We start from the raw sequence: 105,742 nt of genomic DNA, 5'->3' as shown, positions 1-105,742 counted from the left end.
GTAAAGTACTATCTTTTGCTCTGATTTCGTGCTTACCAAAGCAACCTTCTGATAATGGGCCTTGACAACAAACCCCAGGCTGCCGAAGCAGAGCACGAGAACCCAACCACTCAGCCACGGGGCCAGCCCCCACGTTTGCTTTTTTGTGAGATTTGCATAAAATAGGATTTATTACAATTCCTTTGTTTGTAGGGTACAAATCTGTACCAGTACCATAAACAGTGGTTATGTCTTTTTGTGAACCCACATCCCAGTGTATCAGCTCATATCTTAGCATAGCTGATGACTCTTGTCCTGGAAACTCTGGTGGTTCCAAACAAAACTGTGCAAAATTGCCACCAAGGCAGCAAGATGGCCTGAAGAAACATATGTCCCCTTTCTCCCTTTTTCCTTTTTTCAAGTATGAGAGCCTTCTCGAGGATTTCTTGTAATGGAGGGCTTTTAGTTACAAATTCCCTTAACTTTAGTTTGTCTGGAAAAGATTTAATTTCTCCCTCATATCTGAAGGAAATTCTTGCTGGATAGAGTATTCTTGGCTGAAGGATTTTATCCTTTAAAGCTTTGAATATATCACTCCATTCTCTCCTAGCTTGTAGGGTTTCTGTAGAGAAATCTGCTGACAGTCTGATAGGGGCTCCTTTATAGGTTATTCTCACTTTTTTTCTTACTTCCCTGAGTATTCTTTCCTTATCATTCCTATTTGCCAACTTTACTATTATGTGCCTTGCGGTGGGTCTTTTTACGTTGACAAATCTAGGAGATCTAAAACCCTCCTCTACACACATTTCTCCGTTGATCCCTAGATTTGGGAAGTTCTCTTCAATAATTTCGTTAAGCACACTTTCTGCTCCATTTCCCTTTTCCATATTCTCGGGAATTCCTATGATCCTTATGTTCTTACTCCTCATTGAATCCATTATCTCTCGGAGATTTTCCTCATTTTTTTTAATTCTTAGTTCTCTTTCTTCCTCTGTCTGGCGCCATTCAGCCTGTCTGTCCTCGATTATGCTGATTTGCTCCTCTATGTTGTCTACACAGGCATTCAGGGAATCCGTATTCTGTTTTATCTGGTCCATTGTGTTTTTCATCTCAAGTAATTCTGTTTGATTCTTCTTTATGATTTCAATCTCTTTTGTGAAGTAACTCCAGAACTCGGCTTGTTTCTCTATCTTTCTCTCTACCTCATTGAGTTTTTTGATTATAGCTTCTCTGAATTCATTATCACTTAGTTTACCTAATTCCAAGTCCTCAGGACTTAATTCTGTGTTTTTATTGTTTTCCTTCTGGTCTGGGGCTTTTATAAATTGCTGGATGGTAGAGGAGCGGTTTTTTCTCACGGTGGTAGAATTCAGTTGCAGTTACAGCCTGTCGCCACTAGATGGGGGTCGAGAGTGGCGTGTTATGAGCTCTCCGCCTTCGGGGCAAGATGGCTGCACCCACTGGCTTTGCTGGGGGGAGGAGCTGTTACTCACACGAGCAGGTCTGGGTTCAGATCAGTTCTGTTCTCTGGTCTCCCAAGGCCCTTGATTTATAGGGTCCCCGCAGACGGAAGCTTCCCCCCCTCCAGCCCCCCATCAGCGGGTCTCCACTGAATCAGCGGCAGGAGTCCTGGATGATCCCCCGGTCGCGCAGCGATCGCAGACTCTAGGGGAGGGAGCGATGTTCTCTCCTACCGTTCCAGCGCCTCCGAGGGTGTAAGCAAGGTTATGATCTCCGCCTTCTTGGTATTGTAGGTCTCTAACGAGCTGGCATTATGTTTATTCTCTGAAATTCAGTTCTTCCAATCTTTTGTTGTATTTTGGAGGGGAGAGAATCCCGGGTCAGCTCACCCCGCCATTTTGCTCTGCCCACCTTCCCTGAAGAAACATATGTTCCAGTGACAAAACTCCCGTGCACATTTAACACTAAATCAATGTATGCTGAAAAGAATAATTTGATTGCATAATGATGTCTCAGTATCAATGTGGCACATCTCGTTAAATGCGTGTGAATTGCTCTTGTGTATGCCTTAATTTTTATTGATTTTGTGGGGTTTTTTTCAGTATTACTATTATATCAATTTTCAAATATGATTGATCTTAGTCTGTTCAGGCTGCCATAACGAAATACCACAGACCTAGGCGGCTTAAATAGCAGAAATTTATTCTCTCTATTTTCTCTCGTTCTGGAGGCTCAAAGTCCAAGATCAAGGCTGCAGCTGATTTGGCTTCTGGTGGGAACTCTCTTCCTGGATTGCAGACAGCCAACTTCTGTGTCCTTACACAACCTTCCTCAGTGTGCACACACACACAGAGACAGAGAGCTCTTTGGTGGTTCTTCTTATAAGGACACTAATCCTATCAGATAAGGCCCTCACCCTTATGACCTCATTTAACCTTAATTACTTCCTTACTCTAGATACAGACACATTGGGGATTACGGCTTCAATATATGAATGTGGGGTGGACACATACACTCAGTCCATAACAGATAGGCAGAAAGTGTCCTCAGAGAAGCTAAAATGGCAAACTTGGAAAAAAAAGAAAAAGATTGGCAAAAGCTTCAAAATGCCAAAACTCTCTTATGATATCACAATGGAATCTAAAACTCTAATGGTCATTCTGTTACTGTGAAACCTTACCTTGTATTTCATTAAGAAAATGGGAGAAGCAGAGATTGGAGTGATGAATCTACAAGCCAAGGAATGCCAAGGATTGCTAGCAGCTACCAGGAGCTAAGAGAGAGGCATGGAACAGATACTCCCTTCAGAATTGTCAGTAGGAACCAACTCTGCCAGCACCTTGATTTCAGACTTCTGGCCTCCAGATCTGTGACAGAATCAATTTCGGTCATTTAAAGCCAAAAAAAAAGAAAAGAAAATAGAACCTCTAAGATGGGAACATCTTCATCTTCCTTCCACCACAAACTCTGTCAACCCACTCGCAGCTGCTTCCACATTCTCTGCCTGCCTTCCTATTACTCTGGATGAATTGCCCCGACTCCCATCAGAGTCTAGCCACTCCACACAGGCTCAGAAGCTCATCTCCTCATGCCTTCTCAAGGAGTTTCTCTCACAGTGACCCTTCTTTCTCTGGCATTGCCAGTTATTGCCCTGCTATTGGAGCATTGCTATGTAGCCTTCAAATATGTTCTAGGATCTCCTATCATGAAAAATATTCTCCCTTGATCCTAAGTTCCCTTCCACACAAAATTTATCAGAAGAATATTTTATGTTCAATGTCACCAGATTCTTTCACTGTATTTACTCTCAACTTACTCAAATCAGGTTTAACACTCCATGGAAACTGCTCTTGGCATGCTCACCAATTACTTCTGTGTTGTTACATCCAAACTACTCTGCAGTTTTCTTCTTACTCTGGGTAAGCTTTGACTTGGTTGTTCAAGTCGACACTCCCCTAGCTACAGGCTCTTGGTTTGCCTTCTACCTCACTGGCCACTTCTTCTTAGCCTTCTCTGCTGGCTCCTTCTTATCTGGCTGATCTTTAAATGTTGGAGTGTCCCAGGGTACTCTATCTATATTCTCCCCCCACCAAATTATCGCATCCAGTGGCATGGCTTTTTATACTATCTATATGCTGATAGAATTTCCTGAGATTCACATCTTTGTGTAACCCCTCCCATATCATATCAGAGTTGGTCTGTGTGATCAAAAGAAGATGGCAGAAGTGATGGTCTGTTGCTTCCAAGTCATAGTGTGGTCTCTGCCTCTTTCTCTCTTTTGGATCACTTGCTCTAGGAGAAGCTAGCTGCCATGTCCTGAGGACATTCAAGCAGCCTATGGAGTGGCATGGGGTGAGAAACTGAGGCCTCTTGCCGATAGCCAGCAAGGAACTCAGGCCTCCTGCCACAGCCATGAGGGTGAGCCATCTTGGAAGTGGATCCTCCAGCCCCAGTCAAGCTTTCAGGTGACTGCAGTCCCAGTTGACATTGTGACTGCAGCTTTATCAGAGATCCAGAACCCAAACTACCCAGCTAAGATGCTCTCAAACGCCTGACCAAAAAACCTGTGACATAATAAATGTTTGTTGTTTTAGGCTGCTAGGTTTAGAGGTAATTTGTTATGCAGCAATACAGTAGATAACTAATAAAACTGCCAAGTTTGATCTCCAGCCTTGTCCACTCCACAGATCTTCAAATTCATATATCGAACTACTACCTGATAAATATTCAGAAGGATCTCAGAATTAACATGGACGAACCAAAACTTGATTCAGAAAACTTCACTGCTACCCAGTTTCTACTCTGGGAGAAATCTCCATCTCAATAACCACTCAGCTTCTCAGGCCAGAAACCTAGGAGTCATTTTTTATTCCTTATTTCCCCTCACTCTCCACATCCAATCCATCAGCTCTACTTCCAGAATTAGTCTTAACTAAGTCTCCTCCTTTGCACCACTATTTCTACTACCTTGGTCCAGGCCACCATCATCTCTTACCTGGACTATTCTCTCTTAACCGATCTACCTTCTTCCACGCTTGCCCGTCTCACAAGAGCAACCAGAGTGAATGGTCTTAGTAAAAATTACGCCATGTTACCTGGTTAAAAGCCTCCAATGGCTTCCCAGTACCCTTTCAATGAAATTCAAACTCCTTACCGTGGCCTACAAGGCCTTTCATGACCCAGCCTTCCTAGCTCTTATTCACTCTCTAAACATTGGAGCCATTTTTCTGTTTCTCAAATGCTTCAGTCCCATTCCTGCCTTAGGGACTTTCCACACATTGCTCCTGTAGTTTCCCCTTCTTCGTCATTTAGGCCTAGCTCAAATGTCACCTCCTCATTGAGTTCTCCTCTACCCACTTTACAATTCAGTTGTACTAGCTCACCATGGTAGTCACTAAGTGCTGTTCACCAAATATTTCTCGTTCTCCCCCTTTCTAGACACAAGGTAGAACTGCGTGATTCCTGCCCCTCTGAAGTTAGGTGTGACCACGTGACTATTTTGGCCGAATGAAATGTAAATAGCAGAAAGTTTAAGAGGCAGTGCTTGATCTGACACGTCCTTTTTTTACTGCCTTGGAGATCGTGGAATCACGTGTCGAAATGGAGCTTCCAGCTGCCCAAGTCATTGTATAATTAGGGTGATCAATGCCTCCTTCCAACCTGTGACGGATGTGTGGCCTGAGTGAGAAATAAACCTTTACTGTTTCAAACAACAGAGATTCTGGAGTTGTTTGTACTATGGCATAACTAGCCTATCCTGACTGATACACCGGGGGCCAGGTACTCATCTGGGGGCTTCACACGTATTAACTCACTCACTTCTCACAACAGCCCTGGGAAGCAGGTACTATTAGTATTCCCGTGTTACAAATGCAGTGACTGACACACAGCAAAGTTAAGCAATTTTTCTAAAACCACAGAGCTAGTAAGAGGCAGAGCTGGAATTTGAACCTAATCGATCTAGTTCTAGATTTATGCTCTTAGTCGCTCTCCTATGCTGCTCTCAAGGACTTTCAAACTCACGTTTGAATAAGGAATTCACAGTCATAGGTTTTATTATACATTCAAACATATATAGAGAAAAGTGAACTGCCAATTTTTATCCTCAGGATTGATTTTAAATATATACATACATACATACATACATACATACATACATACATATATACACATACACACACACACACGCATTTATATCTTTTAGTAATACAGAGATGTCACTTGATGTTTTAATATCAATACCAGGGCAACAATTATCAAGTACAACAACCAAGTAGAATAACAGATATTTTAGAGGTTAAAGGTGATTTTTACAAGATCTAAAAATAATCTCTAAAGCCTGAGTGTCTTAAAAGATCCTCCCCCTTCTTACAGAAATACTTCCAAGGACCGTTTTTTGTTGTTGTTGTTGTTTAAAACAAACTCTATTGAGGTATAGTTTACATACATAAAATGTCCACCCATTCTAAGTGTACAGTTTGATAAGACTACACCTGAGTACCCACCTCACTGTCAAAATACAGGACTTTCCATTGCTCCAAGCAGTTCCCTCCTGCCCCTTCCCAGGCCGTCCTGCTCCCTCCCACGGCTGGCACCATGCAACCACTGACGGGCTTTGTGTCACTATATATTAGATTTGGCTTTTCCAGAGTTCCATATAAATAGAATGATACAGGATGCTTTTTTGTGTCTAGTTTCTTTCATTCAGCATAATGTTTTTGAGATTTTCCATGTTGCTGAGTATATCAGTGTTTCACTCCCAAGGACAGTTTTTAGTAACGGAAAATAGAACGAGTTCCACTTCTGGGCAGAACTTTCATAAATATTCTCAATTCCACACTTTATTTAGATAAGATTCTTAAAACCAATTTTATGACATGGAATGGTGTCTACCCCTCTGCAGCTGCTGGAAAGAAGAGACACATCCTTCTTGAAACTCCTTTTCCCCTGCAACACTCTCAAGATTCAATTTCATACGCCTAAAACTAATACAATGTTATATGTCAATTAGACCTCAATTTTTTAAAAAAATGACTCAATATCAGCTTTCCACTAGCACCTAGAGAAAACAACGGGCCCGAGGAGCTCAAAACTTACCACAGGGAAAGGAAAAACGCGGAAGAGAATTTTAAACGAGAGGACTAAGGGGCATGTAATGTTCACCTCTGATACACCTGATATAAATTAGCACCCCCTCCGGTCACCCTCTCACATCTCCCTGATTTACCTCGACACTTACCACAATCTGAAATGCCCCTGTTCACTTCTTGTTCTGAATGCCTGTGGTAGACTGAATAACCATTCACTGACACCAGTGTCCCTCCTAAGGAGAAGATTCTACTCTCCCACCCTCAGGAAGCTAGGCATGGACAACGGACATGTGACATGCTTTGGCCAGATCTATCCCCGTTGATACATGTAGCTCTAGTTCATCCAATCTAATAGCTGGAGAGTATTCCACTGTGTGAATACACCACTATTGCTTCTACCTTTTTCCTGTTCCAGCCACCGGCACTTCCCTTGACCCAATTCAGACCATCGTGTCTCCCTATTCACCCCTTCTGCTTGTTCTTGATTCACAAAAAGGTCTCAGTTTTATCTTGACTGGACCTTTCTGGGTCTTTTCTCTTTTAGTGCTTTATTCATCATTATTACGTATCTGAGGTAGGGAGTCACTATGCTGCTATTTGACTGTAACGAAGTCTGTCTTAAACTACTTTTCTGTACATCTCCCCCATCCCCGAGTACACTTCTTCTCAGACACCTGCTCCTTGGGCCCAGCAATACCTTCATAGGCTTGTCTTGGGGCCGCAGCATCTTTTCTCCCATTCTCCTGGTCATCTTTCTAAGCTTGGCTCAGATGTCACCTCTTTTGTTTCCTCAGTCGGAAGGAAGGTCTCCTTTCTCCTTCCTCCTCAGACAGCGGCTGTCACTGCATTTGTAGTCCTGGCTGTCTGGCCTTAGCCAAACTGTGATTCTCTGGCAACCAATCTTCCTCCTTGTTCCATAACCACAATTGTGTGGACCGCGAACCCCAAGCAAGAGCATAGGCGTATCACTTGGGTAAAGGTGACCTGGGGTGTGTAGGGGTGCCCACTGGATTCCTACTGCTTGATGACAATAATAACAGCAGCCTCCCCGAGCAGGCAGTCTGCTAAGGGATTCTTAAAGTTCAGGAAGATTGAAAATGGAATTACTCTCTCTCTGCTACAGAGGAGGAAATTGAGGCTCAGAAAGGTGAAATGATTCGCTCAAGGTAACACATCCAAAACTACACTTACCATTTTTGATGGCACATTGACTCCTCTCCTTCCCCCAGATTACCTTGCATCCAAAGGATTTTCCATTGTCGAGGATACGTAATAATAGAGTATGCTCCCCCAGGTGGTGGGGTGCAACAACACAAAATGTCCCTGCAAAGATGTGAGCATAACAAGCAAGTCCCAGGACACTCAGATGATTAGAGCACAAGTTTGAGACTTCCCGTTATGTTTTCTTCAATAGATAAATTTTATTGCATTTTAAAAACATCACAAATAGGTCACGGGAATTATCTGGCATCTTCTTGTTTCCATAGCTGGACAACTCTTAGATCTTACTTATCAGCACGCTGATCACTTTGTTTTTCAGAGACATAAATAGCATCCAAAATTTTTTCTGATATTCTTGTGTTTAATTGTTGTGGCTTGCTGAATCAAAGCCGGTGAACTTGATACAAGTTCAATACCAGTCAATTTCTGGACTTGAGATACTGAATAAGCAATGCCTGGCCTCGTATGAATCCTGCAGATAGATTTTTCATCCAAGAAATGTCAGATTTCAGCAAGATCTCCATTCTCCTGAATAAAGACGTTGATGGGGAAGAGAGCATCCACAGACTTCATCTCATAATGGAAACCCAGTGGAACAGCCTTGATCATGTGCTTTGACTACACACTGCATAGCCAGTTCCTTTCTATTCTTCACTGTCAACCTGGAGCGTCTTCCTTTTCTTTCCAAGGAGGCTGAGTTCTACATTGATAAAGTCCCTCTGAAGGATTCCTCTGGGGTCCTTCACAATAACTCTGTGTCCCTTCAGAGTGATGTCCACATTTTCTGGAATGTTGACAGTCTGGTTGCTGAAAATGGTCTTCATTCTCACAGTGGATTCAGCAAAGAGAGCACCCTAATGTTTAAATTTTAAGCAGCTTTATTGAGATATAGTTCACATACCGTACAATTCATCCATTTAAAGTGTATAATTCAATGGTTTTTAGTATATTAATGGATACATGTGATACCATCGTTACAATCAGTTTTAGAACATTTTCATCACCTCAAAAAGAAACTCTATATGCTTTAGCTATCTATCCTTCTATCCCTGCCACCCAGCCCTAAGCAACCACTAACCTATTTTTCATCTCCACAGATTTGGCTATTGCAGATGTTTTACATAAATGGTATTAGATAAGATATAGTCTTTTGCCTCTTAATGTTTCAAAATTAAATGTGTCTACACTGTGATTCTGCTTTGTACCAGAATTAATCAGAATCAGTGTTTGCAGCTCTGTGATGTTATACATGTTTTTCAAGATTAGCAGAACATTATAGCAAGTCCAGAAGTTAAATTTTCTCCTCCTTTCCCTGAAGAAAAGCCCAGAGGCTCTTTTCCTTTAAGAATTCACTCCAGGGAAAACAAAATGAAAAAGGAGTAAAAATAACCACCCAGGGAATTTGGACGTTTTGAACTTTTATTGACCTTCTCACCGTCCAGGCCCCTGATATCCAGGCCCTGCCTACTCCAGGGTCTGAACCCACTTTTGAAAAGCAAAAGGCTAAGAGATGGACCAGGGCTGCCTCTCCTCCTCTATTTCCAGACTGCAGAGCTGCCCTGGCAGTAGGAAGGATGCCCAAGGACACCCCAGAGGTGGACACTCAGAGGGGCAAGAGTGGAGAAAGACATGAATGTCTCATCAGATGGAGGAGGTAGCATTTATCCAAGCAAGGGCTGAAGATGAGGCAGTTGCCACCAGGCCAGGCCAGCTCTCAAGCCTTCCTAGGGAAGCCATAGGGTTCTGCAGTAGGGAAGAGGTGTTCTTTAAGGTTAGCCACAGGACAGGCATCTACTAAGGTGGCACATGGAAGCTCTGCTTGGGTCCTGACCCTAAGGAGGGAGCTCATCAAACTGATCCACTTCTGACTTCACCTTTAGGGAAGTTCAGCCAGGTCCCTGCTCCCACAATAGTCCCTTTCTCCAGCAAAAGTGGCAATCCTTTGTCTCAAATACTGAGCAGAAATCATACAACTCTAGGACATGACCTGAAAGTGAGCACTGTTGCAGTGCAATCTTGTAGAGTTAAGTAGATGCTCTAAGCAGGAGGATGGCTCTGGAAACCTCAAAATCCAAACTCCACCTGGACAATCTCGAGTGAGACAGGGGGAAAAGAAGGAATTGTTTTGGCTGAGCAAGAGTAGAGAGGAGGCAGAAACAAAGGTCCAGTGCCAAATGGAGACCTGGCTTGTAGTAAGAGGGCAAGAGGGGGAAAACACAAAAAGGGGCTAAAAAGACAACAAGATGTTTTATTTTTCAATTATTTTATTGCGGTCATAATGGTTTATACCATTGTGTAATTTCAGGTGTTTGTTATTATTTATCAGTTTCTGTATGGACTGCACTGTGCTCACCACTAATAGTCTAATTTTTAACCATCACCATATATATGAGCTCCTTTACCCCTTTAGCCCCTCTTGCCCTCTGGTAACCACTGGTCTGTTTTCTTTGTCCATGTGTTTGTTTATCTTCCAAATATGAGTGAGATTATATGGTGTTTTCCTTTCTCTGTCTGGTGTATTTTGCTTAACATAATACACCCAAGGTCCATCCATGTTGTTGCACATAGGACGATTTTGTCTTTTCTATGGCTGAGTAGTATTCCACTGTAATATATATACCACATCTTCTTTATTCATTCATCTGTTGATGCGCACTTGGGTTGCTTCTACATCTTTGCTATTGTGAATAATGCTGCAGTAAACATAGGGGTGCATAAGTCTCTTTGAATTGTTAATTTCAAGTTCTTTGGATAAATACCCAGTAGTGGGATAGCTGGATTGTACAGTATTTCTATTTTTAATTTTTTGAGAAATCTCCATATTGTTTTTCATAGTGGTTCCACCAGTTTGCATTTCCACCAGCAGTGTATGAGGGCTCCCTTTTCTCCACATCCTCTCCAGCATTTGCTATTTTTTGTCTTGTAATTTTAGCCATTCTAAAGGGTGTAAGGTGATATCTCATTGTAGGTTGATTTGCATCTCCCTAATAATTAGTAATGTTGAACATCTTTTCATGTGTCAGTTGGCCATCTGTATATATTCTTTGGAAAGATGTCTGTTCACATCCTCTGCTCATTGTTTTATTGGGTTGTTTGTTTTTGTTGTTGACTTGTATGAGTTCTTTATATATTTTGGAAATCAGTCCCTTGTCAGATATATGATTTGCAAATATTTTCTCCCAGCTGGTGGGTTGTCTTTTCATTTTGTTCATAGTTTCCTTTACCTTGCAGAAACAAGTTCTTTAATCTGATGTAGTCACATTTGTTCATCTTTTCTTTTGTTTCTCTTGCCTGAGTAGACATGGTATTAGAAAAGATGCTGCTAAGACTGATGTCAAAGAGCATACTACCTATATTTTATTCTAGGAGTTTTATGGTTTTAGGTCTTACTTTCAAGTCTTTAATCCATTTTGAGTTAATTTTTGCACATGGTGTGAGATGATGGCCTACTTTCATTCTTTTGCTTGTGGCTGTCCAGTTTTCCCAACACCATTTATTGAAGAGACTTTCCTTTCTCCATTGTATGTTCTTGGCTCCTTTGTCAAACATCAGCTGGTCTGTAGATGTGTGGTTTTATTTCTTGGCTTTCAATTCCATTTCATTGATCTGTGTGTCTGTTTTTGTACCCATACCATGCTGTTTTGATACCTATAGCTTCATAGCATAATTTGAAGTCAGGGATTGTGACACCTCCAACTTTGGTCTTTTTTCTCAGGATTGCTTTAGCTATACAGGGTCTTCTGTCGTTCCATATAAATTGTAGGATTCTTTGTTCTATTTCTGTGAAGAATGTCATCAGGCTTCTGATGGGATTGCATTGAATCTGCAGATTGCTTTCAGTAATATGGACATTTTAACTATGTTTATTCTTCTAATCAATGTGCATGGAATATTTTTACATTTCTTTATGTCACCTTCGATTTCTTTCAATAATGTCTTATGGTTTTCAGTGCATAGGTCTTTCACCTCCTTGGTTAAATTTCTTCCTAGATATTTTATTCTTTTTGTTGCAGTTGTAGATGGGATTATATTCTTGAGTTGCCTTTCTGCTAGTTTGTTATTAGTGTACAGAAATGCCACTGATTTTTGTAGGTTGATTTTGTACCCTGCAACTTTGCTGTAGTTGTTGATTATTTCTAACACCTTCCTGGTGGATTTTTTAGGGTTTTCTGTGTATAGGATCGTGTTGTCCACAAACAGCGCGAATTTCACTTCTTCCTTTCCAATTTGGATACCTTTTATTTCTTTTTCTTGACTAATTTCTCTGGCCAAAACCTCCAGTACTATGTTGAATAGGAGTGGCAAGAATGGGCACCCTTGTCTTGTTCTTGCTCTCAGAGGGATGGCTTTCAGTTTTTCACCATTGAGTATGATGTTGGCTGTGGGTTTTTTATTTTTTGTAAGATGTTATTTTTCCTTCTTCTCCCCAAAGCCCCCCCAGCACATAGTTGTATTTTTTTTTAGTTGTGGGTCCTTCTAGTTGTGGCATGTGGGACGCTGCCTCAGCATGGCCTGATGAGCAGTGCCAGGCCTGCGCCCAGGATCCAAACCCTGGGCTGCCAAAGCAGAGTGCACGAACCCAACCACTTGGCCATGCAGCCAGCCCCTGTGGGTTTGTTTTATATGGCGTTTATTGTGTTGAGATACTTTCCTTCTATACCTATTTTATTGAGAGTTTTTATCGTAAATGGATGTTGGATCTTGTCAAATGCTTTCTCTGCATCTATTGAGATGATCACGTGATTTTTATTCCTCATTTTGTTAATGTGGTGTATCACATTGATTGATTTGTGGATGTTAAACCATCCCTGCGTCCCTGGTATAAATCCCACTTGATCATGGTGTATGATTCCTTTAATGAATTGCTGTATTTGGTTTGCCAATATTTTGTTGAGGATTTTTGCATCTATGTTCATCAGTGATATTGGCCTGTAATTTTCCTTCTTTGTTTTGTCCTTGTCTGGCTTTGGGATCAAGGTGATGTTGACCTCATAGAATGAGTTAGGAAGTATTCATCTTCTTTGATGTTTTGGAATACTTTCAGAAGGATAGCTATTAAGTCTTTTTTGAATGTTTGGTAGAATTCTCGAGAGAAGCCATCTGGTCCTGGACTTTTATTTTTGAAAAGATTTTTTATTACTATTTCAATCTCTTGACTTGTGATTAGTCTATTCAGGTTCTCTATTTCTTCTTGATTCAGTTTTGGGATGTTGTATGAGCCTAAGAATTTATCCATTTCTTCTTGGTTATCCAATTCATTGGTATACAATTTTTCATAGTATTCTCTTATAATCCTTTGTATTTCTGTGATATCCATTGTAATTTCCCCTCTTTCTTTCTAATTTTATTTATTTGAAACTTCACTCTTTTTTTCTTAGTGAGTCTGGCTAAGGGTTTGTCAATTTTGTTTATCTTCACAAAGAACCAGCATGTAGTTTCATTTATCCTTTCTACTGTTTTTTTGGTCTCTATTTCTTTTATTTCTGCTCTAATTTTTATTATTTCCCCTCTACTCACTTTGGGTTTTGTTTGTTCTTTTTTTAGTTCTGTTAGGTGTGGTTTAAGGTTACTATTTGAGATTTTTCTTTTTTGTTGAGGTGAGCCTGTATTGCTATGAATTGCTATGTATTACTATGCTGGAACTGCTTTTGCTGCATCCCATAAGAGTTGGTATGATGTATTTTCATTTTCATTTGTCCCCAGATATTTTTTGATTTCTCCTTTGATTTCTTCATGGATCCAATGGTTGTTCAGTAGCATGTTGTTTAATCTCCACATATTTGTGAGATATGTGGAGCTTTTATCTTGTAGTTGATTTCTGGTTTCATATCATTGTGGTCAGAAAAGATGCATGATATGTTTTCAATCTCCTTAGTTTATTGAGGCTTTCCTTGTTTCCCAACACATGGTCTACCTTTGAGAATGTTCCGTGTGCACTTGAGAATGTTTATTCTGCTCTTTGGGGCTGGAATGTCCTATATATATCTATTAAGTCCATATGGTCAAGTTCTTCATTTAAGTCCACTATTTCCTTGTTGATTTTCTGTCCATTGATGTAAGTGGGGTGTTGAGGTCCCCTACTATTATTGTGTTGCTGTTAATTTCTCCCTTTGGGTCTGTTGGTAGTTGTTTTATATACTTTGGTGCTCCTGTGTTAGGTGCATATATATTCAGAAGTGTTATGTTCTCTTGGTGGAATGTCCCTTCTATCATTATGTATTGCCTCTCTTTGTCTCCCACTGCCTTTTTTATCTTGAAGTCTGCTTTGTCTAAGTATAGTACCACGTGCTTTCTTTTGCTTGCCATTTGCTTGGAGTATCGTCTTCCATCCCTTTACTCTGAGGGACTGTGTTTGTCTTTAGAGCTGAGATGTGTTTACTGGAGGCAGCATATTGTTACATCTTGACTTTTAATCCATCCTGCCACTCTGTGTCTCTTGATTGGAGAATTCCATTCATTTACATTTAAAGTGACTATTGAAATATGAGGGCTTAATACTGCCATTTTATCTCTTGTTTTCTAGTTCTTCTATATTTCCCTTGTTTCTTTTCTCTTGTATTTCTGACTGCCATTTCAGTTTGGTGGTTTTCTGTGATGGTTTTCTCAGTTTTCTCTTTATTTATGATTTGTGTCTCTGCTCTGATTTTTTGTTTAGTGGTTACCATGAGGTTTGTATAAAAGATCGCATAGATGAGGTAGTCCATTTTCTGATACCCTCTTATCTCCATTAGCCTAAGCAGATTCTATCCCTTTCCTCTTCCCTCTCTAGGTTATTGTTGTCACCAATTATTCTGTTTTGTATTGTGAGTTTGTGATTAAAATGAAGTGTTTATAGTTATTTTTGATGTTTTCCTTCCCTTTATCTTTTATGTTGTAATTAAGTGTTTGCTAACCTGTTCTTATAGAGAGCCGCAATTTTCTGATTTTGTCATTCTCCTTGCTCAAGCCTTTGTAAACCTTTGCCTTTTTGTTTCAGGCATGAGAGCATCCTTGATCATTTCTTGTAAGGGAGGTTTAGTGGCGATGAACTCCTTTAACTTTTGTTTATCTGGGAAAGTTTTTATTTCTCCATCATGTCTGAAGGATAGTTTCACTGGATGGAGTATTCTTGGCTGAAGTTTTTGTCTTTCAGTATTTTGAATATATCATTCCAATCTCTCCTAGCCTGTAAGGTGTCTGCTGAGAAATCTGCTGAAAGCGTGATAGAGGTTCCTTTGCAGATTATTCTTTTATGTCTTGCTGCCCTTAATATTTCTTCTTTGACTTTTGCCAGTTTTACTCTTATATGCCTTGGAGAAGGTCTTCTTGCATTGATATAATTAGGAGTTCTATTGATTTCATATACTTGTAAGTCCAGTTTCTTCCCCAGGTTTGGGAAGTTCTCAGCTATTATTTCTTTGAACAAGCTCTCTGCTCCTTTCTCCTGCTTTTCTCCCTCTGAAATACCTATAATCCTTATGTTGCATTTCCTAATTGAATCAGATATTTCTCAGAGAATTTCTTCATTTTTTTTAAGTCTTAGTTCTCTCTCCTCCCCTACCTGAAGCCTTTCTATATTTCTGTGCTCTAAATGACTAATTCTGTCCTCCATAATGTCAGCTCTGTTTTTAAAGGTTTCTAGATTATTTCTTTATCTCATTCATTGTGTTCTTCATCTCCAGAGTTTGTTTTTGTTTTTTTTAGAGTTTCAATCTCTTTTGTGAATAATTCCTTCTGCTCATTAGTTTTATTCTTGAGTTCATTGAACTGTCTTTTGCATTTTCTTGTAACTTGTTGAGTTTCTTTATGACAACTATTTTGAATTCCCTGTCATTTCAGTTGTAAATTTCTGTGACTTCAGGATTGATTTCTAGAGAAATTTTCTCTAGAAATTTTCCTTCTGCTCTGGAGTGCTAATGTAGTTCTTCATGGTGTTTGATGAAGTGATCCTTTGCCAGCACATAATGGTAATATTAGGTCACAGATTCCACCTGCGACCACTGCAGGGGTTGGGGGCAGGAGCTCTGTTTTCTGAACCCACTGCATCTGCTGGACTTTGTGCCTATAGGGCTTGCCTGGGTTTACCTGCTGGCACAGCCACGTGGTGAGTCACACATGCACATGCAGGCATTCTGGTGTGGATATGCTGCCTTGGCCAGGGACTGGCCAAGCTGGTGTGCTAGGCGGGAATGGGGGTGCTTTCTTTTGCACACTCACAGGTGGTTTGCCTGGACTACTGTGCTTGGTGGGGTCACCCACGTTGTGGCTGAGCCGGGCCACTCTGTGGAACATTCCTGAGGGTCAGGCTGCCGCTCCAAAAGGAAAAGTGTTTGTGCACAGGCCTTTCTGCTCCCTTGCCTCCTTTTACAGTCATGTGCCAGCTGCTGGCTGCTGTGTGAGGACCCACAACCTAGATCACTGCTGCTGGGTTGGTGAGGGGATCTCTTCACCTCCTTACACTGCTTCCTGGGGAGCCAGTACCCCCACGTTCAGATGTATGGCTTTGTGGATCTCTCAGATGTCCTATTGTGTTTTGTAGGGAATCCTCTGTTGGTTAATTAATGTCCACTTGGTTGTAACTTAGGGGGGAGAGATAAAGGGAACAGCTTACTCAGCCATGATGCTGACATCAATAATCAATGAGAGGTTTCAAAGTTGTGTTTGGAACAAGTACACAGTGACCAGCTGCCTGCAGCATGTTTTATTTCCATCATATCTGCCTGGGAGAATGATCTTCAGATTAGAAATGGAAGAATAAATGTTGGTAAAGGAATCCAAAAGCCCGGTGTAGGTTAAATATTGTCCCCCCAAAATTCATGTCCACCCAGAACTTCAGAATGTGACTATATTAGATATCTAGCGTGCTGTAACAAAGTCTCTCTATAGTAGTTTTCTTGTGGATTCTTTGGGATTTTCTAAATATAGAACCTGTAAATATTGTTTTTACCTCTTTCCAATTAGGATGGCTTTTATTCCTTTTTCTTGTCTCATTGCTCTGGCTAGAACTTTCAGTACAATGTTGAATAGTAGTAGCAAATGCAGCCATCCTAGTCTTGTTCCTGATCTTAAGGGGAAAGCTTTCAGCCTTTCAGTATGATGTTAGCTGTGGGTTTTTCATAAGTACCCTTTATCATACTGAGGAATTTTCCCTTTTTCCAACTTTTCTGAGAGTTTTTCTTATAAAAGAGTGTTGGATTTTGTCAAATGCCTTTTCTACACCAATTAAGATGATCATATGGTTTTGTTTCCTTCATTCTATTAACGTGAGGTATTACATTGATTTTCTTATGTTGAAGGACTCTTGCATTCCTGGGATAAACCTCACTTGGACATGATGAATAATTCTTTAAAAAAGTTGCTGAATTCAATTTGCTAATACCTTGCCTGGGATTCTTACAGCTATATCCATAAGGGATATTGGTCTGTAATCTCCTTTTCTTGTGATGTCTTTATCTGGCTTTGGTATCAGGGCAATGCTGCCCTCACAGGATGAGTTAGGAAGTGCTCAGCCCTCTTCAAGTTTTTGGAAGAATTTGAGGAGGATTGGTGTTAATTCTTTAAATGTTTGGTAGAATTCACCTGTGAAGCTATTTGGTCCAGGACTTTTCTTTCTTGGGAGCTTTTTGATTACTGATTCAATCTTTTTACTTGTTATAAGTCTGTTGAGATTTTCTATTTATTCTTGAGTCAGGTTCAGGTAATTTGTGAATTTCAAGGAATTTGTCCATTTATTATAGGTTATCTAATTTGTTGGCATACAATTGTTCACAGTATTCTTTTATAATCCTTTTTATCTCAATAAGCTTGGTAATAATGTCCCCATTTTCACTTTTGATTTCAATTATTTGCATTTTCCCTCTTTCTTTTTTGTAAGTCTATGCTATGGTCTGAATGTTTGTGTTCCCTAAAAATTCATGTGTTACATTCTAATGGCAGATGTGATGGTATTAAGAGGTAGGGCCTTTGGGAGGTGATTAGCTCTGCCCTCATGAATGGAATTCATGCCCTTATAAAAGAAACTCCAGAGAGATTCCTAGCCCCTTATGGATGTGATGATATAACAGGAAGTCTGTGAACCAGAGGAGGGCCCTCACCTGACCATGTAGGCACTCTGATCTTGGACTTCCAGTCTCTAGAACTGAGAAATACATTTCTATTGTTTATAAGCTACCCAGTCTGTGGTATTTTCTCATGGCAGCCCAAACAGACTAAGACAGTCTAACTAAAACTTTGTTAACATTGTTGATCTTTTCAAAGAACGGGTTTTTTTTTGCATTTATTTTTTCTTTTATCTTCAAATATCTTTTTTGGGTGACACAATTTAACCCATGACCTTATTTGGAAATAAGATCTTTGCAGATGTAATTAGCTAAGATAAAGTTATGCTGGATTAGGATGAGCCTTAAATCCAATGACTGATGTCCATATACATTCCCACCAGTAGAGCATAAGGGCTCTAATTTCTCTACATCTTTGTCAACACTAGCTATTTTCTGTTTTTTGATAGTAGTTATCTTACTAGGTGTTAAGTGGTATCTCATTGTAGTTTTGATCTGCATTTCCCTATGGATTAGTGATGTTGAACATCTTTTCATGTGTGCATTGGCCATTTGTATATCTTCTTTGGAACAACGTCTGTTCAAGTCCTTTGCCCATTTTTTAATCAGGTTGTTAATTTTTTTGTGGTTAAGTTGTAGGAGTTCTTTATATATTCTGGATATTAATCCCTTATCAGATATACAATTTGCAAATATCTTCTCCCATTTTGTGGGTTGCCTTTTTACTCTGTTGCTAGTGTCTTTTGATGCACAAAATTCTTAAATTTTCATCAAGTCTAACTTGTCTATTTTTTCCTTTGTTGCCTATGCTTTGGTGTCATAATCAAGAAATCACCATCAAATCCAATGTCATGCAGCTTTTCCCCTATGTTTTCTTTTAGGAGTTTTATAGTTTTAGGTCTTACATTTAGGTCATGGGTCCATTTTAGTTCATTTTTGTACAAGGTGCTAAGTAAGGGTCCAACTTCATTCTTTCATATGTGGATATCCAGTGTTCCCAGCACTATTTATTAAAACTGTCTTTTCCCACTGAATGGTCTTGACTCCCTTGTCAAAAATCATTGGACCATAGAGAGTTATGTCAGCATCATGGCACTGTGAGCTTGCCCAGGACTCTCTCCCCTCCAACATACAACAAAAAGGAGCAACCATATTCCAACAGAAAATACCCTAAAAGCACAGGAATCCTCGGAGAGTTGTGGCAGCCATGATGGAGGGGAGAGAGGCTGGACCCCCCCCCCCTCAGAGGAGCTGGAATGGGGTAAGAGAGAACTTCACTCCCTCCCATAAAGACTGGGATCACTGCCATGTGAGGCTCTGTGAGGGAAGGAGCAGGGGAGGGGTTGCACGTCTGCAGGATCACCCAGGACTCCCTAGGGCCGTTGCAGCCTAGAGAGAAGCCCTCTAATGGGGTGAAAGCTTTCGTGTGGGGTGACATCAAGCCAAGACCCCAGGAGACCAGAGAGTGAGAGCTGATCAGGAAACAGGACTGCATGCAGGAGAAAGTGCCCCTCCCCCGACCCATGCCACACCATCTCGGCTGAAGGCAGAGGGCTCAGAACATGTGACTTTCGACCCCCATCCAGTGGCAATAGGCTGTAACTGCAACTGAATAATATCACAATGGAAAACCCCGTTCTTCCAACATCAGGCAGTTCATCAAATCTCCAGAACAGAGAGAAAACAATAAGTACCCAGAATTTAGTCCTGAGGAGTCAGAAATAAGTAAACTAAATGACAATGAATTTAAAATAGCTATTGTCAAAAAAACTCAATGAGGTAAAAGAGAACACAAGAAACAATTCAACGAGTTCAGGAGATACTTCACAAAAGAGATTGAAACTATAAAGAAGAATCAATCAGAAATACTAGAGATGAAAGACACGATGGAAGAGATAAAACAAAATACAGATTCCCTGAATGCTCATGTGGACACCATAGAGGAGCAAATCAGCATAATCAAAGACAGACATATTGAATTGCTCTAGACAGAGGCAGAGAGAGAACTGAGACTAAAAAGAAATGAAGAAAGTCTCTGTGAAATATCCGACTCAATGAGGAAATGCAACATAAGAATTATAGGTATCCCAGAAGGTGAAAAGAAGGAGAATGGAGCAGAAAGCATGCTCAAAGAAATAATAGCAGAGAACTTCCCAAATTTAGGGAATGAGAAAGAAATGTGTGTGGACGAAGCTTTCAGATCGCCTAGATTTGTCAACGTAAAAAGACCTACTGCAAGGCATATAGTAGTAAAACTGGCAAAAATAAATGACAGAGAAAGAATACTCAGGGAAGCAAGGCAGAAGAAAATAACCTACAAAGGAACCCCTATCAGACTTTCAGCAGATCTCTGCAGAAACCTTACAAGCTAGGAGAAAACGGAATGACATATTCAAAACTTTAAAAGGTAAAAATCTCAGGGCTGGCCCCATGGCCAAGTTGTTAAGTTTGTGCACTCCACTGCAGGTGGCCCAGTGTTTCATTGGTTCGAATCCTGGGCACGGACATGGTACTGCTCATCAAACCATGCTGAGACAGTGTCCCACATGCCACAACTAGAGGACCCACAACGAAGAATATACAACTACGTACCAGGGGGCTTTGGGGAGAAAAAGGAAAAAAAAAATTTTTAATTAAAAAAAAATAAAAGATAAAAATCTTCAGCCAAGAATACTCTATACAGCAAAAATATCCTTCAGATATGAGGGAGAAATTAAATCTTTCCCAGACAAATAAAAGCTAAGGGACTTTGTAGCCATGAGACCACCCCGCCCCAAGAAATCCTCAAGAAGGCCCTCATACCTGAAAAAAGAAAAAAAAGGAGAAAGGGGTCACAAAACACAGAGTGAGGAGACCAATAGATAGACAGAATCAGAATAGGATAGCAAATATTCAACTATAGCATTAGGCTAAAGGGAAGGAAAACACCAAAAACAAAGACAATCTTGTCACTTTAACCACAAACTCACAAGACAAGTTGGGATAAGATATGAAAATAATAACTTAGGAGGGGAGGAGGAAAGGGACTGAATCCATTTAGAATAAGGAAATAAGAGGCCATCAAAAAATGGACTATGTTATGCACGAGATTCTGAATACAAATTACAGGGTAGCCACTAAATTAAAAAGCAGAACAGAGACAGAAAAAATAAATAAGGAAAAAACTAAGAAGTGCAGCATAAAAAACTGCATAATTATTGAATTATGGTAGACCAAAACACACAGGACGAGAAACAAAGGAAATGCAGGAAAACCAGAAAATGGGTGACAGAATGACCCTCATACATCAATAACCATCCTCAAGCAAACAGATTGAACTCTCCAATAAAAAGACACAGAGTGGCAAGATGGATTAAAGAACAAGATCCAACAATCTGTTGCCTCCAGGAAACACATCTCGGCTCCAATGACAAATACAGGCTCAGAGTGAAGGGATGGAAGACGAGACTCCAAGCTAATGGCAAACAGAAGAAAACAGTTGTTGCAATACTTATATCAGACAAAGTAGACTTCAAGATAAGGCAGGTAAAGAGAGACAAAGGGGCAATATATAATGATAAAAGGGACACTCCATCATGAAGAAAAATCATTGGACCATATACTCGTGCATTTATTCCTGGACTCTGTATTCCATTAGTCTAGATGTCTGTCTTTTTGCCAGTACCACACTGTTTTGATTACTGTAGCTTTGTAATAAGTTTTGAAATTAGCAAGTGTGAGACCTCCAACTTTGTTCTTCTTTTTCAGTATTGTTTTGGCTATTCAAGGTCCCTTGGGATTCATATGAATTTCAGGATGAGTTTCTCTATTTCTGCTAAAAACATCATTGGGATTTTGATAGGGATTGCACTAAACCTGTAGATCACTTAGGGTCCATGAACATGGGATGTCTTTACATTTATTTATATCTTCTTTAACTTCTTTCAGCAATGTTTTGTAGTTTTTGTTGAACAAATCTTTCACCTCTTTGGTTAAAATAATTCCTCAGTATTTCATTCTTTTTGAAACTATAGTACTGTTTTCTTGATTTCCTTTTTGCATTGTTCACTGTTAGTGTATAGAAATGCAACTGACTTTTGTGTGTTGCTTCATATCTTGCTACTTTGCTGAATTTGTTCATTAGTTGTAACAACTTTTTGTGGAATATTTAGAATTTTCTACATATAAGATCATATATCTGTGAACAGATAGTTTTATTTCTTATTTCCAATTTGGATGCCTTTTATTTCTTTTTCCTGCCTGACTGCTCTGGATAAGATGTCCAGTACTATGTTGAATAGACGTGGCAAGAGTGGGCATCTTTATCTTGTTCCTGATCTTAGAGGAAAAACTTTGTCTTTCACCATTGAATATAATGTTTGTTGTAAGTTTTTCATATATGGCTTTTATTATGTTGAGTTAGTTTCCTTCTATTCCTAATTTTTTTAGTGTTTTTATCATGAAAGAGTGTTGAATTTTGCCAAATGCTTTTTCTGCATCAATTGAGAGATTCATATGGGGTTTTTCCTTCATTCTGTTAACGTGGTATGTTACATTGATTGATTTTCATATGTTGGACCATCCTTGCATTCTAAGGGAAAATCCCACTTGCTCATGATATATAATCCTTTTAGTATGTTATTATTATTTTTAAAGTGTGGCATATTGTGTTTTGTTTTGTTAGAAAAGAAAGGATTTCTTGAAGGAATGATCACCAGTGCCAGGAACCTCAGAGAAGTCAAGTAGGCAAAGAACTGAAGGTGATTTAGTCATTAAGGAGTTTTTGTTAAACTGGTACATGAATGTTCTTAGCAGTAATATTCACGATAGCTAAAAAGTGGAAACAACTCTAATGCCCATCAACTCATGAGAGGTTAAACCAAATGTGGTATATCCATACAATGGAGTATTATTCAGCCATAAAGAGTAATGAAATCCTGATACATGCTACAAGATGGATGCACCTTGATAACATTATGCTAACTGAAAAAAGCCAGGCAAAAAATGGCCACCTAGTTTATGATTACATGTACATGAAATGTCAAATAGACAAGTCCACAGAGACAGAAAGTAGATCAGTGGTTTCTAGGGACTTGGGGGAGTTGTTCAGATAAGGTTGGGAGCTTAAACAAGGTGTGAGATCTTTGAGTTAGCTGCTCAGAGGAGGGAAGGCAAAGCTGAGCAAGAATAAGTGAAAAAAGTGAATGTTTGCCTGAGCTTATAGGGCCAAACTTGCACATTCAGGTGGCTGCAGGAGTTGGTAAGAGATTGAGGCAACTGAGAACAAGTTGATGAGTTCGCAGAGTTACTGCGGGCAATGTGGTGGCTGCTAGTGAGCTGTGGTAGGCTGGAGGAACAAGAAAGTTTGCAAGAAAGGGAAGAAGATAAATTCCACAAACTCTAAGTAGACTAGAGAGCATTCAGCACCACATCTAGCACATGTAGCAAATACTTATTTGCTAATAATGAAATAGTCAATTGATTTTTTTTGAAGAGTATCAACTTTATTGAGGTATAATTCACATACTATACAATTCACCCACTTATACCAGTGAATTGATTTCTGACAAGGGTGCCAAGACAATTCAACTAGGTATGAATAGTCTTCTCAACAAATGGTGATGAGACAAATGAATTTCTACACAGAAAGGAATAGAAGTTGGACCCTCTACTAACACTATATACGAAAATTAACTCACATCCTAGTGGGTATGAAGTGACGTATCATTTTGTTTTTGATTTGCATTTCCCTAATGATTAATAATATTCAACATATTTTCATGTGCTTATTGGCCATTTGTAGATCTTCTTTGGAGAAATGTCTATCCAGATACTTTGCCCATTTTTATTTGGGTTGTCTTTTTATTGTTGAGTTGTAATAGTTCTTTTATATTCTAGCTATTAGACTCTTATCAGGTGTATGATTTACAAATATTTTCTCCCATTCTGTGGATGTATTTTCACTTGCTTTGAAGCATAAAATTTTCTTATGGGTTTCTTTTTGGAATGATGAAATGTTCTAACATTGTGGTGATAATTGCATGACTCTGTGAACATACTAAAAACCATTAAACCAAACACTTTAAAAGGGTGTGTTTTATGGAATGTAAATTATAGCTCAATAAAGCTGTTATAAAAATAAAAGAATGAATGAATAAAAGGGATGGATAATATGCACTTAGAAAATTAATTGGTAGGGGCCAACCTGGTGGTATAGTGGTTAAGTTTGCATGTTCTGTTTCAGCGGCCCAGGGTTCACAGGTTCGGATCCTCGGTGTGGACCTAGCACTGCTCATCAAGCCATGCTGTGGCAGCATCCCACATACAAAATACAGGAAGATTGGCACAGATGTTAGCTCAGCAACAATCCTTCCCAAGCAAAAAGGGGAAGATTGGCAAAGATGTTAGCTCAGGGCCAATCTTCCTCACCAAAAAAAAAAAAGAAAGAAAGAAAGCAAAAAAAAAAGAAAATGAATTGGTAGAAACTGGGAGCCAATATAGTTTCACCTAAATACAAGTTCTATAAAAGTAACTTTGCTCCCTTTTTTGATAACATCCTTGATCTCTTTTAGACGTTGGTGAGGGACTGCTCTAATAGAGGCTATCTGGATTTCAGCAAGATATTTGAAAAACTCTTTTATGACCTGTTTTTGGAAAAATGTAGAATGGATGACAGCATTACTGAGTATAATGATAACTGGGTGAGCAAACATGTCCCAAAAATGCCAATTAAAGGTAAGCTGGGAGAGGTCTCATATTGTATACCATAGGGCTTCAGCCATAGCCCTCATCATTTTTATTGGTGATTTCAGGTGAGAAAAATAGAAGAAATCCTGATCAAATTTGCAGGAGTCAGAGAACCAAGTCCACTTTAACTAGATGAATTCTACAAGGGAAAATTTTAGTTTGCACTTTTTCAAATAACTACAGATTACAGGCTGTGATAATTCCATAGTCCTCATGTGGAACATACCTCTGGAGTTTTGTTGACTTGGAGTCTACCAGTTTTGTGGTTCCCAAACATGTCAATGCAATCTTGGTGCTGCAATAGTAGGACAGTAATCACCTGTTCTGGATGCCACTGGCTACTAAACCAATAGCTATTGCCTGCTCCCTTCTTCCTTAGTTATAGACCCTGATTCTGTTCAGATGACAACAGGCTCAGTGAAGTGGGCCTTGCCCCAATCCCCAAGGGGTAAAGTTAAGTACAAGAACCAATAAGACAACCTCATTCTCTTTTGCCAGGCACTTGCTTTCTCAGCATCCCTTGCAGCTAAGGGTATAAAATGAAAGAAGAAAGATAAATTGACGTAAGAATTGGTAAGCAAAAAGAAACAGGATTTGATGATTTGGGAAATGCTCAGCCCATCTAGATTGCAAAACATGCTAAAGTTAGGAGATTACTGTCAGAAAGCATGCTTTAGAGAGAAAGCCAAGGGTGTGGTTGGACAAACTTTTGCTAGTGCCTGGAAAGGATAAAAACGTCAGAGTATTCTGTCATTGAGTGCTCTTTGAAGAGATCTGGCACGTGACTCATGGATCCCTTCATAGATCCCAGGAGAAGCCAGAAAAAGAGACGGGATTATCTAGGAGAGATCTATGGATCTTGTCTAAAGAAGTAAACTCCTGTGACACACACAGGAGACCCACGGAGTTCTTGAGGATGTTATGTCAGCAAAAACACTGCCAGAAGGACTAAAAGGAACAAAGAGAAGAAATTAAAGGCCCTCAAAGTTGTCTCAAAATTTTGCAGGCAGGAAACAGGTTGATATGCTTATATCTTACTCAGCTACAAACACGTGCTACTCTTCAAGAAAATGAACGATGACTCTGAGGGTGGTGGTATGGGCCCAGAGGGGAGAGCTGAGAGCCATGGAACATTATTCCCAGGCCTTGAAACCTAATAGAGTTTGCTGGGTTGAATTTCAAAATTTCTTGGAACAAGTGACTCCTTCTTTCCTTGCATTTTTTTCCTTTTAAAATTGAAATGTCTATAACTGTTATCCTCTGCCTAAACCAGCACTGCATTTTGGGAGTAGATAATTTGTTTCTCGAGTTTGTATTTGTGAACTCATTTAATCCTCAGCACAATCACACAAGTTTCATAGGTTCATGGATAGAAAGGAATTTTGCCCCAGGATGGATCATACTCAGAGTCTCACTCATACCTAATTTAGATGATTTAGATGATGAGATATGGGACTTTTGAGTTGATGAGATTTTTGAACTTGAGTTGATGCTATAATGGGTTGAGACTTCGGGGGACTTTGGGATGGAGTGAATGTATTTTGCATGTGGGATGGACATGAATCTTTGAGAGCCAGAGGATAAAATGTAGCAGGCTGAATAATGATCCTCCAAAGATGTCCATGTCATAATCCTCAGAACTTGTGAATGTTACCTAACATGGTGAAAGGGACTTTGCAGGTAGGATTAAGTTAATGATTGTGAGATGAGGAGATTATCCTGGTTTATCCAGGTGTATCCAATGTAATCACAAGGCAGGGTCCTTATAAGAGGGAGGCAGAAAGGTCAGTCAGAAAATGGAGATATGGCAACAGAAACTGAGGGTCAGAGTCAGAGAGAAATCTGAAGATGTTACACTGCTGGTCTTGAAGACGGAGGAAGGGGCCATAAGCCAAGGAATGTAGGTGGCCTCTAGATACTGGAAAAGGCAAGCAAACAGATTCTCCTCTAGACCCTCTGGAAGAAGAATGGCCCTGCTGATACTTGATTTCATCTCAGTAAAACCCATTTCAGACTTCTGACTTCATGAAGTATAGGATAATGTTTATGTTGTTTTAAGCTACTAAGTTTGGGTAATTTGTTACAGCAGCAATAGGAAACCAGTATAAGGTCACACTGAGCTTTGGTGTAAATCGTCACTGAGATTAAAAACAAAAAGTAGACAACAGGAAAAGATTAAGCCAGTTGGTAGCAGAACAGACAGAGGCAGACACGAGGAGTAGCTCAGTCACGCATAGGCAGAGTGTGGAGAAAAGCTATACAAACTCTTGTTCTCCCTGAGCTAGGCGAGGTTTACTCCTTCTGGTCAGGTTAGATCACACACGGCCAGGCTCAAGGGTGGGAAGCACTGGAAGGCTAATTCTAATTCCCTTAAGGAGGAACTTTTGACAGGATTTTCTGAAAACATAGTTCTCACTTACATTGGGGCACGCCCATTGATGCAGGTTGTAGAATACCAATACGGCAGCTTTCTTCTTCACTCTATGCCAGCTTCCCCTGTGTCACATGCATTAGAATTACTATTTTAATCCCATCTGCTGTTTGATGGATGTAAGGCCCTCCTTCACTTCTGAGACTAGATTTTAGACATTCTCTGGATCAGCACTTCTGACTTTAATGTGCCCAAGAAGCACCTGAGGAGTTTGTTAAAAGGCAGATTCCGAATTAGGAGGTCGGGGTGGGACTCAAGGTGAGGCTGATGTTGCTGGTCGGCAGCAACTTTGTGTAACAAGGTTCTAGAGACCAGTGATTCTCCAGCTTGAGCTCACATCAGAATCACCCGAAAGACTGGTTAAAACAGATCTCTGGGCCCCACCCAGAATCTGATTTAGTAGGTCTCAGTGGGGCCCGAAAGTTTGCATTTTTAACGAGCTCCCAGGTGATGATGATGATGATGATAATGATCAGGACTCACACTTGAGAACCACTACTCTAGAAGATTCTATCTGTGACCCATAGCTTTGACCCTTTTTGGGATTTGGTGTCATGTCCCCACTGCTGGAGTTTTGGTTCTGTAGTTTACAAAGTCTTTTCATTGCTCTCAGAATCACTTGGGAGCAGTTATTCATTCTTCCTTGAATTTAGTTTATTTTTTTTGTTAATAAAATGTAAATTTCAGACATTTCTCCTCAGTATTGTGGTGAGATTTGTGTAGAAGAGGTCTCTGCTGGCTCATTGCTATTGAACATTCACTATGTGCCAGGCCTGGCCTCAAGCCTTTTGCAGACTTAATGTGACCAACATTCCCTTGACTGCAGCACAGGGCAGGCCCCCTCCAGGTATGACCTGTCTGTGGCCCTAGCCTCACAGTTAACGACTGGGAATTTAATTGTACATTACTCCACAGGGTGGAGGAGCCGTCTTCACCTGTGTATGATGCTCACGTATCGCCTGGCACAACATGCCAGCTGGATGACTGACTTTACCACCAAATATCCCATTCCCCTCATGAGGGCACAGGACACATTGTAATGGTGGCTGATGGTCCAGGGAAGGGTGGGTTAAGAAAGAGGAGAATGTGAGCAGGGAGAGCCTAGGGGACACTAAAAGGAAGAGGGATGGACAAGGACTGATTGAGTTAACCAAGCCCATCAGGTCCCATTAGGGCTGCAAGGAGGCTAGTCCTGCCAACATACCCAAGGCAGGAGGTCACTGTGATGGCCTGAGGTGAAGTGGGTGGGGCCTGCATAGGGCCAATCTCCTCTTCCCTTCCCCATCAGTAACTCTCACCATCCTTGCCCCATTTTCCCACTTCCTCGATGCCCCCACTGCCTGCTCAACAGATTCTGGAAAGACCACAGCTGAAGGGACGGGCTAGGCAGGAAACACGCAGCAGCCTCCTCTTGGGCCCACTTTATTCAGGGTGTGGTGGGGAGGGCTCTAGGCCTGCTGTGCCCGCAGCAGTGCTCGCACCTGGCTGATCTGCCAGTCAACACTGGAGCGCGCCGTGCCACCCAGGGCAGCATACTGCTCAACGCTGTGCCCGTAGTCCCAAACGTGGCTCACGTCACCCGAGAACAGGGGGCTGGGGGTAAAGGAGGAGATGGACCAGGGCAGCTGGGCCACCCCGGCCTCAGGAGCCCAGGCTCACCCCCTGGGAGGCAGCAGAGGGAGGGGAGGACCGCACCTGATGGTCTGTAGCTCCTGCAGTGACAGCTGGTTAAGGGCAACCCCCTTGGTCTCAGCCATGAACACGGCTTTGCCAGAGGCCTCGTGGGCCTGGCGGAATGGCATCTGTGGGCACCGGGGCGGAGGGGGGCACTGATGCCGGCTTCCTCTGTTCCCTGTTCTGCCCACACCCTCCCTGATACCCCCACCCCTGACCTGGGGACATCCTCCTCCCCTCACCTCTCCACCCTAGCCACCCCACACTTACCCCTTTGCGGACCAGGTAGTAGGCAAGGTCAGTGGCCAGCATGTCAGGACTAAGAGCCCGTGCCATGTTCTCAGGATGAATCTGGGGGATGCAGGCCGGGGGCAGGGTGAGTCCTAGGGATTCTGGGACCTGAAGCTGCCAGCGCCAGGCACCAGGCCTACCCCTCAGACAGGATGTCCCCTGCCTAGGGCAGATCTGCTCTTACCCACCCTGTTCTGCTCTCTCTGCTTGAGCCACCTTTTTACAAATATTGAGAATTTTTAGGTGTGCTACTGGGTTGCCTTTACTTTTTCAGAGTCCTTATCTTTAGCATGCATCAGAATCACCTAGAGGATTTATAACAACCCCCAGAGTCTCTGATTCAGTAGTCCTGGAATGGGACCCAGGATCTCATTTCTATCAAGTTCTCAGGTGTGCTGGTGCTGCTGGTCCTGGGACCCCACTTTGAGGACCACTGCTTTAGAGACACACCCTAAACTCTCTAGGAATGAAATGACATCATGATGAGGATTTGCTTAAAAATAACGGGGGGACGGAGGAGAGGAGTGGCTGGAGATAGCCGAAGCAAGGATGGCCATGTGCTGATTATTGTTGAAGCCAGATTCAACGTATAAACATGGCGATTCATTATACATTCTCGCAACTGTTGTATACTGAAATTTCCCAGAATAAATGTTTAAAAAGGAAATCTGTTCGGGCCAGTTGATGGGACCCCTCAAGTCTAATCCACTTCCATTCTACTGCAGCAACTTAAGCTTTGTCCCTTCCCCATTCCCAGGGGCAGGGACAAGCACATACCTCTCTCCCCCTGCCCCAGGTCTTCTGGACTACCCACCCTCACTTCCTCTCAAGATCCCCCTCCTGGCATGCCCACTCCAGAATTTAGGGGCCTAAGGGAGAATAGGAATGACTTGCCTGCAGTGTAGAGATGATACCAGTGGCCACTTGGAGGACGGCGCTCATGGTGTCTGACACTTCAAACACGGCTTCCTTGTCCTCCTAGGAGGCAAATGGCAAGAGATGAGGGCCCAGTAGCCCCACCCCTACTGAGGCATCACTGGGAACACTCAGCACCTTGCACACCCTACACTGAGGGCAAGGAGAGAGCTCTCAGGGCAGTCAAGGACTGGGTGCACAGGATGGGAGATGGCAATTCTGTGGGCCCCTACTGGGGCATGCCAGGGCCCTGAGAACTGCTGTGTGACATATATACAGGTGGGTCCACCACCCTCAGCCTCACACCTGTAAGTCCTTGTTGTAGGTGCTCGGAAGTCCTTTCAGTGTCATCAGGAGCCCAGCACACTGAGGGAAGAGTGAGGCTCAGGAGGCTGGACCTCGGAGCCCGTCCTGAAAGTTCTCTCAGGACCCTCCAGGTCAACCCAGAGGCCTTGCCCTCACTCCCTGCCCTGCTCACCCGCCCAAACACTCGCCCCGCCTTGCTCCGGATCAGCTCCAGGCTATCTGGGTTTTTCTTCTGGGGCATCAGGCTGCTTCCAGTGCTGGGAACAGAGATGCTCGCGCTGAAGGGGCTCCCCTTCCCCTTGTCTGGTCTGCTGGTTAGGGTGGGGCATGTCCAGCAGCACACAGTCCAGGTCTGCACAGGGGGTGGGGTGGGGAAGAAGGAAGCCATGCTGGTGGGTGCAGAGCTGGAGCAGGGCAGGGGGCAGCCTTACCTGTACGCATCTGAGAGCTGCACAAAGCTGAATTCCTTGGTGCTGTAGAGGATGAGATCCTCAGCCATCCTGCTAAGATGGGTCATGCACAGTGAAGCCCAGAACAGGAACTCAGCTTGTGGGATGGAAGGGAGAGCAGGCTTTCTGGTCACCAGGCCTCTCTTCCTCATTCAGCCTGGAGAAGCTCCAGGTGGACTATAAAGGGGTGGGAGGAGGCTGGAGAGGAGCCAGGGCTGGGGGACAAAGGTGAGAGACAGCGCAAGGGCCTGGAGGCTGAGCAGGCTGGCCCCAGGACTCACCCACAAAGTCTCGCTCACTGGTAGCATCCATGCTGTTGAGAGTGATAGCCCCAAAGTTCAGTTCTGGAAGAGGGGCAGACGGGAAGGCAACAGGGTTGGGCTGGAGGGCAAGGAGGGGTCTCCTCTACCCAAACCAGGGGCCCAGCCACCCTCCCAGCCCCCTTTCAGGGAGAAACAGTAGGTAGTGGCAGGAAGTGGGGGGAGGTCTCTTGGACAGGTCCCAGGAAGGCAGCTGGAGCCCTGAGTCTCCCCAGCACCATGCACCCCTCCATGGGCCTTCTCTTGCCTCTCCAGCTTCAGCGTCCATAATAAACGAAGGTTTTATCCAGACTCCTGCCCTCTCTAAGTATGTGTCTGTGGGACATGGCTGGTGCTGAGGGTGATTTCCCCAGGGTGGAGGGGCAAGGCGCCTCACCTGCTCGGAGCAGCTCCCGGTCCACACCCAGAGGATTGCCTGCAATGGCCCCGCTGCAGGGACATGTGTTCTGAGTGACCAGGGCTCCCAGCAGGCAGGCCCTGGCACACAGACACATGCACACCCAGGGCAGGACCCTGGCTGCCAGGGCTTCGGCCCAGTCAGCTTGGGTGCCAGACACTTGTTCCCATGCGGGGGACAGGGCAAGCTGTGGGCAGCTGGCTGGCCTCTCTGGAGCCTCTCTGGAGAGCTCTGGCCCTGCCCTGACACACTAGCTAGCTTGGTTGTCTGCATCTTAGAGAGAGGTAAAGGTCCATGCAGGGTCCCCCTCCCACTTGTGTAGCAAGAACCCTGAACAGGCAGGCCAGTTACCTGGCTTTCTGTCCCCCTGTCCTTCCTGGCTCCCCCACTTCTGTTGACCCCCAAGGGCCATGCTAACTATGTGGCAGCAACCTCCAACCTCCCACCCTTGGAGCACTGGGGCCTCACTCACCTCCCCAGGGGCAGGACGTTGATCCGCTTCTGCACCTCCAGCAGCCTCTCAGAGTCTCTGGTCAGTGCCACGGCATGGCTGTGGGAAGGCAAGGGGCTGGAGGGTCAGGACTGCCTGGTCCCTCCCATCCATCACAGCCCCTGTACCTCACCTCACTCACCTCAGGATCCAATGGCTCCAGCGGATGGGCTGAGCCCTCTGTAGGTGTGTGTACCCTGGGAAGAGGATGTCACGTTCCCTGTGGGATAAGAGTAAGGGCAAGGGACCTGAGGGACTCAGGAGGTTCAGGTGAGGCCTGCCTGTGACACCCAGGACCCTGTAGGCCTGGACCCCTCCAGGGAAGAGCAGGGCAGGCCTACTAAAGATCTGCCTTCATGGGGGACCAAACCATCTCCTTGGGACAAACACGTCACAGAGTGGGGCACTGTGATTCCAGGACCGGGCCAGGGCCTGGGGCCTCCAGGGGGCGAGGCTTTGGCCAGGATCAGGCAAGGTTACACCCTCAGCTCGGGCCTCTGCACCTCAGCAGCTGATCTGAGCAGGGCCAGAGCAGGGAAGGAGGCAGTGGGAGTCCGAGTTTGTGAGCACACGAGAAGCTCCCGAGGACCCCAAAATAGCTGGGGGCACTTTAAAGTAGGCAGGGCAGAGGTGCTGTGGGTGATGGTTCTGGTTTGTTTGTTTTTAATAAATAGCTTTATTGAAATATAATTCACCCATTTAAAGTGTATACATTAGTGTAAAACCATCATCGTGTCTATTTGAGAACATTTTCATCACCCCAAAAAAGAAACACTGTGCTCAGTAGCAGTCGCTCCTACTCCTCCCAGCCTCCCAGGTGACAGAACTTGTGCCCTTGTTTTCCCCCAGGTGGTAAGGGCCATGAAACTGGGGTCACTGGGAGTTGGGGAAGAGGAGGGGTGAACCATCTCTCTGACACCAAATAGGGACTTCTCAGCAGTCAGGTCACAGAAACCAAAGCTTGGGGTGAAGCCAGCAAAGGTGGCCTTTGGCTCTGTCCTTTGCCAACCATGCTGGGTGGGGATGGGGGACGTGGGGCACAGACCAGCTGAGGAATGACTCTGATGCCCTAGGCACAGCCGGCCCCTTTCCTCAGGCTTCAGGGCATCTGCCTAGTACCTTGGCCTCCTGCCTCTGAATCCCCAAAGGGTGAGCCTGCCCTGCCTGCTGAGCTAGGCTGGCATGGGGGTAGGGGACAATGCAAAAAATGCCCCACTCCTGGCTCTCTGCCTCACTCAGTGCAGGAGTTCTTGGACCTCCCCTGTACACCAAGGCCTGACTCTTCAACCCTCATCACCTGTCATCTAGGTCTGGTGTTCAGGCTGCCTGTTTCAGGCGTAAGGAGATCCTGGCTACCCTCATGGCCCTCTCTGCCACTGGGGTGTCCCCAGGGGACTCACGCCTCTGCCCGATCCACCATCGTTCTGATGAGCCCCCAGAGGAGGGCAGAGAGCGTCCAGCAGTTCTGCCGCATCCACAACCTGAGGTCTGTGACCACCTACGGGGAGGAGGAAGTGGCACTTAGGGAGGCAGATGTGCTGAGCCCTAACTCTGCTGCCTAGGCTCCCCAAGGTTGGGAAGGCACAGGGTGGGGGGCAGAGGGGCTCATGGCACCTGGTCGTTTCGACTTCGTCCTGTATGCAGCTTCCCTGCGGTTTCTCCGATGAGCTCCTGGGGGTGGAGGGTGGGGTCAGCCCAGGCAGAGCGTGCTTCCTCCCCAGCCATGTGGCCCTCCCTCCCTGCCCTAGGGCCCCCTGGTCTTGCCCAAGTCTCTGCCATCTTAGCTGAGGCCTCCTGTTCTGATGTCTTGCCTGTACTCTGCCAGTGATGAGGGGAACAGAATGATGGCGCTACGTTCAAAGTGGCCCAGGGTGAGGCAGAGAGGGGAGGCCGGCGGGGAGGTGGGAGTCGTACCTTCAGACGCCGCTCATTGGCCGTGTGGATGTCCTCATCATTGGGGTTTAGTTTGAAGGTGTCCTGGGCCCACTCCTCAGCCACCTGTAGCAGATGGCAGCAACCCTGGGGGTCAGCGGGCAGGCATTGGCAGCCAAGGGGATCCTGGCTCTAGTCCCTCCGTCACCTGATCACTGACTGTCCCTGTATAGGAGCTGAGTCCTAGGAGTGCTCCAGAGAAGGGGCCTGTGTAGCCCTCACCCCTGAGGGAGCATCTCAAGCCCAGCACACTTTTGCCTATGAGCCACGGGGCCTAGGGGGCATTAAAGGATGAAGAGAGATGGTGAGCACAGCACATGGTTAAAGGGTACCTTTCTAGGTGTTTAATCACCACAAAGGGAAATGACAGGCTTGGGATGACAAGGAAACCTGCGCTCAGGGATTTGGTGGGAGCCAGGGCCACAGGGAGGTGCCCTAGGGTGGGCCTTGGGGTGTGAAGAGTACCTTGTCTAGGCCATGGTGTATCTGGTCCACCTCAGCCTTGGTGAGGAGGCCCGCCTTCTCCAGGCCCCGGCTGTAGGCCTTGCTGCCCTGCACGTCCACCTCCCACAGGTGCCGGTCATAGGTGATGGATGAGTTGAACTTCTCCATGATGGGGTCCACCGTGCCCACAAACCGGCCACCCCACAGCTTCCCGCTCTGGCCAGGAAAGCAGGAACAATTAATCTCCTCCCTCCACTTGAGAAGAGTGCCTCTTGCAAAAGGCCCTCAGGAGAGTTATCAAGTCTGATGGCAGTGGGCAGGATTATTCCCATTGGCTAGATAAGGAAATTGAGGCTCAGAAAGGGTCAGGAACTTGCCTGAAATCACTCAGGGAGGGTGTGTGGGAACATGGCTGGACACTGAAATTAAGGTTCTTGCCCCCAACATGACACTGCTCTAGGGAGATGGTGGCAGGGTACAAGGCACCCCTGAGACCAAAGCAGAACTTCTGGTCCCTTTCCTGTCACTGACCAAGGTGAGAAGTCACTCTAGAATCCAGCTCTGATGTACCAATGATAATGATAATACTGGCTAACATATATTGCATTCCTACTCTGTGTCAGGCATCGTTCCAAATGCTTGGCATGCACTGACAGCAACCCTCTGAAGTAGGTACCAATACTACTCCACTACAGTGAGGGGGAAACCGAGGCACAGAGCAGTTATGTAGCTTGCCCTCACTGGGGGTGGCAAAGCCAGGACTGTAGCCTAGCAGTCTGAAGTCAGAACCTACGCTCTAAACCCCACATTCCACTAGGGCCTCTCTGCTGTCCTGAATTTCTGCTGTAGGGACAGGCAGTGAGGCACCTGAGGGGCCCCATCAGGCTCAAGTTACCTGCATCTCCCTCCCACAGCTTGGAGTGGGGCCTAAAGTTCCAACCCCCACCACTCCTTGGGAGAGCACCCCTGACACATACCCTATCACTGGCCTTCTAGGAGGTCACTAGGTGACTCTCTGCCCCCCAGGAGCCAAGGGCAGAGGGATGACACAGTCGCTTCTGTTTTGAAAGAGGGCATAGGCCAGATGGGACAGGGGGTACCAAACACCTGAGAAGCAGTCCAAGCACCTAGAGTGCCAAGGACTGGGAGGAGAGTGTGCCAGGGTAGATGTGGCCATGTTACTTCACTGGCATCTTTTCTGTGGAGAGGGGGTTTATAATGGCCACTGGGGACAGATAGCCTCCTCTGTCCCCTTGCAATGTCCCAGACCACTGTTAGCCACCTGACCGTGGGCATATGACATAATCTCTCTAAGCCTCAGAGCTGCCTTTCTATAAAATAGGGATAATAACAGTACCCATCTGATAGCATTCGATTAGATACAATTTGCTAAGTACATACACAGCACAGTGCCTGGCACTCAACAAGGACTCAGTAAACTTTAGGCGTTACTAAGGAAGGGGCTGAGGACTGCCGGAGTCAGGGTGTGCCTTAGCTTGGTTCCTGTGTGCACCACAGGAGGCCGCCACCAGGCTCGGGCCCCAGGCTGTGAACTGATCCCTCAGTGCCCAAGAGCCTTGGCTCTCAGAGGACTCCGCCCTGCAGACGCAGCCTCCACCCCCATCAGCTTTCTGAGCTGTACAACCCGTTACCGCCCTGCTGCCCCAACAACCCTAGATCTGCAGCAAGCCCCGACGTGGGGCCCCGGTCCTGACCAAGGGGCCAGAGGACTAGGACCAGCCAGTCAGGATTGGGAGCCAGGCTGCCCCTCAGCCAGGGCCCTGGCACTGCCTCTTGCAACAGGCCCCTGGACTGCCTGCCTGGGTTCTTAGTAATAACAATTACTTAACAAGCCGGCTGCAGCCAAACCAATTAGTGCCAACCCACAGGATGGCCTGGGGCAAGAAGAGGTCACCTGGCCCCTTGGTCTCCTGAAAGCAACCCACTCTGCCTTGGGGCCAAGCTCCCACCCCAGGAGGATGTCACAGTGAGGTGCCACGACCTGGACACTGAGGAGAGGGGAGGCCCAATGTAGCGGGAGAGGGCTCTGCTCCAAGTCAGGGCACATCTGGGCCAGAATGATCCCTTTGGGGCAAAGGAGCACGGGCCTTGGGTTGAGCTGGGATGAATGAGCAACAGTCAATTTAGAATGCACAAGGGAAATACCAGTGTTGCCACTGGTAGTATCATTAGCCACGGCTTACTGTGCACCTGCTATTGCCTGGCCCTGTGCAAGGCATTCTACGTATGCTATTACACCCTCCTCTGGTGGGCACTGTTACCCCTACTTCACAAATGAGGGAAGAGGTTCAGGAAGGTTGAGTGACTGCTTCAGAAACCAAGCCTGTTCAGCTCCAAAGTCCAAGCCCTGCCCCGGCCCTCCACCACGACCCAGAAACTAGCAGAGCCAGCATTCTCATCCTGTTTATTCAGATGAACAAACTGAGGCCCAGAGAGAAGAAATGACTCGCCAGCTAATCAGGGCCAGAAGGGACTGGAACCCAGACCTCCTGCTTCTCAGATCCAGGGTTCCCTTCACTGGCATCAAGCAAACAGCCTCCTTCACCTGAAGGGTTCAAAGCAACAACCTCATGATTCAGTACCTTACAGAGGTAGGCAGATAGGTATCATTATCCCCATTTGCTAGATAAATCAACTGAAGCCCAAGGAAAGAAACTTTTGCCTTGGACTCCTGCCACTCAGTGGTCAGGAAGAGAACCAGGACTCCTCCGGCTCTAAGGAAGAGACAGGAAGTCACAGGGCACTGGGGCCACTGGGGCATGGTCCCCTGCCTCCTGGCTCTTTCTACACAGAGTCACATGGACTCTGCTGCACAGGGCCAACTGCCACAACAGGAGAGGGGCACGGGGTGGGGACTAACCGGAGGACACGGGGGAAGAAGGAAGGAAAAGGTGAGGGGCCTGAATGAGTGGGCAGCACCTCTCCCGCCCCAGCCAGGAGCACGGTCAGGTCAGGTCAGGTCAGGTCAGCTCAGGTCAGGGCCACCTTCCCCAGCAGGGAGGGTTGGTGAGTTTGCCACACAGGCCATCTGGGGAGGGGGAGAGGGCGGAAAGTAGAGATGATGGGTACACCGGGAAGTCTGGGCAAACACCTCTTCCGGGCTCTGGCAGGTGCGCCAGAGGGTACCCACCGCCGGGAGCCAGCGAGGACAGTTGCCAGAAGGGCGGCGGCAGCAGGTCCGGCATGGGGAAATCACGTGCGCAGGGGCCCGGGGCGCCCCTCCCCCTCGTTTGGAGTCTCGGAGGACTGGCGTCCCCGAGGTTCCACTCACCTCTGATGCCATGTTGGGTGGTTCCTCGTCTTCCGGGAGCCTCGGTCCTCCGCGTCTGGAAGACAAGATGGGACTGACGACCTTCCCGGCCCCCGGGAGGCACGGGCTCCGGGCTGGGCACGGCGCTGGGCGGAGCGCAGCCCACGGGGAGGCGGACGTGGGCAGCGCCCAGCGCGCCACGGTCCTCGGCGCTCCCTGCGTCCCCCTGTCCCGCTCGTCCCGCCGCGGCACACTTACCACCGCCCGGCGTGCAGTCGTCTCCCGCCAGCCACCCGGCGGGGCTTTTCTGGCCCGGAGTGCGTCAGCAGCGGCCTGGCTCTGTCCCCGCCTCCTGGCGGCGGCCCCGCCAATCCCAGGCGGCCGGCGAGGTGGGCGTTGCCTCCGCCCTCCAACTCCGGCCCTGGGCGGGGCTGTCTCCAGGGGGGCTTTGGGCCGAGCCGCTCCAGGGCAGGAGTGGGGACAGTGAGGGTGGTGCCTCGGCGGCAGCGGGCCCAGCACCGGGCACTGGAGACTCGGGCTAGAGGTAGAGACGAAGACATCGGGCCAGGCCTGGCGGGCACACGAGATAAATAAGGTGAAAAGGCATGCCGGATCATTCATTCATTCAACAAACACGAGAGAAGCTGGGCAAAAGCTGGGAGGCCAGAATGTCAATGTCCTGCTTGGAGAACAAGAAACCGTTAGAATGGCTGTAACACAGGGTTAGGGCCTCCTAGGTAGGGGTGGGGAGGAAAGGTAGGAAGTAGGTTGGGGCAAGATTGTGAAGGGCATCTACACAGAATTCAAAGTGTATTACAATGTACATTTGAAAATTATAATCCAATGTTACTGCAAGAAAAAATAAATTAAAAAGAAAAGATTGTGAAGGGCTTCGATGTCAAGGGAAAAGGTTTGGTTTTGGGTCTTGGTCCTGTAGGTCGTAGGGAGCCAACAGATTTTAAAATTGGGGGAACCAAACTTTTTTTTTAGAAAAATAAATCTGGCAACAGTTCCCCTCCACACTGCCAGGATGAGGCTTCTGGGGTTGTGAAATTCACTCACTGGGGTGAGTCCATTCCCGGGGAATTGCTAGGGTTGTCTGAACCCTGTAACGGTAGCTGGGATTGAATCAAATTCTCAAGCCTTGTTAAATGACAAGTGCCCAAATTCATTGCCAGGAGACCCAGACTACAAGAAATGCTAAGGAAGTTCTTCAAGCTGAAGGGAATGACATCAAATGGAAGCTTGGGTCTACAGGAAAGGATAAAGAGCACCAGAAAAGATAACTATGTATAGTTACCTCTTATCTTAATTTCTTGAAAGGCAAATGACTATTTAAACTAAAAATAATAACAACGTATTGTTAGTTTTATAACAAAGTGGAAGAGGATACTAATGAAATTATACTGTTGTAAGGTTCTTACGGTATACATGAAAAAGTATAATATTAATTCAGGGCCAACTGGGACAGGTTAAGGATTCATATTGTAGTCCTTAGAGCAACCGCTAAAAAACAGGTACATCTAGGGGCTGGCCCCGTGGCCGAGTGGTTAAGTTCATGCGCTCCACTGCAGGCGGCCCAGTGTTTCGTTGGTTCGAATCCTGGGCGCAGACATGGCACTGCTCATCAGACCACGCTGAGGCAGCGTCCCACATGCCACAACTAGAAGGACCCACAACTAAGAGTATACAACTATGTGCTGGGGGGCTTTGGGGAGAAAAAGGAAAAAAATAAAATCTTTAAAAAACCAACACAACAAAAAAACAGGTACATCTAAAAACCCAATGGAGGAGACAAAATGGAATATTAAAATGTTCTCAATCCAAAAGAAGTCAGGAATAAAGGACACAAGTACAGATAGAAAAAACTAGCAAGATGATAGGCTTAAAAAACTATATCAATAATTACATTAAATGTAAATTAGTTAAATACTCCAATTAAAGGGAAAGGTTGGTGCTGGTCTCATGGCCAAGTCATTAAGTTTGTGCGCTCCACTTCAGCAGCCCAGAGTTTGGCTGGTTCAGATCCTGGGTGCAGACCTAGCATTACTCATCGAGCCACGCTGAGGGGGCATCCCATATAGCACAACCAGAAGGACCTACAACTAGAATATACAACTATGTACTGGGGGGCTTTGGGGAGAAGAGAAAAAGAAAAAAAAAAGATTGGCAACAGATGTTGGCTCAGGTGCCAATCTTTTTTGTTTTTTTAAAAGGGCAGAGGTTGTCAAAATGCATAACAAAAGTAAGATCCAACTATAGGCTATCTAAGAAAAGTCCACTTGAAATATAAAGACACAGACAAGTTAAAAGTTAAGTGATGGAAAAGATATACCATGTAAATACTAATCATAAGAAATTTGGAATGGATATATTCATATCAGACAAAGTAAACTTTAAGGCAAGAAATATCACCAGAGGAAAAAAGATCATTATATAATGATAAAAGGGTCACTTTATCATTAAGAGCTAACAATCCTAAATGGATATGCTTCTAATAACACAGCTTCAAAATATAGGAAGCAAAGATGAAGAAACTAAAGACATAAATAAATAACCCCAAAATTATAATTGGAGATATTAACTTCCCTATCTCTGTAATTGACAGAATCTGTATACAAAAAAATCAGGAAAGATATAGAAGATCTAAACAACATCATCAACCAACTTGACTTAATTGATATTTATAGAACATGCCACACAGCAACTGCAAAATAAATTAAATTATTGGTGCCCTTTGAAAGCAGCAGAATGATGATAATAATTTTTGTATTTAAAAATGACCCTGGGGCCAGCCTGGTGGTGCAATGGTTAAGTTCGCACATTCCACTTCAGCGGCCCAGGGATGGCTGTTTCAGATCCCCAGTGCAGACATGGCACCTCTTGGCACGCCATGCTGTGGTAGGCGTCCCACATATAAAGTAGAGGAAGATGGGCATGGATGTTAGCTCAGGGCCAATCTTCCTCAGCAAAATGAGGAGGATTGGCAGCAGTTAGCTCAGGGCTAATGTTCCTCAAAAAAAAAAAAAAAAAAATGACCCTTAGGGGCTGGCCCCATGGCCGAGTGGTTAAGTTCGTGCGTTCAGCTTCGGTGGCCCAGGGTTTCACTGGTTCGGATCCTGGGCGCGGACACGGTGCCGCTTGTCAGGCCACATTGAGGCCATGTCCCACATGCCACAACTGGAAGGATTCACAACTAAAATATACAACTATATACTGGGAGGATTTGAGGAGAAAAAGCTGAAAAAAACGAAGATTGGCAACAGTTGTTAGCTCAGGTGCCAATCTTTAAAAAAAAAAAAAAGACTCAAAAATGTATTATATTATAAATATACACCATGGAATACAACTCAACAATAAAAAGAAGTGAACTATTGATACATGCAATAACTTTTCTAAATGGTGGACATGGTAATGGGTGCCAAGGATTAGGGATAATGGGGAAGGCAATTCTAAAAGGGCAACATGAGGGATCATTGTGGTGTTGGAACTGTTTGGCATCTTGACTGTGGTGATGGATACACAAACCTACACAGGTGATTAAACTGTGTAGAATTTAATACACATACAGACGCACATAAGAAGAGGACAGGTGAAATGGAGAAATCTGAATAAGATCAGTGGATTGCAACAATGTCAATATCCTGGTTGTGATGTTATACAATAGTTTTGCAAAATGTTACCACTGGAAGAAACTGGGAAGAGTATAAAGGGATAGCCCTGTATTATTTCTTACAACTGCTTGTCAATCTAAAATTGTCTCAAGAAAAATTTCAATAAAAATATACTATACAACAACAAACAACCACATAGATATAGAGATCAGATTGGTGGTTACCAGAGGGGAAGCGGGGAGTGGGGAGGGTAAAAGGAGAGAAAGGTGTCGGTGTCGCAATCCGATGTACACATCAGGATAGATGCGGAGAGGGCTGATGGCCACTCTGAGTTTATTATAACCAGCGTTTCAATATATACATAGCTTACAGCTGTTAAACATACACAGATGTTCTGGACAATGTAATTAGCGAATGCCAAGAATTCTTAGTGATTTCTCAAGGATCCCTCCCTTGGCCTCTGTTTTGATATTATCATGTTATTGCCGCGCTTGTATATTTTATCTCGGAGCATGCAAGGCCTCCTAGGCAACGGCCCCTCCTGCTCCCAATATTGTGTCTCCATCTGTGCCCCCGGGCGACCGATGCCTGGCTTAGGTTGCCTCCCACTGGAGGTCTTACCCATCATTGGCTAACCGGCCTTCTCACCTCCGGGTCACAGTTTGTTGCAAGCCTTTTCCAGTGATTATTAACCCTTCCTGTGTCAGGGGTGGCTACGAAAGGGCATATATGTATGATGATGGACGGTAATTAGTCTTTGGGTGGGTGAACATGATGTAGTCTACACAGAAATCAAAATATAATGATGTACACCTGAAATTTTTATAACGGTTATAAACCAATGTTACCTCAATAAAATATATATATATATATATTACAAAAGCCATTCACGTTCACTTTAGAAAATACCTACAATAAATAATGGCATGGGGTTATGTTTTTTAAAAGTTCCTACCTTGCGGAGACACATATTGAAGAATTTTCAGGTGAGGTGACATGCTATCTGGGGTTTATTTAAAAATACTCCAACAACAAAAACAACAAAAGGGAATGAGATGGGTAAGATAGAAGATTTGCAAAATGTCTATAGTAGCTGAAGTGGGTATGTTTGAAAATTTCCAAGTGTTGAAAAATGCTCACAGTCCCACTGTTAAAACTCTAACAAACCTGGATATACACATGTGTATGTGTATGTATGTACATATATATGATGAATATATCAGCTTTATGAGATATAATTGATATACAATAATATAATATAATTGATATACAAATATTTAAAGTATACAATTTGATATATTTTGATATATACATACCCCCATGAAGCCACACCATAATCAAGACAGTGAATGTATCCATAATACCCAAAAGTATCCTTGTGCCTCTTTATATTCTCTTCTTTCTACTTCTCTCCATTCATCCCCAAGAAAACATTGATCTGCTTCTTGGAACCATAGATTAGTTTTCTAGATTTACCTATATCTATATATCCATATATATATATATGGAATTTTATATATATAATCTTTTTTCTCTGGCTTTTCTTACTCAGCATAATTATTTTAAGATTTATCAATGCTATTACACATATCAATAATTCATTCCTTTTTATTTATAAATAGTATTCCATTGTACACATATACTCAATTTGTTTATCCAACTGCCTGTTGACGGACATTTGGGTTGCTTCCAATTTTTGGTTATTACAAATAAAACATGCAAGTCTAAGTCTTTCTAGAGACATATGCTTTCATTTCCCTTGGGTAAATACCTAGGAGTAGAATGGCTGGATCATATGGTAGATGTATGTTTAACTTTTTAGGAAATTACCAAATAGTTTTTCAAAGTGGTGGTACAGTTTTACTTTTCCCACCAGCAGTGTATGAGAGTTCCAGTTCTGCACATCCTTGGCAACACTTAGAATGGTCAATCTACTTACTTTTAGTCACTCTTATGTGTACATAATGGTATCTCACTATTGTTTTAATTTGCATTTCCCTAATGACTAATGCTGAACATCTTTTCATGTGCTTATTTGCCATCCATGTATCTTCTTTGGTGAGGTGTCTGTTCAAATTTTTTGCCCTTTTTAAATTGAGTTGTTTGCTTATTGTTGTGTTTCAAGAGTTCTTTATATGTTCTAGATACAAATCTTTCATCCAGATATATGCTTTGCAAAGATTTTCACCTAGTCTGTGGATTGTCTTTTCTTTCTCTTAGCACCATCTTTATCAGAGCAAAAGTTTGTAATTTGCTGATACAAGTCCCTTACCAGACATATGATACATGATCTACAAATATATTTTTTTGCCATTCCATGGATTATCTTTTCACTTTCTTGATTGTATTGTTTGCAGCATAAATGTTTTTAATCTTAATGAAGTCCAATTTATCTATTTTTTCTTTTGTTGCTTATACTTTTGGTGTCATATCTAAGAAAATATTACCTACCCCAAAGTCATGAAGATTTACTCATGTTAATTTACAGTTAATTTTTCTGTATGGTCTGAGGTAGGCATCCAATTTCATTCTTTTCCATGTAGATATGCAGTTACCTTAAGCACCATTTGTTGAAAAGGCTATTCCTTCGCCCATTGAATTGTCTTGGCCCCCTTGTCTAAAACTCAATTGATCTAAATGTGAGACTTTATTTCTCAATACTGAATTCTATTCCATTTATCTATATGTCTATCCTTATGCCAGTACCATACTATCTTGATTACGGTAGCACTGTAGTAAGCTTTGAACTTGGAAAGTGTAGGTCCTTCAACTGTTTTCTTCTTTTTCAAAATTGTTTTGGCCATCCTGAGTCCTTTGCATTCCCATATGAATTTACAATCAACTTGTCAATTTTTGCAAACAAGTCAGCTGGAATTTCTATATAGGGATTTTGTTGAGTCCGTAGATCAGTTTGGAAAGTATTGATAGTTTAAAAATATTAAGTCTTCCAGTCATGAACATGAGATGTCTTTAATTAGAACCTCTTTAATTTCCTTCAATAATGTTTTGTAGTTTTCAGGGCACAAGTCTTGCACTGCTGTCTCTATTATAAGTGAAATTGTTTTCTTGATTTCATTTCACAACTCTTCACGGCTAGTGTACAGAAATACAGTTGTTTTTATATATTGATCTTATATCCTGCAATCTTGCTGAACTTGTTTAGTAGTTTTTTAGTGGATTCCTTATGATTTTCTACATAAAATATCATGTCATCTGAAAATATAGATAATTTAAATTCTTCCTTTCCAATCTGAATGACTTTGTTTCTTTTTCTTGCCTAATTGCTATGGCTAGTAAATTTTTGAATAGAAATGGTGAGAGTGGACGTCTTTGTCTTGTTCCTAATCTCAGGGGGAAAGCATTCAGTCTTTCACCATTATGTTCACCATGTTCACCATGATGTTAGATGTACATATATTAGTTTCCTAGGATAGCCATAGCAAAGTACCACAAACTGGGTGGCCTAAACCAACAGAAATTTATTCTCTCACAGTTATGGTGGCTAGAAGTCTGAAATCAAAGTGTCCGTATGGCCATGCTCCTTCTGAAGTTTCCAGGGAATAAGCCATCCTTGCCTCTTTCAGCTTCTAGTGACTCCCAGCAATCCTTGGCATTCTTTGACTCTGGCTGCATCACTCTGATCTCTGTCTTCATCTTCACACGGCCTTCGTCCCTGTGTCTCCTCTGTGTCTTTGTATCCAAATCTCCCTCTGCTTTCTCTTATGAAGACACCAGTCATTGGATTTGGCACCCACCAATCCAATGGGGGTTAGGACTTGAACTTATTTTTCTGGAGGATACAATTCAATCTACTACAGTGGGGTTTTCATAGATGCTCTTTATTGAGTTGAGGAAGTTCCCTTCTATTCCTAGTTTATTATTATTTTTGTTTAAGCAGTCAATTATGTTTCTACAGATTTAAATAGCAATTTAAAAATCTTATATATTTACCTGTGTAGTTATTATTTCCTGTGTTCTTTATTTCTTTGTGTAAATCCTGATTTCTGTATGCCACCATTTTCCTTCTGCCTAAAGCATTTCCTTAACATTTCCTTGTAGTGCAGGTCTACTGGTGATGAATCCTTTCAGCTTTTGTATATCTGAAGATGTCTTTATTTCATCTGTATTTTGAGAGATATTGTTTCCATATATAGAATTCTAAGTTGACATTTTTTCCCAGTATTTTAAAGGTGTTGTTCCACTGTCTTCTTACTTGCATTATTTCTGATGAGAAATCTGTCATCCTTATCTTTGTACCTCTATATATAACATATCTTTTTTTTTCTCTAGCTGCTTTTAAGATTTTCTCCTCATTACTGATTTTGAGCAATTTGTTTATGATGTGCCTTGGTGCAGTTTTCTTCATTTTTCTTGTACTAGAGAGTGTTGAGCATCTTGGATATGTGGATTTATAATTTTTTTACATGCCATGATTTTTTTATGTCATGATTTTTTGTCCTTTAATTGTTATCTATTAATAGTCACACATAAATAGCAAAATTATTAAATAGCTCAAGGCTTATAATTTTCTGTTAATATAATTTTAATATTAAAATATTTTTTCTATCCCCCTCTTCCTCCTCTTTTTTGGAGACTTCAATTATTTGTACATATGCTTGAAGTGTCCCATAGCGCATTGATGCTCTTTTCATTTCTGTTGATTCTTTTCCTTTCTGTGTTTCATTTTGGATAATTCCTATTTCATTCATTTTTTTTCTTTTTTTTTTAGGAAGATTAGCCCTGAGCTAACATTTTTGCTGAGGAAGACTGGCCCTGAGCTAACATCCGTGCCCATCTTCCTCTACTTTATATGTGGGATGCCTGCCACAGCATGGCTCACCAAGCAATGCCATGTCTGTACCCAGGATCTAACCTCTGTGCCACTGGGCCGGCGCCTATAATTCCTATTTCTATACCTTTAATTCACTAATCTTTTCCTCTACAATGTCAATCCAATGCAGTATCTAAAATCTTGTTGTTTTCATCTCTAAAAGTCTGATTTGGGCCTTTTCTTTAATATCTTCCATGTCTCTACTTAACTTTTTTTTTACAAGGTGATAATTTTATTATCATTTTCATAATATTTTAACTTGTAACCATATAGAAATTCTAGGGTATGTTAACTTTTTATTGTGGTAGAAAAACACATAAAATTTACCATCTTAAGCATTTTTAAGCACACAGTTGAGTAGTGTTAAGTATTGTTGTGAAACAGATTTCTAGAACTTTTTCATCTGTCAGAACTGAAACTATATCTACTAATCAACAACTCCCCTTTGCCTGCTGTCCCCAGCTCCTGGTAATCACGATTCTACTTTCTATATATATGAATTTGACTACTTCATTTTTTATTTATTTATTTTTTTTGTGAGGAAGATTCTCCCTAAGCTAACACCTGTTGCCAATCCTTCTCCTTTTTTTGCTTGAGGAAGATTAGCCCTGAGCTAACACCTGTGCCAACCTTCCTCTACCTTGCATGTGGGATGCTCCACCACATGGCTGATAAGTGGAGTAGGTCTGCACCCAGGATCTGAACCTGCAAACCTGGGCCACCAAAGTGGAGCATGCAGAACTTTAATCACTCAGCCATGGGGCTGGCTACTGCATTTGACTAGTTTAGATATCTCATGTAAGTGGAATCACACGTTATTTTTCCTTTTGTGACTGGCTTATTTCACTTAGCATAATGTCCTCAAGATTCACTTATGTCATAGCATGTGACAGAATTTCCTTCCTTTTTAAGGTCACACATATTATTCCATTGTGATAGTTAATTTTATGTTTCAACTTGACTGGGGTAAGGAACGCCCAGATAACTGGTAAAACATTATTTCTGGGTGCCTCTGTGAGGGTGTCTCTGGAAGAGATTAGCATTTGAATCAGTGAACTAAGCAAAGAAAATGGACCTCCCCAATATGAGTGGACATCATCCAATCTGTTGAGTGCCCCAATGGAACAAAAAGGTGGAGGAAAGATGAATTAATTCTCTCTCTGCTTGAGTTAAGACATCTATCTTCTTTTGGCACTCTTGGTTCTTGGGCTTTCACACTCAGATCAGGAGTTACACCATGAGTTCCATGGTTCTCAGACCTTTGGAAGTGGACTGAATCACACCACTGGCTTTCCCGTTTCTCTAGCTTGCAGATGGCAGTTTGTGGGACTTCTTGGCCTCCATATCTGCATAAGCCAATTCATTTAATAAAGCTTCTAGTATATCAATCTTATTGGTGCTGTTTTTTCTGGAGAACCCTGACTAACCCATTGCTGTATGTCTATACCACATTTTTTTTTTACCCATTTATCTGTCAGTGGACTTCCACTTCCATCTCTTGGCTGTTGTGAATAGCTGCTATGAACATTGGTGTGAAAACATGTCTATGAGACCCTGTTTTCAGTTCTTTCAGATATGTACCCAGAAATGGGATTGCTGGATCACATGGTAGTTCTATTTTTAATTTTTAGAGGAACTGCCATACTGTCTTCCATAGCAGTTATACCATTTTACAATCTCACCAAGTGTGCACAAGGATTCCAACTGTTCCATATCCCCACCAAATTTGTTGTTTTCTCGGTTTTTTGATAGTAGCCATCCTAATGGGTGTGAGGTGATAGCTCATTGTGGTTTTGATTTGTATTGCTCTGATGACTAGTAATGTTGAACATCTTTTCATATGCTTATTGGCCATTTCTATATTATCTTTGGAGAAATGTCTATTCAAGTCCTCTAATTAATTTTTTGAACATATGGAATACAGTTATAAGAATTATTTTAATGTCTTTCTCTGATTTTTAATCTCCTCATTATGGGTCATATTTTCTTGCCTCTTTACAGGTCTACTAATTTTTGATTGGATTCTAGACATTATCTTGTTAAGTGTTGGATATTTTTGTACTCCTCTAAAACTTGAGCTTTGCTGTGAGATGCAGTTAGGTTACTTGGAAACAATTTGATCCTTTTGGGTTTTGCTTTCATTATTTCTTAGGCAGGTCGGAGCAATGCTCAGTCTAGCACTAATTATTCCCCACTAATTCAGGAAGACCTTCCTGAATACTGTACCCAGTGAATTATGAGTTTTCCCAGTCTGGCTGGTGAGAATAGGCCCTATTCCCTTGGATGCTTGAGTATGAATCCATACTCAGATAGTTTCCTCATAGGCATGCATTGATCAGTAATCCACTGAATACTTGAGGGGGACCCTCTGTAGATTGTCAGAGTCCTCTCTCTGTATAGTTCTCTCCTCTCTGTTACTCTGTTTTATAAAATCTAGAGGCCTACGTCTCTCAAGGCTCTCCACTTTGTCTTTTCAACTCAGGGAGTCTGTCAGACTCTGCCTCACTTCCCCTTCTTTGCATCATATCCTGGGAACTTTCTCAAAGTAGTAAGCTGGATGTTTATAGGACTCACCTCTTTTGTTTCCTGTTCCTCGGAAATCACTATCCTTCACTGGAAACCTGTTCCATGTATTTTGTCTTTTGTGTGTGTGTGTGTGAGGGAGATTGGCCCTGACTAACATCTGTTGCCAATCTTCCTCTTTTTGCTTGAAGAAGATTGTTGCTGAGCTAACATCTGTGCATTTTATGTGGGATGCTACCACAGCGTGGCTTGACAAGTAGTCCTAGGTCTGCGCCCAGGATCCAAACCTGCAAAACCCAGGCCACCAAAACAGAGCACATGAACTTAACCACTATACCACTGGGCCAGTCCCTGTATTTTGTCTTTTTTATTTTTTGTTTTTGGTTGTTTCATGTGGGATGGTAAATCAGGTCCAACTTACGCCATCTTGGCCAGAAGCAAAAGTCTGGTGGCAGATATTTAACAAAGAAAAGGTAAGAGTGGTAGAGTTGAACTTACCTCGGTTTAAATCCCAACTCTGTCACTTAGTGTAAAATGAGGGGAAGCCTATATATCCAAATGCCTATTTGATCTTTTTCCTTAGATGTTTAAAAGATATCTAAAACTCAACATGTCCAAACTGAACCCCTGATCTGCTCCCCAAACATGGTCCTCATTTTGTCCTTCCCATGACAGTATATGGCAACGCCATCCATCTAGTTGCTCAGGCCATAAACCTTGGAGTTGTCTTTGACCCTGATTTTCCACACACCCAAATCCAATCAGTCACATAGTCCTGTTGGATCTACATCAAAATATATTCAGAATCTTTTTCTCACCTCCACTGCTTCATCCTGGACTAAACCACCATCATCTTTTGCTTAGACTATTAATTACAACAGCCTTCTCATTAGTGTCTCTGCTTATACCCTTGCCCTTCTACAGTCTCTTCTTAACACAGGAGCCAGAGGGATCCATTTAAAATTTAAGTAAGATCATGCCACATCTTTGCTCAACACTCTCCTGTGGCTCCCTATTTCATTCAGAGTAAAATCCAGCATCCTTCCAGTGACCTGGAACTCAGTGACCTGCCCTGATCCCTCCTTCCGTATCTCTCTATCCTCTTCTCTTTTCACTCTGCTGTCACTCAGTCACTCTCTACTCCAGCCACACTGACTCCCTGTGTTCTTCAAACATCCAGGCATGTTCCTGCCTTGGAGTCTTGTACTTTTTGCTGTTCTCCTTGTCTGGAACGTTGCCCCAAGTCTCCCCATGTCTCACTCCCTCACCTTCTTTGTGTCTCCGCTCACATGTCACTTTCCCATAGTGTGAGGACTTTCCTCGATAACCTTGTTTAAAGGAGCAATTTTTTCCTCCTCCTCTCTCTGATTTCTCGCCTTTATTTTCTCCATAGCACTTACCATTCTTTGTCATACTATATTTGTCATCTATTTGCTGATTTGCAATTGTCCCTGCACACTAGAATGTGAGCAGGGAATTCTGTCTGCTTTGTTCTTTAATGTATTCTAAGCACCAAGAACATTGAAGGAACACAATAAGTATTTATTAAATGAAAAAAATGAATAAATGAGTAAAAATACCTAACTTGTATGATTTGTTGTGAGAATCTGAGTTAATAATATATTTAAAACCTCAGCACTACATCTGGCACCTACATAATCAGCACTCAATAAGTGCTCTGTCACTGCTATCATTGACAATAACAACTGTGCTCCCAGGAGAAGGGGGAGACAAAGAGGAAGGACAGAAGCTCTTACCTCCTCATACCTCCAGAGCATCATCCTAGGAAATCCCAAGCTCTGGCTCCTGCCTGAGGAAAGGAGAAAAAGTTAAGGACGAAAATTAAAGGAAGGCTGAGGTGTTTTCTCCATATAAGTACAGCAATAAACAGAATAACGTGATAGCTTATGTTTCTTGAGCTCTAGCCATGCGCCAGGAGGCACTACGCTAAACGTTTTACGTAAGGATTATCTCCTTAACTCCTCACAACCACCCCTTGTGGTCAACATTATAGTTACTCCCATTTTACTGATTAGATTACCGAGTAGTACTGAGTAGATTGTCATTCTACTGATTACCAAGTTTGGGAGAGATTAAGTGACTTGCCCAACAACCCTCAGCTAGGAAGTGGCTGAGCTGGGAATTGAACCCCAGCAATCTGGCCACGAAGCTCGTGTTCTGTGCAGGGCAGCAGTAACACCCACTGGGGGATCATGCCGGGAGGTTGATTTATCAGAAATAAATTACCTGATGGGTCAAGTTAAGAATAACTGGCTAGGGGCTGGCCCAGTGGCGCAGTGGCTAAGTGCGCATGTTCTACTTCAGCAGCCTGGGGTTCACCAGTTCAGATCCCAGGTGCGGACATGGCACCACTTGGCAAGCCATGCTGTGGTAGGCGTCCCACATATAAAGTAGAGGAAGATGGGCATGGATGTTAGCTCAGGGCCAATCTTCCTCAGCAAAATGAGGAGGATTGGCAGCAGTTAGCTCAGGGCTAATGTTCCTCAAAAAAAAGAAAAAAAAAGAATAACTGGCTAATAGGATCATTACTAAATCTCACATGACAATCAACAAACAGTTGATTTCAGGCCTTGTGGTGAAAACAAAAGTTGGACAAGGAGTCTCAAGGCCTCTGGTTTGCCATAGCTCCATTTGCTGAATTAAGATTGACTAGACATACATGGTGCTGAGTGTACAGAAGCCAGCCTGAAAGATTGCTGCAGGGGATAGCAAAAGCCTCGACCCTGTTAGTTCTTAATGGAGACAGTTGTTGGTGACCCAGCTCGAGCAGAGGTCTCACCACTGGCAGCACTTTAAAAGAGCTCAAGCGAGGGGCCAGCCCGGTGGTGCAGTGGTTAAGTTCACACGTTCTGCTTCGGCAGCCCGGGGTTCGCCAGTTGGGATCCCGGGTGTGGACAGGGCACTGCTTGGCAAGCCATGCTGTGGTAGGTGTCCCACATATAAAGTGGAGGAAGATGGGCACAGATGTTAGCTCAGGGCCAGCCTTCCTCAGCAAAAAGAGGAGGATTGGCAGCAGATGTTAGCTCAGGGCTAATCTTCCTCAAAAAAAAAAAAAAAGAAGAAGAAGAAGAAGAGCTCAAGTGGCAGTTACCATACTGTGGTAATGTGAGTATGCTCTGTGACAGGCTCTGAGAGTCAGAGGAGCCGGGGGTTGAATCTAAGCCACATCACTCCATGGGTGTGGCCTCAGGTAAATTACTTAATCCCTCAGAGTTTCAGTTAAAAGGGGATGATGACACCCATGCACTGGGCATTGAGTGAGGAAGAAATTGCATATGTATTACATCTGATTTATACAAGGTACTCAGTAAATGGTAGTGACTATTATTAATAAACGAAGCCCTTGTGGCCCAGGATGATGCTGGTTTGGACAACTATTTATTCAGTGCTTTTAAGTGCAGTGTTTTATGTGTAAATCAATTATCTATTGCTGTGTAACAAAGCATCCCAAACTGTGAAACAACTGTCATCATTATTATTACTGTGGGTCATTCTGGAGGTTGAATGAGCTCATCTAGGAGGTTCTGGCTTAGGGTTTCTCATGCAGCTGCAGTCAGATACTGGCTGGGCTAGGGCCATTTAAAGGCTTCCTCAGTCACATGTCTGATGCCTGGGCTGGGAAGAGTCAAGTGGCTGGGAGCTATGACAGTCCGTATAACTGTGTGGTCTCTCTGTGTGGTCCTTCCAGCATGGGTGGATGGAAGGTAGCTGGGCTTCTTTCAGGGTGACTCAGGACTCTAAAGACCCATGTCCTAAGAGACAGCGCCAGGTGGGAGCTGTAATACCTTTTCTGCCCCAGCCTCAGTGGTCATGCAGTGTCACCTGCCACCTTCTATTCATTAGAAGTGAGTCACTAAGGGCAGCTCATATTCAAAGGGAGTGGGGGAGTTAGTCTCTACCCCCAATGGAGGAGTGTCAAAGAATTTGCCGACAGGTTTTAAAACCACTGCATGTTTGTTATCACATTTAATCTTCCTAAGAGGTAAAGAAAATTATCACTATTTTACAGATAAGGAAATTTAGAAGATTAGGTGCTTGGAAGGTTAAGTGACTTGCTCCAGGTCATAAAGTTAGTAGGTAGTAGAACAAGGATCCAAGCCAAGGCCAGCAGTCTAACCCTAGAATTTGTATTCTTAATCTCTATGGTATACAAATTATACTAGACAAAAGACATAAAATATGTAGGATTTTTTAATAAGCTCTCTTATGTAGTGTTTACTGTGTGCCAGGCACTGTTGTAAACTCTTTTTAGGGAACTATTATCCTTGGCAGGACATTTGTCTTGAAACAAGAATCCCTGTCATCCTGATTGTCTTCTTGAAGCTGGGTACCTGAGGGTTACTGTAAATATTCCATAAGAACATGATTACATTTTGACCTTGTTCCCAACACAGATATAGATGAAAAGAAGTTAATCTTGTCAATTTGCTGTTTTCTTGTTTAACATGGGGGTGACTAAAGGGGCACAAGAATTTATGAAGTTGTTATGCAGAAGAAAAGGTATGCCTTCAAGCAAGTTACAATCACCAGATATCCAGCCCCCAGCTGCCACTGATGCCCAGAAGTCAGATTGCCCAAGGGCTTATTTGGAACGAAAGAAACAGGGAATATCCCTTTGTTTCTCTGAAACTCCTCCTGCCAAGCCCCTTAGCTCTATAAAACCCCCTGCTCTCTTCTTTTGCTAAGGTGGATTTGAGAGAACCTATCCTCCTGCCCTCTTGTTTGGCCAATTTGAATAAACCTTTCTCCATCTCCAAGCACTGATGTCTCAGTGATTGGCTTACTGCTCCTCTGCACAGGAACCTGAGATTAAGAGGTTCAGTATCACTCTCACCTGGCCTCACAGACTCCAGCAGCCAGAGAATGAAAATAAACTAAAGAAGCCCAAGGCATTTGCAGCAATGGTGTCAGGCAGGAGGCAAGCATTGGATCCTGGGAAAAACAGTAGCCTGCCCTGCTGCAGTAAGACGGCAGCCATCACTGCGGAGAGGTCAGTGTCAGCCACCATAGAGGGGCCCAGAGCTCTGGGTGTCCTCAGGCACGTGTGTGCACACAATGCCTCGAGACACCTGGATCTGTCTAGGAGCCATTTGAGAGCTACTCAGCCTCCTGCAGAAAAGGTGGGGGCAGAGCTGGAGAGCAGCCTTTCTTGACTATGAACAGTGAATAAGCAGGAGGACAGTCTACATTGAACAAATGACTTGTATGGGAGTACATTAGTTTTCTATTGCTGCTATAACAAATTACCACACAAAACCCCAAAAATTCATTACCTCACAATTCTCTAGGTTAGAAGACCTTACTGGGCTAAAATTAAGGTGTTGGTGAGGCTGTAGAATGTTCCTTGGCCTATAGCTTCCTTCCTCCATCTCCAGAGCCAGCAAAGTTGTATCTCTCTGACCATTCTTCAATAGTCACACCTTTTTCTGACTGATGTCAGCTGGGAAAGATTCTCCTCTTTTAAGGACTCATGTGATTAGATTGGGCCCATCCAAATGATCTAGGATAGTTTCCCCATCTCAAGGTCCATAACTTTAATCACATCTGCAAAGTCCCTTTGGCCAGGTATGGTAACATATCCACAGGTTCTGGGGCATTAGGGTGCAGACATCTTTGGGGAGCCATTATTCTGTGTACTATGCACAGAGACTCCAGAAAAATGCCCCTATGGGGCTGACCTCTTGTTCCTGTCCCCACGCCCCCTTCTCAGCCCCGCACTGCCATGTAACAAGTTCTATTACTAAAAGCTTCTAACTCAATTCATGTCAACTGTTCCAAGACAAGATAGGTAAAGAAGGACTCCATGATCTTCCCAAGAAGATGGACAGCATATCTACAATGAGGAGAACTAGATGACATCCACATATTACCTTATACTTAAAGCTTTCTTCATTCAAAATCTTATTTCCTTGCTTTGGAAATGTAGGATAATAATAGTTAACATTCTCACCCCCCATGCTTCCCACTTGCCATGTGGTATTCTAAGCACAACTCTGCAAGGTAGAGAACACTAGTATTATTGCTTTACAGATGAGTTAATCCATATATGGAAAGGTTAAGAAACTTGCTTAAGGCCATATAGCTAGTGAGTGATAGAGCCTGGATTTAACTCAGGCTGTCTGGCAACAGAGCCCACATCTGTAACCACCACATTTGATTGCCTCATTCCTATGTCTCCCCAGGAATACAACCCATGATTGCATGTCACCAACAGTCTATAATTTCTGCTCCCGGGATGGTAAAGAAGGGATCACATCCCCACTCTACTTTGCCAGTGTTTCCTTCAGAACCTTGACCATAGGCAAACTTTCTGTGTCCATCCTCATTGCCAGCTTGGGGGGCCAGGACTGTCAGACAATGGACAACACCCATTTTCAGCTGAGGGTTGAGTGCTGTACAGGATTTATCTGCCTCGGAAGAGTGAAAACCTTGCCTGGTCTCTCTCCCCTGAAATTTCCCCCTTGATACATCAAAATAACTAAGGAAGAGTCTAGTGCAGAACAGGAAGTCACCCTTAATGTTGGCAGCTTCAAGCTAGGCAAGCTGCAGTGAGGCCCTGATTGGGGACAGGCCAAGCAGGAGTTTCAGCCATTGACTGGCCCAGCTTTGTTGGCTGGGTTATCTCATTGTGCAGGCTCCTTCTGGGCAGCTTTCCTTTGGGAGAGGACCTCACTCCAGACTACTCAGCTGCTCCTACAGGAAACATTGGGTGACTGCATATAGTCCCCTTGGAGAACCTGGAGCTTAGCCATTTTATTGTAGGGCCCTCAGAGGCACTAGCCTCTCTTCCTTGAAAGGCCATCCTGGAAGACTTGACCTTGCATGCTTCTCCCCCAACCCAGCTCAAACTACTCTGGCTTTGGAATGCCTCTCCGCCTCATTAGTCATTCCCTTATCTGCTCCACCAAATCTAAACCCAGTGTATTGTGGTTATTGATGTCCAGAGCTGGTTCCCCAAGTAGGCTGTGAACTAGCCAGGGTAGGAGGTGTGGATTATTCACATTTGTGTCATTAGCACCAAATGGGCCATCCCTACGGGTTTGCTGAGTGACTAACATGATGAGCATCTTTTTTTAAAAAAAAATTTTTCTAGGGGCTGGCCCGGTAGTGCAGAGGTTAAGTTCGCAGGTTCCGCTTTGGTGCCCCAGGGTTCCCCAGTTTGGATCCCTGGTGCAGACATGGCACCGCTTGGCAGGCCATGCTGTGGTAGGTGTCCCACATATAAATAGAGGAAGATAGGTATGGATGGTAGCTCAGGGCTAATCATTCTCAAAAAAAAAAAAAACCTTTTTCTCCCCAAAGCTCCAGTACGTAGTTGTATATCCCAGCTGTGGGTCCTTCTATTTCTTCTATGTGGGACACTGTCTCAGGATGGCTTGATGAGTGGTGCTAGGTCCGTGCACTCGGTTGGAACCAGCAAACCCAGGCTGCCAGAGCAGAGCAAGCCAACTTAACCAATATGCCACCAGGCCAGCCCCACGATGAGCATCTTTAGCACTTCTTTGTGGGGCCAGCTCTCCTCAAGGGAGGTACAGGAGACTCTCTATACGAATCAGGCCATCGGGTCTGGGGTGGCATTTTATTCACTTGCTGATTTTTAAAGTAAATGTGTTGTTTTTAAAATCATACTTTTTTGTAATTTAAGAATAATGTGCATTGAAAAATCTTTTTAAAATTCTGAATGGGTAAAGTTAAATGTTAAAAATTCCCCTTATTTCTCTTCCAATCCAATCCCCACGGCAAAAACACTAGTTAGAAAACTTATAACAGTTTTGTTGATATATAACTCAGATACCATACAATTCACCCATTTAAAGTGTACAATTCAATATTCACCAAAGATTAGCCCTGAGCTAACATCTGCCACCAATCCTTCTCTTTTTGCTGAAGAAGGCTGGCCCTAAGCTAACATCCGTGCCCTTCTTCTTTTACTTTATTTGTAGGATGCCTGCCACCAGCGTAGCCTGACAAGCAGTGTGTAGGTCTGCACCTGGGATCCAAACCAGTGAACCCCAAGCTGCCGAAGTGGAACATGCGAACTTAATTGCTGCGCCACCGGGCCAGCCCCTTACAATTCAATGTTTTGTAGTATATTCACAGGGATAGGCAACGATTATCACAATCTAATTTTAGGGCATTTTTGTTTACTCAAAAAGAAACTCAGTATCTATCAGTTGTCACTTCCTGTCACCTCCCATGCTCTTCTCTCAGCCTTAAGCAACCACTAATCTACTTCCTGTCTCTATAGATTTGTATATTCTTGGACATTTCATATAATGGAATCAAACAATATATATAGTCTTTTGTGTCTGGTTTCTTTCACTTAGCATGTTTTTGAGGGTCATCCATATTATAGCATGTATCAGTACTCCATTCCTTTTTTTGCTAAATAGTATTCCACGTATTAATACAGCACATTTTCTTTATTCAATTATCAGTCACCATTAACAGTGTAATACACCTCCTGTATTTGTCCAGATTGCCTGGGTTTGAATCCCTGCTGGACAAGTTCCTAGATGAGTGACCTTGGGTAAATCATAATCTCTCCAAGCCTGCCTCAGTTTCCTCAACAGTAAAATTTGAATAACAATAGACTCTACCTCATAGAGTGCCCTGGTTGTACTGTCACAGTAATTAATATTTGTTGAGCACTTACTCCTATGTGCCAGGCACTTTATAAGGATTATCTAACAGATTTATAATTTTCAGATTAGGGAATTGAGGTTAGGAGAGGTTAAGTAATCTCCCAAGGTCAAACAGTTTCTAGGAAAGTGATGGAGGTAAACAGAATCACAGGCTGGCTGACTGCAAAGCCTGCACCACTAACTGTTAATACCATGGAAGAACAAAGTGCTTAGCAAGGGCCTTGCAAGGAGAATGAGTTTAGTAAATGATAACCGATAGAACACGAAAGTATAAAAAAGCATTAAAAAAATTAGCCATTGATTCATCATCTAAAGACATCTGCCACTGCTAATATTTTGGCATATTTTTGCCCAGTATTTAAGAAATATTTCAAATATACCAAAAAGTCTAGACGATAATAGGCATCAACCTCCCCCCTATTGTTTTGAAAAGACAAAATGTAGTAGATTAGGTTGTTCTGCCTCCCATACCCTTAGAGGATTTTTTTTTTCCTATGCATTGTTTTTTCTTAGATCATTAGGGTCACACCACATTATTTTCTCTTTTAAAAATCCTATCTTGGGCATTTCCCCAGCATACCAAATATGCTACATGATTTCTCACGATTGAATATTATCTGGTATGACTGAAACACGATTTATCACTTCTCCATTCTTCGGCATTTAAGCTATCTCAGGAAAAACCTCAGTACACATGCATCTTTCTTCAAGCGTCCGATAATTTACTTTGGGTAAATTCCTAAAAGGCCAGAAGGTCAGAAACCGTGCTTGTCGTTCGGACTTTTTATACTTTTTTTGCCAAATAGCTCTCAGGGAAGAATGGGAACAGGGAGAAGGGAGGCTGAGTTTTTTTTCACCTTTTAAAACATTTTATTCAATTATAACATATATACAGAAAAGTGCCACATTAAGTGTACAGCTCATCGAATTTTCAGAAACTGAACATGCCCGCGTACCCAGCACCCAGAACGTGAAATAGAACATTTGCAGCAGCCCAGAGCCGCCTCCACTCCACCGACCCCGCGCCCAGCTTCTCTCAGGGGTGGGGTGTTAACGCTGCAAAGACCTACTAACCAGCTTAAGCCTTTGGAACCTTCGCTTATTAAAACCTTGATATAACCTAGACACGAAAACATGAGATAAATCCCGCGGGCAAACGCTTAACAGTCTGAAGCGCGCCGAGCGAAGGGCACAGGGCCCACACGGCGCGCGGAGCCCGACGGCGTGCAGGGCCGGGCCGGCGGCGTAGGTCAGGTTCCCGGCGTGCAGCGCGGCGATCCCGGCGTGCAGCGCGGCGCGCGGAGCCGGCGACCCAGCGGGCAGCGCGGAGTGCGGAGAGGCGGTGGCGCGGCGTCAGGCTCCTCTGTCGGCGGCTGGAGGCTACGAGGCGGGGTCGACATGGAAGTGTAAGCCTCCCAGAGCGCGTTCCCGGCTTTGGTCCGACGCTCACGGCTGGGGACGGCTAGACCCCTGGGAGCCGAGAGTCGTGGCCTTGGGGCGACCCCTCGTTCATGCGTGAGGGGAGGGCGACGGCCCAGTCTGGAAGGATCGAGGGAAGAAAGGGACTCTCGCTCCCCGCTCTGAACCTTCCGTGCCACTCCCACCTTGTACCTAGGACACGGGCTGGGTGCCGCTCGTCCCGGTTGCCTTTCTTGGTGCTTGCTCCCTCCTTCATTCATTTATTAGCGTTTTCTGGGTCACAGTGGGGAGCCCAGCCCGGTAGCTGAGCGGGGACTTAGAAGGGATAAAGCCCGAGTCCGTCCTGGAAGTATCTGGAGGAGACACGGATAAGCTGCACCTGGGGCAGTGGACCCCTGGGGAGCCCCAGCTCAGAAGGGGTGCTATCTGACTTTGATGAGGAGCACGAGTGAGTTTTCTGGAGAGAAGGAAGTCCTTGAGCCAGGTCTGGGACCGCAGAAACAGCACGGGGAGTGGGGGGCGGGGGTGTGTGTGTGTGTGTCCATGTTGTTGCAAATGGCATGATTTTGTCTTTTTTTATGGTTGGCCTCATCTTTCTTGATCTCTTAATAGCAGTTGATACCGAAACTCTAGAAACTCTCTTGGCTTTGTGACATGCTTTCCTAGATTTCCTCCTACATCAAAGACTACTTCTCAATCTCCTTTCCTGATTCCTCCTTCCTCTCTTGGCTTGGTTTCTAAATGTTGAGATATTTTAAGGCTCAGTCCTGGGACCCTTTCTCTTCACACTCCCTCCCTCAGTCATTTTACCCATCTGTCTGCTGATGATTCGCCAAAGTACACTTCTAACCCTTTTCTTTCATCATCCATCCAGTTGTTTATACCAAAAATCTAGCCCTCTTTTCTCACCCCTAAATCCAATCCATCAGCCAGTCCTGTCATCTCCACCTTCAGAATGTATTTTGAATGCAGCTACTTTTCACCACCTCCCGTGCTAATTTTGCAGTCCATCATCTCTGGTCTGGATTAAGCCATAGCCTTTGGCTTCCACTCTCTGCCCCCCATTCTATTCTCCACACAGCAGCCAGAATGATCTTAAAATATTAATTGGATCAAGTCACTCCATATGTAAAATGCTTCACTGGCTCTCTATCGTACTTAGAGGAAATCCACATTCCTTATGGATTCTATACAGTTATACATAATCTTAGAGATTTGTCACCTACTCACCAGTCTGAACTCTTGCCACTGTCCCCACCCCCCAAACACACATACTTTCCACTGGCAGTCAGGTAGTTTTTGTAACCTTCCAAGCTCTTTCCTGCCTCAGTACCTTTGCATTGCTATTCCCTCTGCCTGCTGTACTTTTCCCCCTGCCATGCTCCCTTCTTATCCTTTTGATAGCTCAGGTTAAGTGTCTCTTTTCAAGGTTGCTTTTCCTCTTTGGTCAATCCAAAACAATCCTCCTTTTTGTCTCTTATAGCACCTTGGTTTACTTTTCTCGTAAGTAATTGCAAGTTGTAATAATAGGTATTTCTTTACTTGTTTAGTGCCTTGTCTCCCTCACAAGAGTGTAAGTTCCATGAAAGCAGGGACCAGTGTCCGTTCACCTGCTGCTTAGCACTGCATCTGGCACATAGTAGGTATTTAGCTAATACTTGCTTAATGAGGTAATATAACAATACTTCCTTAATTTAATAAATATAAATTAATTAGCTCTCTTCCTAATTGCTGGGCATATAGACTTTCTGATTTTCCTAAGAGATACATTGAATCAAGAGTTTTTTCTTCTGTAGCAGCTTGTCCACTTCTCCCAAGGAGTCAGTGACTTACTGAAACCAATCAAGAATTCTGCAGAGCCAGCCCTGATCACCTAGTGGTTAAAGTGCAGCGCTCTCACCGCTTGGGTGGCCCAGGTTCATTTCCTGGTCGTGGAATGACACCATCTGTCAGTTGCCATGCTGTGGCAGTGGCTCACATAGAAGAACTAGAAGGACTTACAACTAGGATATACAATCATGCACTGGGGCTTTGGGGAGAAAAAAAAAATGAAGATTGGCAACAGATGTTAGCTCAGGGCGAATCTTTGCCTGCAAAACAAAAAAACCCAAAAAAACTCATGCTCTATTTGAAAAACAAATAATTAAAAAAAAAGGTTTTTAAAAGAATTTTGCAGCTAGTAGTTTATGAGAAAATGAGGTTTTCTGAAGTAGACATGTGGTTTGGGAGTGGAAGGATCCCTGAAATGGAAAGATCTGGAGGCCTAACTTCTAGTTTCTGCCTGGCCTCCAACATGAGGGGTGCCCTCTCTGGCATTGTGGTCCTTCGGATCTTTAACAGAACCCTGAGTCTCTGAGAGGGTAAACATATTGTACCTCTATCAGGCACTCCTAGGACCTGGAGCAAGGAGGAATGGATGGAAAACTCCTGAGGTTTTATTGCTTTTTCTTCTTCAACCTACTGAGTGAATAATACATGTAGACATACACTAGAAATTTTTTAAAGGTGAAGACTATTTATGCTTTATTTGGTTGGGTGATAGAATTTAAAAAATAAAAACTTTTTGACCATCATTTGGAAGCTTATTTCCTCAGGTGAAAGGATACAAAATATTCATAGCAAAATTAAGTATTTGTATATATAAGGTATTTGCTATTTGGCTAACTTTGTCTAATGCCTTGGGATTATTTATATCCCTGGAAAGCTTTGTGTTTGCTTTTTTATTCTTGAACTTAATATACATAGTTAGAGAAAATGAACTCTATTTATCTTGTGTATCTTCTGTTTTGAGATAGTGACAGAATTTCCTTCATTTTACTTCTGGAAATACTGAGATTTAGAGAAGTTAGCTGATAGGTTCTATAACAATTCAGTAACAGAACTGGAAAGAGGTTACTTGCTTGATAGCTCCCAAGAAAATGCTGCTGGTTAAATTGTTCATTGACTTTGAAAGCTACACAGTTTTCTTGTACTAGAGTTTCATTTTTCAGAACATGACTTGAATCAATAACATAGGTTGAACATAGAAGAATTTGAGCAATCTTGTTCGTTAGTATGTTCATAAGAGTTAAACATGGCAGTTAATAGGCACTGTTTGCATGGGCTTTTTTGTGTATGTGTGTACATCTAAGGAAAGTCTGTCAATAGGACATTTTGTTCTGTTTATTCAGAGTTCAGTATTCCAGAGTTGTTTACATCCATTAAATTGACTCAACAAGTTAAGCAAATTTTACAGGTTAAATTTCAAATAGCAAGTCAACTTCAGTCAACTCATTCATTACTTAAGGAAATTAGGTGATTACCTGCCTGTAAGTATAGATTCAGACAGTCTTTAAAATTCACTTGAAATGGTTGCTTTAAACACTTGTAAATAAAATCTACTGCTCTAAGTGCTACAGACGAATATGAAGTTTTGTGTAGGTAGGCAGCTTCTAGAAGTCTGAATGCTTGTGAATGTATTATGTCATACTAAAGTGTTAGCTATAGAGCAGACAGTTCCTGCTCAGTTGTTGTCAACGGCTTATAAATATGTAATTCACAGATGTGTCACTTGATGGATTCTAGTAACCCTAAAAAGCATTGGAGGAAAATGCATTTTATATCCTCAATTATATGTCCTGTTTTAACCTTATGGAGTTCTTTAGTTTTACATTTCCATTTTTCTCAACTTTTATCTTGAAAAATTTCAAACCCATGGAACAGTTGCAAAAAGAACACCACAAGTACCTTTATACCCTTTACCTAGAGTCCCTTTTTTGTTAATGTTTTTGATGTATTTGCCTTATCTCTCTTACATGTGTGCATGTTCTCTCTTTCTAGACACATGCATACACACACTTTACTGGAACATTTGAGAGCTGTAGATATCATGTCATTTTATCCAATCCTAAAAAAGCATTCTCTTATGTGACTATATTATTATCACATGCAGGAAATTTAGCACTGATATAACTACTACTATTGAAATATAACTTACATTCACATTTCTCCAATTGTCCCAATAATGTCATTCTAGCTAGATTTTTTTTTTCTGATTTAAGATCTAGTTAAGAATCACATGTTGAATTTAGTTGTCATGTTTCTTTGTGACAAATAACATTGATATTTGAAGAATCTAGGCTGGTGGTTATGAAGGATGTTTCTTAATTTGGATTTCTCTGATTATATCCTCATGACTAGATTCCAATTAAACATTTTTTGACAGGATTGCTATAAGGGATGTGTCTTAGTGCATCACGTCATCATTATTGGTGCTATTAAATTGGGTAACTTGATTAAGCTGATGTCTGTCAGATCTTGCCGTACCCTGCTCCCAACAACCTGCTGCTTAGTGGTGGTTACAGTAACTTCTTCGGGATAAAAACTCCCTTTAAAAAAAATTTCCCAATACACAGTTCATTTAGGACTTTGTAAAAGGTGGATACTATACTAATTGACATTTCACCGAATAAAGGAAGGCCTAGTGTGTGTTGGCATTTACTCCATTAGTATTTAGCTGGGTAAAAGAAATTATCTTCCTAATAAAAGAATCAGTGAATAAATCAGCTTCTGCCAGCCATGGTCTGCAAGATGCAGGACCTGTTTAAACATCCATTGTTTTCCTGGTCCCAAAACACAGGTTCATTAAAATACATGAAAGAGAGTTTCCCTCCTTTTATATTGGTTCTCGGAAAGGCAGATGATGTTCTTTGGATTCTTGCATTAACAATATTGACTTGGGCAGTGGGGCAATAACTTGGAAGAGCCAAGGACGGATTTCCCAGGGCATGGACAGAGGACGGAACATGATTTGGGAATGAAGTTGTAGCAATGGCACCTGGGATGGATCCATTGGTCTTGAGTAAAGAAAGCGTTGGTATTTTTTCCGCAGTCTGTTTCAGGAGGGATGTCTTAGTTGCCATATGTTTAGGGCACATGGGGAGTTGTAACTCAATTTCAAGCAAAGATAGGAGGAAGCCTTGTGGGCTGACTTCCTGATTAAGTAGGCAAAGATGGCATGTGGTTTGATTTGTCATTTTCAATTTTAAATGAACCATGTCACATACACTAATTATGCATTATCCTTCCTGTGTTAGGTTGTCTTTAAATGTGATATCCTTTGTGACCCGAGTGCAGCTGTGGTCATTTGGGCAAAGCAGCACTTTTGTGAAATCCCAGCTATTTATCGAATGACTAGTAGCATTTGGTGAGCTTCACATGCTGATTTGATTACAGTGCTGACATCACTGTGCTGATGACCTAGGGCCGAGGTCGGATCCTTGTGTTACTACCTGCTAGTTTTGCTTTATTTATTAACTGGGGAAATCACCCATCTCTTGGCCCGTTTTTGAAATTTTGTGTTAATCATTTTCATTATATAGCCCTACTCCTGGTTTAAGAATGTACAGTAGTCTTTGTTGTACATTATGTCAAGTCCAAACTGCTTCCTGAATTTTTAGGATTCTGTATTACCAGTTTCCATTTGTCCAATCCAATCTCATTTTTCACAATTTCATAGTTATCTTCCACAGTTAGGCCTCTTACATGTGACCTAAAGCAAATTTTTTAATCTCTGAGCCTGTTTCATCATCTATATAGAAGGAATCATAATAGCTCCTACATTACAGGGTATTTAATGAGAGTTAAGTGAGATGATATCTTTTAAAAATAACCTCCACTTAGGGAAATCTTAATAAGTGCCAAGAACTATGATACACTTTTATTTATTTATTTTGAGGAAGTTTAGCCCTGAGCTAAGATCTACCGCCAATCCTCCTGTTTTTGCTGAGGAAGACTGGCCCTGAGCTAACATCTGTGCACATCTTCCTCTACTTTATATGTGGGACGCCTGCCACAGCATGGCTTGGTAGGCGGTGTGTGTGTCTGCACCCAGGATCTGAACTGGTGAACCCCGGGCTGCCAAAGTGGAATGTGTGAATTAACTGCTGCACCACCAGGCCGGCCCCTATTCTACGTTTTTTAAATTTGTTGTCTCATTTCATCCTTGTAATAGCTTTATGAGGTAGGAAGAGGTTATAGTATATACATAGGTAGTAGCACAGGTAGTGGTGAGATTAGATGGCATTTATTGAGCACTTACTGTGTTCCAGGTACTTTACATGTTTCAGTTTAATCTAAACAATCTTACAAGGTTGGTACTGTAATTGCCATTTTATAGATGAGGAAATTTAAGCATGGAGAGATTAAATAACTTGCCCAAATTCACATAGCTAATATATGGTGGAGCTGGCTTTAGAATCCAGGCTAACACTTCTAGGTACTAGTTTAGCCCTATTTTTTGTTTTAGATGGGCAAGTTTGTTGGGAGGGGTGGTTAATTAACTCACTGAAACTCACACACCTTTTAAGTGGCAGAGCTGGAATGTGAACCCAGATTTGTCTGATTTCAAAACTGTGTTCTTACTTACCACACTATACTGCCTCCAGACTACTAAAAACAGTAAATAATTTCTGATGCGATATTGTAGAGTGGATCAAAAGTCACATTACTGTTCTCATTTATACATGAAAGAAATTGTTCTCATTTGCCTTGATCAGCTGTTACACGGGTACCAGGCTTTTGACCACTGCTCGACACATGAACTCTGCTTGTTGAACTGATAGAGAAGATGAACACTTTTGTTGTTTTATGGATAACTGGCAGGATTCCTGACATTGCTGGAATTCCCAGTGGTGATGTTAGTGTTAAGGATCCCATTTCTGGTGATTTAGTAGGCAGACTTGTCTGTCCAAGATGTTGTAGCTGGTGGGAGGCAGATGGTACTGGAGAGAGGACCTTGTTGTGGGATGAGACAGCACTCTGTTTCTCCAGTTAATTCTAGCACCCTGACTCTCTTTATCGAAACTCCCCATCCCCCGTGGTTTTGCCCCCATGATATCTGACTTCTCTTAACTTCTACCTTCATAGATTACTGATAAGTATAGTATTTTAATCACCTCCTTGATGATGGATGTGTGATAGGCTATGGCTGTAAAAAGGAAAGTTCGCTCTGAAATTGTCCATAGCTTGCTAAAGCAGTAGGACTTAGAACATTTCTCAGTTTTAGGTTGAAGTCCCTAAATTCCTGAACTGGATTACTGAATCTTGAGAGAGGAATTATTTTACAGATATTTAATTCATACAAAGGGATGTGAGCCCAGACTAAAGATAATTGACTTTTTTTTTGCAGGAAGGATGCCAATTCTGCTCTGCTCAGTAACTACGAGGTAAATAACTGTGAAGTGGACTATTGTACTTTTCGCTCTGATAGTTTGCCCTTTGCTTCTGAAGATTATTAGTTTTGGTTAGAAATGACTGAATTTGGATTTTCCACTTTAAAATAAGGCAGATGGCACCATCTGGTGGACCTTGGAATATTCTAAGCTTGGTAAAGTATATGCAATAATTCAGGGAAGCTGGAAGACTTTAGTTTACAGTAGTCAACCCTTCCCCAAATCCCACAGATTTTAGATCTTCATTTGGGATGTCTTCATGAGATGGAAGCATCTATTTTGGAACTGTTTCTGTCTGTAAAAGTTTCCTATTAAAATACTTATACCTTTTCCTAGTTATCACTGTTTACCTATGAAATGCTTTTATATGTTACTATTTTGATCCTCATAATGGTTTCATAAGTATTAACACCTTCGTTTTGAAAATGAGAGCTTAGTTGACTCACTATTATGAATAATTTAGTAGGAACTAACAGATTTGGAATTTTGGGGCTTGAGTGTTGGTTTGCCGGGGAAAAGGAGGAAAGAAGGAAAGAGGTTGGTGAGAGGAGAGATACGGTATTATTTTTCCCTGCCTTTTAAATTGCCTGGATCTTGTTTGGTACTAGCAAAACCATCTGATAGGTTAACTCTGGGTGTAGAAAGAACCATTCATATATTCACTGTCAGTTTTTCATATGCCAAAGTCTAAACTCTTGAAGACTTATAGGAGATTTGGTCTCCACTGTGTGATATATATATAGTAGAATTAACATAGTTAGCCATATTCCTTTCTTCGTAAAGGTTCATCTTAAATGGTTCCTGCCTATAACAGGAAGGAAATGGTTGCTGGTCAAGCCGTTGGCTTTTAGGAACCTCCTTGTCTAGTTTGGAATCTGCTGGGTGTTTGGGTGTTATATCCTTTAGGGAAACATTGCATTAATTGGGTCTCATGCCACCATTTCTGAAAGGTATGACAGGCAGCGGACGGGTTGCACTGTATCTAGTAATGGTCTATGAGTCTATACTTACCTCAGTTCTTTGGTATAATCCCTAAAACGGAAAGAGAGATCCTCTCCCCACCCTCCTTAGCACTACTACACATAAGTTTCTCCTTTGTGGGGAAAATTTACTTCTAAAGTTCTATAGCATTCTTTCCGTTTTTTGGTAAACCATATTTTATCACTTGCCTCATAGTTTCTCTTTTCCAGAAATAAATTATACTAGATTTTCATATTATGAAGCAGAATCCTTTTTTAAAAAATTATTTATTTTAGGAAAATTTTCTTTGAAGTACTCAGTGTATTATTTTTGAGATCAGAGGAAATCAGCAATATGCTGTATATTGATAGGAAACATTTGAAATATTTTAAGTAAACTAATGAATTTGGATTATTTGACTTAGATAAAAGAGCATTTTAAAAATATCGGATTTAAAAATTATCGGATTCTATATGTGCTCTAATGCAAGAGTTAGGGGGAGAGTTTGTGGGAGGAAAAGAAGTACAATTTATCCTTCAAAATCATTGACCTTGGAATAGATACATTTCTCAAATTTATTGATAGAAGTCTTTTGTATATCTCTCTCTAGGTGTTCCAGTTACTGACTGATCTGAAAGAGCAGCGTAAAGAAAGTGGAAAGAATAAACACAGTTCTGGGCAACAGAACTTGAATACTATTACCTATGAAGTAAGCCTGGGCTTCTGGAGGGTTTACCTGAACTACCATTGAGGAGAGTTGCTTTATTCTGCTGATGACCGGCCATCAAATCAAGATTGCCTGTTATCTGATTTGAATAGTTTTACTATAACCCAGTTTTTATTCTGTTTATAAAAGTGAAAGGAGCTTGGCCAATTTTGAGCATTAACCAACTACAAAATTGGAGTGAATAGTCTGTAAGACTGCCCTCACTTCTAATGCCAGTTGCAAGTCAATTTGCAAGACCACCCAAGTTCAATAATTCACTAAAAGTACTCACAGGACTCACTGAAAGCTATTATATTCCCAGTTATGATTTATTACAAGGGAAGGAGACAGATTAAAATTGGCCAAGGGAAGAAACAAACAGAGTAGATTCCAGGAGAAATACCAAATGCAGAGCTTCCGTTGTCCTCTGAATGTGGAGTTAGTACACATTTCTCTCTCAAAATTGGTGTGTGACAATATGTATAGAATATTGCCAGCCAGGGAAGCTCAGGTGAGCTTCCATGTCCAGAGTTTTTTGAGGGACTCCATTACATGGGCATGATTGAATGATTGCTTGCCCATGTAGTTTATCTCAGCCTCCAGGTTGACTGATACAGTATGACCCAAAGCCCCTACCCTAAGTCACATTGTTAAGACTATCCAGAAAGACCTAAGGTCCCAGGCAAGGATACTCCTATGAGGTATAACATCCTAAGAGTCTGGAGATTACCTCCCAGAAGCTGAGGGCAAAAGCCAAACCTTCTCTTTGGGCAAAGCCAAATTATTCAGTACACAAAAAGTGATATTTTTTATTGTAGATAACTTAGAAAGTACCAAAAAACTTAAAGAAGAAAGCAAAGGTAATTAATAACTTTAATATCTGTTCACATTTTGCTGCATTCTCTCCCAACCTTATGCTTTGTCCTAAAAAAAGAAAATGTAAGCCATTATATTTATTATATGTGATGTATGATTTTGTATCTGTCATTTTAACTTATGTTTTCTTACTATATTCTTCTAATTCTGATTTTTGTTTCTAGGAGGATTTGGTTTTAATCATCTTTATCTTTCAAAGATACTATTTAACTTGAAGTAAGTTATTGTAATCCCCGTTAAGGAAAATGAGAGGTTTAGCACTTTTGTCACCATTCCTCTCCATCCAGTTTTGTTCATTTAATCATATGTTTAAAACCCTATCCTTCATTTATTCATTCATGTTCTTTTACGTTATATAGTTCATCTCTTTCAAAGAAGAAAAAAATGTTTTTTCATAATTAGTTTTATAACCAAATTTCAAACTATCAAGTACTATTAACTACACACTTAATCAGTTTAAGCTCACTGCCACTCTGTTACTCCTGAAGGAAAGTTATTGTGGTGCTAAGTGTTTTGAGACTTTTTATACCTGAGAATATATTTCTAGTCTTCTTGTCTGTGACAACTCTTCTGAATAGAGAGTTCTTGGGTTCAACTTTTATTCTTCAGGGCTCTACAGGTATTTCTTGGTCAGTTAGTATTTGTTGTTATGGAAAAGCCTGAGACCAGCGTGATTTTTGCACTTTTGAGAGACTCTACTTAGATGCTTCAGGCTACCGTTTATTTTTCAGGTTTGAAATTCCTCTCCGATTATGTCTAAGTGGGATTCCCTCTTTTAAAAAAAAATAATGAAAACCTTTTATTTTGAAATAGTTTTGCAGAAGTTATAAAAATAGTGCTGAGTTCCCATGTACCCTTCCCTAGTATTTCCTAATGTTAACATCTTACATAACCATGTTAACATCTTATATAACATTATCAAAACTAAGAAATTAACATTGGCACATATTATTAAACTAAAGATTTTATTAGAATTTCCCCAGTTTTTCCAGTAATGCCCCTTTTCTGTCGAAGGGTCCAATTCAGAACACCATCTTCTATTTAGTTACGTATGTCTCCTTAGTATCTTCCAAACTGTTAACAGGTCCTAAATCTTTCCTTGTTTTCCATGACCTTGACACTTCTGAAGAGTACCGGCCAGGTATTTTGTAGAATGTCCCTCGATTTTGGTTTGCCTGATGTTTTCTCATGACCAGACTGAAGTTATGGGGTTTTTGGGGAAGAATACCACAGAGATGATGTGCCCTTCTCATTGCATGATATAGGGTAAATGATATCAGTGTGTTATTACTAATGCTGTTAACTTTGATCATTTGGTTAAGGCCTGGTTTCTCTACCCTAAAGTTACTACTATTTTTCCATTTCCATATTCTTACAGTCATGCGCTGTGTAAGGCCATTTCGGTCAATTACAGACCACGTATAATACGGTGGTCCCATAAGATTAGTACCATATAGCCTAGGTGTGTAGTAGGCTAAACCACCTAGGTTTGTGTAAGTGTTAGTGCCTACAAACATAGATTCTTTACCCACTACACAAAAGGAGCCAAATAAAAATTGGAACACCAGGCTATGGCAAGGAAAGGGTTTTTATTTTGGATGATATCAACCAGGAGACAAGAGTGAGCCCTCAGATTTGTCTCGTTTTATCTCCTCTCCCTGCAAGATGGGAGGCCAGGAGTTTTAAAGGTTTGTGAGGACTGTGGCTGCTTGTGGGGGGGTGGGCAGTCAGTGGCTTTGCTGGTTGGAGCTTTCCCATCAGCCTGCGTTTGCTCAGCCTTGGGATGCTGCTTGCAGGGAGGAGGAGATGATAAGGAATCCAGGTCGCTGTCCTTGGCCGTGTCTGTCTCCATGGAGGATAGTAGATTCTGGAGCCAGGGAGTAAGCAGGGAAAAAGTGCTTTGGTTTTAACCCCATATATACTGGGTTTAATGTAGGGGAACTGATATCAGGGCCGGCATCATAAGCACACTCTATGATGTTTACACAGTGACAAAATGCCTAATGACACATTTCTCAGAATGTATCCCTGTCGTTAACCAAGCTTAACTGTAATTAGAAAGGAGTCACCAAGTCCTGCCCACATTCAAGAGGAAGAAGATTAGGGTTCACCTCTTGAAGAGAGGGAGATCAAAGAGTTTGAGGACATATGTTAAAACCAGCATAGTAATTACTAAATATTTTGGGAATGATGCTTTGAGACTATGCAAATATCCTACTTCTTTCAGCTTTTGCCCATTTTAGCATTCATTGGTGAGTCTTTCCTACAGTAATTATTGCTACAGTGCAATTGTCTAATGGTGATTTATTTCTCTCATTTCTTCTAGGTTTAATAGTTAGAATTCTTCTGTAAGAGAGAATTGTTCCTTCTCATCCATTTATTTATTTATTCCGTCATTTATATCCATATGGACTCATGGCTATTTATTTTATTCTTGGAGTTCCCTGTCTTTAAAAAAGTTACTTGAAATAAGATAACACAATTATTAGATTAGGTTTTTTCTTTCAAGATGCGAAAAGTTTTCTTCTGAAATTTCATTATTTTTCCTGTTTTTAGCTACTGGTTTTCTTTTTGAGGAATTCCTATTATCTGAAGATTGATTCTCTTGAAGGCATTTGTTTTATAGAAGATTTTTGAAACAATATTTTAGAATGTTAGATTATAGCTATTGCCTTCCCTTTTTGTCATTCAGTGTTCTTTATCTTATGTTTGCTTTTTCCTTTTTGTTTTTTTGTAGACATTAAAATACATATCAAAAACACCATGCAGGCACCAGAGTCCTGAAATTGTCAGAGAATTTCTCACAGCAATGAAAAGCCACAAATTGACCAAGTAAGTAAAAATTATCTTAAGTAGGAAAAGAATGACACGTAATGAGAATGATAGCTTACAAAAGCCATCCTCAGCAACTGTGTATTTATACTGAGCTGGATTTTGAGTTATACTTAGCACACGGTGCTCTTTTATAGTAGGATCATGGTATCATAGGTGAGACAACTGAAACTTAGACTTGGGATCCTTCTAGAGCCATGGGACAGAACTTAGTGGGTTTTTTAATCTCAAAATTTTTTTGCGGAAGATTAGCCCTGAGCTAACTGCTGCCAATCCTCCTCTTTTCACTGAGGAAGACTGGCCCTGAGCTAACATCCATGCCCATCTTCCTCGACTTTATATGTGGGACACCTACCACAGCATGGCGTGCCAATAGGTGCCATGTCCGCACCCGGGATCTGAACCAGCGAACCCTGGGCTGCTGAATTGGAACATGTGAACTTAACCGCTGCGCCACTGGACTGGCCCCTCAAAATATTTTTTTTGAGTCCCAGTTCTATGACCTATCCCATCACCCGCTTCCAGCGTTCAGACCAAATTGGTTGAAAAATGAGTTTCATAAATTAAAGTGCTTTTTATAAAGTTTATCACTTAAGTCATTTGATGTTTGTGTTTGCTTGGGGCAAAAATGGCTTGATAATATTCTGCCTGCTCTTCTAGAGCCTGATTACTTTTCTTGGTGACTTTCTTAAATAAGTTAAGCTTGTAGGAATTAAAAGCATCATTACAAATTAGATCAAGAGTTTCCATGAGAAGAAAACTAGTCCTAGTCTTTTAGAATTAATTCCAGAGCTGATAAATCCCAGAAGCTTTTGTCGTTTCATTCAGGATAATCGATAATTTTCTTTGGAGGAACCATTTGGTGTTATTTCAGGCACATGAGTTGATACACTATCAGTAAACTAAGTGCACTTCTCCCCTGCCTCTCTTCTCCAAATGAACTCTGAAGACAAACATCTTGCAAGTGTGTTATCTGTGTGTGTATGAGTATAGTTCGTTGTATTTTTAATTGTGTTAAAACACACAGAACATAAAATATGCTATCTTAAATTTTTAAGTGTACAGTTCATTAGTGTTAAATACCTTCACATTATTATGCAACCAATATCCGGAACTTTTAATCTTGTCAAACTGAAACTCTATACCAATTAAACAACTCCCCAACTCCCCCTCACTCCAGCCCTAACAACCATTATTCTATTTTCTGTTTCTATGAATTTGACTACTCTAGATACTTCATAAAAGTGGAATCATACAGTATTTGTCTTTTTTTAAATATCTCAATATTGCTTAATAATGTTTTATCATTTTAACCATTTTTAAGTGTGCAATTCAGTGACATCAGGTGCATTCAAATTGTTGTAATACAATGATCACTGCTATCCATCCACAAAACATTTTTCATCTTGCAAAACTGAAACTCTGGATCCGTTAAATAAAGACTCTCCATACTTTCCACTCTCTAGCCCCTGGAAACCACTGCTTTCTGTCTCCTGAATTTGACTGCTCTAAATATATATAGTTTTTGTCTTTTTGTGACTGTCTTATTTCATTTAGCATAATGTCTTCAAGGTTGATCCATGTTTTAGTATGTGTCAGATTTTCCTTCCTTTTGAAGGCTGCACAGTATTCCGTTTTTATGTGTATATCACATTTTGTTTATCTATTTGTTTGTCAGTGTATACTTGGGTTGCTTCCACCCTTTGGCTATTGTGAATAGATGCTGCTATGAACATGAGTGTACAAATATCTCTATGAGACCTAGTGTTCAGTTTTTTTGAGTATATACCCAGTAGTCAAATTGCTGGATTATACGATAATTCTATTTTTAATTTTTATAGAACTGTCATACTGTTTTCCATAGTGGCTGCACCATTTTACATTTCCACAAGCAGTGTGTGAGGGTTTCAGTTTCTCCACATCTTCATCAACCCTTATTTTCTCTTTTTTTGATGATAGCTGTTTTCTTTTTTTGAGGAAGATCAGCCCTGAGCTAACATCTGCCGCCAATCCTCCTCTTTTTGCTGAGGAAGACCGGCCCTGAGTTAACATCCGTGCCCATCTTCCTCCACTTTATACGTGGGATGCCTACCACAGCATGGCCTGCCAAGTGGTGCCATGTTGGCACCCGGGATCTGAACCAGTGAACCCAGGGCCGCCGAAGTGGAACGTGCGAACTTAACCACTGTACCACTGGGCGGGGCCCTATGATAGCTGTCTTACTGGGTGTGAAGTGTTATCTCATTGTGGTTTTGTTTTGCATTTTCCTAATGGTTGGTGACGTCCAGCATCTTTCCATGTGCTTATTGGCCATTTATAATCTTATTTGGAGAAATATCTATTCAAAATTTTATCACCATTTTTAAATTGGGTTGTTTCTTTTTTCATGTTGAGTTTTAGGAGTCTTCTGTCTGTCCTGGATCTTAATCCCATATCAGCTATATAATTTGCAAATATTTTCTCCCATTCTGTGAGTTGCCTTTTCACTCTCTTTTTTTTTTTAAAAAAAAGATTTTATTTTTTCTTTTTCTCCCAAAGCCCCCCAGTACATAGTTGTGTATTTTTAGTTGTGGGTCCTTCTAGTTGTGGCATGTGGGACGCCACCTCAGCATGGCTTGATGAGCAGTGCCATGTCCGCGCCCAGGATCCGAACCAGCGAAACCCTGTGCTGCCGAAGCAGAGCACGTGAACTTAACCCCTCGGCCATGGGGCTGGCCCCTCACTCTCTCGATAGTGTCTTTTGATACACAAGTTTTTAATTTTGAAGTCCAATTTGTCTATTTTCCTTTTGTTCCCTGTACCTTTGGCATTGTATCTAAGAAATCATTGTCAAATCCAGTGTCATGAAGCTTTTTACCTATGTTTTCTTTTAAGAGTTTTATACTTTTTTTTTTTAAGATTTGTACCTGAGCTAACATTTTGCCAGTCTTTTTTTTTTTCCTTCTTCTTCTTCTTCTTCTTCTCCCCAAAGCCCCCTGGTACATAGTTATGTATTCTAGTTACAGGTCCTTCTAGTTCTGCTATGTAGGATGCCACCTCAGCATGGCTTGATGAGTGGTGCCGTGTCCGTGCCCAGGATCCAAACTGGTGAAACCCTGGGCTGCCAAAGTGTAGTGTGCGAACTTAACCACTGGGCCACAGGGCTGGCCCCCATTCTTGTCCTTTGTAAGAAGCTTTAAGGAAGATTCGTTTGAAACAGTGGGTGGATCACAGAAGATCTTCCTTATTGGAAGCCAGTATAAATTATATCAAATTAAACCAGGGAAGTTTTACATCTCACCTTATAATGACAATAACTTCCATTTATTGAGCCCATTTAGTGTTCCATGCATTTAGCATTCTCGTTTAATTTTAATTTTCACAGCAACCTAATGGACTGCTGCTACTATATAGCCTCTACTACAAATGAGGATATCTGAGTCCATTGCTTTAGATTTCCGGCTTAACTTTTTCCTTTTTGGCTATCTTTGGTTTTGATTCCTGAATGATAAAGCACTGTTATTCTACCTGTTATGATGAAATCATTTCATTCAAGCTAACCTAAGTAAATCAATCTGTCACCTCTTTGAGTTATTTTTCCTCCAAATACTTTTAATGGGGTAGACCAAGATGCAGGAAGGGTGACTTTGTGAGAGCGCCTAAAGGTGTAGTCTATTCAAATCACTAGTTTAGTCGGAATTTTTTTGACCGTTGTGACCTTTAACGTTGATAAAAAAGACTTGAAGCAGGTTGTGTTACAATGAAAAGAGCAGTCACTGAATCCTCTTTGGTTTTGTGGCTTTGTTGCCTGCCTTAGGTACAACCATTATAGCTAATATTTGCAGTGTTTTTGAAGTAGTCGATCGTGCCTGGCCTGTTCTTCTAGCTGAAAACCATTGTAAGCAGTGCAAATAATCAAATGGTTCAGAAATTGGAGGTTAGCTTGGAGAATAGGCTAACTTTCAATGGAAATGTTTCTATAGAGTATGAGGGAAAGGAAAGAGGAGAAGAGAGTGTGTAAGTGTAGGAGAATTAAGATTTTGACTGTTTTATATAAGTGCCTCACTTAATCCTGACAACCCACTCAGTGTTTTAGATGAGAGAACTGAGACTTAGATTAGTTACAAACATGCCCCAAATCAGGCACATAGTAAGCAGTAACCCAGTAGTGAATTCTTCCAGCTTAACCAAAGTTTCAGATAGTTTTTCTGAGAAAGCTGTCAAGGTAGTAGACCCAGTGGGCCCTTTGGATGTCCTTGCTTGGGCATTAAGAAGGAGCTTTTTCTTCTGGGGAAAAAGAATAGAGCTACTCCTTTCCAGCAGCCAAAAAGGGAACTTTTCACCCTAGAAATCTTAGAATCAACACTGGAATTATATAAATATTCCTTTTAAAATGATTTGTCATGTCGTTAATATGTAAGCAATCCATGTACATTACAGAACAGTTCCATCATTCCCAGAAATTACCACATTCTAGGCTTTTGTAATTAATTCCTTCTCCATGTCCAGAGCCTGGCAACTGATGTGTTTTCTTTTCCTACAGTTTTGCCCTTTCCAGAAAGTCATATAAATGGAATCAGATAGTGCATAGTCTTTAGAGTGTGGCATCCTTCACTTAGCATAATGCATTTGAGATTTATCCACGTTACTGCATGTATCAGTAGTTTGTTCCTTTTTATTGCTGAGTAGTGTTCCATTTTATGGATGTACTGCAGTTTGTTTATTCACTCACCAGTTGAAGGACATTTGAGATATTTCCAGTTTTGGGCAATTGTGAATAAAGCTACTACAAACATCTCATACAAATTTCTGTGTGAACATAAGTTTTCATTCTTGGAAGAGGAAGAAGAGTTATTGGGTCATCTAGTAAGAATAAGTTTAACTCTATAAGAAATTGCCAAACTCTTTTCTAAAGTGACTGCACCATTTTGTGTTTGCCTTAGCAATGTAAGAGTTCCACTTAATCCTTATCTTTGCTAGTACTTGGTATTCCTAGTATTTTTTATTTTAGCTGTTCATATTTGGTTTGAAATGGTATCTCATTGTGGTTTTAATTTGCATTTCCTTAATAATGAGTAATGTTGAGCATCATTCTTGTTCTTATTTCACTTACTTTCTTTGATGAAGTATCTATTCAAATTTTTTGCCCGTTATTTTATTGTTTTATTTGTTTTTACAGAGTTTGAGAGTTATTTTTATATTCTGGATATAAGTCCTTTGTTCAGTATGTAATTTGCAGGTATTTTCTCCAATCTATGTTTTGTTTTTTCATTTTCTTAACACTTTCGCAGAGCAGAAGGTTTTAGTTTTGATAAAGTCAAGTTTGTCTTGTCTTTTTTCTCTTATGCATCTTACTTTTGATGTTGTATTTAAAAAACTCTGCCATACCTAAGGTCACAAAGATTTTCTCTTATATTTTCTTATAGAAATGATCTATTTTGAGGGTATGGTGTGAGATATGGCTTGAGATTCATTTTTTTGTGTGTATAGATTTCATACTGCTTCAGTATCATTTGTTGAAAAGACCATCCGTTCTTCATTGAATTGCCTTTGTAGTTTTCTAAGAAATCTGTGGAGTCTGTTTCTTCGTTCTGTATTCTGTTCCACTGATCTGTCCTTTTTCCAGTACAGCACTGTCTTAATCATTGCAGCTTTGTACTAAATGTTGAGATCAAATAATGAGTTCCTCAACTTTGTTCTTCTTTTCCAAAATTGTTTTGGCTTGTCTAGTTCCTTTGCCTTTTATATAAATTTTTTTATTCGATTTTTATTTGCTTTTTGTTGTCGTTGACCCCCTTTGCCCATTTCTCTCACCCTAACCTCCTGCCTCTGGAGGTGAACCACTAATCTGTTCTCTGTATCTGTAAGCTTGGTTTTGGTTTGTTTGTTTTTGTTTTTTAGAGTCCACATATGAGAGATCATACAGTATTCTTTTCATCTGACATTTCACTTAACATAATGCCCTCGAGGTCCATCCATGTTGTCACAGATAGCAAGATTTCATTCTTTTTTATGGCTGAATGATATTCCATAGTATATATATTTGCCACAATTTCTTCATCCATTCATCCGTCAATGGATGATTAAGTTGTTTCCTTATCTTGACTATTGTAAATAATGCTGCAGTGAACGTGGGGTGCGTATATCTTTTCTAGTTAGTACTTTTGTTTTCTTTGGATAAATACCCAGAAGTGGAATTGCTGGATCATATGGTAGTTCTATTTTTAAATTTTTGAGGAACCTCCGTATTGTTTTCCATAGTGGCTGCACCAATTTACATTCCCACCAACAGTCCACATATATAAATTTTTGAATCAACTTGTTGATATCTAGAACAGATCTGGCTGGGATTCTGATTGGGATTGTATTACACCTATAGATAAGTTTTGGGGGAGAATTGATATCTTAACAATATTGAGTCTTCTAATCCATGAAAACACTGTGTCTCTCTATTTATTTATTTATTTAAAAATATTAAATCTTTCACCATTGAGTGTCTTGTTAGCTCTAGATTTTTTTTTTAAGATTTTATTTTTTCTTTTTCTCCCCAAAGCCCCCCAGTACATAGTTGTGTATTTTTAGTTGTGGGTCCTTCTGGTTGTGGCATGTGGGATGCTGCCTCAGCATTGCTTGATGAGTAGTGCCACGTCTGCGCCCAGGATTTGAACCGGTGAAACCCTGGGCCACCAAAGTGGAGCATGTGAACTTAACCACTCCGCCACAGGGCCAGCCCCTCTATTTATTTAAGACTTTAATTTCTTTCATCACTGTTTTGTAGTTTTAAGCATACAGATTCTGCACAATTTTTTAGATTTATGCCTATGTATTTCATAACTTTTGGTGCTATTGTAAATAGTACTGATTCCCAGATGTTCATTGCTAATATAGAGAAATACAGTTGACTTTTCTATATTGATCTTATGACATACAACCTCACCAAATCCACTTACTAGTTCTAGGAGCTTTTTTAGGATAGTCCTTGGGATTTTTCTATGTAGACAATCATGATATTTATGAATACAAACAGTTTTATTTCTTTCTAATCTTTATGCCTTTTATTTCTTTTCCTTGTCTCAAGCACTGGCTAGGACCGTGATGTTGACGTATGATGTTGAATAGTAATGGTAAGAGCAGATGTTCTTGCCTTGTTTCTGATCTTAGGGGAAGGCTTTCAGTCATTCACCATTAAATATAATGTTAGCTTAGGTTTTTCACGGATGCCCTTTACCAGGTTTAGGAAGTTCAGTTTGCTGAGATGATGAATTCAATGATTGATTGGTGAGGAAGATTGGCCCTGAGCTAACATCTATTGCCAATCCTCCTCTTTTATGCTTGAGGAAGATTAGCGCTGAACTAACACCTGTGCCAGTCTTTCCTCTATTTTCTTTGTGGGTTGCTGCCACAGTATGGCTTGATGAGTGGTGTAAGTCCATGCCCAGGATCTGAACCTGTGAACCTGGGCCGCCAAAGGGGAGTGTGCTGAACTTAGCATTATGCCTCTGGGCCAGCCCCCAGTTTGCTGAGATTTTTATCATGACTGGATGTTGAATTTTGTCAATTGCTTTTTTTGTGTCTATTAAGAAGTTCATATAGTTCTTGTTCTTTAGTCTTTAAAAATTTATCTTTTTGCTTTTTGGCTATATCTTTTGGTATATTTTTAATTTTTAGTGGTTGCTGTAGGGATAACAATATGCATACCTGACCATTTAAGGTCCAGATAGAGTTAATATTTTACCACTTTAAGTAGAATGTAGGTAGGTCCCTTTATCTTCTCCCTTTTGTGTTATAGTTGTCATATTTATTACATCTACATACATTGAAAATAGTATTTAGCAATCTTTTAACATATACTTTTAGACTTTGCATATTTTAAAGACTTTAACAGGACAAAAATAGTCTTTTATGTTTACTTAGAATTTTACGACTTACTTTGCTTTTCATTCATTCCTTAAGTTCCAGGTTTATTTCTTACCATTTACTGCATCCTGAAGAACTAACTTCTTTAGCACTTCTTTTAGAACAGATCTGCTGGCTACAAATTTTCTTAGTTTTCTTTCAGCTGAGAATGTTGTTATTTTCTTTCATTCCTGAAGGATAGTTTCACTGGGCTGAGTGGTCTTTTCTTTTAGTACTTTAAAGATGTTACTTCAGTATCTTCTGATTGCCATAGTTTCTGATGAGAAATCTGTGGTCATACAAATATGTAATGTGTTGTTTTTGTCTGCTTTCAATATTTTTTCTTATCTTTGGCTTTGAAATTTTGATTTTTTTTTTTTTTTTTACTTTGCTGAGCTGCTTGATTATGTACATTTTTGTTTCTTATCAGATTTGTGAAGTTTTGGAATGTTATTGCTTGAAATTTTTTTTCTACCACAATCTCTTTCTTCTTTCTTTCCAGAATCCCAAAAACACAACTGTTAGAACTTTGGTAATTGTTCTACAGGTCCTCAGGGTTCTGTTCTTTCTTTCTTCTTTTTGACAAGGAAACTTTATATTAACATTTTTCAAACAATCTATATACTTATCACCCTCAGCTCCCTTATTGGAGCATGTCTCACCCTACTGACACAAAAAGCTTTGGATAATAGAATCGCAAGTAGGGGATCAGGACTTGGGGAAGGGAAGAAAATGATGCATCGCTTTTCCTCTAGATCTACTTTGATTCTCACAAAGACAGAGATCTCAGACTATAAAGGTTGTATGTGTGTACGTGCATGTTTATGCAGCTGTTTCAGCTGGACTGTACCTTCTCACTGTATTTTTTCCCTATCAATGGCTCCTCTGTAGACTATTTATCAAGAGAGACAACAGAACAGTCTTGTCTAGTAGAACTTTCTACAGTGATGGAAATATTCCTGTGCTCTGTCCTACACAGTAGCTTCTAGCCACATGCATCTTGATCATGTGAAATGTGCCTAGTGCAACAGAGGAACTGCATTTTTAGTTTTATTTAATTTTAATTAAATTTAAATATTAATAGCCATCTATAGTCAGTGTAGCCGGCATGTTGGACAGTACCATTTTATAATATAGTCATGCTTTGCTTAATGATGGGGGTACATTCTGAGAAATGCATCTTAGGCAATATCATGTGAACATCATAGAGTGTACTTACAGAAATCTAGGTGGTATATCCTACTGCACACCTAGGCTCTGTGATACTAATCTTATGGGACTACCGTTGTATATGCGGTCCATCATTGACCAAAACGTCATTATATGGCACATGACTGTACCTCCTTTTGATTGACTTCATCTCACAGCCATATACAAGATTCAGGTGGCCTTTACAAGTCCTTTGCTGAATGATTCTAAAGCTTGAATCACTGATCTTTTCCTGAGGGAAAAGTGAAAAGGCCAACCTCAAATTTGATATCTCTTTTGTGGCCACCTATATACTCCCCACACCGTATGGTGGCTGAGTGCTTCCAATGGCATTTCAGCTCTTGCATCATCAAGCTTTGTCTTTCCAGAACAGCATATTTGGTTAGCTAGATTCTCAGAAATATCTGTTAAATCAGAGCAGTCATTCTACCTGAATGACTCCATTGGCTGAATTCTTATTGAGAGGTGAGAAAGCCAGAATTTGGAGCCAAAAGGCATTTAGAAACCATGAAATCTAGTGTTTTCCAAGTATGGTACAGGTAATACCACAGTATATGAGATGATTTTAAGTGGTACAATAATGTACTTTGATGTGCTATTTTATTGTAATTTCATTAGTTAAACTTATTTTAATGTGTACTCTTGAGTTAATATTTGCATGGTGTATCATTTTCTGTTTGCTTTGTCTTTTGTGATACTGCCCATATCCACTCAGTGGCATAGTCAGGAAATGGTGTGGGGAAAGTGGATTACTTTTCTTTTCAATTTTTTTTATTATGGTAAAATATATATAACATAAAATTTACCATCTTAACCATCTTTAAATGTACAGTTCAGTGATAGTAAATACATTTATAATATTGGACAACTATCACTACCATCCATCTTCATAACCTTTCATCTTACAAAACTGACACGCTATACTCATTAAACAATAACTCCCCATTCTCCTCTCCCGCCAGCCCCTGGTTTAATATCCTAAAGTTATAACACTCTAATTTGAATTTATATTAGTTTAGCCTCAATAACATACACAAACTCTGCTTCTTTACAGCTCCATCCCCATCTCTCATCATCTTTTTTTGTTGATATAAAACAATTACATCTTTATACATTGTGTGCCCCAAAACATAAACTGATAGTTATTTTAAATTATCTTGAATTATGTAGAAAACAAAAAGTGGAGTTACAAACTGTTGTTATAATTCTAGCTTTTATAATTGCCCATGTGTTTACCTTTATTAAAATGCTTAATTCTTCATATAGTTTCAAATTACTGTCTAGTGTTCTTTCATTTCATATAGTAGGACTCTGTTGAGCGTTTCGTCTTCTTTTTTTTTTTTAAAGATTTTATTTTTTCTTTTTCTCCCCAAAGCCCCCTGGTACATAGTTGTGTATTTTTAGTTGTGGCTCTTTGTAGTTGTGGCATGTGAGATGCTGCCTCAGCATGGCTTGGTGAGTGGTGCCGTGTCCACACCCAGGATTCTAACTGGCGAAACCCCGGGCCACTGAAGTGGAGTGTGTGAACTTAACCGCTCAGCCACGGGGCCAGCCCCATGAGCGTTTCTTCTAAGGCAGGTCTAGTGATAATGAACTCCCTCAGTGTTTGTTTACTTGGGAATGTCTTAATTTCTCCCTCATTTTTGAAGAGCAGTTTTACTGGATATAGGATTCTTGCTTGAGAGTGTGTTTCTTTTTGCACTCTGAATATATTGGCCCACTGCCTTCTGGTCTCTGAGGTTTCTGATGAGAAATCTTAGTGAGGTTCCCTTGTATATGACAAGTTGCTTCTCTCTTGATGCTTTCAAGATTCTTTGTCTTTTGAAAGTTTGATTATAATGTGTCTCTGTGTGAATCTCTTTGAGTTCATCTCACTTGAAGTTCATTGAGCTTCTTGTATGTTTATATTCATGTCTTTTATCAACTTGGGGAGTTTTCAGCCATTATTTCTTCAAATATTCTCTCTGCCCCTTTCTGTCTCTCTCTTTTCCTTCTGGGACTCCCAGAATGCATATGTTGGTCGGCTTCATGGTGTTCCACAGATCCCATAGGCTCTGTTCACTTTTCTTGAATTTTTTTCTTTGTTCCTCAGATGCAATAATTTCCATTGTTCAATCTTTAAGTTTGCTGATTCTTTCTTCTGCCTGCTCAAAGTTGCCTTCAAATCCCTCTAGTGAGTTTTTCATTTCAGTTATTGTACTTTTCGGTGCCAGAATCTCTTTTTGGTTTCTTTTTTATTTCTTCTCTTATTGATATTTCCATTTTGTTCATATGCTGTTTTCTTGACTTTCTCCACATCTTTCTTTAGTTCTTTGAGGATCTTTAAGACAGTTGTTTTAAAGCCTTTGTCTAGTAGATGTACCATCAGGTCTTTATCAGGGACGTTTTCTGTTGCTTTATTATTTTCCTTTGAATGGGCCATACTTTCCTGTTTCTTTGTATACCTTGTGATTTTTTGTTGAAAACTGGACATTTCCTCTAATAATGTGGTAACTCTGGAAATTAGATTCTGTTCCTTCTGCAGGGCCTGCTGGTTTTTTATACTGTTTTTATCGCTCATTTTTTTAAATTACAGTAGGCTGGCTCTGTGCCAAGGATCAGCCTGAGATATGAACTCAAGTCTTCTCAGGTCTTTTCTGAGCTTGCCCCTTTCCCTAGCCATATGCACTCCCTTTCTGATTTTCCCTGTATATGTAGTTGTTTTTGAATGTCCTAGCCTTTAGTGTCTGAGCTTTAGGGAAGAAGAAAAAGTGAAGAGTAGAGAAAAGAGCCCTTTAAATCTCCTAGAAGTCACTTGAGCTGGAGTTGGAGGAGCATTCACTAATGAAGGGAGGTGCAACAACAATGGCCACTGCCCCTTTGCCTGCAGTCAGAAGCAACAATCAGTGATTAAAGCACAGATCCTGATGTTTGGAGAGCAGGGTCCTTTTTGCCCTCTCTAGCTTCCACAAGTTGTGTGTAAGTTACTTCAGGAACACATGCACAGCTGTCTGTCACTGGAGTTGTGAGATGGGTAGCTGCCACTGTGCTAAGATCTAAAACTGACCATAATTAACTGAAATTTACCCTCCAGGCCTTCTCCTGGAAATTCTAACCCTTCAGTAGACTCCAGAGTTCGAAAATAGCTTTTTCAGACAGATTCTGCCAGTGCACTTATTGTCTAGATGGGAAGACAGATTTCTGGGCTTGCTACTCTGCCACCTTCCCAGAATCATTTGTTTTTGTTTGTTGTTGGACTTTATGTTTTTGGATCAGTTTTAGGTTCATAGCAAAATTAAGGGAAAGGTACAGAGATTTCCCATATGCCCCCTACCCCACCCATATATAACCTCCCAACATCCCCCATCAGAATAGTAAATTTGTTACAATCAATGAACCTACTTTGACACATCATTATCACCCAAAGTCTATAGTTTACCTTAGGTTTCACTTTTGGTATTGTGCGTTCTGTGGATTTGGACAAATGTGTAATGACATCTGTCCACCATTATAGTATCATACAGAGTATTTTCACTGACCTGGAAATCCTCTGTGCTCCACCTATTCATTTCTCCCTCCCCACCCACAACCCCTGCGAACCACTGATCTTTTTATTGTCTCCATAGTTTTGCCTTTTTCAGAATGTCATGTAGTTGGAATCGTACAATATGTAGTCTTTTCAGATTGGCTTCTTTCACTTAGTAATGCACATTTAAAGTTCCTCCATGTCTCTTTTATGGTTTCATAGCTCATTTCTTTTTAGCACTGAATAATAATTCCATTGTCTGAATGTGCCATATTTTATTTATCTGTTACCTACTGAAAGACATCTTGGTTGCTTCCAAATTTTGGCAGTTATCAAAAAAAGCTGCTATAAACATTTGTGTGTAGGTTTTTTTGTCAGCATAAGTTTTCAGTTCTTTTGGGTAAATATCAAGGAGTGTAATTGCTATATCATATGGTAAGAGCATGTTTAGTTTGTAAGAAACCACCAGACTGTCTTCCAAAATGGCTGTACCATTTTGCATCCCCACTATCAATGAATGAAAGTCCCTGGTGCTCCACATTCTTATCAGCATTTGTTGGTGTTAGTCTTCTGGATTTTGGCCTTTCTGATAGGTGTGTTGTGGTATCTCATGGTTTTAATTTGCATTTCCCTGGTTACATATGATGTAGAGAGCATCTTTTCGTATGCTTATTTGCTGTCTGTATATCATCTTTGGCGAGGTGTCTGTTCAGATCTTCCCCCCCTCCACCCCCCTTTTTTTGAGAGGAAGATTGGCCCTGAGCTAACATCTATTGCCAGTCTTCCTTTATTTTATGTGGGATGCTGCCACAGCATGGCTTGACGAGTGGTGCTCGGTCCGTGCCCAGGATCCGAACCTGCAAACCCTGAGCTGCCCAATTGGAGCATGCAAACTTAACCACTATGCCACCAGGCTGGCCCCTTTTGCCCATTTTTGAATTGGGTTATTTTCTTTCTTTCTTTTCTTTTTCTGAGGAAGATTCACCCTGGGCTATCATCTGTGCCAATCTTCCTCTATTTTGTATGTGGATCACTGCTGCAGCTTGGCCACAAACAAGTGGTGTACGTCCATGCCCAGGAACTGAACCTGGGCCACCAAAGCAGAGCATGCTGAACTTAACTACTAGGCCATGGGGCTGGCCTTGGGTTGTTTTCTTATTGTTGAGTTTTAGGAATTTGTGTTTTTTTTTTTTTTTTTTTTTGGAGGAAGATTAGCCCTGAGCTAATTGCTGCCAGTCCTCCTCTTTTTTTTTGCTGAGGAAGCCTGACCCTGAGCTAACATCCATGCCCATCTTCCTCTACTTTATATGTGGGACGCCTGCCACAGCATGGTGTGCCAAGCCGTGCCATGTCCACACCCGGGATCCAAACTGGCGAACCCTGGACTGCTGAGAAGCGGAACCTGTGAGCTTAACCGCTACACGACCAGGCTGGCCCCTAGGAACGTGTATATTTTGGACAGCAGTTTTTTATCAGATGTGTCTTTGGCAAATATTTTCTTCCAGTCTGTGATTTTTCTTCTTGTTTTCTTGATGTTGTATTTCACAGAGCAGATGTTCTTAATTTTAATGAAGTCCAATTTACCAATTATTTCTTTCATGGATTGTGGTTTTGGTGTTGTATCAAAAGTCATTGCCATACCCAGCGTCATCTAGATTTTCTCCTACATTATCTTCTAGGAGTTTGTAATTTTGCATTTTACATTTAGGTCTGGTTGTCTAGACAGTTGTTTTCCAGGTGGTGGGGAGGCAGATTCCTGATTTTTCCTACTCTGCCGGTTTCCTGGAATCCTGTCTGTTCATTTTTTCCCTTTTTCCCTCCTCTTTGTTGTTCAAAAAGGATAATTTCTATTGATCTATCTATAAGTTCCCAGACTCTTTCTTCTGTCATCTCTATTTTGTTATTAAGCCCACCCAGTGGCTTAATATAATACATTTTGTGTATTATATTTTTCAGTTCTCAAATTTCCATTTGTATATTACTTATCATCTCTGTCCTTTTCCTGAGAACTTATATTATTCCATTCATTTCAAGAATGTTTACTTTTACCTTATGTTGTTATAAATAGCTACTTTAAAGTCTTTGATAATTCCAACATCTGGATTGTCACAAATTTGGCATCTGTTGATTATCTTTTGCCTTGAGAATGAGTCATGTTTTCCTCATGGAGGTAATGTTAGATTGTATCCTGGATAATTTGAATATTATATTGTTTAGGTTCTGGGTCCTGTTAAAAGCCTCTGCTTAATCTTGCTTTTAAAATTTCTTTTAGCAGGCAGTCAACTCAGTTAAGTTCACACCTGAAGTCTGTCTTGCTTTCCGAGGGCAAGGATTTCAATGTCAGTTTAGTTTTTAAAACCTTTGCTCTGTAGCTTTGGGTCTGTTTTGCATGAGACTGGAGTGGTAATGTAACTTGTTCACTTCTCAGTGTCTTTGCTGTGCTGAGTCTGTTTGCTCCATGCTGTTTTGGGGCTGTTCAGCACATGAAGCTCAGGCTAAACCTAGGATTTGTGTAGGTTGATACTCAAATTTAGGAGAATCCTCATCTCTACTCAAATTTAGGAGAATCTTCATTTCTACCTCTCCTCTCTGGGATTGCCCCTGTATTCTCTGGCCCACATGGGCCCCCTTTTTTCAGTCTTCTATCTGCAAGTGCTAGGTTTCTCTCAAAGTTTTAGCTGCCCATGTGTGCACTTGTTACTGGTGCCACCCTTGGGCCCACGCAGGGAGAGAACAAAAGAGAAAAGGAGGGGAAAAGATATTCTTTGGCATTCTGAACCACAGGGGCTCCCTTCCTGTCTACACCTGCCAGGCCTCCCTGGAGAGTGACCCTCGAGTTGTTAGCTTCACCGAAATCTCCAGATCTCAAGGGCCCTTTTCCCCAATCTTGTGGCCAAAAAGATGGAATTTCTCTTGGAGTTTTAGCTACTGCTGTAGCTCTGCTAAGTGCAGGCCTGAGGATCAAGGCTGTGAGAGAAAAGGGGGGAAAAAAACCTCACCTCCGTCCCCCACACCAACTAGTTCTTTCTTCAAGTTTTGTTTCTCTCTCCAGTCCACCTACCTTTGTTTTCTTTTCACAGTCCTCAGGTTATTGCTTTTGTATTTTGTCCTTAGTTTTTTTTGTTATAATCACCAGAAGGATAGGCTTTAGGGGGCTTGTAAGATCTCATCTACAACGAAAGTCCTAATGGTTGATTTTTTTTTTTTTTTTTGAAGATTTTATTTTTTCCTTTTTCTCCCCAAAGCCCCCCGGTACATAGTTGTGTATTCCTCGTTGTGGGTTCTTCTAGTTGTGGCATGTGGGACGCTGCCTCAGCGTGGTCTGATGAGCAGTGCCATGTCCGCGCCCAGGATTCGAACTAACGAAACACTGGGCCGCCTGCAGTGGAGCGCGCGAACTTAACCACTTGGCCACGGGGCCAGCCCCCTAATGGTTGATTTTTAAGACCTTTTCTAAGTATTTGTCTGGGCTGTTGATTTGCTTCCCAATCCCTACATCTTTTCTGCTACAGATATGCACTTGGCTACCATTCAAGAAGTTCACAAGTAGGAATTGCCTTGTAAGCTGATTCATGATTAGCTAGAATCTATATAAATTTAAAGCAGACTATAATATTCAGAGAAAGATTATTTGCAGTTCCCTTTTTCCATTTGTGATCCTAAATTTGAGGATTTGTAAAGTCTGTTGTGATCTTTTAGTGTCTACTTTTCATTAAATGGTTGATTCCTGGGACAGATTAACACTCCAGGTTTTTTACAAAGGTTATCATGTCTCTGCAGGCAGTGTTGTTCTACAAAGAACCAGTAGAGGGGGCTGGCAGGCTTCTTTCACTGTGGCTGGGGCCTGACTTCTCTGCTAGGTTGCTGACTATTGCAGCCCATTGAATTCATTTGGCCTTAGTGCCTGGTGACTCAGGGTGCTGCTTGCCATATACCTTCAAGACCTGGACCATCTTGTACTAGGAATTGCAGTTTAAGACAGGAATCACATTTATCATAGAAACTGCTGAAGTGTTCTTAAATCCTTATATCTGAATATCCTCTGATAGAGTTTTTCCTCTACCATTCTTTCAGGGAGAGGAGATTCAAGATAATAACCCTTAACTGGTCAGTTCTAGTAGTGCAAACTAGAACTCCATTAATTTGCTTAAATACCTAAACTAGAGTCCTTGAGGGTATGGTAGGAACCATGTTTTATTTGACTTCATAGCTTTATTCAGCAAAAATGGTAGTATTGAGAATCAACTTGAAGTCATTTGACCCTAAGGCCCATTTAATTTTCCCCCCAAATGTTAATTCCCCAAAGCATTTACTTCTTTAATCATTTTAGCTTTTGGCTTGAGGCATTTAGTTCTTAAGAATTGCAGCCTTGCCTTCAGTCCCAGCTCTCATTCTGAGATCTTTCTAGATGTACAGCTATGTCTGCCAGGATAAAGGAAGAATTTGCCTTCAAGAATCAGCTTAGGTAGATATGTAAATAACTTTGGGTCCCTAAAAGGGATCTTCTGTGCACAGATTGCTTAGGTTTTGGCACAATATTTGGGACATGGACCTCTGGAACTAGAAAAGCTCAGAGTAGGTGGATGGGTTCTCATAGTATCTGGAGTGTGGTTACCTTGCTTTCAGAGCATAGACTCCTGCCCCATGTCTCCCCAGTATTCAACAGTTGTCTCTCCCTTGAATTCCTCCTAGAAGTCAGGGCTGCCCTAGCTCTTTCTTCCATTTATCCTGCAGATTACATTTACCTCATGCCAGCTTTGTTCAGTTGTTGGGGATGCAAAGATGAATACATTGTAAGTGCTATGGTAGTGAGGACATAGTAGAAAGACACTGAAATATCAGAATTTGAGTGTAGTGTTTTACAAGTAACACTAGGTTTTAATATAAAGTGAGAGTCAGCCAGATGCGGGTGAGTTAGTGCTTTCTAAGCCGAGGGAACATGATGTGCTAAGGCCTGGAATCAGGAACTAGCCTGATGCTTTCCCGTGGAGTGTTTGCAGTTTCATTTAATTGGGATATGAGTGGTTGGGGGAAATGAAGGCATATAAACCTAGAGAGACACCAACAAAGACCAGATTTCACTGGGTTCTGGAGGCTGACCTAAGGAAATTCAAGTTCATACCAAAACCTGTGAGGACAGTGGGAAGATTACAAGCAGGATAATGAGATGTTCAGGTTTTCATCTTTTAAGATACTTTTTTTTGTGAGAGTGAAGATAGATTGAAAAGTGGCAGACCTCCGAGGGTAGAGGCCATTGTCCTCTAACCAAGAAGAATTGAAGTAGCTTGTAGAAATGGTGAGGAGGGACAGCTATCTTGAAGGAAATATGATCAGTAATTCTTGGTGACTTAATATGGGCAGTGGGTAAGAGGAAGGAGTCAAGGATGACCTACAGGTTTTTGGCCTGCGTGTTTGGCTCTTCACCAAGATGAGAAGTACAGAGAGAGGAGCTGGTTTGTTGGGAAGGATAGTCAGATCACTTTGGGATATGTAGTGTTGAAATGTGTCTGAGATGTCTAGGTGGCAGTTGGTTGCAAAGGTCTGGAGCTCAGTTCACATAGCATGAAAACCTGGATTTCTTGGTTAAAACCTAAGTAGCAGAGGAGATTGTGAGGCTTGGATGAGGAACTCAGTGAAAGGGTCAGAGGGTGAAAGAAGGCACTGTGGAATTGCTACAGAGGCAAGCAGAACAGAAAACCTAGAAAGAGATGAAGAAGGAATAGTCAGAAAGTTAAGAGAATCAAGGACGAATAGTCCTATGGAAGCTGCAAGGTAGCTAGTTTTAAGGAGAAAGTTATCAGCAATGTCAGGTGTCACAGAGACAGGGTAAAGCAGGACAGAAGCATCCTCTAGAGTAGTCAATATGCAGTCACTAGGCCCTTTAGCAAAAACAGTTTTGGTGGTCTTTTGGGGCAGGAACTAAAGTGCAGTGAGTTGAGAAGTGAAGGGGGAGAAAGTAGAGACAATAAAAATAGGCTTGGTTATGAAGTCCGGGGGAATGTTTGTAAGACCTACTCCACCAAACCTAGAACCTTCAGAACATGTAGTTCTGTGGTTTAGTTCTCCTTGGATGGAGGAGCAGAGAAGTTCCTTAGTTGGTTTGACTCTGAGTCAAACCAGGGAGCAGTTTCAGGGAGCAACTGTGAATGTTTTTGTTGCTAGAAGACTTACAAGATCCTTTTTGTAACTATGGGAACATGTCAGCAGTTCAGAGCCTGGCAGAATAATGACTGTTGGGTGAACTGAGTTCCGTTGCTTTGATTGATTTGTAGCTGAGATGCTCATTTATTCAGCTATTCCTTTTCTCTATTCCTGCTCTTCCTGTATTCTTTATTCATACTGTTTGGTGATAATGGTTAAAGTAAATAATTTAGTTTTGAGTGAAGGTTCATATTTTCCAAGCCACTTGGGCCTTTGAAACTGCTGGCTGATCTTATTCCTAGTCCCCTCCTTACCTGATACTCTGCAGCTTTTGGTCCTGTTAACCCTCTTCACATCCAGACCTCTCAGATGGTAACTTCGCTTTTGCTTCACTGAGAAAAGTTATCCAAAATGAGCTCATTTCCCTTCAGCTCACCTCAGATTTGCCTTTTCTTTCCACATTGCTGTGGTCTCAGTGGAACACGAGCCACTTCACCGAAACTTTGGACTTTTGTTTTTCTGAGGGTCTTTCCCTTACTCTCATATAATTTCAGTCTCTCCGCATGTATCTCCTTAGCTGGCAAACATGCTTCAGTCTCCCTCCAGAACTTGCCCCCCTCAGGCTCTAACTGCTTTTTTATTTCTCTCCTGTCAAGAGGTTATTTCAGTCTGTGAGACTGAGCAGAACTGGACCCACAGCCACCATGAACAGCAAAGGTCAATGTCTAACACAGCCAGCCTACCCTGTGCAGCCTCCTGGGAATCCACTGTACCCTTAACCTTGCATCTTTCTCAGGTTCCACCCCATACTGATGCTCCATCTGCCTACTCAGAGATCTGTCATCTGAGCTCTGCGTGCACCTGGGGGCTGCCACAGTCCCCACCATGTCAGCCGCTTTTCTTTGCCCTCACTGTATCTTCCCATGGCCCAGTAAGTGGCTATTGGTCCTTTAGGTTCCACAATCCCCATGGCTTATTATCCCATCTATCCATCTGGTTCTATTGTGCTGGTAGAAGGAGGGTATGATATAGGTGCTAGATTTGGAGCTGGGGCTACTGCTGGCAGTGTTCCTCCTCTACTCCCAGGATGCCCTCCCAAAGCTGCTCAGCTTGCAGTCATGGAAGGAACCAGTGTCGCTGTAACTCAGTCAAAGGGAAACTTCTTCATGGGTGGCTCAGGAGGTGACCACACCATCTGGTGAGGAACCAAGACTATGTCACAGCACTTCTCATAATGTAACTCCTTTAGTCATATTAACCTAAAATTGCAGTTTAGACATGTTGTTGGGATGTCTTTCTGTTGCCCAAACTTTCAGGCAATTTTCAAACTTAATAAGGAACTATGTAATGGTAGCAGTACCTCCCGAAAGCATTTTGAGGTAGGAGAGGTAGCCATTCATAAAATCAGTGGGGGTGAAGCAGCCTTGAGGGTCTTCCTTTAATTCCACTGGAGTAATACTGTACGTACCATTATTTGCTTCTAGTAATAAAACATCAAATTAGGTTTGGAGGGAACTTTGATCTTCCTAAGAATTAAAGTTGCCAAATTATTCTGATTGGTCTTTAATCTCCTTTAAGTCTCTGATTTGTATTGCTTGTTATAAATGAAATGTATTAGTTGTCTGCCTTTCCCCTTCCATCCTTTGCCCCACATCCTACCTTCAACCCTAGTCTTCCATTCCCTTCCACCAGTCTCCGTTGAATCAGTGGTGCAGGACAGAAAGCCAGTCAGACTAATTTCCTTCTCTCCTTGCACTTCTCACTTGTCATCTTCTAACTTGTCTTTCACAAGGATCCACTGAAACCCGCTCTGTGCCCCAAGCACAGACCCCATTACTTCTGCTTTTGCATCTCCTCAGGCAAAAGTGGGGGGTGCCTTTTGGATCCTCTTTATAGGTTGTCTCTTCATGCGTGAACTGAACCCAGATTTCTTTGCTGCCTGAAAAACTGAGGTTTGTTTGAACAAAGGATATCAATACAAACTGTACAGAAAACAGGTTTGTTTAAAATATGGGAGGCAATGAAGAGGATGCCTTTCAAAAGCCTGGTGACTTTAGAGCCAAATTAAGGGAAGTTTTCAGATCAAGAATCGGGTACCATTTATTACGTCAAAGAGTGCCTGATGCGGCCACTCATGTTTCTCCCTAAGCTGAGTTAATGGGTCATATTGTGAATGCCTTACTATAAAATGACTTGAGTCCAGTGAAATCTCATTAGGGTTAAGAATATTTTGGAGTCCTTAATATTTTCACCTTTTTTCCTGAAATTGGATTTTATTTTATCTTATAAGTTCAGTTCATCTCAGTTTAGTGTTCTGTACATGTGGTATTCGATTGTCCCATTGACTGCTGTAGAAGTTGAGCGTTGTATGTCTCTACACTGTGGTCACTTAACTTGTAGATTTTTTATACTAAAAATGTAGAATAAAGACTATTTTGAATATTTTAATAAAGTGATGACATTGCATTACAACGAAAAAAAAAAAACCACAACAGGTTATTTCCTCTACAGTTATTCCTCAGTTTCCACAATCCAGCTATCACCACAACAATCATTCTGCTGAACTACTTGCACAGGCCACCAGTGCTGTCTTTCTTGGCAAATTTAGTATCAATCTATCAACCTACTTTCCACTTTTCAGTATTTGGCATTGCTGATAATACCCTCCGTCCTGAAACTTTGCTCTCTTGGTTTCCCTCACACTGTTCTCCCAGGTTTTCTTTTTCCTCTCTTTGCCCCTTCTCATTCTCTCTTGCTGCCTTCTCTCGCAGCTCCTTAAATGGAGGTGGGTTTTGGTGTTCTGTCCTGGGTCTTCATTTACTCTGTAGTTGGTCTCTGGACTATGATATCTACTCTCATGGTTTCATATAACTCCTTGCTAATAAATCCAGTTCTGGTCTTTTTCTTAGTTCTAGACAAAACTAGAACTAAAACTACACAAACTGCTCGACAGAGACCTCTTCATTGTTGTTCCAAAAGTACCACAAACTCAAATTCAGATTTCAGTTAACATACTTTTCCCAAACAGGCTAAAAACCTGACAGTAAACCTTGACTCTTCCATTTCCTTCACCCCACCTCCCACCCAACCTAGGCAGTTGTCACACCCTGTTGACTGTACCTGAGGCTGACAAGGAGCATTTCACACGTCCAGACTCTCATTGTCATCCCTGCTGCTGCTGCCCAAGTTCGTGACTTCATTTTCTCTCACCTAGGAGTATGTCACTCCTTTGCTTGTTTGCTCTCCAGTGTCTATAAACTAACATCTAGCCTCTTGGTAGTCAGGGCCCTTTGTGGTCTTGTCCCAGATAACTCTTTCAGCCCTGTGTCCTACAACCTCTCAAGCAGCCATTTCCTAAAACTCTGTGAATTTTTGTTCTTCTGGGTGTTTACTTGTGCTGTTCCTGCCCTGACTGCCCATTCTTCCCATCCTTTGCCTAGAGATTCCTTCAGGGCTCGGCACGGGTCTTCTCCTCCATGAAGTCTTCCTCTTTGAGTCTAGACTAAATGTTTGGGGATTATGAGGAGTAGAATTTAACTACAACTGCCTTAATAATGACTACCATTTATAGAGAAATTACTGTGTGACAGTCATTGTTTTGACACTGAATACTAGAAGCAGATGGTTAAGAATACCAGCTTTTATTATTATTGTGTAAACTTGGACAAGTTGTTTACCATCTCAGCACCAATTAAGTCTGAGAGTTAAATGTGTTTGCTGTGTGGAAAGTAAGCAATAAATGGTAGCTGCTGCCACTATAATTGGAAGGATTTTCATTCCTCATAACCCCCTCATGAGATATTAAGTACTATTATCATTCCTGTTTTGCAGATGATGAAACTGAGGCTTAGAGAGATTGGGTAACTTGTACTGCTTCCCCAAACGTATGGCTCTGGGAACTGTGGCTTACTCATCTTTTTATTCTAGAATGTCTTTAAATCCAATAAATACTTATTGAATTGAATTGAAAGATGAATCTGGAGCTGCAGGGTCAGATTGAGGGAGAAATTTAGAAGTTGTCACTTGCATAGTGGTAATAATTGAAGCCAGTCTTTTTCCTTTTAAGTCCAGTTATCTTTGAGAGTCCACACATTTCAAGCACCCCTTCAGCAATGAGCTATGTATATTGCATTGTAACAGATGATAATTATCTTTAACTGTTACGTAAATCTCTTGTTAAAATTCGCTTGTATTTGTCTTCTTTCCCCAACTGGATTGTAAGCTCTTTGAGGGCAGAGGACTGTACCTTATACTACTGAGTATTAACTCCTGTCTCTTAAAGTCCTTGTTTTTGTTTACTAAGATTTTGTTAATCTTTATTTTCTGTAATTTGGATTAAGAAAACATTATTTTCTTCACGTTTTTGAAATAAAATTGATTAAAACTGCACCTTTACTGTTTGCTACAGTTCTTACAATCCATGCCTCTATACCCTTTAAAATTCTAATACACATTTGTACCCTTGGGTAAGAGTCACTGACATAGGACTTTCCTATTCCCATTCTCTCATTTTGCAGTTGAAGAAACTGAGAGCCACATTCCAAGTGGTTCTCCCATTTCTTATCTGACAAAGTGTTCTCTAAACAGCTTGGTCAAGACTCAAGATTGTGAGGGGTATAAGAGTTTTAAATGCTGTGTACTTTTGTTTTGACAGAGCTGAAAAGCTTCAGCTGCTGAATCACAGGCCCATGACTGCTGTTGAGATCCAGCTGGTGAGTGAAGGAGGCCTAAACTTGAAGGGGTTGGTTTCTGAGTTGGCAATGTAGAAAGGGTGATAAAAGCTGAGAACAGGCAAGCTAGAAACTGCCATTTCTTGAAAAGACTACACAACCGCCCCATTTTGTAAGTGAAAAGAGACCTCACCAATTTGATCCTAGTTAGTAGGGACTTAAGGAAAGTAGAAGACTGGAAGAAATTTAATTCTTTCTATAGGGTTTAGGGCTAGGGTTTTGGCAGCTAATTTCTCCCTGATATCCTACGCCTTTCTGGCCGTTGCTTCCCTGTAGGGGTTGTTGCCAACCAGATGTTGCGTAAAAACATGGGAGTCAACCTGACTCTGGTGAAATTTATCTCCCCCCACTCCCACCCTTCAACCCTACTCTTCCTGCGTTTCTTTTCTTGGTTAATGGAGCATATGTGCACTTTCCCACATGCTCTCTTTCTCCCTCACTGTCCTGGCCCGGTCTCGTAGACCAGAAACCTGCAAGTCATTCTCTTCCTTTTATCTCATATTCAGTTAGTCCCCAGATTCTATTGCTTCTATCGCCTCTTATTTTTTCTTCTCTCCCTACTGCACTGCCTTAATTTCCATCATCATTTCTCAGCTTGGCTCTTGCGGTTGTCTTCTCACCATTCTCCCTGGGCCGCCTCAGTCTGGCCCCCTCCAGTCCATCTTCTACACCACTATCATAGTTTACTTTCTAAAACCACAGATTGACCATCTTGTTTCCCTGCATAAAACCATTCAGTGGAGCCTCATCACTTGCAAAGTCTAAATAGCAGTCATAGCATAAAGCTTTAGAATTATGGAAGGCAGCTGGAAGAGAAGCCAGAGATGGTATAGGGGAATGTGAAAATGAGGTCCAGCAATACAGAGTGGTCGCTATATTGGCATATTGTGGCAGTTTCCTTCTGCTGTACAGGGCAGAGATCATTAAGCTACAAATATCAGGCAGGCTGTTTAACTGCTGGTAAAAAAACTTTGGCTGGAGAATTAATAAAATGAGCATAAAGCAGTTCCCAAAGTCAGTTTTAGAAGTATTTAGCTCTTTGTCAAATTTTCTTCAGAAAAGTGTGAAAGAAAATGACCAAAAATACCTATGATGTTTAGAATTGCTTAGAAAAAAAACAACCTTTTTTTAAAGGGTCATGGGTATTTAATTTTTGACTAAAACTTTTATTGTCTTCCCAGCATTGTTTTTGCCCTTCAAAATGCACCCAAAATTAAATTAGAAAAATTCCTTCTGTAAAGGGTGTCTTTCTAGACACTAGAGATCCATTTTTTGTACCCTCCTTATTCTGATCCTTTTGATTGTGTTGGAGATTCAACTTAGAAAAGGGAAGAAACAAACGAAACAGCAAGAAACTAATCCCTGTCCCTCTGGGTTAAAGATCACATATCATGTCTCCTCCAACTTAATCAGCAACATATGTTATTCATGGCTTAATGACAGATGGAGAGAAGAGATCAGGAAGATTAGCATGACCTCATCCCAGAGCCTGTGGAAAGCTCTATCATTACTTGGTAATATTGGCTGCTATTAAGAGTGCTTACTACTTGCCAGACTTGGAGCTAGGGGCTTTGTATATGTCACCTTTAATGCCCTCACCATAGTCTTGGCTAGTGAGTGGCTGATTGGGTCTGATTCAAAAGCCTTACTTTGTTCCTCCAAGCCGTGTGCTTTTACATGGTGAGAAGAAAGGTGTGTGTGGCATCCCCTCAGATTGGTCTCTTCCTTTCCACAGGTAGGTAAGCCTTGATAAAAACTATGTCATTTCCAGCAGTTGGACCATTTTATAGCCAGATTTTTCCCAGCCTAGGATTTGGCTATGAAGGATAGTAAATTGTTTACCAAAGCTTGTAGCAGTATCTCTTCTCACCAGAGAGAGATAAGAAATGAGGTTTTCACATAGAGTAGAAAGTGCAAAGGACTTGAAAATTTCCTTGTGTTAACCTTACAGCCATTTGTTCTTCCTGGGTCCAAAAGTAATTCCAGCATCCAACATTTGTTAATATTCAGTTTTGGAGGCTGAAACTTCTCCTTTTAAGTTACATCTCAGCCATGATTTGTTCTGATCCTCAGATCCACAAGTGACTGCCTGCTGTCTGTGAGGAAATGAGGAAACCACCCAGCTTCTGTGACTTCTGCCGTGCCCTGTTGTGTATAATTTAGGACAGTGTGTGAGCCTTCTGCCCTGAAGACAAGACAGTAACCCCATGACCTTACAGGCCACTTTCCTGAACAGCACTACCATCTATGCCTGTTATAATTTAGTGATTTAGCCTTGAATTACATAGAGTTTTATGATTTAGAAGACACTATAATGTATGTTCTCATTTGGTCCTTACTATAGACATTACTTTCATTTTACATTAGAGAAAATTGAAGTTTACAGAGGCTGAGTAAACTGTTTTGGGTCAAATAGCTAGAAATATCTGTTGCTATTAGATTTTGAGTTGTTTTGAGGAAAGTAGGAGGTTAGGCTTGGCAGTTTAGAATGAGAAACAACCATTTTTGAAGTACAGCAGGCCAGTTTGACAGCCCCGGGAATTGATAGAACCTTTGCAAATGATAAAAATTTATCATTTATCTTGACCCATCTGCAAATACTTTGGATTTTTACATTTCATTTGTCCTTATATTCTCAACAACTTGAAACCTTTTGTGTTTGACAATGTGGAGATGGTGCTTTGCATTTCTTTATTTGGGCTCTGTTTATTCTTTGTTGGGAAGAAAAGGTGAGGAATAATATAGTTATTATCATTTACCCTGGTGATCCAAGAGGGGTTAATAAGTGTCTGGTTTCTGAAAGTTTCTTTTTTGTGTATATTTCATTTTGCTTAATGAAGCTTAAATTTTCTTCCTGTGACTGGGACTATTGGGTTGAAAAGAAAAGTTCCTGACTGTAATTGTCCCTGAGGGTTGTGTGCTGACAAAAGCTTATGCTTTTGGCAAATATGGCAACATTAGAAAGCTGTTTAGGGGCTGGCCCGGTGGCACAGCAGTTAAGTGCGCATGTTCCACTTTGGCAGCCTGGGGTTCGCCGGTTCAGATCCCGGGTGCAGACATGGCACCACTTGGCAAGCCATGCTATGGCAGGCATCCCACATATAAAGTAGAGGAAGATGGGCACAGATGTTAGCTCAGGGCCAGTCTTCCTGAGCAAAAAGAGGAGGATTGGCAGCAGTTAGCTCAGGGCTAATCTTCCTCAAAAAAAAGAAAGAAAGAAAGAAAGCTGTTTAGACCTGTTGCCCAGAACACACCTAGCTGATGTCTGATCAGTGCCGCATCTATCAAACCCAGAGTTTGGGATGCAAGAAAGTGGGCTGTTGAAGTCCTCTCTTTTGGTTTTCTAAAAAGGAAGGCCTCTCAGAGGTCATATAACCAAACTCTTCCAAACTAGTGGACTCTATAGTCTGGACCATACAGCATCTCTGAGAAGGAAGTGATAGAAATCTTCTACTGGGACTGGCCCATGGCCGAGTGGTTAAGCTTGCACGCTTTGCTTCAGAGGCCCAGAGTTTCACCGGTTTGGATCCTGGGCACGGACATGGCACCGCTCATCTAGCCATGCTGAGGCAGCGTCCCACATAGCACAACTAGAAGGACCTACAACTAGAATATACAACTAAGTTCCGGGGGGGGCGGGGGGGTGGTTTGGGGGAAAGAAGAAAAAAAGAAAAAAAAGAGATTGAAAAAGAAACCTCCCACTGGAAGTTGTGGTGTTCTAGAAAGAGCTGGGATTCAAAGTCAAAAGACCTTGCACTGCTTGCTAGGAGACCCAGATTTAGGTTTCTTTATAACATGGAACCCCCACTTACTCGTCTGTAAATTGTCCTGACTTTATGTACAGTGTTCTTGAGAAGTTCTGGTGGGCAGTGATTCTGAGAAAGGCCCTCATGAACTGTGGAGCATTGAATAGATACTGGTGGGAGGTTGTCACTGTTCTAATGACAGCCTAAATCTCCTGCACCCTCTTCCCCTGAGGCAGGAAGTAGTTCATCAACTGTTTATGCCAGCTATTCGTAAACTTGGAGACATTCTTCTCTCAAAGATCATCTTTTCTCAAGATTAAATAATCAAATCGGATATATCCCTCCTTCCTCCTCCTTCATTCTTTGGAGGCAGTCTATGTAGATTACTTCCTTTTACAGACCCTAATTTTGCATGTCTGATTTCAAAAAATGGGTTTTTGAGGATTGTTTCTTATTCAGTAGAGAAGTTACATTTTACAGAGCCTTTGAATCTTTAGAAAATGGTGGTTTTATTTCTCAGTGTGATGGGAAATAACCCCATTGCTTCACTCAGGAGCTTCTCCACCCCAGAACACCCAAGATTATTCTCTAGTTGTGGAAACATTTTTGGATTGAGGTTAGTGAAGAGACTGATGTTTTGCCCAGGAGTTTGTGGTATGATCTTGGACATGTCACCTGACTTCTTTAGCTTCTGTACTGTTATCTATAAAGTGAGGCAGTCAGATTGAAGTCTTTTTTAGGATTGTAAGCCTAGCCTGTCATCTTACTTTATTTAAATCTGCCAGGATTTCTTTCTGGAACTCCTTTTGGTGTTAGTTGCCAGATTTCAGAGATTGCTCTGGGAAATGCCATAGAATAGGACCCTGGACACCATTAGCTGAGAAGGCTGTTTGTGATAGATGGCGAATGCTACCAAGTGAACGTGGTTAAGTAACTTGACTGCCTGCATACTACTTTTAAAAAGGTGGCTACATTATGGTTGTATTCATTAATATATTGAGAATTAGAGGTGAGGCTAAGAAAACTGACTCATGATTGTGGATATCATCTGTACGTTCAGATTTCCAGGTCCGTGTCAGAAACTGGGCTTTAAATGGACCTTTGATGGGGCGGTGGGAGATTGTTTCCAAGATGTCATTCATCAGACTCCTGTTTTGCATTCCCAGCAGATGACCAAGGCCACATGGTGTGTGTTAGATTGCAGGTGTTAGAGTTGGGCAGCCTGGTTTGGGATTCTAATTGTACCCTTTATTAGGATTGTTGTGAGGGTTAAAAGAAATAATAGATGTGAAGTGCAAGGTGCAACACCAGGCACATGAGCACCCTAAAGAGCTGTTGTTAGTGGTGGTGGTAGTGAGGACTAGAAAAAATATATGACCTATTTGGCACATAGTGGGTAGTCATCAAATGAGTTGATATAGTTCATAAGTTACAGATGTACTTGTGAAACACAGAAGTATATAAGGTGCCATTTCACTCCCCAGGGGTGAGTTTTCTTTGCATATACTACGTATTCTTGTGTGTACATGGATGGGTATAGATCTGTTAGAGTTTTCTTTTTCTTTAAAGAAAAATGCTAACCTATAACTTGCTTTTTTCACTGACCCATTTTGAGCAGTTGCATTGGCTTACTCTGGAGGTTGAGCTGGCTTCTCCCTCCCATGGAGCCAAGAGGGAGAGGACCTAGAGACCTGAGGTGGCTCACAGCCAGTCCCTCAGCTCTTTGTGGTAGGAGGCTGGGCTGAGACCGAGAACAACGTGGACAAGACAATATGGAGGTGGATCTGGCCCATGAGGCTCATTTGTAATGTCTGGAGGGGTTTCTTTCCTTCTGCAGATGGTGGAAGAGAGTGAAGAGCGGCTCACAGAAGAGCAGATTGAAGCACTCCTCCACACTGTCACAAGCATTCTGCCTGCAGGGCCAGAGGCTGAGCAAAAGAAAAATACCAATGATGATATGACAATGGACGAAGAGAACCCAGCATAGAAGAACACAGCTGGCTCAAGCATCTCATGAAGTTGAAAGAGCTAGCAGTCATTTCTCAGATGTTCAGAGAATTGTTTATTTGGTTTTACTTTCGACCCCAACAGACCTGATTTCATGGTTTAGTTGGGTAAATCTCAAATACGAACTAAAAAGAAATTCTTGTGTCTCCGGGAGAAAAAATGGGGCTGAAGATAGGCTGAGGTTGTCGGGGCAGAAAGCTAAAGAGAAGAGGACAGAGTTGAAGAAGACAATGACTGTGGAACCCTCTATGGTAAAATATTTCTTCTGTGGCCTTTGCCAGTTGTGGGAAGGTCCCTGTACACAGCTGGTGGACTACTTGTGTTGCCTTTGATGTGCTGTGTCCTAATTAGTTTTATCTGCTTCTCTAGGCGCTTCCTAAGCAGGAGCACAGAGTGGTATTGGGATGAGAGCTGAGTTATGAGAATCTAGTTAGACGTCTAAAAACTCCCAGAGCAGCAGATTGTTGCTTTACTTTAAAATGAGCCACAGAACTTGGCTCACCTTACAGGAATCTTCACCTTGAGAACAGCAGAGATAAGAAGAGCCTGGCCATCAGGTCGTCATCAGATCTGAAGGCCCTTTTCCTCCGCTGGCATGGGCTTTGTTTACTGGCTCACTATTTAGTCTTAAATGTTAGGGTACCAGCTCATTCCAGTTGAAAAGAGGCACTCCAGACTGAATGACAGTGGCAACAGAAATACAGTAGATTGGCTGCCTTTCTGACCATCTTCAGTTTCCTGCCCTGAGAGGGACCCCTGGGTAGGTACCTCCTGTTGAGCCAGGTCACTTGCACGATGGGCAAATTGTTTTCATTTTTAAAAGGCGCAAATATGTAGCTCTTTTCATGGACAGAATACGAAGAACTAGAGGTTTATTAATAAGAATTTGAATTTGTTGGCTGTTGCACAGTTGCATCAGTTTCTGGATTTAAAATACTAGAATAATTACCATGTGAAGAGCTTGTAATATTCAGGCTTTGGAGAATTTAGTAGCTCCAGACATGCCTTAAGTCCTAGGAATACTGCTAAAAATTAATTTCCCACATACACTCTGCTCCCTGTTTGGGGAAGAAAATGCCCATAGACATTAATTTTCCAAATTGGTAGTCATTTTGTTGCAAAGTTACCTATTTTCAATCCTGCTGTTAATTGGATTACTTTCTACCTCCTTGCAATTCCCAGGTTATTTCAGCCTCCCTGCCACCCCTGCCGATTGCAATTATGTCAGTCTTAACCTTATTATCTAAGGATCAACTGAGATCTGCTTACAGGCAACATTGAAATTAACAGGGCATTTACTTTTAAGTCTCTCTTGAGTATTTGGAATTTTACCAGGAGCTGTTGATTTATTTGTCAAGGCATGCATGTGCTTATGTCATTGTTGTTTCATTTTAACCTTGTGTGTGTTAGATGCTTTTTCTTGATGGATTTAAGAGTTTAATCTGGTTAATAATAAATTGTTTCCAGGTGACTGCCAACTGGTGCTATTTTTGTAAATCTTTGAAGAGTTTGTTTTGCCATGGATAGAAAGAAAGAAAGTGAAATCTGACTTAAAAGCTAAAATATGTGATTTAAAAAAAAATTGAATCTATTTATATCTAAATTCTCTGATGGATTTCAAGAAAATTTTAAGTTTCTATGTTTTGGACTTGAATTTAGCCTCAGTTTCTGATTAAGCGATGTAGACTCTGGAAGACTTAACCTTTATAAGAAACATATTCTATGTAATATTCCTGTCACATTAATAATCAATATTTCAGAAATAAAAAATAATTTACTCAAGAAACTTAACCAGGATCACATCTAGGAAGGAGAGCTGGGGAGGTTGGGAGACTTGCTTTTCATTTTATATCCTTCTATCTGGTTTCAGCTTCTGACCATGTGGCTGTTTTATTCTTTAAGAAGAAAAAAAGTATGCCCCTTTGCATATTGTCCTTCGCCTCTGTGAAAGTTACTGAATGTGTAGTCAACAGTTAAATTATTTCCCAAACATGGAGGCTGATGTCCAGTCACGTCACTCTAGGAGAGGCAGCCCTGAGGGGAGCTGGGGCAGACTCTGTAACATATGAGGAGGGCAGAATTCTGAGAACCAATTCCAGTATCTGCCTCAGTGACTGGAGCTAGATAGATTTTTTAGGTCCACCAGCCTGCCTTTGTTATTCCAGACTTTGTAGGCTCTCAGTTCACTTTTTTTAGGGGAAAGCTCTGGTTTGTAATAGGGAAATTTTTTGGTTATCTGTAAGGAAGGTACTATTCAGCTCTTGAAAAATTAAGTTGACTTCCAGTTGGAGGTTTACCTAAATATTTTCCTTGCTTCTTTTTGCTTAAAAGTTACAGTATGACCTGCTTCCACCTCAGAAGACTTCCCTTTTATTCAGGGCTTGTTCATAAAACAGTGGGTACTATTTCCCTAATCAGTCATTGTGTAACCATACCAAGAGCTTTATGCCCTAGTGAGAGGTGAGTAAATTAATGCTCCAGTATGTTCTTTGCTAAATCATTTTCTTTCCTGAAACCAACTTAACACCACTTGTGTAAGTGGATCACTTCTCAGTAAAGTTTAAAACAGATTACATACCCTGGAAAAAATCATCAACCTTATTTAATTACACAAGGAACAAAGGGGATAAAAGGAAGAAAAACTGCCTAGAGATCCTTTTATATATTTTTAAAATTGATATAATTCACATAGCGTAAAATTTACCCTTCTAAAATACACCAGTCAGTGATTTTGAGTGTAGTCACAAGGTTGTGCAACCATCACCACTACCTAATTCCAAAATGTTTTCATTACCCTGAAAAGAAGCCCAGTACCCATTAGCAGTCATTTCTCCAGTCCCATTTCCCCAAAGCCCTTGGCAACCAAAGTCCTTGCTATCATATCTAAGTAGATTGCCCATAATCTGCTTTCTATTTTTTCTGGGTATTTGCCTATTCTGGACATTTCATATAAATTGAATCATACAATATGTGGCCTTTCATATCTGACTTCTTTCACTTAGCATAATATTTTCAAGGTTCAAATATGTTGTACCATTCCTTTTTAGGGCTGAATAATATTTCATTGAATGGACATACCACATTTTCTTTTCATCAGTCGGTAGACTTTTGGGTTGTTTCTACTCTTTGGCTATTATGAATATGCTGCTTGTGAACATTCATGTACAAATTTTTTGTGACTGCATGTTTTCCTCTCTCTTACATATACTCAGGAGGAGAATTGTTGGATCTTATGGTAACTGTTTAATTTTTTGATGAACTGCCAAACTGTTTTCTTTAGTACCTGCACCATTTCATATTTCCACTTGCAATGCCTGATGGAATCCAGTCTCTCTTGTTATTGTCCCTCTTGTTGATTATAGCCATCCTAATGATTGTGAAATGCTATCGTGATTTTGATTTGTATTTCCCTAATGGCTACTGATGTTGAGCATCTTTTCATGTACTTATTGGCCATTTGTATATCTCTTTGGAGAATTTCTGTTGAAATACTTTGCACATTTTTAAAAAAATTAGTAGACTTCATTTTTTCAGAGTTTTAAGTTTACAGAGAAATTGAGCAGAAAGTATATTGCCCTTTGCCTCCCCCCCCCCCCACACAGTTTCCCCTATTAGTAACATTTTGTGTTGGTGTGGTATCTTTATTACAACTGATGAGCCATTATTGATACATTATTACTACTTAAAGTCCAGAGTTTACATTCTTTGTGTTGTACATTAGAAAGTGCAGTGATACGTACGAAGACTGGATTTTGACAAATATATAATATTTATCCACCATCACAGTATCATCGGAATATTTTCAATGCCCTAAAAATACCCTGTGCTTCACCTATTCCTCTTTTCTTCCCTACCTCCAAACCCCTGGTAACTGCTGATCTTGTTACTGTCTCTGTAGTTTTGCCTTTTTCAGAAAGTCATACAGTTGGAATCATACAGTAGATAGCCTTTTCAGATTGGATTTTTCACTTAGCTATATGTATTTAAGGTTACTCCATATCATTTCATGGCATGATAGCTCATCTCTCTTTAGTATTGAATAATATTCCATTGTCTGGATGTACCAGTTTGTTTATCCATTCACCTATTGAAGGACATCTTGGTTATTTCCAAATTTTGGCAATTATCAAAAAAAGCTGCCATAAAAATTTGTGTGCAGGTTTGTGTGGACAGAAGTTTTCAACTCGTTTGAGTAAATATCAAGGTGTACAATAGCTGGATCATATGGTAAGAGTATTTTCAGTTTTGTAAGAAACTGCCAAACTATCTTCCAAAGTGGCTGTACCATTTTTCAGCAGTGAATGAGAATTCCTTTTGTTCTACATCTTCACTGGTCTTTGGTGGTGTCAGTGTTTTGATGTTCTATGTATGTAGTGGTATTACGTTGTATTAATTTGCAGTTCCTGAAGGACACGTGATGTTCAGCATCTTTTCATAAGCTTGTTTTCCAGCTTTTTTGGTGAGGTGTCCAGGTCTCTTGGCCATATTTTAATTAGGTTGTTTCTTTTCTTTTTGTGGTTATTTAACAGGTTTTTAAAATATATTTTGGATACCAGTCCTTTATCAGATATGTGTTTTGCAAATATTTTCTCCCACTCTGTGGCTTGTCTTTTTATTATCTCAACAGTGTCTTTTGTAGAGCAGAAGTTTTTAATTTTAATGAAGTCCAACCTATCCGTTTTTTCTTTTGTGGATCATGCTTTTGGTTTACCTAAAAAGTCATCATGAAGCCCAAAGTCCCCTAGATTTTCTCTATGTTATCTTTTGGAGTTTTATAGTTTTGCATTTTGCATTTAGGTCTATGATTGATTTTGAGTTAATTTTTCCAAAAGGTGCAAAGTTTGTGTCTACATTCATTTTTTTGCTTGTGAATATCCAGTTGCTCCAGCACCATTTGTTGAAAAGACTATACTTTCTCCACTCAGTTACTTTTGTTCCTTTGTCAAAGATCACTTGACTAACTTTGTGTGGGCCTATTTTTGGGCTCCGTTCTGTTCCGTATCCTTTTGTCTATTCTTTCACCAGTATCACACTGTCTTGATTATTATAGCTTTGTATTAAGTATTGAAGTCATGTAGTATCAGTCTTCCAGCTTTGTTCTTCTTTAGAGGCTGTTTTTAATTGAGTTGTTTGTCTTTATTGTTGAATTACAAGATTTCTTTATATATTCTGGATACTAGACCCTTAGCCAGATGTATGATATACAGTTATTTTCTCTAATTTTATGTGTTGTCTTTTCTCTTTCTAGATGATGTTCTCTGAAGCACATAAGTTTTTAATTTTGATGAAGTCCAGTGTATCTGTTTTTTTCTTTGGTTGTTTCTGTTTTTGATAGGATATCAAAGAACTATTACCTAAGCCAAGGTCATAAATATTTACTCCTATGTAACTTCTAAAAATTCTATACATTTAATGTTCACCAGGATGAGAATGGTGATGTGGCTTTTGTCTCACTAG

The 105,742-nt window shown here is 41.5% G+C and overlaps 2 protein-coding genes and 2 pseudogenes across 11 annotated transcripts; 2 read left to right on the top strand and 2 right to left on the bottom strand.

Moving 5' to 3' along the window:
- Positions 1–7,929: 7,929 nt before the first annotated feature.
- LOC103558034 (large ribosomal subunit protein uL6 pseudogene) lies at positions 7,930–8,708 on the bottom strand (annotated as a pseudogene).
- Positions 8,709–28,351: 19,643 nt separating this feature from the next.
- ASL (argininosuccinate lyase) lies at positions 28,352–37,820 on the bottom strand. Of its 2 annotated transcripts, none has more exons than XM_008530829.2 (17): positions 37,693–37,820; positions 37,456–37,510; positions 34,185–34,379; positions 33,702–33,785; positions 33,402–33,458; positions 33,188–33,285; positions 31,930–32,007; positions 31,770–31,847; positions 31,277–31,329; positions 30,862–30,924; positions 30,563–30,677; positions 30,304–30,388; positions 30,132–30,191; positions 29,805–29,888; positions 28,890–28,970; positions 28,641–28,747; positions 28,352–28,538 (listed from the first exon to the last, which is right to left on the bottom strand). In XM_008530829.2, the coding sequence occupies exons 2-17, from the start codon at positions 37,465–37,467 to the stop codon at positions 28,394–28,396; spliced, it is 1,395 nt and encodes a 464-aa protein (XP_008529051.1). In that variant the 5' UTR covers positions 37,468–37,510; positions 37,693–37,820; the 3' UTR covers positions 28,352–28,393. The 2 variants fall into 2 exon arrangements, with proteins under 2 accessions (XP_008529051.1, XP_070422581.1); XM_070566480.1 differs by having other exon boundaries at positions 34,185–37,212; positions 37,693–37,780.
- Positions 37,821–57,995: 20,175 nt separating this feature from the next.
- Positions 57,996–101,763, top strand: CRCP (CGRP receptor component). Of its 9 annotated transcripts, XM_008530827.2 has the most exons (8): positions 58,353–58,474; positions 60,038–60,126; positions 65,656–65,692; positions 67,269–67,367; positions 68,405–68,456; positions 70,978–71,072; positions 94,457–94,514; positions 100,116–101,763. In XM_008530827.2, the coding sequence occupies exons 6-8, from the start codon at positions 71,050–71,052 to the stop codon at positions 100,263–100,265; spliced, it is 231 nt and encodes a 76-aa protein (XP_008529049.1). In that variant the 5' UTR covers positions 58,353–58,474; positions 60,038–60,126; positions 65,656–65,692; positions 67,269–67,367; positions 68,405–68,456; positions 70,978–71,049; the 3' UTR covers positions 100,266–101,763. The 9 variants fall into 9 exon arrangements, with proteins under 9 accessions (XP_008529050.1, XP_070423964.1, XP_008529046.1 ...); XM_008530824.2 differs by lacking the exon at positions 68,405–68,456 and having other exon boundaries at positions 58,344–58,474; XM_070567861.1 differs by lacking the exon at positions 60,038–60,126 and having other exon boundaries at positions 58,383–58,474.
- LOC103558031 (DAZ-associated protein 2-like) lies at positions 90,375–91,135 on the top strand (annotated as a pseudogene).
- Positions 101,764–105,742: the final 3,979 nt, after the last annotated feature.

Source organism: Equus przewalskii, chromosome 12 (genome assembly GCF_037783145.1).
Source record: "Equus przewalskii isolate Varuska chromosome 12, EquPr2, whole genome shotgun sequence".
NCBI classification, from domain to species: Eukaryota; Metazoa; Chordata; class Mammalia; order Perissodactyla; family Equidae; genus Equus; species Equus przewalskii.
This window is presented reverse-complemented; position numbering and strand designations above follow the sequence as displayed.

What these genes read in the sequence shown, in the direction of transcription:
- ASL (XM_008530829.2), bottom strand. An exon ending in CCTACAACAAGGACTTACAG is followed by an intron (nt 29,889 to 30,131) that starts GTGTGAGGCTGA and finishes TTTGCCTCCTAG; the next exon opens with GAGGACAAGGAAGCCGTGTT. An exon ending in GTATCATCTCTACACTGCAG is followed by an intron (nt 28,971 to 29,804) that starts GCAAGTCATTCC and finishes TGCATCCCCCAG; the next exon opens with ATTCATCCTGAGAACATGGC.
- CRCP (XM_008530828.2), top strand. An exon ending in CTCTGCTCAGTAACTACGAG is followed by an intron (nt 65,693 to 67,268) that starts GTAAATAACTGT and finishes ATCTCTCTCTAG; the next exon opens with GTGTTCCAGTTACTGACTGA. An exon ending in CTGCTGTTGAGATCCAGCTG is followed by an intron (nt 94,515 to 100,115) that starts GTGAGTGAAGGA and finishes TTCCTTCTGCAG; the next exon opens with ATGGTGGAAGAGAGTGAAGA.